The sequence below is a fragment of the Aphelocoma coerulescens genome (assembly GCF_041296385.1).
Source record: "Aphelocoma coerulescens isolate FSJ_1873_10779 chromosome Z unlocalized genomic scaffold, UR_Acoe_1.0 ChrZ_unloc_scaf_1, whole genome shotgun sequence".
NCBI classification, from domain to species: Eukaryota; Metazoa; Chordata; class Aves; order Passeriformes; family Corvidae; genus Aphelocoma; species Aphelocoma coerulescens.
The window spans coordinates 3,175,729-3,318,062 of NW_027184086.1; the positions used below are offsets into that span (position 1 = coordinate 3,175,729).

Below are 142,334 nucleotides of genomic sequence, written 5' to 3' on the forward strand. Positions count from 1 at the left end.
AGCTCTTAGCCACACATTGGTATCACAGCCTGCCCAGTTGAGCAGCTGAAGCTAAACAGCAGAATATAGTTCTACTTTCCCATCAGCTGAAGAAGGCTCTCCTTCCCCCTGCACAGGAGCAGGAATTAGTCTTTACTAAAGTCTCTACATATTTGTCCATGTTTACTAAGATTTTTGTTAAGTTTTCAGTAAAAAATCCTAACCTCTAGGTGAAGCAGAGAGTATTCCCACGCATCACTTTTAGAAGCTGCTCCTGGTAATGGAACACAAACCTCTCCAACCCTGCAGTTAATGTGTGGGAGATGCTGGTCTAGGACAGGTTAAAATGTAAGTAACCTGAATTTTCATTCCCCTCTCTTCTAGGTGGACAAATTTACCTAGACACTCTTCCAGTTGAAAGGCAAGCTGGGTATTGACACAGCACAGGGATTGTTTTTCAAAGATATTTGTTTGTTGCTACTGCTGTTTGTCTTTCCATAAATTAACGTGCAGAAAACAGCATTAAGTACTCTCCCAAATACTCCTGGAAGAGTGTTTGCTCTTCACATTTCATGCCTACTCATGCAGAGGACCTCCTGCTATGCTGTAATTTCACTAGTCAGATGTAAGTAAACAGAACAGAGAGGAAGGCCTGCCAAAATCAAAGATAACCTTTTCTAAAAGCATGTAAGAACAAACAGGTTGAACTCAGGGGGCTGGAAGATCTGCTTCAGAGGATGGCAGATCTTCAGGTCATGCCAGCTTCTCCGTATGACAGTGACGGATGGTGCTTGTTGCAGTCCACAGATTCATTACACTTCAGATAAGCTCCCTTCCTGCACACTGCTGTTTTTAACCCCTCTGGGAAACACCTATCAAATTGTGCTGACAGGTACAGAGTCAAAAATCCAAAGGGGATAGAATTTACCATACTTGTTCAGCATATAAACAGCTCCTTCAAAATAAGGACGCATTACAATAGAGCTTATCTTACGTGTTAGGATTGTGATAAAGTCTCTCCTGATGTCAAGCTAGAAAGCTGATTTAGTAGGTTCTTGTGTTTGCTTATTTCTTAGCTAAGCTAAAATGTTTATTTTCTCAGGATAGAGATTGCCAAGTGACCCCAGCAATAACCTGGGGCTGCAAACCTGAATTCAGATCCCAAGCCACGAAGACCTCAGCCTAACTGCTGGGCCTAAGTTTGCCATTTATGAAAATCCAATTTGCTACCTATGCAGGAGATGTCTGGTGACATGCATTAAGAACTGCAACTCACTCATGTGCTAGAATATTAGAGACATATAAATGCTGCCATGTCTGTAACATCATTAAAGCAGTCAAGTTCTGGACACACCTCAGATTTTAGAATGTCTTGAGCAGACTTTGAAAATCAGGGGTTCAACATTTTTTCATGCTGAATGTCTAATTCAAGGCATTCCATGATTTAAAGCACAGCCATTTTAACGTGGGATCGAGTCTTTGGTATTGACAAATGTTCTAAGACATCTTCAGTAATGTTATCAAAGCACATAAATGTCCAAATTCCACTAACGTTGGAGAGTCTTAATTTCAAAATATTTCAGGTCTTTTGTAAAGTTTTTCTCAACATAAAAGCAACACAACATAGCAATAAAAACCCCCTTGGTCTTTTGAACCACTGGAATTGGAGGGGTCAGCTCAGGACTGATTCCTCTGAGATGCTTCACTTTTCCTCATGCACTGGACACAAAGCTTGGAGTCCTAACCCGTGGCTGAGAAATCCTCTCTATAAGACTTTGTGATTAGATGAATACTTGAGTTTCTTTTGAGCCCTCTTACCTGGCAGTAGTTCAGAGCAGTGGCTGCTTGGTACTTGTCTATGGTCCAAGAGAAGGTTGCAAGCTCTTGTGAAATTCCACTGTTGTCTGTCTTCCAGACAAAAGGTATCTTAGGATATCTGAGTCCAAAGAGATATCTTATTCCTCTGTCATTTTTGATTGCAGCTCCTCATAACTTTAAAATTTTAATAATGTAAATTTTCACAAGATTTTAGTCATATTAATAATCCACCAAAAAAAAAAGACAAGCCTCAAAATTATGCTGATTGAACACAAATCTAAGGAGGTTTTGCCATCTAGCCTGAGGAATGGTTCTGGAAAGGCCCAGTGGGGTTTCTTAGGTTTGTGTTTGTTGGGTTCTTCCCCATTTAAATACATGTTATCTGACACATGCCCTGGCCCATTACTTTACCCTCTAGAGACTACTCTGGTACAGAACTTTGATCTTATAGCAAATTCACTTACTCCAGCTATTGAGAAAGTTAAAAGAGCAGAAGGTGTGGAATCTTTTCATATTAATCTTTTAATATTAATCCTTTTATATTCAAGACATTTTGACTTTAGTTCAGCCTACACTAAGTATCAATACATATCCAAGGAGACTGGCCTGCATTTACACATTTATGTGTTAGTCACATGCTGTGTTTTCTGGAGGGAGCTTCCTGGCACTGATGGCAGTGAAGTGGGAATTGTGAGGGCAGTCTCAGGCACCAGTCTTCTGGCAAGAAGTAGAGGGAACCTCTAGAAGGAGAGCTAAATACACCTCTTTGGTACTCTATCATGCAATCCCTTCCACCTGTTAACAACGAATCAGACAGATAAACTTCCCATACCTAAAACAATAAGGAAGAGCTAAAACTGCAACAAAATAGACATCTACAATAACTAATTACTGCTTTCTCAAGTGTGCAATAGAGCTTTCCCAAGTTCCCCCCAGACTTCCCCGAGGACCATGCAAGGGTTGTGAGTAGCTTTCTATATCTGTAAGTGGATGTCATAATCCATGGTCATGATTTACTGTGCCCCAGGGCTCCGTAGCACATCCTGAGATGGGAAATCTCTCATCCAAGCGGAAGATCCTCTCCTCTTGGCCACTCTCACCTCCCCAGGCACAGACAGGTTTCAGCTGCAGGGAGTTTTATTTCCCAGGTTATGTCTGCTCTGTAGGAAGAGAACATACAGCAACAAGAACATATGCACAGCTTTTTAAAATCTTTTTGGAAATTAATACACCCATTATTGAAAGCTGCTGATTAGAATGAGGCCACCCCTGCCACATGCAGAGCTGTGGAGCCAGTTTCATATATTAGATGAATGCAAAGAATGCAACCAAATGTAATTCATGTAGAAATTAATTATGTTTGATTCACCAGGCCCTTTCATCCATGAGATGTTAATATCTTCTCCTTCTGGATTGTTCCCTCCTGTTTTAAGTTTCAGACAGCAGCTGGCATAGATGCTATCTTTGTATATAACACATAGGGAGAGCAAATATAAAACAAAATCACTGAAATAAAATCCCATTTCCTCCACAAAAACCACAGTGAAACAAGTATATTGCTTTGAAGTAGCTCCATTAGAGTTTCTGCTGGAAAGTGGTATCAGTCATTTGCAGCCTTTTTCAGTCATTTGCAGCCTTTTTTAAAACCTAATATCTATGTGTGAAGCTTTAATGAAAGTACTTGTCTGTTACAGGAGCGACATTTATTTTGTGGACAATTTTAACTGTAAAAGACCTCCTGCAAACCAAATCACCTCAGTGACTCCCCAGCCTGAACCTGCTGGTGCTGCATAGTTCTGGAAGGCCATGAAATGGCAAAAAAAAAAAAATTACTGTATGCTTGAAGCAACAAAATATTTTTTCCACTTAAAATAAGTGGACCAACCCACAGAGTTAAACTGAGATATTGTGTAGAAATGGATGGACCACAGGACTGGGGTGCCAATGAGCCACTTGCTAATCTGAACTCCTCCACTGGCCTGGAAGATAACCTGACGTGTTTTCTAGACTTCCACAGCCTCCTCCTACTTTGTCTATGCATAGTTTTAATAGTAGAAAGAAAATTATTTTTTCCCTTAAATCCTCACAGTCATGCTACCTGAAATTGAGGAAGACTTCAAGTTATTTAGATATTTTCTATGAGATTGTCCCAGCCTTAATTCTGCCAGAAGAGGACTCCACAAAGAAAAGAATAATAATTGCATGTTTCCAAGTAGATGCAAATAGCAAGGTACAAGATGGGTCCCATTGGTTTTATTCGCTGTTAGCCAAGGCTATTTGTTCCCACACAAATTATTTAAAGTTAATTCAAGTCTATAAAATTAGTTATGCATTTCTCCTTGTGGTTTATTTTTTATAATTAAAGGATAAATGTTTGCACATTTCTTTGCTCAGGGCCTCTTAAAACAGATATTTCAGAAAAACAATTAAGCCACATTACTTTGCTTCATTTATATGATGATCAATGTGCAATTAATTCTTCTGTTCTGAAGGGAGGCCTGAATTTGTTATTCATTATGAATAATACGTAAAGATAATAATATTTTCATAAGGCTAGCATTATGGAGAATAATTATTTTTTAAAATAGTCCACTTGAAAATCTACTTTGAGTACTTTATTTGGCAAAGTGTGTCAATTACTGGAGAAGCTTGATGGAGCATAAAAAAAGCATTTTAATATTGAAAAAGTAAAGGACCTGATTTTTATTTGCAGGGGATTTTTACCTAACAGAGTTGAACTTTCAAACTATCATGAAAACTTTTCATGGGTGAAATCCATCCCATTGCTTACTGACAAACCTTTCCTAGAGCGATTCAGGATATGCAGTTACAAAACTATTTTGAGTTAACATAATTATTTTAAGAATACAAGAGCTAGTAGAGAGATTGTCAATGCTGACAGTGGTCAGCAGGAGATGTATAAAAGAGATGTAGCTTCCCTCTTCCTCCATACTGCCTTGACTTCTTAAATGGTGCTGATTCCAGAGATGCAAAGGCTCCTTTGGTGTGTCAGCCTTGGCTAATGGCCAGACTACCCATGCTCAGTGGGACATGTGCAGAAAATACAGACTAACACCAGATTATAAAGCTCATACACCAAGATAAAAATAGGGAGATTGTTGACCTGTTGCTGTTAGGAGCACAGCTGACTTAGGTTGAGAAGCATTAATTTAATTTACCACCAAAAGTACAGACCTGGGCAGTGAAAGGCAAACACTAGACCATCTATCCTTCCCCCTCTCCCAGGCTCAGCTTCCATCCTTCGCTCTGGAGTTCTCTCCTCTCTGAGAGGGGCACAGGGTAGCCCTTTGCTGTCTGCTAAAGGTATTGATTTTCTACTGCCCTCTCCAGCCTGGATAGTTCTACAGCTCTATATTTCTGGTCTTGATTGCTGCCATTATCCCGATCTTTTTCTGTTAAAACATATCCTTTTAGAGGTGGGAGAGAATGGGGTGGCTCAAAGTGTCCAAGATCTGGGCATGTAGTACATGAAATAACAGCATGATCTTATTCTCCCTCTCCTCATAACTTCTAATTAATTCACTTTTTTGGATGGTTTCTGAGGGCAGTCGTTTTGTGCCAACAGCTGTTGTACCTCCAGGATTTCATTCTCTAGTGATAACAACCCCTCCCTCTATAGGTGGGGTCAGATTGTTCTTTCCACTCTTCCACTGCTGTACTTCACCTACATTGAATTCTAGCTAAAATGTTTTTTCCTGTAACTGCTTTGTGCAGCTCTTTGCTGATGGTCTGTCCTGCCACTGTCAGCAAAGCTTTGCAAGACCATCCATCACTGTGTTGGCAAGCAGAGATTTCAGTTCCTGGTATCTTCCATGGCACAGTCAAGCTGCAGAGACAGAGACAGTAACACTTTTTATTATCCTGTTGCCTTTGCCTCTGAATTTTTAGTGTGTTTGTGGGCAAATACACTAAAACTCCCCTCTAGACCAATGAATCTCATGGAAACCACAGGCTTCTATATGAGCCTGAACAGGAGAATGTTGTTTTGGGGTAAGTCTAGTGTTAAAAAAAAATAAATCCCTGCATGCAGTATAAAGGGGGTACGATCTGAGCAAAAGATGTAGTTCATTCTTACAAATATCCCATCTTTCTGTGTGGAGCAAGCATGACTACAAGGCACACAGTAACACCTTAGCAAAATGCCACTGACTGGCACCACCACTTCTGTCTCTGTGTGAGCATCATGAATCCCTCACACCATTTTCCAGCTTACCATTACACTTCTGTCACTAACACACACACACAAAAAACCTATTCTGTACTCATGCACAGAGAGAACAAATCCAGAGCAAATCATGCTGCCTTTTCTGACTTACCTAATCCTCAGTGTCAGAAAACAGCCCTAGACCGATAGAATTATCTATCAGTCTTACAGAGTGTTTCACAAATTCTCTATTCACAATACCCAGTTTTCTTCTGAGGAATGTCTTCAAGCTATTAAAGGCTTACTGACTTTGTGCAAAACATAACACAAAATAGCTAGAGAGCAATCACTCTCCTCAAGGTCTTGACATGAAGGACTCTGGCTTCGGATATCATCTCGGACATTGGATGAGCAAAAAAACCACAGAAGTTAAAACCTATTTTAAAGAAGTTAAAACCTCTTCATCAGTTTCATTACAAAGAAACTTAGAATTGTTACTACTTCATTAGGACTCTGATAATCCACTGAAGGAGTGAAAACGAAGGGATAGAGAGAGAGAAGCCAGCAAAGAAAACTTCTATGAAAGAATTCCATACACTGGCAGAAATCTTCTTAAAGGTTGCAGTCCAGCTCACACAGTTTGGTTTTGGATGCTGGAAAGAAAGTCTTGACTATTTTACTTAGTAACTGCTAGCAGTGAGGTGGCTTAAGAATATTTGTGTCTTTCTCAGTTCGTATTTTTGCCTTGAATATTTTGCCTGGCAGGTCCAATGCTGTCTGTGTTGTGAAAGAGCAGATGGCCAACACTTCGGTCCAGATGATGACAAGACGGTTTCTTTTTAAGGGGCTGGACATCCCTAATTACTTTCTGCAAGATCCCATACATCACCACTATGAAAGGAGAGGGAGGAAGAAGAAAACTGAAGGATAGCAGCTTTTCATACTCTTTTAATGAGATTTCTGCTCAAACCATTAGAAAAGCATCCTTTTTCATGAAATCGGAGTTCTAGCATAGCATATTTTGAGCTGTTGACATAAATTAAATCTGATTCACCCCATTTCCTATTACATGAACCAGTACAGATACCCAGAGACAGAAGCACAGCTGGAAATCTATGATCCCTCTTCAAAATTCCTTTTAATATCCCACCTCAGGACAGTACTTGCTCACTGAATCAAAGAACTTGTGCAGTTACAGTTTGGTAGCCTTAAGCATGAGGCAGAGATAAAGAGAAAGAAAATCTGTAGGAGATAAAACCACTCTCCCAGCTCTTTCTGATTGTGCAGGCTATAGGCCTGCCTTCTTAAATTATTCTTAAAATAAAAGATTGCATTTAAGACTGTCCAGTTAAAACTAGAAAGAAAAAGAATGACATCTGAGAAAACGGCACTCACTTCCCTCTGCTTGATTATTGCAGCTGACTGTTTTACACTGCAAAGGACCACTCAAATGGGAAAGGCTAAACTGGATTCTGATATTTTAACAAAGTTCACACCCTTGAAGTTGCAACTCCTGCTCAAGCTACAGCAGACACACACCTTCTCTGGCTAGAACTATTAGCCAAATCATCAGATAAGCCTTGACCTGGATCAGTTGCAAACTGTTATGAACACAACAGGAAGGAATGCAAAGCCAGCTGAAGCAGGAACAGAATTCTGCCACCTGACCTCTAAAAAATTAATTCCTGTTGACCCACTGACCAGCGAGAAAAGAAAAAAAGCTTAGGTGAGGGGTTCTTCTCCTGGGGAGAGATCTTTAAGAAGGAAAATGCAATAATTCTGGATGGTAAGTGTCTGGCATCCACAGAGAAAAAAAATAAATGAAAAATACATCTAAAGGCATGAAGGTCATACAACTGCCTTTGTCCCACTTCTCATAAAACTTGCACTGGTACAGGTGAAGCTGACCCAGCTGGCCCTCCAGTTGTTGCAGGCTGCACACGTACGACTGAGGATTTGGGGAATTTTTGCTTTCTTAAACATCAGACAGCAATTTCTCTAGTCTTGGCTCAGCAGTCACACACAACCACATCTTTCTTCATCCCATGATATAGCACCACATACCAAAGGAAGGAAATTGGTGCACACATGATCGAATACTCCTCCTTCTGCTCCCCACAGAAGCACGCTGTGGTAACACTGCACAGGTTTACTGTGGAGAATTGCAAGAGTGGGACGTGCCCCTCCCATCTCAAGCATCAGATCACTTTCAAACCTACCTGCCCCAACTTATCAGGCAGACTTTGTACATGGCAGCTGCTTGCTGATGATACTGGAGGTGGAATGAGGGAGCGGGGTGAGCTGCAGATGATGAATCCATTTCCGTACACAGTTACTCTAAACAGGAAGCCAAGATGAACACATTGCCATTCAGGAAAACAACACGTTCTTCGAGCTTATATTAAAGCCCTCAAGGGAGCATGGTTTGCAGGGTTAGCAGGGAAATCTAAGTCATTTCCCCTTGGGAAACATTCCACCTGTGCTGATGTGAATGCTCAGACTTTAGCACAGGGAAAGCAACTCAGAAAATAAACAGTTCACCAACCTCTTCAGGTTTAGATTCCTGCCATGAAAAACCCTTGGATACCCCAAAGGTTTCAACCATTGCATATACAGTGATGGTTTAGTATATATATTTCATAAAATCACAGCATGGTTTCGGTTGGAAGGGACATTAAGCTCATCCAGTCCCACCCCTGCCATGGGCAGGGACACTTTCCACTATCCTGAGTTGCCAACCTGGCTTTGGACACTTCCAGGGATGGGGCAGCCACAGCTTCTCTGGGTAACCTGTGCCAGGGCTCCATCACCTTCACAGGGAAGGATTTCTTCCCAATATCAAACCTAAATTTATACATGTATGTAAGTATAATATAAGTAAAGTAAATATCCTGGTTTTCACAAGATTGCAGTTCACCAAGGGAAGCTCTCTATTTTTGTGCTGTCAAACCATGCAGCCTTGGAAGCAATTTGAAGTCAACTGCTCATGACTGCAGTAACACTGACTATACCAGTTATATATCCAGTCCTAACTTGCTTCTTCCTTGTGCAGTTGTAATGACTGCACCTCAGAAACGGGCTTCACAAAGTTATCTGACTGGCACTAGTTGTCCTAAGAGCTGTATTTTCTGTCCTTTCAAGGCTTTGTTTTTTTCACCACGTTTTGCTCTTCATGACGAAACCATAGCTCTATTTAACATTCAGCTGCACTCCTCTGGTTTTTCCTGCACCTTGGTGTGAAGGGCTGTCCCAATGTATATGGCTGTTTATTTCAGCTTTCTTCTTCTCAGTGACCCCTGGAAGGAAAGGCTCCCTGTGCAGAACAGCATGTACCAGAACTAAAAAAAACCGACAGAAGCACAAGAGTTTTGTTCATGCAAGGCTCTTTGCTCCCCCGAGTGTTGCTAGCATTGTCAGAGCTGTGTATTGCTTGAAGCTGGCCTCAAAATGAGAGCAAAGAGCACTTTGATAAATGGACTGGAAGAGGCTGTCCAGTCACACTCTCACTTTTGCAGCAAAGCAGCATCATTTTTTTTCAAGTGTCTGAAAAACAAGGACATTCCAAAAGCAAAAAAATATCTCTCATAGGGTCTGCTGGGCTGTCCAGTGACCAGGGCTTAATGATTAGGATGAAACACAGCCAATGATATGTGTTTATCTTTGGGATAGAGGAAAAACTTGTTCTTGTCCTTTTCATGCACCCAGTTCTTGTTGGGTTTTTTGTGGGTTTTGAGTTTTTTAGGTTTGTTTGTTTGTTTGTTTGTTTGGGGGGTGGTTATTTGTTTTTTTGTTTGTGTGTTTTCACTTTTCTCAATGAATTGAGACAGGGAAAGCAGCTGACATAAAACTCCAACTTTTCTTTAGGGCAGTTCACAGTACATCTTTAGTCTTTCTAATTCTTCACTTTTTTTAAAAGTGGAAGCTCTCAGGAAACATACAATACAGCCTCTGGACACATCTGTTTTGTGCTCCTGAGTTGCAAAGCCAGAAAAGACAATCTGTTTAACCACCGTCCACTCCTATTTGTACAGCAAACTGATGGGCACAGGAGGAGCACAGGGAAACAGTATTAATTCTTCATGAACTCACATTTTGCTTTTCCATGGTAAAGCTTCTCAGGTTCTCTGCATGAAAAGATTCTCACTTTCCAGGCTTTTGCCTAGCTGAAAAGAGCTGGATGATCTCGTACCATTAAGAAATAGGGAATGTAAGCCAGTAAGTGTTTGGATTTGGATGTGCAGATACAGGGACAAGGAAAAGAGCAGAAAAAAGCCCAACCAGCAGCAACAATAATATTTCTTCTTGGTTTGGAACAGTGTTTAAACAAGAGAGTTTTTATAGTGTTTTGAACTATAGTTCCATTCTGATTCAGGATGGTGGGAAAGCACATGTGAATGAAAGGTCTGGGCACAAGCTGAAACACAGGAGCTTTTGTCTGAACACCAGGAAAACCTTTTTCACTGTACAGGTGGCCAAGCACTGGCACAGGTCACTCAGAAAGGATGTGGAGCCTCCATATTTGGAGTTATTCAGAAGCCATCTAAGTGTGCTCAAAGGCAGCTTCCCACAGGTGGCTCTGCTTGAGCAGGGGGTTGGACCAGTTGGCTTGGGGAGGTTCCTTCCAACCTCAGCCAGTCTATGGATTTGTGGGTTTGTGACCCCTCAATCTGAGTTTTATAATAAATAGGTAAATTAAGGTAAACATGAGCAGTTCTGTGAGTATTTTCCAGCACTGCCCTTGATTTAGGTGCCGTGGATTAAGTACTAGGAGACAAAGAGAATACAGTAGTGTAAAAATGTATTAATGATGACCAGTTTCACCAAGCTTGTCTTTTTTGTTTGTTTGTTTGTTTTGTTAAGTACCATTTTGTCCTAGTGGGAAAATCACTTCAGATACCACAAAAAATAAATTGTGATCTCTCTAAATAGGCAAGTTCTCTTGTAACAGCAGTCTGGAAATAGAAGTAGAAGAATCTTCTGATTATAACAATAATATTTTTTTAAACCCTTTAAAATTTTGTGGCAAGTGTAATTCAGAATAATTATCTTAGTAATGCTTAGTAGTTTAAGCATTTGCTGATTAAGCACAAAAACAAGCTTCATACAGCAAAAGAAAAGTATGCATAATCTGGCAATAACAGTATAGGAGATAAAAAGATGGAACAATCTTTATAATACTGCTGTGGTTTAACTCCAGCCAGCAGCTAAGTATCATGCTCATTCACACACACCTCTGAGCCATGGGTTGAGAAGGAGAACTGGGGAAAAGGTAAATTCTGTGGGTTGAGATAAGGAAAGTTGAACAGTTTAATAACTGAAAGAAAATGAGCCAACAAGAGCAGCAACATCATAATAGTAATGAAAAAAAGAGACAATAAAAAGAGAGAGAAATAAACTCCCAAACCCACAGGTGACACACAACACAATTGCTCATTACCTGCTGATTGTTGAACATCAAAAATTCAAAACTGGATGTTAAAATCTGAAGAATTTCAAGTACAGAGGATAAACTACCATGTTATAAAGAAAAGAAAACCTTGCCAATACGCAGACCATGCTATGTCCTCATAGCCTGCTCCACTAACAAACATGCTTGAAAAGCAAGCAGGTTAAACCAAATTTTTTTTCAGTCATGTTATAGTTACATGCTGTGATTTTTATACACTTTCTTTGCATAACCAACATCAAAACAGGCATGTAATTTTACTTTTTTTTTTTGCTGGGGGTGTTACTGACACAAAGCAAATGGTAGGGCTGAGGAGTAATATGTACTCTGTTGATATGCAAGTGGTGATACAGAGCCAGAAAAACAGAGAAGAATAAAAACCTAGGGTAAGAAGAAAAGAATCTCATATTAAAACTGAGATTGTGATTCTTCTTTAAGAAGCAAAACTGTCTATTTCTGAGACAACAAGCTCTCACTTAGCACAGAACTTAGCCAGGCTTTTTTTAGTGACGTCCACTTCAGAAGTCTAGAAAAATTTCAATATTTTGCACTGATTTTGGACAACAAAGGAACATTTGGCAAGCAGTTTGCTATTCCATAACTAGAACTTCTTCAAACGGAATGAAGAACAAAGCCCTCCTTAACAGCAGGTGCTGTATCATGTACGCAGAAGGGGCACAAATCTTCTCCTATTAAAAATTAAGCATTGTTCCATCAATCAAGTGCAACTCTCCCATTCGTTTCCACAGAAGATAATCCATTGCTTGCACACAGATGATAAAAAAAATTAATACCTTTACAGTTTGCTGCAATCCATAGGGAGTATAAGAGAGGTGTCCTTTAGTCTGTGCACCAACCACCATCTAGGCTCAAACACAGGGGCAATTTACACACTCATTATTTCTTAAGGAAAGTGAATTAATACCTTGTTTGTACCAGGTTAGAGTAAATCGGTGAAAGGCTCTGCTGTTTATCAGTAATCAGAGGGAAGCGATTTTAACCAGGCCATATTATAGCGGAGTTAGTACTCAGATGGTATCAACAGAGAGGTCATGAAGAGTTTGAAATCAAATGATGAAAAACCTGAAGAAGAACTCTTAAGTTAATGAAAGCAGGAGAGTTTCGTTTAGTGTGGGGCTTTCTTGTGTTGTTTTTTTTTTCCTCTCCTTTTTTATTGTTGTTTTGCTGTCATTTGGTATTTTTGTGGTGGACATTCACAGCACAAATGTAAAACACTGCATTTATCAGACTGCGTAGTTCTCATGATACGTTAACAGGACTACGCTGTCTTTCACAACACAGTAAATATGAGAACAACCAAAGAGGAAATTTTAATCAGTCTTCTATTACAGGACCAGAATTAATTTTGTTTCTGAGTCAGACTGCTGTTTGTCAGTGATCTGCTGGTTTTTTTATGGCAGGTTAAGAAATGAAAATAAAAATGTAGAATACTGGCAGAGGCTCCAGTTCCAAACTACATCAGGGTTCCACAGGTCCCTATTCCTTTTGAGAAATAGTGGAGTATTTACATTTAATTTTAAGAAAGATATTAATTCCTTTATAATTCCTTTATAATTGTCTGTTTCAAGAGTATTTTAATATTATATTATGGTTTACGGTTTCCTCAAAATGCATGTAAATCTGCTAAAAATCTGTGGTGTGAAAACTTTGTGATTAATCCATCACTTTAATGCTAATTCCTTTCTTAATAGTAATGTGTGTTGGAATAGAATTATAGGCAGCTATGTTTAATGATCTAATCGAGGTTTAATTATCTAATTATCTAATGACCTAATTGTTGCATGTACAATTGCAATAATCAGTAAGCAGTCACCAAAAACTCATTACTATTTGCAGAATCACATCCAAGTGCCTAAATTTCAGAAGCACATTCACCATGTCAGAAATCAACCATGTGTACAGTTCAGAAGTCCTCTTAGTGTAAATTACCAAAGGATAAGCCCAAGAATCCTACATAAATTTGCTTATTATTCTCTTATTGTAGGTGACAGGAGCATGGCACTAGAAAACACTGATTTTTGTCTCCTCCAAGGAAATTAATCTTACAAGTCTCTTCTTAAGGTGGACCTCAGGCCTGTAGGTCCAGGACAGTATTTAACTTTGAACTTAAAACTAAACCTGTAGGAAAACAAACATCCAAGACCTAACCCATTTTGGAGGTAATTCAGATATTTGAATCCACAGTTTTTAGGGAACAACCCAGGCAGTGTTTCAGTACTGTAGGCCTTTCTAACTGCTCTTTGTGTTTCTTAACTTGCCTTAGAGTCTTCCTTGATTGGTATAATATTTGAAAAAGGGGGTTGCTCCTTGTACTTTCCATTAAAAAAAAAAAAAATCAGTGGCAAAAGAAAGGCCACATCAAAACAGAGAAAAATGAACACTTTCTCTGTACCATATCTACGGTAGTCTGGATGCCATCAGCTAATAAAACACTTAATTTCCTGGGACGTATTTAAATCCCATCAGCATACAATTCTCAAATTCAAGCAAACTCTGATTGAGTTGAAAGTAGAAGAAAAGTGAAAACTTTACGTTATGCAGACATTATAAGACAACAGTTCTGACTAACTGTGAAGAAGGACTACAGACAGCTTGGAAGCAGCTGCTCATTACAGTGAATTAAGAAACAGAAATATTTCAGTGAGAGAGGTATCCTTCCCTACAAGCACAGCCATTTTGTGTGCAATTTTAGTGCTGGCTAATCATGAGTGTTCTGGCAGTCAGCTTCCTCAGGGATGCGAGAATGTGATTGCATCAAAGGCAGGAGGAATTTAGACAGTCTTCAGTATAATTTAAAAAGCTAAATCTGTTCTGTAGGCTCCATCTCCTTCAATTACTCTTGTTTACAAGTAAGTATAAATTGACCTGTGGTAGCAGAGCACAAATTGCTCAAGCTGCTTCAAGGTACCTCACCACAATGCAGGTAGAAGAGCCACTGCTTATAAAAGGCATTAAATGCAAGACATAAAAGCATCAATGGATTTGATGTCTGCGAGATGTTGTTTGAAGTGAATCATCACATTTAAGACATTTCTGAATCTTTCCTATGCTTTGTGAGATTGCAAAAGGAGCACAAGATGCTGCCCATGATCTCTCTTCTGGCCCTTGACTGTTGTCCATTGAGATGTACAGCAATATTGAAGGATATTGTTTGTGCAGATTTCATTGAAATTGCACTGCTTTCTTATCAGATAAATCTGAAATTCTTCTTTCAGTATTTATTTCACATGCCTTCTGCTAGGCAGAACAGGACTATATTGATGAGTACAAGCATTTGTAAATAAATATCATCCTTTAAAAAGTCATTAACAACAATCCTGCTTTGAGTCAGAGTAGAATAGAGCACAATCCAATCTGTATTTCATCCAGGATGACACCCTGCATATCATCACCCTGTTAGATATCATCATGTTGTTATAGAAGTCAGAAGAGTTGGAGGTCAGTGTACTATGGCAAACAGTAATCTAAAACATGTCAGAAGAATAGGTGGAGCAGAAACATCTTCAGAGAAATACTTTTAGCGAGCATGTACTACCTTCATACAGCATTAATTAAAACAACTCCTGTAGCAGAAACTTATTTTTAGAAGTGCTGAGGACAGGAAGTGCTTGTTGCTCAAATTGATTCAGTCATTCTTAAAAGAACTAACAGCAGCTCTAGAAGTAGACATTTCCCTAGAGATATCCTTGGAGAACAAGCACTTAAACTCATCACCTCCATTTGGTGCATGAACACTACTCCCAGCATTAACAGGATCTATAGGCAGCTCAAATGTGTGGCCTTAGTCTAACAGGACACAGGATAGTACTTCCAAACTCCTGGGTTTCCCTATTAACTATTAAATGTGTACCAGGAGAAATGTTGTCTTTATAATAATCTGACACCTGCAGAATCTGAAATTCTACACTTCCATTAAAGGCAGGACTTCACAGAGAAGTGGCAGACTTCTATTTGCTTGGATTGTGAATTATCTTTATGGTTTCCATTATTTCTAAAGTTACTCATCCATTATAAATAATTTTTTATCGCCTTCAAGTTAACGTGTTGCTGGACCAGCCTGCCATTCCTGTGCTACTTGATCTGAGCTCAGGGTGATGGATGGTGTCCTTAGAACCTGCCAAATGAACTGCAGCCTTGTTGTTATTCCCCATCCCTCACATTAATAAGATGATTCTTCAGGATGAGTGTCAGAGAAGCATCTCCAACACGTGCAAGTGTCTCTATAAGCACCAATATGGTCTGTGCTCAGTTGATCTTGCTCTAGACAAATGATCACCATCACTAAAACCTCCTCTCTGCTAGTTTTGGAAGAGGCAGATTTGCATCAGGTGTAACTGAGCTGTGTGATGACAGCGGTGTGGAGCCACTGGTGCAGTGGACACTTTTCCAGCCTCTGGCAAGTGGTCACCTGCAACATTCTCAGCACCAGGCATTCTCAGCCTCAGCAGTCATGCCCTGTAACCAAATACAACTGATGTTCAACCAAATTACTCTTTTAAGGAAGAGAGAGCAAAACAGGGAAAAAGTAAAGCTGAGGCTATGCCAGAACAAAACATACATTTAATCCTAATTTCAGTGAAGTCTTAGTAGAGTTCTCTCAGCATCTTGGTTACCAGATGACTGCTTCTCCTCTTAAAGTTCTCACACTTCCAGAGTTTCTTCCAGTCTCCTTTTCCTAATTTTGGCAGAAGACTGTTAAAAATAGCTAACTCTTACAGCGATGGATGAATTTTGCAGGAAATCTGAAGGACACTTGTTTCATAAAGTCTCATTTAAACATGACAATTAAAAAATGAGATTTCCCTTCTGTCTGCTTTCACTTTGATAAGTTATCTGTAACCATGCAGGGAAAGGTGTTAATTATTCCCCATTTTTGATTGGGCAGCATTTCATTTCATGGGCCAGTAACTGTTTCTTACAACACCTCATCAGCTAATTAACATATCATAGCTTTTTTCCTGTAGTAAGAGTTTTTGCATCAATCTTACATCTTATATTTTTTAAACTTGTTACATTTCCTGCAGTCTCCCAAAAGGAAAAAAAAAAAAACCCTAACCCACCAGTTTAGATTTTTAAACAGTTAAAAAAAAATAAAATAAAATAACCAAACAGACCAAAAAAAAAAAAAAAAAAAAAGACAAGAACAAAATAAACCCCCAAGGTTGATTACATTCATAAGGGTCCACTACCTCTACTTTACTTTTCCAAAAGGGATCTTTGTTGTTGGACAAAAGTGTGCAACTCAGCTAACAAGATTAGACTTTTGCTGAAATATATTGAATCCAAAGCCCTTTTACTTCCCAAGGCCTCTTGGGATCACAGAGAGGAAATGCAAGGCCTGTGAACAGGCTCATTTGGAAGGAAGTGTTCTATTGAGTTTGAAAAATACTCTGTATATTTTTCCTTTGGCCTCTCCATGAAAAATTATTACAGCAGCCAAAGGTAAAAAAAAAATGGGAAGAAAGCATAGTTTTTATGATAAGGCCATAAAAATGTTACAGAAGTTATCAGTCACCATGAGTTAAAGTCATCACTTGGGCCTGCAGAATAAAAACACTTTACTTTCTGCTACCCCATTTTCTCTTCTTCTCATGTACTTTCTGGAATAGTCTTCTGGTAAGCTGCTCTTGCAATTATGTGGGGCATTAATTGCTGGGCCTTGAAATACTTTCATCAGGATGAAAGCATCCTTCAGAGTCTTATCCCACCAATGGCAACACCAAAGCAAAGAGGCTCATCAGGAATTAGACCCATTCCTGTTCTTGTGCCCGGCTTGACATGCTGGATCATACAAATGCTACCTTCAAGCAGAGGATAAAACCTTGGCAGTGGGGTGGGAGCCCCACTGCCTCACTTTGATCATGACAATGGATGAAAAGTCCAGTAAGTGCAGTTCTGAAGGACAGTACATTCCCTCACAATGCTGGACTAGGCATCATTGGGGATGTGAGACCCAAATCCACTTGCTCCTGCTCAGTTTCCTGATTTTGACTGCTTCAGCAGGAGCAATGGATCAAGAGGCTCCTGCTCCCTGTCCCAAGCCTAATCCCCAAGTGACTTTGCCTGGAAGATTCCATTAACCATGATTTATAGTACAGAATGGCAAGCCAGAAAACATAATAAATTTTTACAGCTGCTGCTCTGTGCTTTAAGTAAAAGCACAGCGTAAAACTTTACTTTTTGCAGCATAAAACTTTTGCACTCTGTGCCAGTACTGTCTGTGTTGCTGCAGTGCTCTTATACTTTAAAATATTTTTTTGTTGTAATGCTAAAACAATGCAGCTTTAAAGCCAAAACCCTCCTTATTTTACCTGAGATGCACTAATGGTACAGTTCAGGAACTAGTTTCAAGGAAGTCAGCACAGAAAAACAGTTTAGTAGATTCACATGTATGCTTATGGAATCTTTTGGAAAAGTAGGCAGCTGAAGCAAGCTTTTGCTGATTACCAAACTAGCAGGCTGCTCTCACTGTCTGCACATCTAAACATCTACCAAAGTGTAACATTTAGCATAAAAAGGAGAATCTGGGTGAGAATGGTGGCTGGAGTTGTAACCCTGAAGCCCCAGGTCACAGCAGGACACCAAGGATAATCGATGGGCAAATTGAGAACCTTCTCACATTGCATGGAAGCAGCAAAAAAGCACCATTTTGATAATTAAATGTGATGTCTTAAAGTGCTGTAATAATTTTATATTTTAAACTTTATATAAGTCTGTGCCCGTGGTGGATTTTTGCTGTTGGTGAAGAAAGTCTATTCTTGTTGGTTTGGTTGTATCTTTAAAAATATTTGACTAGCTCCTTACCAAAACAATCAAATAAACAAATAAACAATCCTCATTCCATTCTCTCCACCTCTACAGAAAAAAAAAACCAACAAAAATCTCAAACTCTAACAACTCCAATCATCAAAAATATTCAAGCCCTCATCTTGGGAAGAATGAAAAAAAGTATAAAACAAGGCAGCAAACCACAGCCTCATGTGTACTAAACAAGAAGTATCTGGGACTTGAAAACGACCTCATGATAAACACATCAAAACCTTAGGGTGGAAAGATGGGATACGGCGAGTGGTTAAATTATTTCATGTAACATTCACACCCCTGGCAATTATGCTGTAAAATGTTGTCACTTTTCAGGTGCTGGAAGAAATGGCATTAGCAAGGCTTGGAGTAGATAGAGTTGCAAACCCTTTGAACAAGGGAGGCTGAGGGGACATAGAGTTTGGAACCAATAAAAGATATTAAATACTCTATGTTTGGGTGTATTTTAAAAGTGTATTTATATTATTCACACAACAAATCCCCAAGCTCCACCCTAAGAATCAAAATGTTCATTCATACCTCTTCTTGCAGAAATGTGTACAAAAAAGAGGCTATTTTGTTTTAAGCCACACAAATAGCACTCGCCAAGGAAATGACTGCAAATCCATTAGTTACAATATAGATGAAATTTTGCAAAGATGAAGTTTTGAAACCCCTTTAGCTCATGAAGCTGTATCAAGTTCCTGATTCCTGCACAGAAGCAGAAAGCTTCTGTGATTCAGTGGCTGGGTACCTGGTTGGTTTGAGAGTAGAGTTTGGCCCAGCAGTTTCAACAAACATTTTAGAGTCACAGTCTTCATCAAAGCAGAGCACATATCCTATGTCCTCGAGGATTTCTGCATGTCAAGCTGAGACTTTAAAGTTTATTAAGAAATCCAGATTTTTTTGTCTTGATGGAAAGTTCTGTGTGGGTGTGGAGTATATATATATATATATATATATATATAAAATATATATATATATTTTATATATATATGTATATATAATCCAGTATGGAACAGGAATCCAGTATAAAGCATAGTATGGCTTTACCATTGATGCTTTTAGCTAGAATACTTTGTATCTTCTATTCATAAATAAAAATATACTGCTTTGTCAATAGGACATAATTGCATTTTTATAGCAGCTTTTTGTGTGTTTCCAGTTTCCACACTAACCCAGGATCCTAATTTATTATCCACCTCGAAGAAATTCACATCTGAATGCCATTTTTCTTCTTACTACTTCCCCCTCACTGAGCATCAGTCACAGCCGAGTTTCCTCTGCATCAGGTCAGCATTTCAGGCTTTAACCTTAACTGCAACACACATTCCTGTTTGCAAGTGAGCTGCTGCCAAAAAGCACCTGTGTGAGTTCAAGTTGTCATTTGCTCCTGGTCGACAAGGACATAAGGGCTCCAACCATGGATGGTGCTTCATAGTCTGAAAGGAGCAAATTAACCTTCATCATAAAATATTCCTGCCTGTTCTCCAGTTATTACCATTTATGATACAACAGCACACAGAAAAGCCAAGCAAGACAAAATGCTTCACAAAAGATTAAAAATGGAAGTGGTTTTACGTTCAGAGCTCCAAGCTTGAACCTACAAGGAATCACACCAGCTGCCTTTTCCAGATCAGAGGGACACAGAAAGCAATCAGCCTACAAGAAGTCACATGCAAAACCTTGATCTAGACACATACAAGCACAAGCCTCCACTCTGGTGTGTGAGATAATGGTGCACACACACACCAACAAACACGCTTTTCCACACAGCAGTTAGCAAAGGGGCATCATCTTTCTTCAGAAGTCCCAAATCTGCTCATTATTTTCAGTGATGCATTTTCAACCCTAAAAATCTGTCGTGAAGAGGGGTCAGGAAAATAAGGATACTCCAAGACTCAAAGCATCATTTCAGATGCTATTCTGGAATTATTCCTAAGTGAGGATTAGAAACCCAAAAGGAGCTTAACCAGCTTGTGTTTACATACAGAGAAACCTCGGCACAGCAGGGGCTCTGCAGGATTCAGCAGGTTGCTTTCAGAGGTCACAGCTGCATGTAGAGAGTGCTTGTTGTTCCCACAGGCTGTTCTCGTAGTCTGTGGAGTCATAAATCCCTTCCAGGATTTGTAGCCTTCTTCTGTTTCCCTGATAACGATATTCTTAAATTAAGGATGCATTTGCCCTGTAGCATTTTCATTCCTATGAACACCTTCATAAGAATTATGGCTTCAGCTAATACACAAGAAGTTTAAGAATAGAAGAAAAGGCATCCTGAGCACATAAAAGCAAACAGAGAACGGGAGACAGGGTTACTAATAAGATTTGAAATCCAGGAGTAGTTTTACAGGGTGAGTGAGATGAAAAGCCTCACTCAGGTAGTGTCCCGTGGGCTGGAATACATCTTCCTCATACAGAGATTGATTTAACTAGATGAATCAGGGAAGAAGAGGGGAAAAGAGGGGAAGAAGGTAAACCCCCCAGGTGTTTTAACTTATGCTTAATAAAGACTCAGAAAATCCTGCAGAGGAAGGAATTTGGCTGGCACTCTCCCCTGGCACACAATCTCCAAATGTAGGGGCTCTCAGGTCTGGAGGTGAAGAAACCTAATTTTGTTTTGCTCTGAGCTCTCAGAACACGTGGACTCAGAACAGGGGGGCAGGCTTTGCTCCTTAGGATGAAGCACAAGTTGCTAATTACTCAAGGTTGGAAAAAAAGTCATTGCTGAGGAGGGGGGTCTTTTTGCTGACACTCAGATTCAGCTCCTGGGGTGGCTCTGAGTGCGGGACTGAGCGCAGGAGATCAGCTGAAGCCCCATGACAGAGGCAGTTTTCTCCAATGTTTTTTTCACACAGAGGCCACGTGAACTCTGTTTTCTGGTGGCTGGATCAGTACAGCAGACAGATCCTGTGGGTAATGACCCTGGAAGGAGGTCTGCAGATAGCTGAGCAGATCAATTATCAAAGTAAGATATGAGAATAATTTCCTTACTGTTGCTGATGCTTATACATATCAGCTTCTGCAGAGGGGAAAATCCATTTTCTCATCTGCTTATCCTCCACTTGCTTCAGAGACCTTCTAACTTAGAAAATAAGGTCAACCCATTCAGGAGAGTGGCAGAAGACCACAGACATACAGATACATCTCACACAGCTGCTTTATTACAGCATTTTGCTTTCCTCATTCCAACACCAAGAAATAATAATGAAAGGATAAAAAAGGCTGATTGGTTGACATAAAATCTTATGGCTCAACAAGTCAACATCACAGACTAACGGCAAAAATTTCCCTTTTTTCAGCTAAGGTGCTTTGTATCTCTCTGTCAGCTGGCATTTCTGGAAGAGGTGTGAGAACCCTGCAGCACAGAGAATTTCACAACCTCTTGTGTGTTTTAACAAAGAAGCAGCACTAAGAGGTTACAAAGGTAGAGGAAACAGGGGTAACAGGCTCTGCTTTGCTTTCATGCGAAAGTGAAGGGAAGGGATGGCCTGAAACAGCTGATTTGTTGATGGCAGCGGGAAAGGAAACAACCAGGTCGACTTTGTTTATGCTGTGTAGGGAACAAACATGAAACTTCAGCCTTCTGGATAAGGAAGCTCACAAGATTTCTACAGCAAGGAGAAATTAAGTATTGCAATGAGGAAGATGGATAAAGGTAGAGAAAATGCAGAATCAGAGGCTTTTTTCTTTTAGCCTCTTGAATCATATATTCCACTAAACCAGCCAGGGCAATACGCAGGACCACAGAGGCAAACACATTTCTTTTGCTGCTGCTGGTTTCAAAAGTGGTTCTAGCACTCCCTAGAGCCAAAAAAGCGTATTTGGTTCTACTCTGTCTCCAAGTGAGTAAATTATATGAAGGAGGTATATCTGTGTAACACTGTAGTAAGTGAAAGCCAAGCTTTTATGCACAGATACACTTTTGTAGCCCCCTGGGCCTGATTCAAATTGATTCACAGGTCACATACTTCTCCTTTTGAAAAGCAGCTGCAAGAAACTTGCCACTTTAACTAGAGTTAGAAATAACTCCAGCAGACATGGACTGCAGAAAGGAATTACTCTTCTCTCCCACCTGAGACCTGCCTGCTTGAAGCAGTAAATATTAAATATATCAGGACACTAAGGGACATTTCTGTAACTCAGATTAAAAATTAAGTCAGTTCCCAATATAATGAGTTCCCTGGCAATGCCTGGACTTTCTACTAATGCACTTGGAGCAGTTGAAAACTGAAGTGCTGTTTCCAGGGTGGCAAACAGGTGTAATCATGACACAATAACCCATTGTGTTCATTTACTGCAAAGACACCTCTGCTCCACAATTCAAAGAATAAGCCAATAGATTTTTCACTGTGAAATATCAGTCGTGCACTTATGATCTCTGCAGAAAAGTGATGATTGCCTTGGCAATGTCTCGTAGGTTCCTGCAGCAGCCTCTGTTTGCATGTCTGATAGATATACTCATCCTTCATTTCCCTAAAAATAAATAATTGCAAAAATCTCTGTAACTTTTGTTTCCTATGCTCTTGCTTTTGAAAAAAAAAATGCCTGGGATGGAGGAAGAGATGGTGATGACCACAATGGGACTGTTAGCTTGTAAGAGAAACCCTTCTGTAACACTAAAAGCTTTTTTTTTTTCTAGTGCTAGGAGATTTATCAATCATCAGGGTATAAAGCACTAGGAAGATACTGAGCTGCATGGGAATTATTTTAAACACAGAAGTACAGTCACACGTTTTTAAAGCCCCTGTCTTAGCTCATATTTCTTCCCCTTCGCATATATAAACTACCAAAAGAAGCATCTGAGAGGCAGTGTGGACTCCAAGATGGAGCATGGTCCTGAGGATGAAGATCAGTCTTCTATTGCTGATTTTGCTCATGGTCTCTTTTTCTTTTTTCTTTTTTTTTTTTACCTTTGGAAAAAATTATGTTCTTTTTTTGACTGGTGGCCTTCATCTCAAAACTGGGAATAACTACTTGTCTCGTGGAGGAGCTCATTGATTTCAGTGGAATAAGGACTACTGACAGCTCGGACACATGCTGTGAAGAACTGAAGTTCTTCACAGATCTAGTAGGCCAATAAGGGGGGTTATTATGTTTGTCTCAATAATGTTTTCAGCCCTTGAAGTACTACCATGCCATTAAAAGACCTTTCTTGGAATAGGGAGTCAAGGGCCACAATGGAACCAAGAGTGCTCTACTTTGTCCCATCCTCATTCCTGAACATTATTGTCACAGCAAAACTAATACTTTCTGCCTCTTCTTTCAATGTTTTTTGGCTTCTACAAAGGGAGAGCATTACTGGGGACATTAAAATTTGTAGGATGTAGAAGACATAGATCTCTCCGTGCTAGATATTAATGTGTAACATCTAACTCCATCATTACCACCAAAAAAAAGAAGAGGAATAAAGAGAAGATATGTGCATTCCTGCTGGTGTTAAGAACAAAAGGAAACAACCCAAAACTGCACACAGTATTCCAGGTGAGGCCACCGCAGCGCAGAGCAGAGAGGGACAATCCCCTTGCTGGCCTGGCTGCCAATGCTGGGCCTGATGCCCCCAGCACAGGGATGTCCCTCCTGGCTGCCAGGGTCCTGCTGACTCAGACCCAACTTTCCAACCAGGAGCCATCTGGTCCCTTTCTGCAACACTACTGTGGCTTTAACTTGAATCAAAGGAATAATGTTAAGGTGGTGGAGCTACCTCTACAGCTTAGTTCACTTCTCTCTTGCTTGATTAATAGTATAATCAGTTTGTTTGGAGGCATTAGTTGGCTTTAGCTGCCTAGAGTTCAGCATACAAGGACCTTGAATGCTTTGGGTGAGGTTAGTGATGTCCTCTCCTTCAGCATCAGAGACAGGTTTCCCTCCACAGGTTTCTGAGTGGAGAGTCAAAGAGCTGCAGCTAAATCTGGCAGGGATTGCTGGGCCATCTCATCAGAAAAACAGGAGTGATTTACCCACAGGTCAGAGCTGTTCCTTTGGTCAGCAAGAGGAAAAAGATAAGCCATCTGCTGGCTCTTGTGCTTTCTTACTTCCCACTTCCTCTTACAGAGAGTAAATTGGAGCACTGGGCAGTAACCACCACGATCCACCCCCAAATACAGAGTGTTGCTTTGTTCAGAACTCCTAAAAGTCAGGGCTTTTTAGGTGCCTCCAACTGCTTGCTTTTTTCGGGGGCTGTAGCATGTTTTGGCTGGCATTAGAGCATCACCTGTGCTTGCTTTGCCCTCATGCCACAAAGACAAGGGGAAGAGCCCAGCAAGGTGTCTGTCATTTCAGACATTTCATGTGACTAAATTTATTTGGGTTTAGGTGGGGAAAGGAAGGAAGATGGAGAAGGAGAAAGACTGGCCTCCTAAGCACTTAACTTTACTCCTATGCACACCATCTAGCAATGATTTCCCTAAAAGTCTTTTGTATGTTGTTAAAAATTAAAGCAAAAATATACAACGTGGTATGTGAACATGCTCTGCGAAAAGTTTTGAAGCACACACAGCTCCAGCCAGAGCAGGGCAGAAGTTTATTTCTGCAATTCTCATCACACAGGAAAAACAAAGAGGGACAATCTCTTAAATAACAAAATAAACAAATCCTTCCAGCCAGAAATCATCACAGTCAATGAGGGTCTTCAAATCCATGACAACCTTCAGCTTAATGTACTGTAAAAGAGTTTCTGAAATGCAAACTAGAGCTCACTTTAATGTGTATCTTTCACAGCGCTTGTCTTCCTGTTTGCCCACAGGATTCCTGCTGGAGAAGGTTTGGGGTTTTTTCAGCAGAGCTAATGCTGACAGGAAGCTTTCTACAGAGAAGTAGGTGGACCATGAAGTGCTTCTTAGGATGGAATGTATTTGATTACAATTAGCTGGGTATTTTCTCTGTACAGCTGAACCTGTGCTGGTTGCTCTCTGTCTCCAGCTATCTCCATGCATGGACTATCCACAGCAGGAAGAAAAAACCTGCAGAACACAGCAGAGAAGGGCAGAAACTTCCGTATTCCTTCAGACATGTGCATTACCCACTGTAAAAATGTAAAAAAAAAAAATAAAAAACACAGCAAAAAGACAACAGAAGCAAGCAAGAGTCAGAACAGACCTCAGCCACGAGTCTTGGTCATCCACTTTATGAGATACAGGATCATACACATAACCTAAATATGTTGTGAAAATCCCAGCAATTGGGCCAGCAGCCATATCAAAGACCATACTCACATTTTCACAGGGCATGAGCAGAATTTTGCTGCAGAGAATTGCCAGATGGGAATATAATTAATTTTCATCCTATTTGTTAATTTCATCAGATTTGTTAATGGTAAAGAAGCATTTAGTTCCCTGACTCTGATACAAGTAATGAAGTTTTTATTCTGGCACCTTGTGTTTCCCCCTCTATGGCAAGCCATTCAAGATGTGAAATTTCTTTCAAGGCGGTGACAAGCTAGAGGAGTTCAGCCAGATGACAAGCAAGATGGATGAAGAGCAAGAAGATTGTGATGGATGCTGTTAAGGAATATTGGACATGGGACTGAAGCTGTCTGGAGCTAACTGCTTATCACTAGTTACTAAATCGGCTGAACCCTTAGGCTGTAGGCTGTGAACTGTCATGCAGATATGTTAAACTTTTGAGCTTTTATCTACTTCCCTGAAAGAGGGACCCAAGAGATGGCTGGAGCTGGAAGATAAGGAAGTTCTAGCTATCAGCAGAAAACACAGCCTCAGAGCTAAGATACGATAACAAAATAGACCACCCAGAGACAACGAAGGGACCTGATGAGCAATAGGAAGACCCCAGACCCTGATATTATTGGTCTGAACTGCCACATAAGTGTTTGGAAACTCAGACTGTTTAATTGCCCAGGAACTTCTTTTTTCAGGGTCCCTCCCCAAAGGTACCCAGCTTGAGCTGTTTCTGCTGCTGTGCAACTTTCTTGGATTAAAAGCCTGAGATGCTGCTATGGGATACCTCGGGAGGAGAAGTCTCTTTAAAAGATGTAATAATACCTTACCAAGAGCAAGAATATCCAAGGTTAGGAGGGAGGATGGGGGAGGCAAAATAGCATAAAATCACAAGGCAGAGTAGTTTCTATGTCAAACTACCTGTTATTCCTCCTTCCCTCCAAAGTGTGTGCAGCAGCCCATAAAGATCTAAGCAGTGACCAGGACTTTTCTCCATCACTCCCTGACAAGCAAACACAAAACACAAAAGCCAAGAACTCAGCAAGAGCTGTGAGATGACCAAAACATCAGAACTGGGATCAAAGAATAGCAAATAACCTGGACATGGGACATACAGAATCATGCCTCTCACCTTCTGAGAAGAAGAAAGTGCCAAATCTTTGTTACTCATACCCAGAGAAACAGGATACACTGCAAAATTACAGCTACAGCTGCAACCTTCATCGTTCTGCTTCAAAAGCAAAATTTCTCATTTTTTAAAGGCCATTTATGTGTACTTGTAATGCAAGTTATTAAATCTAGAATGATGTTTAACTCCCACTTGGGAAATTAAGAAAATTCTAATCTGTGTTAACAGGTGACCTGCACCTATTACCTTAGGACTCAGAAAACCCATTTCATGTGTTTTTTTCTGAAATCAGTTTGGGTCTGGGTTAATATACAGACTCAGCTTAGAATTGAGACTATGTCAGCTGACTGGCAGACACTGACCTTGTCTGATCTCTTACAGCCTAAAGCTTCTACATGCAAATTTAAAAGACATTTTTCTTCAGTTTAGCAAGATCTGGCATCTGAATTGTGCACATCCACACCACCTTTATGAAGAAGTTCACAGGGAATTTGGTTGAAAGGAAAATGAAAGTTAGTAAGATACTTCCCATCCTCTTTTGGGGAGTAATTTTTTTGCAAGCAGGGTTTTATTCTGAAAGAAAAAGAATCTGTTCTTGGAAAAATTAAAGTAAAATTAAAATGCTTCTGTCTATCATGGGAGCCCATCAGAACACCAGATGGGCATCAATACACATTCTACCATCTCTCAGGATTTGGGGATGGACCATTAAAAAGCTATTGATGGCTCATAGAAAATGTGGAAACAATCCTATTTAGAAATCATTCAACTTATGCATTACACATGCTCTGAATTTCTTTCCCCTTGCACTTTATTACTAAGGACATATGAATGAAAGTTTTTAAACACCTCATCTGTTCTTCTTCTGCTCCTTTCCATCCCTGAGCCTCTTTTCAAAGATGGAGTTACTGGCTGTAGTAGAAAAGAATGTTGTAGAAAAGACAATTTAATTTCTTATGGGAAAAGGGAGCATAAGAGTGTCAAAAGAATGAACAGATTCTGTAATAAAGAGATGCAGAAAACATATTTTTCTTATATTGGAAAGACATATAACAGTGACATTCAAAACTCAGCCAGAGCCCCTGCTGAGAAAAGCACTTAACCACATGCTCAACTTCCAAGTGGCTGCTTATGTCCATCAAATTCAGCAGGGTGTGGGTGTCTGTCTGCAGCTCCTCAGCTGGTTAAATCACTGCTCAACAGGGGAAACCACTCACCCAGGGCCTAAAAGAATTATTCTTAAGACATGCACTAACTTCAGTCACTAGTACTCTACTTCATTTCTCAATGGGGGTATTGTTCTAAAAACTTACTACATAACGTTACCCTTAGAGTATTTTTTAATGAATTAATCAGAAGTCCTTTACAAACTCATTTTCTGAATTACAGACCAATATTACCCAGCTGCCCAAGACTGAAATGTGTTATAGGAGGCAAAAAACCAGTTCCCACAATGATTTGCTGCCCCTATATGCTAGCTCAAGCAAGAATGATATTTTGGAAAGGGATGTCCAAAAAATGCACCAAGTCACTTGTGTCTCCTGGAAAAGAACCATCAATAATTCTTACCCTTCAATATTCTCAAAACATTTTTCATCAACTTCTGTCACCTAATCAGGGCAGTTGGAAGTTTTGTTTTACTTCAAGGCAGCCTTTGCAGCTTGCTGTTAGCATTTTGTGCAGCAGAAGGTGTCTTTCTTTTATGATACAGCACACCTCTATCCTCAAAGATCCAAACGTAGCAGATTAATCCTGACCCCCCTCCATCATATTACTATGGTCATTATTTCTACAGAAATAATCCAGTGGTGAAATAGCCTGTTCAACACTTCTTCCATGGGATGAAACCTCTAAACCCATGTCTGCCTGAAATTGTTCTTAAAGTAAAACTCCTAAGGGATCTGCATCTAAATTTCATAAAGCTTGTCTCCAGCTACAGGACCTCATAATCACAATCTTTCTCACAGAAACTCACAGAATATTCAGAGGAGATTTTGAAATTACTGTCTTGCATTACTTATTTAGATGCCATCCCTGCATAAACATTTAACTAGTTTATTTAGAAACTGCCATCACTACCATCATGACACTGAAAGATGTATCTCAATGCAAATTCTGTAACAGTGAAGAACTAATTCTGTTACCATAAAAGCCGATTAAAAAATCAGCCAACTGAACTGTGTTGCTCCTAATAGCTATTTAAATGGGAAATCTAATTTTGGTTTAGATTAAACACTGTATTTCAAAAGAAAAACTTCATCTAAATATAATTGGATGAAATTACTTTGAACCAGTGCCAAAGTCTACTAGTTGAATGCAGCTCATTATGGCTTTGCTCTTCAGTTGGAATAACCATTAAAACTCAGATCTCATATTTGGTGGATTCTAAAGGGTATTTTAGTCACTTGCACAGGGGTCATACAATCCTCATCCCTGTACACAGATTTACTGTTTCTGTGTTTGTTATTCTGTCATGAGAGGACATCAAGGAGTCACAGAATCACAGACTGGCCAAAGTTGGCTGATCCGGAAGGATGTGGCAGATGGGACACCCAATTGTGAGGACAAAAGGTTTGCTACATGATACAGAGTAGTAAAAGGTGTTGTCTAGACAGAGTTTTGACCAAAACCTACCAAAACCGATCAAATTTCTAAATTACATCTACTAAAGCCAAGAGCAAAATACCCCAGAAGTGACAAGCCTGTTGAATTACACTTCCTTCAGAGTTTTTGTGAAGAGTAACAGTGTTCCAAAGCTTTGAAAACAAACTGCAGTTGATGCCTTAGGTTTTAACTTTCATGTTTTTCAAATCCTGTACTGCCTAGTGTGTAACTCTGAAGTTTCTTGTAGCCTGCTGACTTCTGCTCTCTCATGCTGGGTAGAGATAACAAAGCCTCTCCAGGCCTGCTCTCCAAGGACACTCCGACTGTCCTAGGCCCAAAAAGTAGAAACCAAAAGCCTCTGAGAAGGGAGTAAGATGAGGGGAATTACATCATTAAACTGAAGTTTTAATTGGAGAATTAACCCTGATATGCAAATGAACCAAACCTATGAAGGTGTGAAGAACTCGTGACCTGGGGTCCATCTTGGGGTCCATCTTGGCAGTAGCCTCTGGCTCCCCAGGATGTACCTTTGAAGGCCTTTCAAACAAATACCTACCTTTATTCCCTTACTCCTGTCTAGTCTCTGTTTTTAGGTGGCCTCTCAAGGCATCACTGTAATCCTTCATACTTCCGTTTTCATTATATCCCTTTGTACTTGCAGGCTCATTCCAGACAGAAAGAAAAGGGATTGCTCCCAGCTGCATGGCTGATCCCAGATCACCATCTCAAATCAGACAGGGCATTTATAGAATCACAGAATGGTTTGGGTTCAAAAGCATCTTCAAAGCTCATCTGGTCCAAAATCCTTGCAATGAACAGGGACATCTTCCACCAGACCAAGTTGCTCAGGGCCCTGTCCAACACCAAATGTTTTCAGGCTGGGCCATCTATCAGCTCTCTGGGCAACCTGTGCCAGTGTTCCACCACTCTCCTCGTAAAAAATTTCTTCCCTCTATCTAGGCTGAAGTGTAAAACCATTACTCCCTTGTCCTATTGCCTGTAAAAAGGCTGTCCACATTACTCTTATAAGTCCCCTTTAAGTCTTGAAATGTGGAAATAAGGTCTCCTTGAAGCCTTCTCTTGTCCAGGCTGAACAACCCCAGCTGTCTCAGCCTTTCCTTGAAGGAGAAATGTTCCATCACTCTCATCACTTTTTGTGGCACTCCTTTGGACCTGCACAGACAGATCCATGTCTTCCCATGCTGGGGACCTCAGAGCTGGGTGTTGATATTGGAAGTAACATAGAAGAGGGTCAGAGATTTGGTATTTTGTAAGCAAGCACACAATATCATCAGTTATCTTGCAGGACTAATCCAGGAGGTGGGTACTTAGCATACATCACACTTCAAACCATTCAGTCCTGCCAATAACTTTGATATTGTGGCTTTCTTCCCCACAAAGCACATAATTTTATACTTAAAAAAACCCTACAAAAATATTAACAAGACTCTCATTAGTAAATTGCCTTGTTTGCCCTATCCTGGTTCCTGAGAAAGAAGAGAGAACGTAACTAGAAAAACATCAAAACCAAATATTATTTTATGTCTGAACCTTCCTTTGTTTCAGTGTTGACCATAGCTCTAATTGAAATGTTGGATACAGGCAGTTTTCTTCAAGTTTAGCTTGAAAATCTGCCTGGCATTTTCAACTGAAATTTTTACTCTAGCTCTAAAGACTCAGAATGTGTCTATCTCCTCTTTAATGTGCTCCTTTCTGCACTATACTTCCAGGAAAAGAAAATCTAAGAAAAAGAAAAGCTTTTACAGTCAAAGAAGAAGACATAGTCTTAAAACTAAACTTGGCCCTGACTTATTTCAAATATCTGTTTGCTTTTAAAACTCTTCTATTTTTATTAGAAAGAAATGCTACAGGTGCCCATCCCAAGGGCCACTGAACTACTATCACAAATTTATGGAGACAGAAATGATTAATCCTTCTGTGCTGTGGTGCACCACAGCATGGTGACGACACTACAGGGCCTTCCAGAAGCAGCATATAAAGAGATTTTTAAAAGACTTTTGCCCTGAAACCAGAGTGATGGCACTAGTTCTCTGAAGAGAGTAAAAAATCAGTGAGAGAAATATTAGAGAGTAGTTTAGCTGTATTTAGTTATCTACCTGCAAATATTTATCTTAGCCCAACTTCTGTGTAGTCAATGGATATTTCTCCTCAGTGGACAATCCCAAGCAGTGAGGACACTGAGGATCCTGTTTAGAGTCATACTCTGGAAAAACAACTCCTATTTTCAGTCCAGAGATACCTCTCCCATTCTGGCTGCTGCTCTCCAGGCAGGTTCCAACACCCCTTCCTTCCAATGGAGCCTGAAGGTGGCAGTCATTCAGTCCCAAAGTACCCATACCCAAGGTAGTCAGGCTCAGCAGAAATCTGGACAACAAACTCTGAAAGGGATTTTTCTGATCATATGCCCACTTCAGGATGCAATAAGTTGCAACCAATCCTCAGATGGTGCTCTCCAGGGCCTGCAAGGAAACTGTGTGCACCAGATTGATCTGCCCTTTCCTTAGGCAATGAAATTAGGCAAATGAATCCTTCCCTGTGCTTTTATTTAGACACTAAGTGATACAACTAATACCTGCCAGTCACAATTTATATTCCAATTTCATTGTCTCTGGTGAGGAACACAGGAAAGGAGGGAAGAATGGAAGAGAAATTCTGACATTATTTAAACCTATGCAATGATTTGCTTTCCAGATTCATGTCACAGTAAAACTGGTAGCAGTGAAAGAGTAAAAGAAGAAGCTGAGGCATTTGGAAAATCTGTTTTTTTCAACTACAAGGGCACTTTCCCTGGGTTTATATTGCTTCATTAGCAGAGTTTAGCTCATTACTCCACCTAGCAGGCTACAGAAAGAAGGATCAGTGTTAATATGGACAGATATAGGTGGCACCTAAGGGGTTAAAACGTTGTGTTTCCAGGTGAGGAAGTAACAAAGCCAATAATCCTAGAAAGAAACAGAGTAGGTAGAACAGTGTTGCATAAAACCCAGTGAGCTGGAGGGCATGAGTTACAATGCCTCTAAGTCTGGAGGAAATGGTCATTTTCATAGTGCCATTTATGCTTTGTGTTAAATGTATTTAGCTAGAGTTTCTGGCTTCACCCTTCCCCCAAGAATATAAATTAGTGTCCCCATGAAACCAAAGCTATCATGTTGCTATGTGATGCAGACTGGGAGCACAGCTACAGATGCTTTTCTGGGGCAGTATAATTTTATATCACCATCTATTTCTTTTCTAGATCTGATGGTTTATGCTGAGAGCAGATCTCAGCCCTGGTAATGGAAGCACAGCTTCTGTCCTGAACCACTTCCAGTCAAGTTCTGTCAATGGCAGAATCCTGGGTTGATTGTTTAAAATTACTTTTGTTTAACTGCTCCCAGAAAGAAACAAAGCTCTAGCAGTGTCTAATCCATTGAGCTACCTGATCTTTCATTCTAGCAGAGTGCAGGAAAACTCATTTTATCATGCTAAATAAGTCCCTAGTAAACTCTAAATGAAAAGAAACGATGAGCTTGTTATTTGACTGTCACTTTTCACGTGTGTCAGATAAATGCAATTTCAAGACACTTTAATCTAAACTAAATTGTTTTATATACATGAATATTTGTCCATTTGAGACTCGGTTTTTACCTGTGTTGAAAAATGTCAGGATCCAAGCAGCTGTAATAGCAAGGGACACACAAAGTAACACAGACTTGATAACAAGAAGACAAAGGAGCCATCTCCCATCTGCTGCTCACCAGCATGGCCCTGCTTGTGCCAACAGAACTGAGATAATTCCTGGAAACTGGCTGTAAGGAATGCAAAACTGTAATCTGGCCCTGTTGGTACGAGAAGGAAGTCTGCTGTTCAGCTGAGGCTGCAAAAGCAGGGAACACAAGCAGAGGAGAAAAAGACTTGGGTTTGTTTCAAAGAGAAAATGGATGTTAGTGCTGGTGAGAAGCTTCCTTGACTCTAATCCCATTTAGTGAATAGCTACCTATAGAGTGGTGAAATGCATCCTTTAGCTGTTTTGGACCTGCTGTGTGTTCATTTTACCTGGTATCTCCTGGATTTTTTATCATAGTGAACAATCATTCCCATTTACCACCCCTAGCCTCCCATCTCAGCTGGTCATCCTCCAGGCTGAAAGGATTAACCTACTGTTTCCTTAAACAGAAATTAACACCTGACACCCTTTACCACTATTTGTCATACATTTTCTAGTTTTTCTTTTACCTTTTCCAAGAGGGAAGACTAGAACTGGACACAGTACTCAATATTTAGATGTACAATACAAAGCAACCACATTTTCTCATTATGTTCTTCTTTCCCCACACCCACTAATTCATTCAGGTCTTTCTTGTCACATGTCTTTGCATTTTACCACTCCATTTAATCTCATCCTAGTTTTGGCTAGTCTTCCACATTTTGCCTACATGGGTCACCAGCACATTGCAAAAACTTTATCTGAGATTCTGCCTGTGAGGCTGTAGCCCTGAAGAGCAGAGAATAAATTCCCAATTCCCGACTTGTCCATTCAAAGATGAACAAACTCCAACCCAGAAACAACAACAACAAAAAAAATCAGCAGTGGTGTTATAAACGAGGCGTGGACTTTTTGGGTGGGGTAAAAGCCTGCTCGTTTATTTAAAAAGAAAAACCAGGAGCGGAGACTCGAGATAAGCCCGAGTCCCACTCAGCAACCAGAATAAAAACAACAGTGCGACGCACAGGGCGCTCCTTCGGACTCAGGTTCATCAGGAAGACCCCCACGAGGGGGCTGAGCACCGGGGCAGTTTTTATAGTCTCTGTTGATGTTGTGATTGGTGCAGCTGGAATCCTCCCTCTGATGGCTCGTTGCTAGGGTCCTCATTGGTGTTCAGCTCCGTCAGTCTTTGGGGCGCTGAGTGATTGGTTTGCCCCCAACCAATAATTCTTCAAGATGTGTACCTCATAGATTATTAAGTCATCTTAAGAACATTCCAGAACGTTCCCCTCTTTTCTATAGACCCACCACTCTTCCCCATTGGTGTCACCATCTAGCGATCACATAGCAGCATTACACCCGTACAGTCGCAATAATAATTAACTTATTAACTGTATATAACAAGTAACTATTAACTTCTTTTTAACCAAAAAAACCTTTTAACTATTTATTACAGGGGCAACTGTCCAGGCTGGTACAGCCAACTGGAATGAATTTCAAAAAAATATTATTTTCCAGTAGCATCTGAGATGTCTTTGGATAAAGACATGATCCAGTTGCCACTGAGAACACTGAGCTTTGGAATTGGCCATCAGTTCCTTCTCCTAACAGCGTGAATGATGGTTTTGTATGAAAAATCAGCATTTTACAGCAGCCAGAACATTCAGCATTTGGTTACAAACAGGGGATGTCAAGTGGAACACTCCAGGAGCAATGACCTCCCAAACTAACAGGGAACCCATTCAGAGTTTAGGCCACCTCTGCCCATTGGAAAACAGGCAGGGAGTTGAGCAAGGAGGCACAGGCTAGACCATCTGCCTGCTTAAACTGGTTTAAGCACCTGGAAGTTCACAGTTGTGCTAGGGAGGCTTTGATGTTTCATAGTGACCCCCAGATCCGTAATGAGAAGCTGTGCTGGTATGGAATTAATCTTTCCTCATTAAAAGACATTTTCATGAAGTACTTGTCTACCCACAGGCCATTGATCGCGAGGATTTAAGCAGCTTAAGTGTTTAGCTCCTATATTTCAATGCTTGTCCATTTTGTCTCCTAAGGGAGAACTTGTACCCTTGGTCCTTTACCTCCATCCCCACACTAACTGTCTCCCTCTCAGCACACAGATCTTCAGCGAGGGATAAGGAAGGTCTAAAGAAGCTACAAGGAGAGGGGGTCCACAGTGAAGGGACACTAGATCAGGGCACATTCCCCAGTGCCTTTGGGGAAGCTGCTATCACTGCTACATTCTCTGGGGCGACAGCAGCAAACCAGAACTTGGTCCCTGTGAGGCTGATGTTGTTCCGAGGCAGCCACTCTGACAGTCTTGCTCAGGGTAGCACATGGAGTGGGTTTGCAGGAAATGCACGGGGGTCTTTATTCATACTAGCAGCATTTTCACAACAAAGCCTCAGGTGTTCCAAGTGTGCCCTGTTCCCTTCAGCTCCTCATTTGTCTCTCCTCACAACTCACTGCTTATCTCTGGAGTATGGTCCTGGCCCAAATCAAATCAATTCACAGCTGTTTCAGGGAAGGGAAGACATTGAATTGTACCGTTCAGTTGACATCTGTTCTGATTCTCAAGCAAAACCACAAACCACCTCTCCAAAACCCTCTTCTGTGGAAAGCTACACCACAGCCACAGAAAGAGGACAACAATTTCCCCCAGCAAACTAATCTGAAGCTGATGCAGACAAGAAGCTCTACAAAAAGCTTTTCTGTTGGCTGGAGTCCTTATTTCTCAAGACAATTTCCAAGAGCGGGCAAGAGACCTCCTGTCATTGAACAGGTGATCTGTTGTAAAGACACATTTCTCACAAGCTCAACCCTTATTTCAAGTATTATCAAGAGCAGGGTGAGTAGTGCTCTCACTTCCACTCCTGTGTCTGACTCTTGTTTCAAGAAACAGTGAGCCAGATCTCTGAGGTGGCCCTTCACACATAACAGGCTCCACAGAAAAAGATTGCAAGGGAGAACTGAGAAGCAGACATAACTGGGATGCTGTTGTTTGTTTTAAATAGAGGAGGTGAACCAACTACAGAAAGCAGAATAGAAACAAGTTCAGATATAACCTTCCTCTCAGCATTGTGTTCTCCCAGCTCAGTTCCCTCTCATGGTTAGAAAACTGTGTGATTTGGATTCTCAAAGTGAAAAAACATGACATTTTCTGAAGAACCATCTCCTCCTTTCCTTTTTTTTTTTAATTTTTTTTTTTCCTCTAGAGACTAGCTGGATCACTGAATGCTACACAAGTGTTTGTGTTGGCAAACCTGCTGGGATGATGTGGGGGAAAGAATGATGTGGAGATAGGAGCAGAAGGAAAGCTAAAAATTCCAACTTTTAGAGGAAAAAAGAACCCATCCAACTCTAAGCACCTAGCAAAAACATAAATCACCTTTCCAAAATCCTCTTATGTGGAACTTACTTGCAATGGGATTGTTAAACCATGGAATGAAAGCAGTTTTACTTTCTCAGACAATTTTTTATATTCCTGTCATGCATTCCTGAGTACAACTAAGCTCAGCATCTAATTGCTCTCAGCTTGACAGATGCAAATGCAAGGTGAACTTTGGATAAAAAAATAGTTAAAAATTAGTTTCTACATTAATATCACATTTCTACTAGCACTATATCAATTTCTGCAGCTTTGCATAGAAGGAACTGAAAGACCAGCAACATCTTTCTCCTCTGAAATGTTTGTCCTTCCTATCCACAAGCTGTAAAGAAGATGTGCTGCTTGTACCAAATCTTCAACCATTACACAACAAGAAAGTACTTTGCCAAGAAATGTAATCCCAGAAAAGATTATTTATTAAACATAACTTTTCTTACAGTGGCAACAGAGTAAAACCAGGATGGATTGAAGCAGCAGTTAGACTAATGGAAAAGATTCCATACTGTGGTGTTTGCAGTTTGTTAGCAAAAAACTTCAATCTTTTATTTCTGCTGAAGCAAGAGGGCATCCCACACTGTCTGGAACATATTTGACCTCTGCTCTCAGAGAACAAAAATTGACAAAAGCACCTGCACACCTGTCTTTAAGAAAGGGTATACTTCTACTTCGGCCTGAAGTCCACCAGCGAATGCAATGGATGAGACAGATGAAGCTTTATCACTTTCTAATCTTAAATGTGAAGTGCTAATGAAGGATTAATCGATATTTTAAGTGTGGTTAGGATACTAATAACTATTAGGGTTGTTTTCCATATCATCTTCAAAAGGAGTTCAAAGAAGTGATAACTCAAGCTTCCAAGCTGTCTGCAAGTCTACTGAGCCTTATGAAAATATATTATTACTGAAGTCTCAAATTAGTTTCTTATTAAAGTACTTTATGCAGCTTGGCTTAAATTCAAAACTTTTTAACAGAAAGATATACAGTGGGAGGTATTTTAAATGCTAAATCAGATTTATTTGGATGGGAATTGGATCTATGTATCTTTTGGGCAGCTTTGAAAGTCTCAGCCTATTTATTTGGGACCACTAGGAGACAGGCAATTTTTTAATTACCACGTGAAAAAAGGTCCTTTTAAATCAGCTATTTTAAAAAATGGATTTAAAAAATCATTTTACTTTGCTAGACTGCACATAGCTGCACATTAAGAGACAGCTGCTTCTGAGTGAAAAAGTGCAGTGAGTGCGCTACTAAAGCCCCATTTCAGATGGCTAAATTGTATCTTTGGAGATACAAATTAATGTTTTTATCCTTTTAAAAACATGATATTGTATAAGAAGTGAATTGCTGAAATGAACCGAATTTAATAATATTTTATAAAATTCCTTTTAAGCAAATGAAAGTCCTTATCTGGGTGGAATAGTAGTATTTCTTATCAGTCCTTTCAGCAAAGATGAGACCTTTTATATGCATTTATCATATTATTTCTTTGCATTTCTCTCCATAGTTGAATGTAGCAGTTTTCCTCTCTGCTTTAGCATTACTGTGTTAAAAAAACCCCTACATTTTCTCTCCCAAAAGAAATTGCATAATTCTTTTTCTTTTTTCATTTTTTTCTTGAATTGATACACACATATCTTTTAAAAGACTATTTCAAAGGGAAGACAAGAAGTGAAATCTGTGTAGAGAGTTCAAGGTAGTGAGGGAAGTACTATGGAGTTTTATTTAGCTGAGAACCAAAAGTACACATAATTTCCCAAAAACTGTGTAATTTTGGTATGTTTTAACGATTCTGGATCCTGCACTGATCATAAATTTAAGTGGCTTGTACTGGGAGCCCGACTCACATGTTCAAAAGAAAAAACAAGTCTTTCTACTCTTATAGAAATGAAATTATTGAAATTTTGCTGCCAAAGTCCTTGATTGTTCACTCCTGAAAAATGGGCTTCCCCCTATTCTTCTTTACCACAGCAGAACCCATGTGTTTCCCATATTCAGATTTCCTTGTGGAAATATTTTCTTCTATGGTATGCCATGGCCAAGATAATGAAACAAAAACATCTTGGAACCATTCAGAGTGCTACAGGTTGGAAATGGGGTGTAAAATATAAATAATAGCTTTCCTCTGAGGTTTTTTTTTTTATTTTCTGGTCAGTCCTGTTTGAAGTGAAATTCAGTGAGACAAAAGCTGAGTTGCTTTTTTGTAACAGGCTTTTGGAAAGCTTATTGTAGAAGATGCACAAACCCCATCTAATAACTCTGTGCATTTGACAGCTTCTGAGTACAATACATGGTAATGCTGGTGTAATTCCAACATGAAAATTTGTAATCATTTTTCCCCAAAATCTCCCAATTGCCTTTTCTTGAAAAGATGATGTAAAGTCAGTTCCTTTGGTCTCAGGACATCTGAAGCTAATTCCTGGCAGATCAGAGCATGGAAAATGTTATTTTTCAACCCCGGGGACTGAAATAAAGAGTGACTTGGGACCAGACATAAATGGCACCGCTGAGTGGATGTGGTGCGTGGGATGGGCTCATAAATACACACCTTTAGATTGAAGCCCTTTCTCTCAGGACTACCAGGGAATTAAGGACAATTTCATGTTGAAAAGAGTTAGCCTTGACAGAAATGGCAATGAACACCATGCTCCCATCTACTGGATATCCATATTAGGCCATTTTCTAGGCACTATTGCCAAGGCCATTGTGTAACCTCTGTCACAAGAGAGCTCCCAAATCCGGCTGGGCAGCTTGATGTAGCACTGAGATTAGGGCAGCTCCAAAAAGGAGGTAGGATGAGATCATTTCCAGAGGTCTCTTAAAATCTTTTTTTTTAAGTATTTTTTTCCTGTGGTTCTGTTTTTACCAGGGAAATCTTTCTCTAGTGTGAGCAGCTACATATTTACTTTAGGAGTCTCTGGGTAGGGAAAGAGAGAGCAGGAGGGGGGAACAGTTTATTGGAATGTATTTTCCTTTATTCATCATTCTCTGACTAATACTCTGTCTCAGTCTGCCTTTGCTGTTACCATAGAGCTGATTTCAAAACAACAAAGAAAATAAAATTATGCACTCACTCACACTTCACTCAATACTTCATAACAAGACACTAGAAGTAATGCAATTAGTCTAACCCTAATCTACACCGGAGAAGAGTTGCTCGTTGCCTAATCCTGAGGAAAATATTCAGAGCTAAAAGGGTCAGTGTCTTCCATGCTACAGTTGCATAGTTACTGGATAAAAAGAGTTAAATTTCACTTTTTTTCCTCTGATGTTGAACTTCCCCAAGGTACATCTGAGATGATTGACTATAAATTACTGTAAAAGGATGATTCCTTGTACATGTGATACCCATGCAGCCTGTAAGATAAACTAAGCAGGAACAGACAATAAAGGAAAATTTATGGGGACAAGGGAGGCCAGTGTTAGGGAAACATTGGAGTCCAGGCTTTTACCTCTTTATACTAACAGATAATCTGTTTGTTTGAGTTAGGGAACTGATCTGAGGGAGGAATTGTATAATTGAGGAGCCTGACTCAAGACATGTGCTTGGCAAATTCCGTATGAGGTCTTGCTTCTCCAGAATAAGGATACTGGGATTTCCACAGCAATCTTAGTTATTACAGCCAAGAATATTTCTTCCTGCTATTTGGGGAAATTTCAGATATTTGTTCCTCCTGAGTATAACATTGTCTGGATTTTGGAGACTATTAGTTCTTGCAAAAAATATGATGTGAAATGTTTTGTCTCCAAGTCTTTGGCAGTCTGAAAAGCTCATTATCCTCAAAGTGGTTTGTAATGGGTGGAGAACTTGGATGCTGTGCTGCTCTCAATGCTAATTGAATGGCTGTATTATAAAAACATGTCTTATTCTTTGTTCCATTCAGATGAGAGTCTCTGAAGACAATAAAGAGTGCTATCTTACTATCTTTTAATGTTTCTAATGTTGCAGGCTCTCAAAAAAATATATTGTTTTGCACTTCACTCTGAGGCGATATCTGCCCTCAGCCTGGTCTGTATTCTGCCGGCAACTTCCCCCACGGAGTATGAAGTTCTTTTCTCACATGTACAACCCTTAGCTTTTTGCTAAATTTTTAATAAATGAAAAGAAAGGAAAAAAACCCTCAGTAATAATATTTATACTCATATATTTATACAAAATATATAAAGACATCATATAAATACATAAAATATAGAAATAAATATAGGTTTAGGTCTACTTTTTAAATGGTGGTCAGCACCTGTTAGGCAAAGGCTATTTAACAATGAGAAGGAAATACTCATAGGCAGCAAAATGTAAAAAAACAGCATCCTGCTTCAACCCTTCAGCTATTTTCAGTTTGCCAGCATTATTTCTGCATGTCCTAATTTTATGCCTTCAGTAGTAGCTGGATTTAAAGCAATAGCGTGCAGCACTGCAAACATCTCCCAAAAGCCTTCAGAGGGAAGCAGCCAGAATAGGCTCCTGGCATCAGTGGCACAGCTCCACAACCCCATGTGCAAGAAACTCTGACTCTTGTTGAATGGCAACATATGCCCAAGGAGAACAGAAAGCTTGGGAAGGAAGAGTGAAGAGCGGGAGGCCTTTTGTAAAACAGCAGGAGCAATCTGGCAGCTGAATTTCCTGCACAGAGCACCTGAGGTGCAGCCATGGTGAGGCAGGAGTATTGACTGCAGAACAGGAAAAGGTAATATGTAGAGCCACTCTCCAAAGGTCTGTTACAAATTTGATTTGCTAGAAAATCCAGCTTTTTTTTTTCTTCCTTTGTCAGTGTAGTGGTTTGGTCCAAAATACTCATTACTTACTTATTTACTTATTTAATTTCTGGGCATAGGGCAGCAATATGGGATACACATCATAAAGCCACCCCAAGACAGTCAGTGCAGCACTTCCACCACTTTAGATATCATCATGATGGGATGGACCTATAAAGAAACAAAAAGAATGAAATCCTGCACACATTTCTGGGGCTGCAGTTGTGTGAATGGAGACATAACAGTGGTACTAAGTCTTGAGTAAGCCATGGTCTTCTTTTGGACAGCTGTGTGGACGGTCAATTTTGTTCACAGCTCATTTTCCCTTCTGTGGTTTTTCCACTTTCCCATTACTCTTAAACTGGTACATCCAGAAGTGTTACTCTGATTTAGCAGGCCTGCAATGGGAGCAGACTTCTGAAGACAGATCTGACACTCTTGTTTTGTAGATCCAGGCTGTTTCTGGGTGTTACAGAGGACAAAACTTTTATTTTCTCTCTATATTTTACCATACTCTGCATTAATAGTTTGTCTGAATGAACAAATCTGTCATGACATCACTGAGGGAAGGCTAACCTTGCACTCACCTGTTATTTAAGGAACTTTCAAAATACATTCAAGGGATGAAGAAGGAGTGAAAAACAAACAAACAAACCAACAAACAAACAAAGCTTTAGTTCTTTCTTTGGTTTTCCTTCTTTCATATTTTGAGAATTATAGTCACAGTGTAATCAACCACACTTAGCAACACTGCTATCTCAGTAAAACTTGCCTTGAAAATAAAATTCACTAAATTTCATTCTTCCACAATATAAAAATCAAGTATGGGTATGATGCAAGGAGACACTGGATCTGAACATATGCTCCTCCATGCTCATTACCAGCCAGCTGCCATGGGCTGGCCCCCAGGAAGAGAGCAGAAACAAAAGAGCAAACATGGAATGATCTTTCCTCCAGAAACATTCTCCTGGTTCTGGCATGTAAGGCATCTCTGAACTGGGTGTTGCATCTCAGCTGTTGCTTTCACCAATCCATGATGCAAATGCCCTCTGTGAACTTGTCTAAACATCTTCTGAATTAATTTAGCCTTTTTTAATCCCCAACATCCTGTACAAAGAATTCTACTCTTAAGCTGAAGTGCATGGAAAGATATTCCATGCATCTTTTTAGTACCATACAGCAGTGGCAGCTCAGGAAAACAGCAGCCTGTCCTGATCTTGTTAGAAATAGGGTGAATATTAAAAGACCTCACATGTAGTTATTGGTAGAATACCCAGGTTCTTACTTCTTTTCAGTGAACTTTCAGCACATCTTCAATAGTGAAGGAAATGTTCAGTCATGGGGTAAACAATGTCTAGAATATTAACTGTGCACTTAATCCATATGTAAGTTTCCTCTTTCTGTGTTTTCTTAACTTTGATTACCAGTTATTGTGGCATGAATTTACTCATATATATTTTCACTCTGATGAGTTCTATGATACAAAATGATAATGATATATCACTTTCAAACCAGAAAGAAGATTATATTTTTACAAAGAAAAAAAATCGTCTTCTATACCTCACAGACTCTGTATTTTAGGTTTATATCTTCATCCAGAATGTTTCATTAAGAACAAAATCTTTTAAAAAGTTATGCAAGAAATCAATATTAAAAAGAAAATGTATGGTTTTATCATGGACACTTTATAAGAATGGGTTTACTTCTGTTGATGAAACTTTTTGTGCACATTGTAGTAAATATTTGCAAAACTTTTTATGCATCTTGTAGTAAATACCACTCATACTGGGAAATCCAAGCATGTTAACTTCAACCAGATTGCCTTTAGACTTGGACTTTAGAAATGTTCTGCATCTACTTCCAGCTCCAGAGTCTGCACTTATGAAAACTTTCCCATTTTTCCAGCTGTATGAGAAAAGAGCTATCTCATTTGTCTCTTTACCTTCCTATTAAACCTCTGCAGGCACTCAAAAAAGTGAAAGCAGAAAGTCTTTGGTTTTACAGCCGTTAAGTATCAACAGTGGTTTTGTTACTGCTAAGCAGTGCTTGCAGAGAGCCAAGGCCTTTTCTGCTTCTCATGCTGAGGAGACCCAGCCAGGACAGGTGACCCCAGCTGACCCCAGGGATGTTCCAGACCAGGTGACATCATGCTCAGGGTACAAAGTGAGGGGAAAAGGAGGAAGGGGTTGTCTCCCCAGTTCTGCTGGTGGGGAAGTGAGTGAGCAGCTGTGAGGGGGTGGGCTGTTAGCTGGGGTTAAACCACAACAGGAGTTAAGAAAGAAAGGGAAGGCACTTTGAAAACATCAACTTTTTGTGTTCAGACCTTACCAGTGTGCTAACCTATGACATCACTGCAGAATAGCATTACACGTGGAGGATTGGTCACTGCTGTTTTTCAGGTCTTAGCCTGAGCAAAGAGTTGGAAATACTTAGTCTAAGCATCCTTTCAGGTTGACTCTTGGTATCAGATACTGTCCCAAGTGCCCCAGTTCCTCTCTCTGCCCTGCCTTGGGCTAAGAAATCTAGCTAGGAACTTTTTATGAATGTAGGAATGTCGGGTTATTATTACCTAAACCAGGTGCCATATGGCTTGTCTTTGCCTGTGCCCTCACTAGTCTAATACTGTCTAAGAACCATTCATGAGGATTCAATGAAACAGCATCACTTACCCACCTATTTAAAAAGCCCTGCAAATAGCTGCATTTGGGGTTGATGGGAATGGTTACTGCTATGGCCTATTAGGTAGATTGCAATTCAGGTCCCTTTCTTAAAAAATGGTGATGAGGTTACCAAAAGCACATTTGGCTTCTTGTCGAAACTCTCCAGGTGTACTCAGGGTAGAAATAAATACGATATAGTGAAGTAAGGCTCAGAAAGAGTGTGTCAGCTTTTTTATTTTTCCTGAATCTATACCATAAGAATAGGAAACAAAAGCATACAGCAATTGTTTATGGAAAGTAGACACTGTTTAGAGAACAGGTTTGTCTTGTCAGACCAGTCCTCTGAATCAGTCCTTAACTTGACAGTCTAACCCAAAATCATCAGTAGAAGTTCCTGTGGAAGTAGCATTTCACCCCAGAAATTCAGAAGCTGCTAAACAGACTGAGATTTATCACAGACAAAAGAAACATCTGCATCCTGCAGTGCTGCAGCCCAGTTCAACAACTTAGAAACAGAGTCTCTCTTTCCTTTATTTCCCTGCTCCTTGCTCAGAACTGTTTGCTAGTCCTCAGAGAAGGCTTGTCTGCACTTGGTCCTCCCAGGTCACTGCTTTCCTAAATAAAAAGCAGTCATGACCCTTCATACTCAGTTATGCTTGGCTGCAGAGATTATGCAATTTGGTAATAAAATAATATTGGAATTTCTAGATCTCTGAGTTCTTGTGCTCAAAAAGTCGTGGGATTTTGCGTCACAACATATGCAGTGATTAACTACAAATGCTCTTGCCCAGCTGAAGGAAATAAAGAGGATTGGTGTGTATTAATCAATAGATAAACAATTTCAGAGTTAAATTTCAGTCTGTTTAACCACTCTAAACCAGCCATATTATAGAACAATGTATGGGTTTCCCTCCTCTTAATTAAAGGAATCCATCAGACTGAAAAGTCTGGATTCTTCTCAATTAGGGAGCTGGGTTGTCTTCAGCAACCATCTCTTTCCAGCCTTTTGCTGAGATAAAGAACAAGGTCACGACACAAGGGGCTCATATTAATTATGAAAAACCAAACTTGTAAAAATGAATGCAGTGTGTAATGGGATTGTTCAGGTTATGTGGTGCAATAAAATAAAATGTTGAAAAGATGAAAAGAGAGATTTGACTATAATTGCAAATGTACCTGCACAAAACTGCTGGGATCAAAGAGGTTTTCTCTAAATCATTTCATGTGTCAAATAAAAAGTGCCTCAAGAACAGGCTGATGACTAGTGTAAGGGACGGTCCGAAGATCCCTCATCTGCCTCACGATCACCGCCGAGGACAGAGACTGAACACAGGAGTCCTGGCCTGGCTGAGGTTGGATGTCTGCCAAGTGTTGCCTGCGGGTGTGCCCGCTGGGAACTGGTACGCATTCCTGAGGAAAATTAATGCAGGTCGCAATGGACTGCGCCGTTCTTGCTGCCCAGGCGGGAAGGACCGCGCTGAAGCAGAAAGGAATGACCTGTCCTGTACACCTGTCCTGTTCCTGTTTCCCAAAGCAATGGGCCCCATAACAACAACCTCTTGGCCAGTTGCCCCTCGCTTCTGAAAAGGACTATAAAGGGACTTTCTGAAATAACTGAGCCCGAGATTTCCCTGCGGAAAGAAGACGGATCTATTGGCAGAAGACCACGAGGACTTCGTCTCATCCGTTGGTAGCTATTGCTCCCCCTTTTTCTTCCTCTCTACTTTGTGTTTCTTTATCTCTCTCTTTCTCTCTTCTATTGCATTACTGTGTTGTGGGCACTTAATAAAGGTGCACTGTTTTGATTAAAACTGAAATCTCTTGTGTCCTTTTACACTCTGAGATCGATAAATGAACCATCACGACCCCCGCTTGCATTAGCGGATCGTGACAACTAGTTTTTAGCTACTTACTTGATCCTTGCTTAAAAATTGTATCATGCCTACAAAACAAAAATCTGATAGCTGGCTGTCAATAGTAAGCTAATTTTTAAACTGGAACTGAGTTGTGCCTAAATTTTTATGAATAAATATTTCTTGCTATTGTACTACCATCAGTGAATTTCTGAGCACCATGGAATGAAAGCCCTTTAAATCTTCAAAGTAATTGAAGACTTTTTTTCTGTCTTCATTATCTATCCTGTACACTGCACTAGATCTCCTACAGTGGTTGATTGACCTCAGCAAATTGTGTAACACAACTGCATTACTGCTTAATTAGCAGAAGAACTATTACAACTGTTGGGTTTCGGGTTTTTGTTGGGTCTTTTCTTGGTTTGTTTTTTGCTTTGTTAATGATGAGCCAAGTGTTTGTAAAGCCCTGAGTTTAAATCAAGAAATAATGAACAGTTCATTTTAGGGAAGTTTTAAGTGAAGTACTCTGGAGGGTTTCTTTTAAATTCTTTTTAAATTAAACTGAATTTCAGCTTCACCCTTTCAAATACTCAAATTATTTTCCCTTTAAATATGTTCCATTAGAATTTTGTTTCCATTTATCTAATGTTCCGTTAGAAATTCCATGAAATTACAATTCATGATTGCCATCAACATGAAGCTGCACTGAAGATCCTGGCTAAATAGAGATAATTGCAGTCAGCCAGTGGCTGGCTCCAGTGAAAACAGGAGTATCTACTTCAGCTATGGAGTCTCTTCTCCTTCATTCAGACCATGGTAGAAAATGGGTTTCATTGAAAGACAAATGGCATCAGTCAAAAATTAAAAATACCCCTTGACTTACCCAGCTTTGAAAACCATATTGTTAGGCCACAGAACTTGTTTTAATTTAGGTTGTTAGGTTGAGAAAGATTGATTCATTTAGATTTAGGATTCTGCAAATTCTGCATTTGTTGCAACCCTCTGAGAGACCAGAAAAAAAAAATATTTGAAAACTTGAATCTGTTATCACATCAGGAGTCCTGATGAGGTGTAGGCAAAGTGAATAATCATGACTGCCTGTAACATAGCCCAGACACAAATTCTGATCAGATTGGCTGGAAAATAATTTAACACACAGATGGATAAACAAATGTATTTCATCTGGTTCAAGGTGAAAAAACGTAATCCACTCTTCATTTCCTGATACCTGTCTGAACTTCTCATATCTAATTTAGTATTGTCTGCTCTGCTACATTTCCGTTCAGATCTGAGGATTTGCCATATGTTTCGTCCACTGTTCTCATTACACTTACAAAGCTTGGATGGTTTTTACTGAGAAGTGCACAGGCTTTTTTTTTTCCCCTTATTTTTTTTCTTTAAGCAACACAGAACAGCCACTCTCAGAAAAGACAAAACTGTTGGGAAATACGGCTTACAAAAGCCAGTGGAGCACACAGAAAAAAGCTGATGAAGAACGGCGTTTCAGTAAATATTCAAAAATCATGTTTATCTCCTTTCTTTTCTTCTCTGTCTTCTTCTCTCTCCTCCTACTTTTTCCCTTTCCTTTCATGAAACCTGCTGACTGCAACTATGATTTCTGAGGGGAAGCAAAATATATAAAATTATGGTTCTTCTCCAAAAAGGAGGACATAAAATATTTTACTGAAATGGAACCTTTTTGCTGGAAAGGCAAACCTCTGATTTATGTCCCAATGACAGCTCAGCCAGCACCTCCTAGGGCACATCAGCCCCCGGATGTAGGGCCTGGAGGGTGCCTTTATTGCCTGGGCAGCTCTGACTGGGCTGCAGATCCCTTGGCAGCAGTTGCAGCACTGGGTTGTGAGAAGGGAAAGGGTTTCCCTGCTCTAGAGCACCTCTACAGTTTTTCTGAACACAGACCTGAGGGTTTTGTTTGTTTCATTACTAAAAATACTGTCTTCCTCTGGGCTGGGAGCTGAAACAGAAGACTGAGAATGGTCTATGCAAAATCTTTTTTTCCTTATGTCTGTTTTCATAGGATTAGAGTTTAAAACACATTTCTCCTCTTGGATGTGCAGTCTCATTTTCTCTTGTCTCAGAGCTGTTGTATACACACACTGACAGCAAGAAACACGTTTATTAAACTTGATTTTGAAATCTTCGTTTTTCTTCCACAAATCTCTTAAGTGACATATCCCCTGTCACTTAAATATATTTTCCTTCACTTTGAAAAGGGTTATTCCTCCCCTTTTGGAATCTTAAACCATAGTCTGCAAAGTAAAGAGAGGTTTTCATGGCCAAAATATTCGAGGTGTTTATTGTTCTACTAAAGGGCACTTCCACAGAAACGAGGGGCTGGGACTTATTTCCATTTCCTACATAACTCACAAAGTCTGGCTGGCTGCAGTACAGTCTTGGAAGATGTGCTTCATCCTAAATTGTGTCTGTGCACTCTGCTGACTGTGCTGGGAGACCAGGCACGAGGCAGCCAAGCCTCCCACCTTACAATTGCGTAAATACTTACCCTGATCCTCAAAACCTCGCACACTTGACAGTGCCCATCCTTTGCTACAAGGAAAGGCTTTCCTGATGCCCTTTCCCAGACCTTCCAGTGAGGTTTTGAGACAGCCACAATGTGAAAACAGTGGTTTTACTTCCCAGAACTCAAAAAATAAAGTGATGCACTCCCACTCCTCTGCCCCAGAGACACATTTGGCTGTGTGGGTCAGGTGATATCCCAGCTGTGTCCCAAAAGTACACTCAGCCTCAGCATCTCAACTCGTGTAAGAACACCCACAGCTAAAGCTCTGTGTGCTTTGGTCAGCATCTTTAACTGAGTTACCAGCATAATGCTTTAATCACTAATTACAGCCTACCATGCTTGCTGTGCTTTATAACATTCTATATTAGCTATATAGCTGACTTGTTAGAAAGTCAGCTAAAGGCAAGGAAGCATCCCAAGTTAATCTGGTCCTTCAGAAAACCTCTTTCAGTGGAGAGGCTCAGAGGCTGCTGCTAACTCCAGTTAATCAAGTCTGTTTACTTCAGTTTCTAACTTTTATTCTGCTCCTTTCAGCAAAACAGCCTCCAAAGTTTCATGGGTTCCTTGTTGATTTAAATGAATACTTAATTAAAGTTAAATTAATACTTAATTTAAGAGGCATGCTGGCCTTGTTAATGGGATCACTCCAGGTACATAGCTAATTTAGGAAATGAAGATGATTTTTATGCTGTTGGGTGTCTCAGCGGTAGAATTGAATTTTCTCAGGACTGAACAAAACACCCCCCTTATTTTGTTTAGCTACCTAGACATATTGTTTATTTGTGTATGAATATATGCATATTATATAGATTCATATGTAAGGTGTATATATATAAACATATGTATATAATGTGATATATCATATAATATCATATCAATTTGTCCATATTTATTCCCACAAGTTTCTGCTGGATCAGACATTGCAGAACACTTTCAGCAGGATGGGGAAGAATTTGTGTGTGTATGGATGCCAGCAATGAATGATTGATAGTTTGGGGTAAAAACTGTCTCTCAGAGGAGTTAAGAGAATTAAACCCTTCAGTCCATGTGAAATCCTTGGCACAGTTTGGAACTACTCCAAATGTACAGCTACAGATAGAAATTTTGTGTGGGGGAAAGGAAAGAAAAAAAGGAAAAAAACCCTGAAAAATATTTCTCCATGTGAATCACAAACAGGAGAAAATGGGAAAGCAATTATTCTCTCCAGTTACCTAATCCACTAAAAAAAAAAAAAAAGTGCTATCTTTTAATAATAACTACATTTCTTGAAATGCAATATTGCATTCCATAGTGCTTATTGACTTTATTTTTTCATTGGGAACCATATTATTTCTTTAAAAAAAGGGACAAGAATATTTACCCTAGTAATTTATTTCATTATAGTGGTTTAGCAATGACACCATCATGATAAATTCAGTATAAATATACAGAGCACAAATGCACCTGTGCTTTCACATTACTCTTTCCAGGAGTTCAGACAAGCTAACAGGGCAGTTGTAGCATTCATAATCATCACCTCTGTTAAATTATTTCAGGAAGAAATTTTAGTCCTGTATTTTTAAAACCTATTCCCAAAGTAAAGTGTGACAATGTAATTTCTAAATTAGAGTAATTAAGACCCTTATAGGCCAACATGCTGATGTCGATTTTGTAGCTGCTCAATTTTCATTTTCCCTAGTGACACATTTCCTCTAATTTTAAAGATGCTTCAAGGCTTTTGAACACTTTTTAGTAGTCATAATCTAATATTCTCATGACATTTGTCTTTCATTCATTTATCTTTACAGCAGAGTCGGACAATACCTGTACCTAGTTTTATATTTATGTGCTTTGTGACACATTAAAATAATTCAGATTGATTCAAGGTCATTTTGACTAAAGCTGCTCAAGATCAGAATGGCTCTTGTTTTGCCTCTGATGCTTTGATATGGAGACAATATTAGAGTCTATATTCTTTGATAAAAAGGTTCTGTAGCATGGACAAAATTCTGTTCAATCCAAACATCAACTTATGTTTCCATTTTCTTCCCTGAAAATGTATTTCTTAAGCTGTAAATGACCAAGCTGTAATTTTATTGCTTGAATAACTTGCTGCAAGTATCACAACTTTTTGAGTATTGTGTGACTTTTAGAAATGCATGACACTGGCATGCAGTAGCAGTTGTTATTTCTATACATGTGTTTATGTATTCTGCCTACTCAAAGAGGGGGGATAATGAATCTTCAATTGATTTGAATTTTCCTTCCCGGCCTTTCAGTGGGAAGGGGGTTGCAGGGGTGGGAATAGAGACCCAACAGACCAATTTTCCCTGTTGGCATGATCTTTACACACACTCTGAAGCCACATTACCTTGCATTGCTGCAGGGCTGTAAAGGAAGAGCAGTCAAATTGATTTGACTGACTCAAGAGAAAACAAACTGGCATTTTACCCTGTAAATGGGTGTTTCTTTTGCTTGCTTCTTTCTCTTGAGAGATTATGAGCTGGAATAATTTCTGGTTTTATCTAGTTTTCCAGTTTCACAGACTTAGCACCTTTTCCAGTACCACATTGCCTCATTTCTCTCATTTGGAAATTGCATTTACATCAAGTACTGGTCATCATAGTGGGCTTTAAGTCACTCACTCTTCAGCCTCCCCTGCACTGCCGGATGGCAGAAATTCTCCACTATCAGTGCTTTCAAACACTACACTGACAGTCTGCCAGAACACTGCAAAGCTTTAAAGACAAGGGTTACAACGTCCTCTCCAACTAAGAACAAAGGAATCACTTTGTTAGGAAACCTGATCCACACAATATTTATCCTGTATTTCAGCTAAAGGCTTCATTCTTGCTTTTCACTTTGAGACTAGGGAGGAAAAAGCACAAAAATATGTATGTTCAACAAAGAGATGAGGCCAGTGAGACAAAATAGGTGAGAAAAGATAGCAGAGAAAGGAGCAGAAGCAAATTAAAGAATCTGTTGCAGCCAGCTACATAGGGACACCAAGGAAGGTATTTGCTCTGTCGTTGGTACAGCACATGTTCATCTATCAGCCTCTGTTTTAGGATGCTCTTGGTTCAGTGTAGAACTATTTTTCTTTCCTTTATTTCTTCCTGCAATTCAGAGAAAATTTAGCTCCAATGCCCAGAGGCATTGGCTATGATATGTACACAGCACAGAGAAAATCACTGCCTGAAATAAATTTGGAGTCTGAACAGCATTTGAAAGAGAACAGGTTCTATGTGAAATGCTGTCCACATCACAGAGAGAAGATTTATGTAGAAGTGTCGAAAACATCCATTTTTTAAGAATTGGAAAGGGTATAGATGTAAGGGGAAGAGTACCGTGGACTTGACCAAGTTCACAAATTACTACAAAAGGTTAGACAGATTTCTAACCCCTGAATTGAGTAATTCCTAGCCATCTCTGAATCATGTTCATTCCAAACCAATTTGGTGCCTGAGGCTTCACACTGCTGGTTTAAGGCTCGACAAAATTCATCGGCAGATCTGAGAGCTATTAGCAGCTCCCAGTTTAATCGCTACCTTTCATCCTGACTTGTTAAAAAACAGCTGAAGTGACTACAGTTAAAAAAAAAAAAAAAAAGAAAGAAAGAAAAAAAACAAGCCTCCAAAGCAAAAACGACTACAAACCACAGAAAAAAAAGGCAAAGTCACATCCAACAGTAACATGGGCTAATAACTGCAAATATCAAATGCTGCAGTGACACCAAGAGGTGAAACACCAATTTTCACCCTGCAGGTACAAGGCTGAGTCTCACTTTTAACACTTCTCGTTTCTTCCCTGTTGAAATTTTCCTTCCTCTACCACGTTACTCACTGTCAATATCAATGTGCTAATATATTTTCAGTAGCAGCATATAGCTTTCTCTACATAAACCATTAACAGAAATCTATCAATCTTCCAAAAAAAAAAAGTTCCAAATTTTGTTCTGGTGGAAGAGGGAGAAAAGGTTGTGTACTCCCCAACAGGTCTCTCTGTTCCTGCTTGTACCACATCTCAGAAAACGGTGAGACAATTCACTGAGAGTAGGTCTCTCAATTGAACTGCTCAGGGCTTTTAAAAAATACATATCATAGAATCACAGAATGTTTTGAGTTGGAAGGGACCTAGTCCAGCCCTCCTGCAATGAGCAGGGAATACAATTTAGAAGTGCCTCTTTCTCCTCCCTCCATTTAAAGACATTCATCCTTTTGTGACAAAAGGCACTGCAAGACAATTTGTAATTAGCCACATTAATTTTATTAAGGGTTTTTCCTCACAGAGACATTCTTTTGAACAGACACACAGAAATGATCAAACACGATGCGCGTGCACACAACACAGCTTCCCACCCCGTAATAATGCTCTGGTAGTCTTCAGACCTTCATGCACTCCAAGTTCTTCAGAAATTCAGTTCATCCATCCCAAGGCATTTTTTGTCTCTGTATTTCAAACTAGTACCAATAAAATATTGATACTCTGAATTTAAAAAAAAAAAAAAAATTGTTTGACGATCTTACTACAATACAGAATATTTGATTACACTATATTACTATTTTTTGTTGGCATTATCACTGCACCTCCATAACCATTTACTCACATATTTCTCAGCCTCCTGTGATATATCAGCTCTCTTTATAGCAACTATGTCATGCATGGCATAGCCTAATAAAAATCATTCTGATGCCCAGGCCCTACACTGGACTGATCCAGGGATGTATTCCCAAGCAAGAACAAGACTCTGCTACATGTTTTAACTCTATAAATCCACTGGAAATACAGACTTGATATGATTCAGATGTTAACTCAGAAATGCAACAAGGACGCAGTAATTAGGAAATGAGTAGAGTTAAACACTTTAAAAGTCTTGTTACTCTAAAAAGAATCTGAAACTAACCCAGAATTACTAATTATAAACACACTGACATATTAACTGACTTGAATATCTAGAGAATAATGGAAGAAATTCCTGTTTTAATGCACAGGAACTGCAAGCTTCTGACATTGAATTAGTAGCCCAGAGGTTCTAATTTATTAAATCAAGTCCTAGAAGATATTGATATGTATGTAAATAAATTACTATCAGAAGTCTTGATTTCTTTTATCATATGGGAAACTTTCAGGATGAAAATGAAAGCTGCCAGAGGAATTTTCTTCTGGGTAATAATCAGCCATTCCACTAGGCTGAAAAACACAATGAAGTGCACAAGTCCTTTTACTGCTTTGTATATTTATTGGGAAAACTGAGTTGTAGTTTTGTAAACATTCTATTGCTCTTGCCATATAAATGAAGAACCTAAGGGATAAAAACCCAGCATCTTCAAAAAACTACATGGCTTTCTATTAATCTTCACTCCTCTTTCCTGAAGAGCCATCTCATATTTATTCTGTTAGTTATGAAGGTGACAGACAACACAACAAAGGGCTGAGCAGGAACTCATGAGCCTGACCTAAGGGGTATCAAAGGTCCAGCAAGAGTAATTTCAGAATCCTGAATGATGGATAATTCCTATCCTGGCCCAAAAATGAAAGGTGTTAGAGTACAGTCTTGGCAGTTTCAGGATGTAGATTTCTTCCTTTTATTTTTTTTTTTTTTAGTTCTGAAGTTCATTTCCTATGCAGCAGATCTGAATTTCAGAAGCTGGAATACACATGAGAAATATCTACACCAGATATTTAAAGGATCCTTAACAAAATTTGTAAGCATCTATATATATATATGTACGCATATATACATATATACATATGCACGTGTATATACACACCCAACCTTAAGCACCAAGTGTATTTATGACTGTGCAAGGGCTACAAAGAGTCACACCTTGAAATCATCATGAAACTGCAGCTTCCAGTTGATTTCTTGAACTGTTCCCAAACACTGGGAAGAAAAAATCCCACTACACTTGCAGAACTCCACAGCTATAGGACACTTCTCAGCCCAGCAGCAGAAATGCAGCAGAACTTTTAAACCCATTTCCTGATATTTTATTAGAAAATATTGAATATGTTTTATTCTGCTTCTAAAACTCCTAATTTCTTTAAGGTAAAATTTGGGTTTTGTTACCTCATATGTCATCATAGAAATAGGTAGGGCATTTTGCTTTAAAATCCTTGTAGGGAAGATAAAGTCATAGAAGGCACTGCAGATCCTAGCTTTTGCTACAGATGTAGGTAAACACCCTTCAGTGAGTATTAGCAGGATAATAGCATTGAATAAATGAGAAGACAGTAATAAAATATAGAGGAAAGGCTCTACCTTTGCATGTATACACCTCTAGACTATTAAATTTTAGCCTTTGTAATTACCCAAGATATGGAGTTAAGCTGTGAAGAAGCCCATGGTCCGTCTCTGAAATGGGTCGAACAAAAGAGATACACTGAGCACAGCTTTGGAAAATCGAGGTAATAATGCAATGTCATTTCAGGTCATCCACTAAAGTGAGGAGGACTAAAGGAAAAATCAAAAGGAGAGACTGATTATCCAGATAGAATAGGCAGGAATGTCTGTTTGTTTGTTCTGTGGCAAACCACCACCAGTTTCCAGGCATTTGAAGCCATCTTTTCTTGTCTGGAGTTTCCAAGGGTGACTGAACTCAAAACAAGATTAACTGCACTGATTGAGTCACATGGAACTATCTGACAAAAGATTTGTCCAAGTAGCACATCCATCATAATCTGGAGGTGGAAGGGGAAGGAATGTAATTTGTCACTCTGGCAGAAAAATGAAACTTGGGTATTTTTATTAAGCTGTCTGGGTAAGTTAGTTGTCAATCTCGTGGTAAAGGAAGAGCTTACAGCAACCACTTTGAAAGTGCTACATGTCCAGGCAGGTTTGGGTGCAGGCACCAGAGTACAGAAATCAGAACACACAAGATGTGGATGAGCCTTACCAGCTCTCAGAAGGAAGTACAGGTCCAATAAATGAACTTGACAGAAGAAGGACTTTGGCTTATCAGTCAGTACAGAACATACAGAACAACTAAAGGTCCTTCTGCAAAGGCCTGGTGTTAGCAGGCAGATGCAGAAGGAGTAATGTGACAAAAGCACATTCTGATGTATATTTTTAGGCAGTGCTTAGGGATCAAGTATGGAGGGGCTCTTACACATCCCAAGACACACCACTGGTCTGAAGAAGATGATCTTTTCCTCTACGAATTGTGATGAAACCCAGCTGTTGTACAGCCAGCCTGGTAATGTGACAAATGCAAAGAAAGGTATTTGGGATCATGTATACCTTACTTTGGTTTGAGCAGCACATCTGGGAGAGACAGTAAAAGAACAGCGCTCTGTAAACAGAACTGCTGCTTGAAACAAATCACTGAAAAAGCACCTGCTAGCCTTCCCATCCCAGTGCAAGGGAAAGCACCAGACTTTTTGCATGACAGAGGAGGAATTTTCACAGCTGACAGAAGAAAACAGTCTGTTAGGAAGGTTTTCACATTTCTAAACTAAAGCAGCTTCTGCAATGCAGGTTTTAATGCGGGCACTCCCAAGGGAAAAATTCTGCTCCAGAAAAGGGTGTCTTGTCAGGATGTTATGCAATAAAGGCTCTTCAGGAGGCAAAACATATGAGTGTTTGAGCTCTCTCAGACAGAAAACAGAAGAAATGACATAGAGGCTCTTTGGAGTTTTCCAAAATATTCTCAGACAATAACTCACACAGCTTCTGTTCGAAACTGGGTCCATATTGAATACTCAGATTTATGAGAAATAGTTATAACATCTGACATCATGACTTAGAAACCTACCCAGGCAGCTAGAGAATATTATTGCAACCATATAGTTTGGCTGTAAAACCTCATAAAAAAAGTAATATCTGAGTAGCATGTAAGTACTCTGGTTTTGACTAAAAATAGTTTATGGTCTATATGCTGTCTCTAAGGGAAGAGTATTCATGGAATCTCCAGGACCTACATCTAGAATCAGTTTTCACAAATAATACTTTTTTGTACCATGTCTTAGTAATCTGTCCAGTATTCACTAAGAAATATCAATAAAGCTCCTGAGAGGTACAAAGGATCAAGCTTTAATAAAATAAGCAATAATGCTTAAGTCCCAATAACAGAGACACCATAGCCATGTAAAAATTCTATAAACCAGATTCTTTGTTAAAAATAGAAATATATATATCACACAGAGAACCTGCTATCAATGTACATTAGTCCATCTGTGTCAAACTAATAAAAACCCCAGCATGTGAAAATCCACAGTATCAGATGTTGCTCTAAGGAGAACACAGAAGAGTGAACGGCTCTTGTTTAATTTCAAGCGATGGGCACCGATGAAAATACAGAGCATCTTTGTGTACACAGATTAATCAGTACATAAATAAAATCAAAGGCAACTAGCATCAGTTACATTTTCATTGCCCCAGAACTGCTGCTGCCCATATTGGGGCACTTCCAAACTAATAAAGTACATACAATTAAGTACAAATTTTGTACTTAATGCTTGGGAAAGCAATTATGCAGTAGCAGTGCTCACGAGGGTATGCTCTGAAGCCAAAGTTTGACACAAAGAATCTAGAAAGACCGTGAAGATGAGGAAACATCCATAAAATACAGTAAACCTTCAGCTGGTGGTGATCCACTGCTTGAATTCTCTGCATGTATTACCCAGCCCTGTTGAAAAGGGAGGAACCTTTCAAAGTTTATTTTCTTTGTGGAGATTTCAGATCTGTTGGACACCTATGGCTGTAGTTCCTAGGTTGCATTTGCCCCTTTCATTGTTAACGGCTGTAACATCCTTCATAGGAATTTTTAATTGTTTTATTTGAGGAAAAAAAAATAAAAAGGAAAAGAAGCTGAACAGAGCAAGTATTCTGACCTTGCTACAAATATTCATTTATTCAGGCAGGGGTTTTGAACTGTGTGTTACCAGCAAATATTGCAAGGAAAAAGTAAAAGATGACCATAAGGAGTCAGAGAAGATACTCTCCTATCCCTAAGACTGTGCAGAGTAAAAATCTTGCAAATGAAACACAGATGTTCATCCTTAAACTGGTGCAAAAATCAGCACATCCCGTTCCAGTTATGCTTTGAAACTCCAGATCTTTTTCTACTCCAAGTGTCTGCTTAACTTTCAAAGAGTTCTGGAAGCTCCCGCAGATATTTCCAGAAAATAATCCTGGGCAAAGGATTACATACCCACAGGCTTCACCAAGCTGAAGGTTGGCCTTCTTTCAAGGTAATGTCTATCAAACACCACCAGTTTATTGCCAGCTGAAAGGAAGTACTTCACCCTGCCAGTGTGGTACTTCCTTCATTGTTCAATGTAGGATTCATCTTTTCAGTAGTTCACTCAGCAAATTATGGCAACGCTGGATATGCTGGATAATCTCTTTGCATGCTCCTGCAGGTGCTTGATTGGATTTACCTAAATCTTCCAAAGCATAATTATGACAATCCTAATGGAACAAGTGAATTGAAAGAGTCAGAAATAAATGGGATCCTGTCACTTTGTGATAAAAGAGGTTTTGGGGATGAGGCCACAGGGCTTGGTTTTTTAGGGCAAACATGAGAATAAGTTTGTAAGTTCTGTGAATCATAATGTAGAGACGTTATGATGAACAGTAGGACAGCTATGAGCAACAGATGGAATATTGAAATCCAAATGAGGATAGCTGGTTGTAAGGAACCCCCTTCAGCTGACTACTTACATACATCTTTTTTGAAAGCCTCCTCTGGCCATGATGCAAAACAGAAATCAAAAGAGTTTAAGGGGAGCTGGAGGTCTTCAAAAGAAAGATACACAGACACTATTAAATCTCTTTGAAAAAATCTCTGATGAAGAATAGTTTCTCCCCTTGCTAAAAATAAGCAATCCTCAGTGAAAAGAAGAAATAACAAACCAGTTTTCACATGCTGCTGAAACAAAGTTGTGTATGCAAATGGTTGAATATGAATTGAAATGCTGAAAGTCTGAACTAGACCGAACCTAAAATCATCAATAATTTCCGTTCATTCCTTAAAGCAACCCTTTGTAAAATTACCTTTTCAGTTGTAACTTCTCAAGACTTCTGAGGCAAAACATTCACGGTTGATGTGGCACCTACCCCAGGACTAACCATGTCAGTTATGTAGATTCTAACTGAATTTCAGATTGATGATGCTCATCCAGGAGATTACAGGTCTTTCACTTTCCAAAAATACCTAATTGATTGTTCTCACTGGCATGAGCAGATTCAGAAATAGCAAGTTTGAAGCAAAGCTTGCAGAATATGAATTCTGCATTCTCAACAGATACTTTGTAGATGCTGAAAGAGCTAGCAGAGAAATTTTCCACCTTTTACAGTCTCCTGTGAAAGTCTCCGTTCTCATGCAAACTAGCTGAGAGACGGTTTGTTATTTTGTAAACTATTTGGTGCAGGATGTTGTGAGAACAATATTTTGAGAATGGGAACTATTTCTCTCAACCAATCATTTTGGTGGGAGCTTAATCAATAGGCCAACCATGTCATTTCTCTATTGCGAATCACGCTACTGAAAGACGGGGTTTTGGCATTAAAGGGTCGGCCTCGACCGTCTTCTCTGCCAGCTCGTTCAGCATCTACAATACTTCAGTGGAAACCAGATGATGCTATACTCATTCAGTCAGAAGAGCCCTGTATGACACCTGTGCAGTCAAAAGACAGCCTTCTTTCTCCAACTTCACACATTATTTTTTTACAAAGTCTTTTTAATTGATTTTCTTTATAGATTATTTTCTTTGCCCAGTTTAAAAGTTGCATATTATGGACATGGGAGGTCAGACTAAGCAGATTACTTGTGTGTCACCATACACCAGGTTTGTGACATAGTCTAACTTGAAAAAAAACAAAACAAAACAACTCAAAATTACCACTGGGCAAGATTCCCCTTCTTTTAGTTTTTTGGAGGATTTCTAATGTGGAACCATAGTTGAAGAGCAAGGACCGATATTAGTTGCCTTTGGCAGTGGAAATGGGTGAAAATAGTTTCTTCAAGCTGCTGCTTTTGTGGTGTGCTGAAGGTCACAAACCTCTCTCCTGTGCCAGTAGGACATTCTCTCCTTTTCCAAGGCTGTGCTGAAGCAGCCCCAGTGAAAGAAATTACTTTGTTTGAAATTACTTCACTCCATATTACACCTCAGTCCCACTGGGACCTGCACCACCACGACTTGGAGAGGGGATGGTGAAGGGCAGCTTGTGACTGGTGAAGGCAATTGTTCTCTAACTGGCCCAGGCCATGCTTGCCTAAACCTGACTTAGCTGTGTGCAGCCATGGACTTCCCCCCAGACATACCACTGCAGGCAGGAAGAAGGGCTGCCCCTTGCAGAATCAGGGCTGGCTGTGCATGCATGACAAAGCAGCACAAAAATCTACTTTACATAAGAGGCTGCAGCAGGTTAGCTGTAAAAGGGAGCAGATCAGGACCCCTCACTCTCTTTCCCCTCTCTTTCTCTTTCACTCTCATTGTTTACCCAGCTCCAGACCATCCACAGAACAGGATGAATATGGGATCTAGGAACTGGTGATATATTCTCTGTTGTTTCTCTCTCTTCTCTGCCTTTATTTCTCTCCTCCCTCACTCTGCATGGGCACAGCATGGCTGTCCTGTTCTGCTCCACACTTGGTCCTGAAGTTTGCCATGGGAGTGGGGAGCTTGTGGCCGTGTGTTGTGGCTCGTGGGCCAGCACCTTTGAGAAGTTTGTTGTAGGAGCTGGGAACTTATCAAGTGTACTGTAAAAACTCAGAGCTCATTAGCCAGCACGTTTGAGAAGTGTATCATAAGATTTAAGAGCTTGTTGAGCAAAATTTTTGCGTCCAAAGAGTGGGCTGGTTGCAGGAGCTAAAACGGCTAAGGCAATTAAGCACGAGAGCTCTCTGGTGTCTTTATTAAGCCTGACAAGAATTTGCAACAAACATCACACCCTGTTCTGATGGGTTGGGATGATCACCCCAACACCAAACTCCACAGAACACCTTAGAAAGAGACCTCCAAAAAAACAACCCACTACAGACAGTGCTGCAATCTCTCTATCAGGTGGAATGCCAGTCTCTTTATACCTCAAAAGTAGAGAGTACACCCTCCAAGCCCTTTTGAGAAACACAGCAGAGTTGATTCTGAAAAGAAAATAGTGTCTGAGGAATAACTCTGTTTCCATTTTGTTGAACAAACAAAACAAAACTGGCAATATTTGACAATTAAGTTGTCCATTCTCCATCCTGCTGGTGAATTTTCCTTACAGAGTTAAAATAGTTGCTTCTCTTTGCCTATTATTTTAAAATATATTTCTTTTTAAAAAATTGAAATAGTTGATTCTCTTCTTGCCTTTTATTCTAAAATATTATAAAAGAATAATATTTTTAAAACTACTTTTCCTCCATCCTGAGAAGGTGATGTTCTTATCTCCTCTTACAAGGCTATACAGCTTCAGAAATTTGCAGACTTTTAAACTGAACAACAAAATAGATCCCTCTGTTGTCAAACCTCTGGGTCCCCATTAGATTTATAGTTCCCATTCAGCACTATTGTATTAATTTCTTTTTGCAACAAATCATTTTTATTCTACTCTCCTGGGGTAGTGTATGTACTTGACATATAATCTCAGCAAATTCCTTCAAACTGGGCAACTCCAGGATTTGTACTACTAGGAAATGAAGAGTATTGCTTTATAAAATGTTTTTCCAAGATGTAATAGTGGCTGGAGCAAAAGCCATTACTTTCTTCTTCAATAATATTATCTACAGCAATTAATTGTTGCTGAAACAATTTTATTTGTTTGGGACATAGAAATAGAGCTATGATTCAGGATCAAGTTAGCACAGACCTTGTCAGAAAATTTACTCTCTGCAGGTTGCCCTGTTCAGCATCATGCAGCACACAGAAACCAGAGCAGAGCTGAAGCTGGGCAGAGAGGAGCACTGGAGGCAGGCTGAGGGCATGGTCCTGTGTGAAGACCAGCTGCCTCCGCTGCCCACTCTGCCTTTGGTGTCATACATGAAATCCCTAATTGTGCTTGGTCCTTGCATATTAAGTGCTTTAATTAATTAATTTTGAGTTAAGTATTTTAAATTGAATGTTAAAATTAACCCATCAGCCCAGGTACAAAAATCAAATTCTATTATTAGTGTTTTCAATTGTTCAAAGTAGTTTATTTGCACCGTTCCCAGTTAAAAATTCTCTAGTTAAAATTCCCCAGTTAAAAATCCCTTTTTCAACTTTAAACCACCTGTGCACTGTGGGAGTGTTTTTCGTATGTTCATTGTCTACTTTTGCAAGTGTTTTAAGATGTATTAGATGAATTTTAATATTTTTTTAAGGGTTTTACTTTGCACTTTAGTCCAAGGACCAACTCCAAAACCCCAGTTTCTAACAGCCAGCAGCTATTTTTAGCCCCATAGCCCTTATTCTGCAGGCAAGCTCCATGGCAACCTGAATCTTAATGAGGGTATGTTACCCCCTTTACTTCAACTGATACTACGCCCCTAACAACGACGAGCTATTGGTGGACAGAGATAATCTGTCAAAGGGAAAGTACCAATCACTTTGGACCAAAGGGGCAGGCTGTGGGCGGACTGGGGCGGAGCAAAGACACTATAAAACAACGAGTCAAGCCTCAGAGCAGTCGGGAGTGCAGCAGATTAGCTGTAGTGGATGCTAGTGCTGGGTGTTAAAGTCTTACTCCTATTAAGGAGCCTTTAATAATTTTTCCTTGACTTTTGGATTAGCTAAAAGTAAGCCCAGCATTACAAGTTTTTCCACCAGAGGTTCAGTGCTGTTTCAGCCTGAAGATCTCAAATCCCTGCGCTCCTGGGGCATACCACCTCCTGAGCCATAGGATCCCAAATTTTTATATTTTTCTAATTTTTGTAATTCTTCAATTTTTTTCTGTTTTCAATAAAATACTTTAATTTTTTTATTAAGAGTTGTCTCATTCCTCACATTTGGCATGTGCTGCCCTGCAGGGAGAAAGCACCGCCCAGAGACTGTTGTGAGGGAAAGAACTATTTCCTTTTCCTTTAGTAAAGACCTGTGAGAGCCCTTCTAGAGCTGCCGGTGCATTGGTTTCTTGCAGAGCTGGGGAGCGTCCTAGGGGCTGGGGTCCCTTCTCTTAACGGGGTGCAAGGGTCCCCATGGCAGTCGGTCCCAGCCCAGGACAGGGGTGCAGGGGCTGAAGCTGCTGCCCTGGGCAGAGAGATCTGCCGCTGTCACCACCTCCTGCACTGGCTCCTTCTGGGGCCTGTCCCACTCCATGGGGACAGGTGCAGGTGGGGGGTGTCTGGGACCCCCGGGGAAGGCAGCCTCCAATATGCCGGCTTCCTCCTCCATGTCAGAGCCTTTGGGGCCACTGGCAGGAGCTCCCATCCAGGAGCTGCTGGCCTGGGAGTTGCTGGAGCTGGAGCTGCTGGAGCTGGAGCTGGAACTGCTGGAGCTGGAACTGCTGGAGCTGGAACTGCTGGAGCTGGAGCTGGAACTGCTGGAGCTAGAGCTGGCACTGGCCACAGGGCCGTTGTTCCCGTCCGTGACGGCACCAGAGCACAGCAGCCTCTGGGCCTCCTCACTGCACTGGCCCACAATGATGCTGATGACGCCATGCACCAGCGGTGCCGTGTGTTGCTCGAGGACAGGCTGCAGCACACGGACCAACACCTCGGCATTCAGCCCGTTGACGCACAGGTCGTGCAGGATGGAGCTCTCTGCGGCCTCAACCAGCCACCACCAGCGCCGGAATATCCCCTCCAGCCTCTGGCGCAGCCAGGGCCGCACGGGCTCCAGCAGCTGCGGTTGTCCACGGAAAAGTCCGGCCCACACCTCGGGCAGGAGGCCACCCAGGAACTCCAGCCCCGAGAGGCCCTGCTCAGCTGGGGACAGTGTCCCCTGTGGAGAAGCTGGACGGGGCACCACAGGGCCATGAGGGCTGTTCTCATCCAGGCGGCCGGGAGCTCTCCCTGCCTGGCTGGTGGCCGCTGGCAGCTGCTCGGGGGCGGTGCTGGCTGTCTCCAGATACTTGTCTGTGGGGTCAGAAAGCCTGACAGTCTCTATCGGTGTCCTGCAGAGTGGGCACGAGGGATTTCTGTGTGCCCACTGCAGGATGCAGCCCAGGCAGAAGCGGTGGCAGCAGGGCAGAGCAGAAGTCACATCCTTCCGAGAGTCCTGGCAGATGGGGCAGTTGCCATCTGTCTCCGTGGCCATGTCTGGGCTCTGCACTGCCCACGTTGCCCGGCTGCCCCAGCCAGACAGGGCTGGGAAACAGGAGTGACGGCTCCGGGACTGGCACCGAGATCTGCCAAGAACAGGCTGCACCCAGCACCCAGAGAAGCCTGGCTTGATCCTCTCGGCCTTGCAGTCTTGCTTGGTAGGAGTTCAGCCTGGAGCCAGAGTGGCCCTGCCAATGTCTGAACGTAAGCAGTGAGGGACACAATGTCACAATCCATCCCCTGTGATGTCACAGTCCACTGCTCTCTGACACCAGTCTCCTGTAGAAACTGATCGTGATGAGGGTGAGGGTTCGGTCGGGCCCGGCCGGAGATGGACGGATGGTGACGAGAGATCTCTATAAGCAGGTCTTTGGAGCATGCAGTTTATTGCAAAGGGCGTGGGTACAGGGGCACTGCTTAGAGCTGCCAGTTGCAGCTCCAAGCAGGCCCAAGGTGTAGGAGAGAGAGAGATGAATCAAGAGCAAGAGGCTAAGAGAGTTAAGAGAGTTAGGAGCATAAGAGAGACGAATTAAGAGCGTTACTAGCCTAAGGTCCTTGTTACAATACCATAAATCATCTTCTGTACTGAATATTCTAATTCTCATTAGCCAATCTAATACAAGGTACAAATCCTATAGCATTTACATACAGCCTATAAGAGTTATTACATTACCATAGAGTGTTACATTTTAACTTCTAAAAACTACTCCTTGGACCCCTTCTGCTGAGCTTAGTAGGGTCTGCTCTGACCCTTGGACCTGTCTGCAAGCAGAGGGTATTGTTCAATCAAGAGGGGATTACCTTCAGTCGGCTATACCATTGTTTTCTAGTTGCTCAGTAACTAAGACTCTATATCTCAAAGATGGCCTTCATTTCGATGTCGCTCACAGTTTTCATATTCCCAAAATCTTTTGTCAGGCAATCATATTTATAAGGCTTTCCTGTTTCATATTCCCCAACACCTCCACCCCCCAGTGACAGCACAAAAGGCATTCCACCTCATTGGAACCGCAAAAAAAGCAGTGAGGGATGTGTGGTCACAATCCAGCTCTCGGTGATGTCACCATCTGCACTTCAGATTCCTCCACCCTGTGATGACACAGCAGGCCTTCCATCCCTGGAGATACACGTTGTCAGGGGACAAAAGAAAATACTGTTCCCCAGTTTCAATTTCTACATTTCCATGTTGCTCTCCCTCAGCCACCTGCATCACACTTCCTTGGCCCCATCTCTAATCCCTGCTCCTGACACCTTGCCATGGTTCCCTGGGGACAGTGAGATGCCATCACACCCAGGCCTTTCAGGCCAGGCTCTGCACAAGATTTTTTCCTTTTGGTTTAAAAGTCAGAGTTTGTCCTCTCTGCAGCCCTCCTAGATCAGGGGTGATGGGCACAAGGACACTTCGCATCTGTGTTTAGGGCTGTGGCACTGTTCTGTCTTGCTTGCCCAATAAAATGGGTCCCCTTAGTGCTGTCTAGTGGGGCTCCCAAGCTAGGAAGGAATTCTCTCTGCCTTTTGTTTCAGCAGCAGTTCTTTCACCTGCACAATGACAAGGCCAGGCCTCCATCCTGGGAGCACTCCTGAGGTGCAGCATGTGGGCTCCTGAGCTAAGGAAATCTGCAAATACACAGATGGTTCCCCAGGGGTGCAGCTCTACTTTTCTCCTCCTGCCTCCCATGGCTTTGGTGAGTTATCCTCACCACCTGAATCCTGAAAACTGGAAGGGCACTGTGCCTGCAAGGTGTAGTCTTAACACTTCATTGCTGACCAAGCAAAAGCCCCTTCATATTGTTGAAGCTACAGAACTGTGGGAATAAATAAAAATGTGTCTGAATCAGTGCAACCAGGTTCCCAGCAGGGTCTTATGGGCCTTCTGCATGACTGTGGGACAGTTCATGGGAATTGATTGAGTGAGCAACAGCTGGAAGCTTGTCTGGGGGAGAAGGTTAGGTTTCTTCAAAGATTAGGATGCTGCAGTTGAATGCCCAGTTCCAACACTGCTGCTGATCCCAGAATGGGAAGCGCTATTGACTTTCTTGAGGGACAAGAGGCCATGCAGAGAGATCCAGAGTGGAGCATTCGTAAACCATTCTGTGTTGAGACCAGCTACCCCTACTGCCCACTCTGCCTTTGGCATCTGCCGCCCTGCAGGTGCTCAGCAGCAGCAGCTCTCCTGTGGGAAAAAAGGTGCTGCCCACGTGGCCCTGGGCCCCGGGCCTATGGCTGTGCCCCACAGGACATGGGTGCCAGCCATGGTGGGGCACAAGGGGAAGGGCAAAGGCACCAGAAGGCTGAGGAAGCAGAGCCCAGAGACTGTGAGGGAAAAAACAATTTATTTCATTTTTCTTAAATAAAGAGTTGCAAGAGCCTTGCTAGTGCTGCCGGCGGGGGGGCCTCTTGCAGGTGCGGGGAGAGTCCTAGGGATCAGGGGCCCTTCTCTTTGGGGGACACCGGGGACCAGAAGGTCTGGGCCTGCTGCTCTGGGCAGAGGGACCTGCCAACATCACCACCTCCTGCTCTGGCTCCTCCTGGGGCCGGTCTCTCCCTGCGGACATGGCCACAATTTGGGGGTGGCTGTGATCCCTGGGCCTGGCAGCCTCTCTTGTGGCAGCTTCCTCGTCCTCCACGGAGACTGCGGGGCTCCTGGCTGGAGTCCCCATCTGAGAGCTGGAGGAGCTGGAGCTCAGGTTGTTGGGGCTGGAGGAGCTGGAGCTGGAGCTGCTGGAGCTGCTGCTGGCTGCTGGGCTGTCATCCTCATCCGCAGCAGCGTGAGAGCGCAGCACTCTCTGGGCCCGCTCACTGCAGTGGCTCACTATGATGTTGATGGTGCCCTGGACCAGTGGCACTGTGTGTTCCTCCAGGACTCCCTGCAAACTCTGGATCATCATGTCCTGGTCTGGCCCATACACACAGAGTGTGTACAGGATGCAGCTCTCTGCCAGCCACCACTGCTCCCCGTACATGGTCTTCGTCCTTTGCTGTAGCCAAGTTCTCACAGGCTCCAGCAGATCCCTTCGTCGACGGAAAAGTTGTGCCCAGACCTCGGGCAGGACACCGCCCACAGCTCGGGCTGGTGTCTCTTGAGGAGAAGAGGGATGGGCCGGCACAGGGGGATGGGCGCTGTTCTCATCCCGGCCACCGGGAGCTCTCCCTGCCTGGCTGGTGGCCGCTGGCAGCTGCTCAGGGGCTGTGATGACTATCTCCAGATAGTCACCGGCATCATCAGAAAACCTGACAGTCCCTATTGCTCCTCTGCAGAGTGGGCACGATGGATTTGTCTGTGTCCACCGCAGGATGCAGCCCCGGCAGAAATGGTGGCCACAGGGCAGAGCAGAAGCCACGTCATCCCAGGTGTCCTGGCAGATGGCACAGTTGCCACCCATCTCTGTGGCCGTATTTGACCTCTGCAGCACATGGGGAGAGCTGAGGATCAGGAGCTGCTCTCATTCACTACTGTCATATACTGGAGGAGAGGGGAGGAAGGAGAAGGACACCCTCCCACCTCCCTAAAGCCTGGTCACCTGCCCATGTCCAATCCGGAGGACATTTCCCATCAGTGCTGCAAGCACCCACAGTGCCTGGCTGCCCCAAGCAGGCAGGGCTGGGGAAACACTGCTGGTTGCTCTGGGACTGGCACTGGGATGTGCCAAGAACAGGCACCACTCAGCACCAGAGAACCTGGCTCAATCCTCCACACTTTGCAGTCACGCTCAGTAGGAGATCAGGCCAGAGTCAGACTGGTGCTGGCTCTGCCCACATCCATACATAAGCAGTCAGGGGTGAGATGTCACAATCCAGTGCTCGGTGATGTCACAATCTGCCTCTTGCTGATGTCACCTTTCATCAGCAGGTGATGTCCCTGCCAGTGCACATTGTCAGAAGAAAGAAGAAAATATTTTTTCTTGTTTTCAACTTCTGCATTCCATGTTGCTCTCTCTCAGCCACCTGCGTCATGTGTCCATAGCCCTGTGTCTCATCCCTGCTCCCAACACCTCGCCAAGGTTTTCTGTGAGGAGCAGAGTGGTGGGACCAGTCAGCATGGACCGCCTGTGGCTGGATGATGCCTCCTCCTGTCACTGCCTTTCCCTGGGCAGTGCTGGGATTTGGAGAACCTGGGTGCTGGTGGCCAGCTCTGGGTGAGAGTCTCCCACCCCTGTGGGTTGTGTCCCTGCTTCAGGGAGAAGCAGAAAGGAATTTTTTGCTCCAGCCCCATCCACTCCCATGGGCACTTGCTCACAGTGCCAGGTCCCTCTCCACTTCCCAAGTCTCTGTGTTTCTGGAAGCCAGTGCCTTTGTGCTCCTCCCCACAGCCTCGGGAAGGAGCTGGAGTTGCTCTGGAGTCCCTCCAGAGTGGGGTACAAGGGCCAGAGGAACCCTGTGACAACTCAAGAGAGCCCAGGACCCATCACCATGTGGACCATGCTGGGCCACCATCCTGTCTTGCCTCTGGCTATTGTCATCACTGAGCCCAAACTGTTCTTTTTCCTTTTGGAATTAACTTCTATTAGTTTGAGGGTTGGCTGGTGTGAGCCAAGGGCACTGTGTGCAACCAAAACATGGCTCTGCCCTTTAAGATCTCCTTGGGTGACAGTGCCCCAACTCTATGCAGCAGGCTTCTCATCAGCCTGCCTCGGAGAGGCCATCACATCCTGGCCAGGCCCTGCACAAGTTTTTTCCCCTTTGGTTTAAAAGTCAGAGTTTGTCCTCTCTGCAGCCCTCCTAGATCAGGGGTGATGGGCACAAGGACACTTTGCATCTGTGTTCAGGGCTGTGGCACTGTTCTGCCTTGCTTGCCCAGTAAAATGGGTCCCCTTAGTGCTGTCTAGTGGGGCTCCCAAGCCAGGGAGGAATTCTCTCTGCCTTTTGTTTCAGCAGCAGTTCTTTCACCTGCACAATGACAAGGCCAGGCCTCCATCCTGGGAGCACTCCTGAGGTGACAAGGGCACACTCCAAAAGACAGCATGTGGGCCCCTGAGCTAAGGAAATCTGCAAATACACAGATGGTTCCCCAGGGGTGCAGCTCTACTTTTCTCCTCCTGCCTCCCATGGCTTTGGTGGGTTGTCCTCACCACCTGAATCCTGAAGAATCTCTCAGGAAAATTAATCCATGGTGCCAGAGGTTTATGTCCAAAAAGGAGACCGAGCAGTCCTGTAGCTTTATTCGAATAAAGGGAGAGGCCATGGGCATTTCCCATGGGGTCTCTCAAATTGTTGGGGGATGCAGCCTCCTTTTTATGCTAAGTTCCCAGCTGCATCTCCCTCTTCCTTTTCCCTACTGGCCAAGGTACTCAGAAGGTACAGATTTCCCAAATTGCCGACGCTCTGCTCCCCTCTAATATCCACCCCCTTTTTGTTATATAAAAGAAAGAAAAAGCTTACTCATTGTTCTATTAAGTCTTTGTTCTTTTTCTGTAGGTTCAGGTATTTAACAAGGCCTTGGCTGAGCAACAGTCCATGTTGATTAGTAACATTTTCTAGAACTAAGAGTTTCTTCTGTTACTTCCTTGTCTGGAAGTTCCTGGCCCTATCTACAAGCAGATTCACACAGTCGGTAAAGACACATTTTTCTTACTCCCTTCAATTAAAATGAAAGCCCCTCCTGCAGCCAACTCTTGTCAATGTAGACTCACAAAGTAGGTCCTGCAATGGAAAGAGACTCCTTAGAGTTGGTGTGGAGAGGTGAAAGGGGAAGGTTTGTCCTTTGGTCACTCGAAGTCTTGTTGGGGAGCTGCTTGTGCTCTGGGGGACGGACACAAATGATGTGTATCCAAGCCTTGCAGGAACATTTATGAGCTTCTGACACACCACAGAGACTTAGTGGTTGTTGTGTCGGGGAAGGAATTTCCAACTGGGAACTTTGTGAAATTCCTCTTTTTTTTTTTTTTTTTCCTGCAGAACTATTGCCATAATCTTTTGCTTCCAGAGAATCTTTTCCTTCTTTTTGGGGAACTTGCCTCTGCTGCCCTCCCAAATCAGGCTATTTGCCTGGGTTCCTTCCCAAACTGAGAAACAGCCTGAGGCCTCTGCTCTCCAAGTGTGACTTAAGGAAGCACAGGGTTTGCTGTTGTGGGAGAGGAGCTTCTCTTTCCTGCCTGCTTTCCCTTTGGGACAGGCTGGGGTGTGTTCAGTTGATAAAGGGAGGTTTAAACTCTGAAGGACCTGCGTTTCAGACCACTCCATCCTCGAGCTCTTCTGCAGGGTGTCCTTGGACAAAAGGCCTCTTGGAGTGTGAGCTCCCAGGGGGCAGATTAAGGAAGGAGGTTGGTATTTCAGGATTGGCGCTGCTGAAAGCAGTTGGTTTGCAGAGGAGCCCGGAGCTGGGAGTGGGTCCTTTTCTCACCTGCGGGCAGAAAAGGAAGCTGCAAAGTGGGAATTTCACTGGCAGAGATGGCGGACAGGGGTGTTTTCCAAGAAATGGGCTGGCAGAGAGGCAGGTCTTGTGCTGAACTGGCTGTGTGTTTGTTTGGATGGTGGGGAGGGTCAGAGACACAGACACAGACACCAGCTGAAGCAACAGTGTCATTTACTCTAATGCAAAAGTGCAAGGAAACAATCGGGAAAGGACAAGCTAAGCAATGCAGCTCATCATTGTTACAAAAGGTTGCCTCTAGTGATTAAGAGAGATACATCACCACATACCCTAATCCCTTCCCCTTCATCCAGGTCCTCCCATCAGTTGGGGGGAAGCTGTCCCAGCAAAGCCCTGCAGAGCCACGGCCGGGAACGGGGACATCCTGCGGTGCCTCCACCTTTGCCGGCCACGAGGCTTCCGAGGGCGCTGTGAGAGTAGCCCGGCTTGGACAGTGCTGCAGGAGCATCTGACAGAACTTCTAGGGCGGGGACATCTGATTGCATTCTCCTCTTGGTTTTCTCCCCAAGCCCAGCCAGGGCTCAAGGAGGAACCGAGGCCAGATGTGGCCTTGTCCGGTTTCTTAATTCTGAAAGGTAAAGACACGTTCCACCAATGAAGGGCTGCACAGATCCCATTGATGGTAATGCCTGGTTAAGGAGCAGACCCGTAGAACATTTGGTAGGAAGGGCCATCTAGAGGGCAACTTTGGCTCAGGGCCTGTTGTTGAGGCCTCAGTCCTCCAGTGTTTTGTGGTGCAAATGAATGCCCTGGAGGGCTGGAAAGGAACAAGTCCCTCTTTAGCACTTGCAGACAGGGAACGGGATTAGCCCTGCCAGGCCGGGCTGGGGCCAAGAGCAGAAGGCCGGCACGCTGCGTTTGCCCACGGGCAGCCGTGCAGAGCAAGGAGGCCGCTCCTGCCCAGGGGCTGAGGTGCCCGAAGCTGCCTCCCTGCTGCGCAGCTCTGCGGGGCCCGTGGTGCGCAGCGTCCTGGGCAGCCAGGGCAGCCCAGCTGCCTTGGAGCACGAGGAGCGTCCCAGAGAAGCTGCGGCCCTTTGCTTTGGAGCTGTTTCTCCCAGTCTTGTCATTCATCCAGAGCATCTGACGTGTTTTCCTTTCTTCTCGCAAATCCTAGACAGCTTTTTGAGAGAAGTGACTGACGCAGCTTCTGCTGCTGCTGGTGCAGCTTTAGTCTGCAGGTCAGGGCAGGTGATATTAACCAAGGATGGAGTCCAAAGGTAACGTTCCAGTTTCACCAAGTCAATAAAACCATTTACAATGGGGGTACTGATGCTGAGCAGCTTTCCTAGTTTTTGGAAAGTTGCAACCTTAAAAAACCCCACAGGTTTTCCTACCTGAGGATACCAGTGGAAGTAAGATGCCAATTCTTTGCTCTCTTTTCTGTATCTTTGGTGCTTTTAAGAGTTCCTCAGTCCCCAGCAGGAAAGAAAGCACGTGTGATAATGTAGGTGATTTGAGAGCTCTGTGTTGTGCCTTGCCACATCAGCGTTCCTGACAAGCTGGACACCCCACTCGTAGGTCTGTCGAGTTGAATTCACCCTAATTGTGTGCAAACAGCAGCCCAGAGATGCCGAGAAGAGCAAGGACGGTGGGTGGGTGTGCACGGACACACCCGTGGGCTGATGGCTGTATGGGCAGAAGGCTTTGGACAGCAGTACATCTTCACTCTCCCAAGTTGGAAGAATATTTCAAACCTACATGAAATGAAAATATTTCTCAAAATTTATCAAAATGTATCAAATAGTACATATTAATTTATCATACATTCAATTTATCCTATATAGTATGACATACGCTATATTTTAATAGATATGATAAATAGAATATGTAGAATATATACTTGATCTTTTCCTAAGCCATTGCCTGTGGGGCTTATAGACCATCTCCTAGCAGTGCTACATTTTTGCCTTCTGGTCCTACTTATTATAGCATCAGTTCCCCTGCGAGTTCCTTCAGGGAACTTCACTCAAAGGGCTTCCATCACTTTAGCACTTGTGAGAACTTGTTGCTTCCCAGTTCTCCAGCATCCTTCTGGATTTTGGAGCATTTCAGCACTTGGGTCAATGGCCCTTCCCTCATCCCTGCCCTGCAGCAGTTACAGTCACTGTTCCCTCGCCCTGGCTCCAGACCCTTTGCCAAAGTGCTGCCAAAGGCAGCGCAGCTGGCTCAGGATCCCTGGTTGCTGCTGCTCTCCAGGATGACCTTCAGAGGGACACTTGGAGCGCTCCCTAAAGAGCTCCCGGTGGGACGGGGGTGGATTTCTCCTCCCCGGGTGGCTCCTGGCTGCAGTTCTACGCTCAGGGGAGTCCCGTTTGCTCAGCAGGCCTCTGCAGCGAGTCTGTAGCCAACGTGTGGCTCTGCTGCCAGCCCAAATGTGCCGTTCCCTTGCCCAGCCTGGCTGCAGCTGGGGGATCTGCTGGGCACGGCTGGGGATTTTCATGGCCAAAATCCTCCAGCGTCTTCACGTCTACATCTGCCCATTGCTTTGGAGAGCACAAATCACAGAACACTCCTCTCAGCTGACAAATGTCATTTATTGCCGGTTGCTGCAGCCACACCGCTGATCTACAAACACATGAGAATCAATTTCAGTTGAAAAATGTAATTTATTACAAATTGCTACATCCCTGCTGACAATAGATAACTGTACAGATCTCAGTTAAGGTACAAAACAGTCATTTATTTGATTATTACAACAATGCTACGTCAAAATATACAGACATCAACTTCCAGAAACAAAAACTAATTTATTGCCAACCTCTACAACAACTCACTATAAACAAAGATCAACTGAAGTTTAACAACTTAATTTATTCCATGTTACTATAACTGTACAGCCTATATAGAAACACAAAAATATCAACATCTCTCTCTAAATAGCCCTATAGCAAGAACTGAATAAATAGAATTACACAACTGTACAACTCCATCTATATTTAAATAGAACTAAATACATATCTAGAACCACCACAATACACAGATGTAAATATAAATACTCATATTACCTACAATACATATATAAATAGATAGATAAAACAACTGCATCTATACAAATATACAGCTAAACATCTCAACACGTGTAAATATAATTACAGAAATAGATCAATATGCATACAAAAATATAAAACCAGACATATATACCGATACAAATACCAAGGTACCTATTTAAAGAGCCAAATACCTACAAGGACATCACTAGAAATAGATACCTAGACAACTGTATAGACAGGAAATAGAACTTGACAGAGACATAACAACATCCGTATATACTTAGATACATATATACACATGTATGAAACGAGAAACATGTATGTATATATCTACACATCCATATATATATACTACATCCATTCATGTAACAACATACACATAGAAATATACCTATGCAAATAGCACATACATAAATATCAATATAATTATCATGCTCTACGTGCAAGTCCATTCATCTGTAAGCAGAACTACAAGCAGAGGGATTCCAGCTGCCCCATCTTCAAAGCCTCTCCCTCTGTCGCTTCCTCCTGTGCAGAGCAGCTCTCCTGGACGGGGTACAGCAGATGGGACATCTGGGAAGCAAAGGGAACACTGAGTCAGAATTGGGACGTTTCCCTTGGCAGCACCTGCACTTCCATCAGGGAAATCTCAGAGCCTCCCCAGGAGGGTTAGAAAGAAAAACCAGGCCCAGCGGGCCAGGCTGTGGCGAGCGCAGCCCCGGCGGGACCGTCCCGCAGCCCCCGGCAGCGCGGCACAGCCGGCACCACTCCCGGGCCCTGCCGGCACAGCTGCCTTGCCCAAGGACAGCCCCTGTGCCGCCCGGGCCAGCCGCGCTGAGCGGCCCCAGCACGGGCAGGGCCCGCTCCTGCCCAGCCGGCCAGTGCCCGCGGCCAAAGCCCACGCCAGCCTCACGCCCACCCTGCCTCAGCGGCCCTGGGGCCTCACCCAGGCTCTCGGGCGGCAGCAGCAGGTCCCCGTTCGCTGCTCTTGCTGGCGGCCTTCAGCTTCTCCCTGCTGGCTCCCGTCACTCTCCGGCTCTTCTCAACGACTTCAGGGCAGCTGTGGCAAAAGTGGAGGCTCTGGAATTGGTTCCACAGCCTGGCAGAGCCACAGGCCCAGACCCCTCTGTGCTCCCTGCTGGCCCCCTCCATCCCCCTCAGCCCTGCCATGCCCTCAGCAAACCCCCAGTCCCCTCCCAGTTCCTTCAGCCCCTCACAGTCCTCTCCAGCCTCTCAGTCCCTTCTGACCCATCCCATCCCCTTAGACCTGGCACCCCCCTCAGCCTGTGCCACTTCCCTTTCACCTCAGTGCCACCACTGCCCTCTGCTCCCCCACACCCCTCAGCCCCACCAGCACCTCAACGTCACCGTCCCTTCAGTGTCACCTCTCCCCAGCCCCTCTGGCTCACCGCCCTCCAGCAGCTCCTCAGGGCACAGTGCCTGCGGCCGCCGGCAGCTCCCACCGCTCCAGGGACACCGGGGCTGCAGCTGCTGCTCCGCCCGGCCCGGCCGCCAGCTCGGACCCAGCACCGGAAGAGGGGACAGAGGGGGAAAGACGAGATGAAAAAGGCAGCCGAGGCAGGAAAAAGCTTAAAATGCAAGTCTAGGCCTATATAAACATCAATCTATGGATCTAAACATCCATTTACCTCTAGCTAAGTAACTGTGCACATTTATAAATAAAACTCTATATATGTATGTATATTGCTCTACACGTATATAAATGTAGATATGCACATCTAAAAATGTAAATACATCGACATAAATATAATTTTATCATCTATATAACTACAGATACAAATTTAACTATGCAGATCTATAAATATATGCACATATATGCACAGCTCTGGAAATCTAAAAATGTAACCACGTTATATATTAATCTAACTATGGAAATCTATAAAGCTATCTATAAACAGAGGGATTGCACCTGTCAGATGGTCACAGGCTCTCCCTCGGTCTCTTCTCCCCACGCAAGGCAGCCCTCCTGGAGAGGTAGATCAGATGGATATCTGGGAAGCAAAGGAACACTGAGTCAATATTGGCCTCCATGCATCTTTCCCTTTGGAAGTAATTGATTGTCCTTCTATCAAAGACTGCAAAAGATGGCCCAAAAGGCAGACTCTCACTTGGGAATTTCAGGCCTGCTCTTTAAAGAGCAGGGAGCATTCCAAGTTTTCAAAACCTCCAAAGGTTTGAAGTATCCCAGTAAAGCCTCAGCACCCGCAGTGCAAATGGCACCCACGAGAGCTTGAAGCACAGACAGTCCCAGCTCCCACACAGAAGCCCAGCCTTGCTCTTTCTCTGTGCTGACAGAGACACCTCAGTCCTCACTGAAATGGCTGAAGCTGACGGGTGCTGTGAGCTGAGTTACGAACCAGCGCCGTTCCCTGCCATCTACAAACTGCCCTCTGCAGTGAGCAACAGCTCCTCCAACACAACCATCAGCTCTGGCAGGAAGAGCTGGGAGGGAAAGAGCTCCCCACGAGGCCTGCAGGCAGCACCAGCTTTGCTCAAGCATGCAGATCCAAGGTGCTCCCTCTCTCCTATTACTTCTCGCTAATCTGGGGTAATTTAAGTTTTTCCTTTCCAAATCATAAATCCTTGTGATTTATTATTTGTTTGGCCTCTGCTGCTTGTATTTTTAATGTGTCTCACTAGAGCTATCAGCAGACTGGTACTACATTGATTTAATGCTCTGAGATAAAAAGCTCAGACTTCTACACTGACTTCTTGCTGGGGCTTTGCTCTCTTGATTCAAGAGTCCCTCAGTGTTGCCTCCAGAGCACTGTCACCCTGCAGCAAACTCATCCATGGACTTCAGGACAGAATTGGGACAGCCAGGTTGGTGACACAACTCCCACAGGCTGGGTTTATTCACTGCTCTCTGGCCACAGCACAGCACTCGGTGTCAGTGCCTCTGGAGAAGCGTGGAGGGCAGGGCTCGGGGAGGCTGTGCCAGGGCAGGATTTGACCTAAAGGCACCAGGAAGCACCAACCCTGCAGACAAGAACTCAACTCTTGTCATCTCCCTTCCTGCCAGAGGCAGGCTCAGAGCAGCCACCTCAGAGCTCTCTAAAGCAGTGTGGGCTCTCTCCTTACCAGGCTCCTCGGGTTCCAGGGAACTGTTCCTGCAGCTCTCGGTGCCAGTCAAAGCTCCCTCTGCTGCAGCCTTCCTCACAGCCTCCCCTCCTGAATTGTCCTGAAAAGAAAACCAGAAAGAAAGAAACCCAAAGATCACTCACTATTTTCTGCAGGGACACCAGAGCTCAGAGCCTGCAACATTTCCTTCTCTTAAGGAAGAAAATGCTTTTGAAAACGGCTGTGTGTGAGATTACCGAAGACAAAAGGCCTTCAACAGTCCAGAAGATTGACTTCTCAAACACAGTCCAAAAGCTGTCCCAGCTGACAACGTTGAACGTGGGGAGTGACAATGAACACATGGAGTGGGCACTGAGGAAGGAGTCCTGCCAGCTCCTGGCACAGGGGTGTGCTCCTCCCTCCAAAGCCCTGAGCAGAACAGGCTCATCCAGGCAGCAGCTTTACAGGGACTGCATGGGAGCACACATCTCTTCCCACAGAGATGCCCAAGAGGAAGGTGCTTGAGCTCTGGAACACGGAGAGCAAGACTGGCAAGCTTGCCCAGCTGAGGATTTCCCAGACAGAAGCAGGACAGGAGGCACCAGGTTACTGAGAGGAGCAGAAAGCTGCAGCTCCAGCCCATCCCCAAGCACGGCTCTGGCAGCGCCTGCACGCTCGGCACGGCTCACACAGCAGCAGCAGCAGCAGCTGCAGCCCAGCCCTTGCTTTGCCTTGGCCTTCCCACCCAAAACAGGCAGAGCCCACTGCTGCTGCTGCTGTCAGGGAGGCACCTCTCGCATGCCCCTCCCTGCACGGGACCCTTTGCCTTCAGTGGCAATTCTCCCCACACTCTTCTCTTCTGTCCCATCACACAAAGCCTCTTAGAACCTTCAAAGCTTCCACTTCCTCACCACAAATGCCCCCGCACCAGGAATTCTTCCCAGCAAAAGGAGCACTCAAACTTGGCCAACACCTCTCCTCCTCACTAAGGGCTATCCCCCTTCTCATTCCCTCTTCTTTTGGAGATCGTGCTTTGCCAAGCAAATCCTCCCCTGTCCATTCACAGCTGAGCTCAAGAAGCCTTTCCTTCTCAGCCATGCAACAACATTCACAGCTCTCAGTCCAGTCCCTTTCATCCCTGTCCAATGGAGTTACCTGAGCCAAGGGAGACCTCTCAGGCAGGGAGGACGAAAGCATCTCCTCCAGCGTCTCAAGCACAAGGTCCACATCCAGCGGTGGCAATTCCTCTTCCCCAGGACTATTCCAAGCCCAGCTGGAGGCTGTCCATGCTGCCCAGCCAGCACTGCCAGCTGGAGCACTGGGGGCTGGATGGCCTGGTGTGGCTGCAGGAATCCAAACACATTAGTCAGGCTCCAGAATGTGGCTTTGGGATGCAGAGCTCTACTGCTGCCTTGCAGCAAACATCACAGGAAGCACACAGCAAACTCAATTCCAGAACTCACGCTCCTGAGCACCGGCACTTGTACTGGAAGGGCCTGGAGGCAGCTCTGAAACCGCAGGTGAGGCAGCAGCGAGGTTCTGGCGCGAGGGAGCTGTGGAGCAGAGAGGGAAGAAGAAAGGAAGCAAAGGGAAGGCTGGGTCATTACTGGTCTTTGGGTGTGTTTCCCTTGGCAGCAACTGTACTTCTATCAGGAAAGGCAAAAGCTCCCATCCTCCCAAGCAGGGTGACAAAGGAAAACATCCCCACGTGTTCTGGGCCTTTGCAACAACCAATTCTAGTTAGCTCTCCCCTATTCATTCAACCACTGAAAAAACTGTGCCGCTGCAATCCCCTGGCAGGAGGCAACTGCCACAAACCCAACTGCCAGGTCCTTTCCCCTCTGCTCCAAAGGGACACAAAACTTTAAAATCACAAAGTATAACCACAAATCCTATCTCCCCAGCAGCTTTTGGATTGGGCTGCTTAAGTTTCTCATCATGCTGGACCACAGCAAGTGGATGCACCCAGGAAGAGCTGAAATCTTCAGAAACACACACCGAAATTAAACTGTGACTTTATTCTAATAACAACCTTGTGCGTGAGGCCGTATTCTGCAGCTGCAACTGTTCTGGGGCACACAGAGCTCACTGAAATTTAACAGCATTCTTTGCAGGAGAGGCAATCTGTAAGCTCTGCAATATCCTATCACCATCCTAGTTTGGCTTCAATCAATGAAAGAGGGGAGTTCACCCAACACTGACCACTTGTCAGGCAATGCTTTTCGCCTCGCCCTTGCACCTCAGCACAGAGGCTGTCTGGAAAATGCCCAGGAGAGGCTCCATATGCGGAGGAAGGACAGGAAAAGCAGACAGAGCATTCTTTTGCATTCAAGGTCCCTCTTGCTAGGCGACTTGACACTTTCTACCTGCTTCTCACCTGAGATCTACCCATGGCAGAGCACTGCGGGAAAATACTTCAAACGGTCGCTTTCCAGGACCTGTCTGAAAAGCAAGGGTAGAAACTCTTTCCCTACCTGATGGGCTGCGGGCTGGAGTGTGCTGCTCTGAGGACGTGCAGCTGCTGCTCTCGCAAAGGGCCCTGGAAGTGGCTTGATGGTCGATGCAAACCAGGCGAACCATGAGCTCAGGGCGGCGTTTCAGGTCCACGCGAACCAGCGGAACGGTGAGCTTACGCAGATGAAATTTGCGAATGAGGGCGATTGATGGTTCCTCTGATGAAGCCCCTGGAAGTCTGGAGGTTGCAGACACTTTCTTGGGAGGTGCTGGGGAAGCCCCTGACTCCTGAGCACCTGCACTTCGCCTGGAAGGGCCTGGAGGCAGCTCTGAACCCTCAGGTGAGGCAGCAGCGAGGTTCTGGCGCGAGGGAGCTGCGGAGCAGTGAGGGAAGAAGAAAGGAAGCAAAGGGAAGCCTGCGTCACTATTGGTCCTCAGGTATGTTTTCCTTGGCAGCAACTGTACTTCTATCAGGGAAGACAAAAGCTCCTATCGTCCCAAGCAGGGTGACAAAGAAAAAAATCCCCACATGTTCTGGGCCTTTGCGAACACCAATTCCTTGTCAATTTAGCGCTCCCCTGCTCGTTCAACCGTCTGGGAAAACTGTCCCGCTGCAATTCCCTGGCAGGAGGCAACAGCCACAAAGCCAACTGCCAGGTCTTTCCCCTCTGCTCCAAAGGGACAGGAGGCTCCCTCCAGCTGGCCCTGACCGCGACCGAGCCCTCGGCACTCACACGCACTTACGGAGAGCTCCCCAGGCATCCCAGGGCCGGGCAAGGAGCAGCGCCAGCCACGGCGCAGGGCTGCGCCAGCTGCAGGCCCAGCGGGCCAGGGTGTTTGCTGTGAGCGCAGCCCCGGCGGGACCGTCCCGCAGCCCCGGCAGCGCGGCACAGCCGGCACCGCTCCCGGGCCCTGCCGGCACAGCTGCCTTGCCCAAGGACAGCCCCTGTGCCGCCCGGGCCGGCCGCGCTGAGCGGCCCCAGCACGGGCAGGGCCCGCGGCCAAAGCCCACGCCAGCCTCCGTGCCCGCAGCTCCCACCCCGTCTCACCGGCCCTGCGGGGCTCCTGGAAGCGGCTGCGCGGGCGCCTGCGCTCCTCCCGCCCGGCCGCAGGTCGCTGCCTCTTGGCTCTGGTGCAGCGCCTGATGCAGAGGAGGAGGTGGGGGCGGTCGCGGCGAAACCAGGGGTTGCGGTAGTGGAGGCACGCCCCGGCATCGCCCGGCACAGCCGCGCCAACGCGGCCCGCCGCCTCATGGAAGCCGTAGCGGCTCAGCTGGCAAAGGAAGCTGCGGAACCGCGTGGCTTTGAAGGCGTCCGGGGACATGGCCGCCCCCTCTCGGCCCGCCCCGTGGGGGCCGGCCGGGCTGAGCAGCTCCTGCTCAAAGAGGGCGCGGTCGATGAGCAGCCCCTGGCCCTGGCTGTCCCAGCGCACGGAGCGGACGCGGGGGCTGTTCGCCAGGCGCCACAGCTTGGCGGGGAAGGTGCGGGCGTCGAGCCCGGCGGGCAGCGGCAGCTCGGCCATCGCGCCTGTCGCCCACTGGCGCCGCAACGGCCGCAGCGCAACGGCCGCGGCTGCACCGGCGGCGCGCGGCCTGAGGGGGGCGCTGCGCTCGGCCCCGCGCGGGAACGAGCGGCACAAAGCCGGGGCTGCGGGCACAGCGCGGGCGGGGCGGCTCCCGGGGCGCTGCCCGGGCGCGGCACGGACCGGAGCGGGGCAAACCCTTTCTTTCTCTGCGTGGCATCGGCCTTCTGGCCTTGGTGTGCAGCACAACCCCAAACCACCGAGGCATGCGCAGAGAGGAACTTTCGGAGAGGGGGTCCAAACGGAGGAGTCCCGTGGGAAACTCGGGTTCCTCTTTGTCCAGGGAAAGCAAAACCGCTCTGTGTTCAGCATAGCTGAAGGGAGGAAAAAGGTCTTCGACTGAGTAGCTTCACTGTTTAGGTTGGGGTTGCAAACAGAGTTCTCCACTTCAAAGCACACGGGTCAAATGGGACAAGGGGAAATGATGACCAGGAGAGACTTGAGGACATTCTTTTTGCCTCTTTTCCAGCCAGCTGGCTGGTTCTTTCTCACTGTCTCTGCCTGTCTTCAGCAGATTTGGCACATTTCTCATTCTTTGGAATCAGAAGCGGCAACAGGAAGGGGCAGCAATTTTGTCAGCGTTGCCATCAAAGTTAAAATCCTGCCCCGTGGAAGGATGTTGCTTTCCCCAAGGGCTTAATGGCCTACAGTTGCAGTGAACTCACGCTGGTGTCTTCAGCAAGATGTTTTGCCTTTTTCTTTCCTCAGGAATCACCTCTTCTCTTCTTTATTTTCCCCATTTGGGGGTGAGTTCCAGTGCAAAATCCCTCCTGTAGCCAAGTCTTTTCAATGGAGACTGAAAAGGGAGATCTTGCAAAGATCTGTGCTTAGTGTCACTTGTTCTTTTTATTTTAAATTCTCTCTTGACTCTTGAACTGGAAACACTTTTCAGTCATAGCTGGGGAAAAACAGACTTATTTTCCCCCTCTTTTTAAATTTATGCCTTTTTTTTTTTAATGTCTTTGCATCGTTTAACCCTGAGGGCTCATGTGAGTATGTTTGGTGCTATGGCATAAGCTCATCCCACACACAGAGCAGATGCTCTCCTTACATCCAGCTTTGTCCTGAGTTCCAGCTAACACTGCCTTCTCTTGCCCTCCTTCCAGGTCCCTTTGTGAGGAGCCCTGCCCTGTCACTTCAGTCCCTGCTCTGTGGGTGACATGCTGACCCAAGGAGAGTTGGTCTCATCACATTCTGGAATAGTCTTTTGCACTGAGTGGTTTAAAGATGCCCTGTCATCTCTTCCTCTGTGTGCTGGCTTTCTCAGAAAAATTGAAACCCACTAGCTAGAAAATCTCTTCCCAATTCCTCTTAAATATCTTTAAACGGTACCTGAATTATGAATGATCCACCTCGGTGGGATGGGGTTTGTCTTTCTTTAAACGCAGTGTAACAACTCTTGTAAAAATTATCCCAGCGACTGAATTGCAACAACATTTCTAAGGAATAGGCAAAAAGGAGAAGACAGGAGCTCAGAAGAGAAGGGACATCTTTCCCCATGTTTCGTGGCCCTTATTTCCCACACATTTGTCTATGTGCTGCTTCATCCAGAAAAGCCTCTTTGAAGATCTCCTCTGTACTCTCTGTGAGTTATGAGAAACACACGATCACTGGACCGGTGCCCTGCTGGAGATGAGGAAGCAGGTGGCTGAAGAGCGGATTGTCCATCGGAAAGTTTAGTCACCCCTGTAGTATGGTTATGGTTGCATTGACTTTTCCACAGTACTCTGTGGCTAAGAATGAGAAGTTACCCTTAGCTGTGTTTTGAGGATGCTGAAACTTGAAAAGAAGTGATGCCTTTTCCTGGTCTTAAAATCAGGAGTCACACACGGTTAGAAGGGGAAAAGGGATTTTACCTTGGTATTTATTTTAAGGATCCTTAGGTGTACACGTCCAGGTCATATACATCGAGATGTACCCCACCGAGTCTATCTCTGTCTTCGTCTTCTGTCTCCACACCTCTCTCTCCCCCCAACATTGGGTATAGTATTATAGGTTTTACTAATTAGCATATCTATCAAAGATTCCCCAATAAGAGGCTCAAGTGAGCCCCCTTCCCCAAGGAACTCTCCCCTGGATGGTTCTATCTTGGTTTACAGAATGTGTTCTGGAGAGGACCTTGGGGTCTGGGGCACACTGATCTCTGGCTACGAAGCTTCTAAAATGTTTTGTCTCTTAGCTTAACAAACAAGTCCAAGAATGTAGGCAAAAAAGCACTAGGAATACAGAAGTTGTAAAAAGGTATAACAGGGGTATAAAGGAAAGGGCAAAAATCTTCATGGCATCAGAAGTGTGCTTATCTTGTGTCTGGCAGCATGACTCTTCCCCAATTTTCTACCCTACTGGTAGAATTTAATGTCGGTTACAGACACCACAAGGCAAATCATGGGTATTACATTTCAGTGTTTGGGCCAAAAATTGGCTTAAAAATTTACAACAGAAAAGGTTATTAGGTTTTAGGAAAGAAAAATCCTTAAAACTGTGGTATATGATTTTAGATTAAGATTTTTTTCTAAAAATTACTCCTTGCCCCTGTAAAAATAATTTGCAGAGAACATAACTCAGGGTGCAGGCCTGATCACTTTAAGTATTATTGCTGTTCCGTGTCTTTCCTTTTTCCCTACATGGCACTGTAGCTTTTGAATCACAATTTTTACCACTTTGAAAATGCAGTTTTCGTGGTTTTCCTACTGGTGAATACTTACCAGTTCCAAGTTAAAGAGTAGTCAGTTCTGAAAGTGAAATATGCCTTATGTAAATATATTTTTTCACTAGTCTCCTGGTATTATGTGCAACAGGGCAACATCAAAACACTCTATACTGACTTATTTTTGAGAAGCTGTTAGAAATTATTAATATTTTCAGTATATCTGCAATACATTAGTGTGTGTTTCAGGTGAAACTGTCCCTTGTGCTCTTCTGCTAGCATGTAGGATCTCCTTGCAGCGTAGGAAGACACAATTTTCACTTTCTGATTGGCCCACAGCTGTGTCACTGCCTTCACCTTTCCATCTCAGATGCTCAGACAGTTTTTCCTCCAACACCTGCGATAGCAATGTCCCTTAAGGTGATGCAGACATGGTGGGCATGCAGCACCCAAGCTGTTCCTGATCTTCTGGGAACTAACTGCTGGTCCTGAACCCATCCTTTGCTGTTTACTTCTATACCGTACTTGTGGCAAAGGCTGTTCCTGCCAGTGTTGTAGGTTACTTGGTCTAACCACAGCAGCATGAAGAGTAGAAGCTGAAGAAAGAAATGTCTGTTTTTCTGACCAATTTACCTGGAGTCTGGATTTGGACTTACATTGCTGATAGAAGTGAGAAATTCCTGGCAAACGATTCCTGGGAAACAAGTAATAAGTCATTGAATTTAGCATGTATTTCTTGGGTTCCTTGGCTACAGAATGGGGAAGAGAATCTTCATCACTTTCTTCCTCCTTACAGATGTGGTTTTAACCCAGTATGGGAACACCTAGACCCCAAGTTTGACATAACTAAAAATATTTGCCTAGGAGGTAGAATCCCATCAGGCAAAGGGAATCTTACTGCAACAGCAGGTACAGAGCATCCACGCTTTTGAGTCCAGTGAATTCAAAACACAGGTTTTGAAACCAACACTTAGGGGGCCACCTTAGTCCCTGGACTTTAGAGGGTAAGAAGAGAGAACATAAAGTCTGTTATACAAAAACCAGAACCACAAAGCAAAACTTCATGGTAACTGCCCTGAAACCGCACCTCAGTTTTAGGACGAACTTGGTCTGAAATGCTTCTTCACTGAACTTCACAAGCAGCTTCTGCCTCTTTCTGTTTGCTCCCTTGGGTTTCTTTGTCTGCAAACACCATCTCAGGTTGTTCTAGTGCTGCTCCCCCCGACTAAAATCTCTCTGCACATTCTGCAGCCTCCACTGAATATCTGCATGAACTGCTTTGTGTGATGTCTGCACAAGTCTTGTTAAACCTGAAGCTGTGATGCCCTGGTTTGGGTCAGCCTGTCTCCTGGACATGCTGCTCACGTCTGCCAGGATGGTTCTCCTCCCTCAAGTGAGCTGAGCTAGTGGAAGCGCTCCAGGGACGTTTAAGAGCGCAGCTACCTCAGGTGGAAGAAATTCTCATCGTCTGTGCCCGTTCAGGCTGGCTGTGACTGTGCCGAGGGGAAATGGCATTTGTTACCTGAGTAGCTCCAGGAGGACTAAAGGTCATGGTGAAATGCTCTGGTGAGGGCTGTGGCAAAGGAACAAAACTGGGATTAAGGGGAGTTTTCAGTAATAACTGCATCTCGTTCTGGCTGCTGTCACAGGTAGTTTAGTCACTGGCTAAGGTAGCTCAGAAGTGATTTTGGAATACTGCTGTTGGACTTTACATGGTATGGACTCTTCCTCATCCAGATGTGTGGCTGTGAGCCTGTGTGTTTATCAGTGACACACAAGCTGAGAGAGGCAGACAAATTCTGCAGGGCTCCTGGGGTTCAGGTGCCCTCCGGCATCCTTCTGCTTGCTGGAAAAGCCTCTTGCCAAGCAATGGAAGAAATATCTCCCTCTTCTTGTCCAGGAGTATCAACTTGGCCACCTGTATCTTGCAGCTCATGTCAAGGGAAGTACTGGGGACCTGGACATCTCAGACTCAAAACTCACCTCATATGTTTGCTGTGTCCTTCAGTAAAGAATGTCTTCTTACCAGAGGAACTTGAAGACATTCTAGACCTAAGCCAAAAGAAAAAAAAAGAAAAGAAAAGAAAGAAATTAAAGCATCCATTGTCAGTATTTAGGATAAAGAAAATGCAGATATTTGCAAAAGGACCAAGTGAAGAAATGAAGAAACAAAGCAGGGTTTATTCTATTAAAGCTAGGAATAAAAATCTGCCTGCTTATGCATCCAACTGCTTCCCAGGTATGCACCTGCCAGGGATTTTACCTTTCTGTATACTGTAGGTCTCAGGCTAAAACCATAAACAGGCAAACCAAAACAAAACAAACTAACCAACCAAATGAAAAATCTCCACAAAAATCCCCAAGCCAAAACAAAACAAAACAAAACTAAACTAAACAAAACAAAACTAAACAAAACAAAACTAAACTAAACTGAACTAAACTAAACTAAACTAAACTAACAACAACAAAAAACCCCAAACATCAACCTCCCCCCACCAAACCAAATCCAAAGTAGGTGGAGAATCCTGTTTCCATAATGTCTCTCCTTTGACACAAGACAGTTTAGATTTCTTTTGAAATGTAAAGGAAAACATACATTCTAGGTAACAAGATTCAATTCTCACCTGAATAAATAAGAAAGAAGGACATTTTAGTGTGGGGAGAATCTGTCCCTTACTCTTAAGCAAAAAAATTGGTACCTTACTTTCCTGGAAACATCACTTCTGTTTATGGTATCACAGTCACTCCTGACTCGGCCAAATAACAGCTCCTTGTCTGCCGAGGAATACAGCCATGATTCTCAGGTATTTCGGTGTGTGGAGATAAGCAGGTGAAAAGGAGCACAAGCCATCTCCTCTGAGCTCCTGCTGTTTATGGGAACAGATACGGGCCTTGGGGATGTGAAAAACGGGGTTCACTCTTAGCAAAATTTTAAGGAAAGTTTAATAAAAGGGACAATTAGGAGACAACAGCAAAAAGGGCACTACGGCCGGGTGCTTTGGCAGAGATCCAAAGGCACACACCTCTACATCCAAAAGATCCTCTTTAAAAGTACATCTCTTATTGCATATTCACCACAATCATGCATGATTCATAAATTCTTTGGAGTTTCTGTGTATCATCCCATCAGCCTTATCTTCCTCCTTGGCTCCGTTCCGTCTCTGCTCCCTCCATAAATTCTTCTCTCTGGGTTCAGGTCTTCTTCTTTCTCTGCTAAGATACTCCAGGAATGTGAAGGCTTTCTCTGCCTATCTTTTCTAAATTGACTACATAAACAATAGACATTCTATATCATGTATTACTTGCAGAACCTAGGTAAAGTTTTTCTGTCATTAAAGAACATGAAAAAAAAGCCAACATCACAACACATTCATAATATTCCTGGGAAGGAATTGTGTGCACAGACACAGTAGGATTGCTTCTGTCTCCTGTAATTACTCCAATCAAATGATGGCCAGAGCTTTTAGGCAGAAAGCACTGTGACAATAATTTACAGTATTCCCCAAACTACCCCTGTGGTTTTGATTTTCTTACTGATTAGGTTCAGTGTCTGGCCTCAAGAAATCAGTCCAAAAAGAACAGGCGAACCTCAGCTTGCAAGTCAGAGTGCCAGTCTTTCAGCTGTCCTTTATGCAGTATGTGCAAACAGCTTTTCAACATATTTGCAAAAAAAATCTATTAGTTCTTTCTATACCTATCCAGAACCTGACTGTTGGGGTTTTAGGAGCTCTCCCTCGGTTCTTTTTTTCTCTTGAAGAATTTTCCCCATCCAGGTTGCCAGGGTGCTTAAGAAAAACAAAAGACCTGGCCACAGGGGGAGGGAGGGGTCCGTCTGGCTACTCTCTTTCACCTGGGCTTCTGGGCTGTTAGTTCCCAGCATTTGGATGGAGGGAGAGGCTGGAAGGAATTTGTCAGCACTGGAGACTTCTGCTTCTTCGGCTGCCTTCCTTCTACCGGAGAAACCCTGGGATCCCAAGCCCGCTTTCCCTGCCCCGCTGGGAGCCGGGCTGCGGCCGCCCTGCCCCCGCCGTTGCTTGGAGCCTTCGCTGCTCTGTAGCCCCGCGCGCCCTGTGTCACGATCCGCTAATGCAAGCGGGGGTCGTGATGGTTCGTTTCTCGATCTCAGAGTGTAAAAGGACACAAGAGATTTCAGTTTTAATCAAAACAGTGCACCTTTATTAAGTGCCCACAACACAGTAATGCAATAGAAGAGAGAAAGAGAGAGATAAAGAAACACAAAGTAGAGAGGAAGAAAAAGGGGGAGCAATAGCTACCAACGGATGAGACGAAGTCCTCGTGGTCTTCTGCCAATAGATCCGTCTTCTTTCCGCAGGGAGATCTCGGGCTCAGTTATTTCAGAAAGTCCCTTTATAGTCCTTTTCAGAAGCGAGGGGCAACTGGCCAAGAGGTTGGGAAATCTACAGCCGTTGTTATGGGGCCCATTGCTTTGGGAAACAGGTACAGGACAGGTGTACAGGACGGGTCGTTCCTTTCTGCTTCAGCGCAGTCCTTCCCGCCTGGGCAGCAAGAACAGCGCAGTCCATTGCGACCTGCACTAATTTTCCTCAGGAATGCGTACCAGTTCCCAGCGGGCACACCCGCAGGCAACACTTGGCAGACATCCAACCTCAGCCAGGCCAGGACTCCTGTGTTCAGTCTCTGTCCTCGGCAGTGATCGTGAGGCAGATGAGGGATCTTCGGACCGTCTCTTACACCCTGCCTGCCCGGACCTCCGGGGGGTTCTCACCGCAGCTCCGGAGCTCGATCCATCTCGTCTGCCACCCGGGATTTGTGCTCGTCCCTGCTGTTCCAGCCTGCTGTTCCCAAGGGTCCGGCCGGACACCGGGATCGGCTGCCAAGGGGTTTGTGAAGCCTTTGTCCCATCCCTTCCCGGGACCCCAGGGCGCCATTGCCACGTGCTCCCCGAGCTCGCTCCGGAGCGCCCCCTGCAGCCGCGGGGGAACCATCGCACCCGCCCCACTCACCGGGAGCCGCCAGCGCCCCTGCCAGCTGCGAGCGGAACTGCACCCGAGGGGAAAGGGCCCGGCAGCCGAGAGGGCTGGCACTGGGTTTGTGCTTCTGTCTGCTGTTACTGCCGCAGTTATTGCTGTTTGTTTGACTGGTTATACACACACAGATATACAGTAGTAAAGAACTGTTATTCCTGTTCCTCATATCTTTGCCTGAAAGCCCCTTGATTTCAAAATTATAATAATTTGGAGGGAAGGGGGTTACCATTTTTTTTTCTTCCATTTCAAGGGAGACTCCTGCCTTTCTTGGCAGACACCTGTCTTTCAAACCAAGACATTGACTCTCCCCTCTTTTTATTTTGATTGGAGATCAAAATATGATTCTTTTCTGGACATGGAAGTAAGAACCAGCTGCAAATACAGGCTACAGGTGTGAATCGATACTGCAGGAACTGAGCTGTAGCTCGGAATTAGAGGCAAGAAGTGGTGCCATGGCGAATGTGAACATTCAGTGCTGACACAGGAGCCTTCTGCAATGCCTACCGGCCCATGGTTCACATTGCTATGAACTCTCTATCTGGCGTTACAAAGAGTGTAGAAGAGCTGACCTGAAGTAAAAAAAATAGCCATAATGCTCCTTTTGTTAATATGGTGAACAGTGACTATCTAATATTACAGACCTCATAGAACTGAGTATTCAGATTTCCACTTAGTACACGCTGGCAGTTTGAAGTCAACAGGTCTGTATAAATCAAGGTATCAATACAAATTAAATTTGCTCTTTGATCTAACTAAAAACGTCTCATTGTCTGATAAGTTTAGTAGACATTTGCAAGGTCAGCAATCCACTGTTTACCTTTTCATTTTTTCTTCAGTGTCTATTCTGCAGAAAATGTTTTAGAGAGTAATCAGTTTGGGTGTAATTAAAATGCCAGTACATTTCGTGTAGCCATTTTGGTATCAGAACAAAGCCATAAGACTGCACAGCCTTTTAAAATACCTTTAAAAATAAATTTTTAAATCTACAGCCTGAAGAGGGCTCAGATTAAAACCTCTATCAAATCTCAACTCCACTTGTGAAAAACGAGGTTCACTCTCCTGTGAGACTTTAAAGAGTTTAATATAAAGACAATAAGAGACACATAAAATAAAGCAAAGGGGTAACGGCCGGGTGCCTTGGCGCTCTGCCAAGAGCACACCTGATGCTAGAGGTGAGTCCTTTGTATACCACTTTTACTGTCTGTTCTTCATTCATATTAAAACTTTTCCCGGAGCTGTTCTGCATGGCCACTCCTTGGTTCCGCCTTTTTAGAGCATGCGTAGTCTTCTGCCTTGTGGTTTTATTTCTCTTGATTCTTGGGGTTGGGCCTGCTAGCTAAGAGTCGATGGTAGGGTGGATCTCTTAATTCTCCAGACAGTCAGGGCTGATTGCAGCTTTGGGCCTCTTCGTCTCTCCGGGCAGAGCGGTGATAACGGCTCTCGGATTCTCCTGGCCGCCCGTTCTCCGGGCGGAGTAGCCTTTGGGCCCTTTTGTTCCCTGGACAAAATGTTGATTAGCAGCTCCTTGGGCCTCATCCTCTGTTCCCTTGGAGGTTATCTTACTTGCTCACACTTGCTAACATTCTTGCTAAAAAGAGAGAAAACTACATCCACGCAGCAAAAAGCATTTCTAACATTATATAATATCTACCTTTATACTTTGCGAGAAGCCAGTATAATATATGTTTATAACACAGAGGTTTATGTCCAAAAAGGAGACCGAGCAGTCCTGTAGCTTTATTCGAATAAAGGGAGAGGCCATGGGCATTTCCCGTGGGGTCTCTCAAATTGTTGGGGGATGCAGCCTCCTTTTTATGCTAAGTTCCCAGCTGCATCTCCCTCTTCCTTTTCCCTACTGGCCAAGGTACTCAGAAGGTACAGATTTCCCAAATTGCCGACGCTCTGCTCCCCTCTAATATCCACCCCCTTTTTGTTATATAAAAGAAAGAAAAAGCTTACTCATTGTTCTATTAAGTCTTTGTTCTTTTTCTGTAGGTTCAGGTATTTAACAAGGCCTTGGCTGAGCAACAGTCCATGTTGATTAGTAACATTTTCTAGAACTAAGAGTTTCTTCTGTTACTTCCTTGTCTGGAAGTTCCTGGCCCTATCTACAAGCAGATTCACACAGTCGGTAAAGACACATTTTTCTTACTCCCTTCAATTAAAATGAAAGCCCCTCCTGCAGCCAACTCTTGTCAATGTAGACTCACAAAGTAGGTCCTGCAATGGAAAGAGACTCCTTAGAGTTGGTGTGGAGAGGTGAAAGGGGAAGGTTTGTCCTTTGGTCACTCGAAGTCTTGTTGGGGAGCTGCTTGTGCTCTGGGGGACGGACACAAATGATGTGTATCCAAGCCTTGCAGGAACATTTATGAGCTTCTGACACACCACAGAGACTTAGTGGTTGTTGTGTCGGGGAAGGAATTTCCAACTGGGAACTTTGTGAAATTCCTCTTTTTTTTTTTTTTTTTCCTGCAGAACTATTGCCATAATCTTTTGCTTCCAGAGAATCTTTTCCTTCTTTTTGGGGAACTTGCCTCTGCTGCCCTCCCAAATCAGGCTATTTGCCTGGGTTCCTTCCCAAACTGAGAAACAGCCTGAGGCCTCTGCTCTCCAAGTGTGACTTAAGGAAGCACAGGGTTTGCTGTTGTGGGAGAGGAGCTTCTCTTTCCTGCCTGCTTTCCCTTTGGGACAGGCTGGGGTGTGTTCAGTTGATAAAGGGAGGTTTAAACTCTGAAGGACCTGCGTTTCAGACCACTCCATCCTCGAGCTCTTCTGCAGGGTGTCCTTGGACAAAAGGCCTCTTGGAGTGTGAGCTCCCAGGGGGCAGATTAAGGAAGGAGGTTGGTATTTCAGGATTGGCGCTGCTGAAAGCAGTTGGTTTGCAGAGGAGCCCGGAGCTGGGAGTGGGTCCTTTTCTCACCTGCGGGCAGAAAAGGAAGCTGCAAAGTGGGAATTTCACTGGCAGAGATGGCGGACAGGGGTGTTTTCCAAGAAATGGGCTGGCAGAGAGGCAGGTCTTGTGCTGAACTGGCTGTGTGTTTGTTTGGATGGTGGGGAGGGTCAGAGACACAGACACAGACACCAGCTGAAGCAACAGTGTCATTTACTCTAATGCAAAAGTGCAAGGAAACAATCGGGAAAGGACAAGCTAAGCAATGCAGCTCATCATTGTTACAAAAGGTTGCCTCTAGTGATTAAGAGAGATACATCACCACATACCCTAATCCCTTCCCCTTCATCCAGGTCCTCCCATCAGTTGGGGGGAAGCTGTCCCAGCAAAGCCCTGCAGAGCCACGGCCGGGAACGGGGACATCCTGCGGTGCCTCCACCTTTGCCGGCCACGAGGCTTCCGAGGGCGCTGTGAGAGTAGCCCGGCTTGGACAGTGCTGCAGGAGCATCTGACAGAACTTCTAGGGCGGGGACATCTGATTGCATTCTCCTCTTGGTTTTCTCCCCAAGCCCAGCCAGGGCTCAAGGAGGAACCGAGGCCAGATGTGGCCTTGTCCGGTTTCTTAATTCTGAAAGGTAAAGACACGTTCCACCAATGAAGGGCTGCACAGATCCCATTGATGGTAATGCCTGGTTAAGGAGCAGACCCGTAGAACATTTGGTAGGAAGGGCCATCTAGAGGGCAACTTTGGCTCAGGGCCTGTTGTTGAGGCCTCAGTCCTCCAGTGTTTTGTGGTGCAAATGAATGCCCTGGAGGGCTGGAAAGGAACAAGTCCCTCTTTAGCACTTGCAGACAGGGAACGGGATTAGCCCTGCCAGGCCGGGCTGGGGCCAAGAGCAGAAGGCCGGCACGCTGCGTTTGCCCACGGGCAGCCGTGCAGAGCAAGGAGGCCGCTCCTGCCCAGGGGCTGAGGTGCCCGAAGCTGCCTCCCTGCTGCGCAGCTCTGCGGGGCCCGTGGTGCGCAGCGTCCTGGGCAGCCAGGGCAGCCCAGCTGCCTTGGAGCACGAGGAGCGTCCCAGAGAAGCTGCGGCCCTTTGCTTTGGAGCTGTTTCTCCCAGTCTTGTCATTCATCCAGAGCATCTGACGTGTTTTCCTTTCTTCTCGCAAATCCTAGACAGCTTTTTGAGAGAAGTGACTGACGCAGCTTCTGCTGCTGCTGGTGCAGCTTTAGTCTGCAGGTCAGGGCAGGTGATATTAACCAAGGATGGAGTCCAAAGGTAACGTTCCAGTTTCACCAAGTCAATAAAACCATTTACAATGGGGGTACTGATGCTGAGCAGCTTTCCTAGTTTTTGGAAAGTTGCAACCTTAAAAAACCCCACAGGTTTTCCTACCTGAGGATACCAGTGGAAGTAAGATGCCAATTCTTTGCTCTCTTTTCTGTATCTTTGGTGCTTTTAAGAGTTCCTCAGTCCCCAGCAGGAAAGAAAGCACGTGTGATAATGTAGGTGATTTGAGAGCTCTGTGTTGTGCCTTGCCACATCAGCGTTCCTGACAAGCTGGACACCCCACTCGTAGGTCTGTCGAGTTGAATTCACCCTAATTGTGTGCAAACAGCAGCCCAGAGATGCCGAGAAGAGCAAGGACGGTGGGTGGGTGTGCACGGACACACCCGTGGGCTGATGGCTGTATGGGCAGAAGGCTTTGGACAGCAGTACATCTTCACTCTCCCAAGTTGGAAGAATATTTCAAACCTACATGAAATGAAAATATTTCTCAAAATTTATCAAAATGTATCAAATAGTACATATTAATTTATCATACATTCAATTTATCCTATATAGTATGACATACGCTATATTTTAATAGATATGATAAATAGAATATGTAGAATATATACTTGATCTTTTCCTAAGCCATTGCCTGTGGGGCTTATAGACCATCTCCTAGCAGTGCTACATTTTTGCCTTCTGGTCCTACTTATTATAGCATCAGTTCCCCTGCGAGTTCCTTCAGGGAACTTCACTCAAAGGGCTTCCATCACTTTAGCACTTGTGAGAACTTGTTGCTTCCCAGTTCTCCAGCATCCTTCTGGATTTTGGAGCATTTCAGCACTTGGGTCAATGGCCCTTCCCTCATCCCTGCCCTGCAGCAGTTACAGTCACTGTTCCCTCGCCCTGGCTCCAGACCCTTTGCCAAAGTGCTGCCAAAGGCAGCGCAGCTGGCTCAGGATCCCTGGTTGCTGCTGCTCTCCAGGATGACCTTCAGAGGGACACTTGGAGCGCTCCCTAAAGAGCTCCCGGTGGGACGGGGGTGGATTTCTCCTCCCCGGGTGGCTCCTGGCTGCAGTTCTACGCTCAGGGGAGTCCCGTTTGCTCAGCAGGCCTCTGCAGCGAGTCTGTAGCCAACGTGTGGCTCTGCTGCCAGCCCAAATGTGCCGTTCCCTTGCCCAGCCTGGCTGCAGCTGGGGGATCTGCTGGGCACGGCTGGGGATTTTCATGGCCAAAATCCTCCAGCGTCTTCACGTCTACATCTGCCCATTGCTTTGGAGAGCACAAATCACAGAACACTCCTCTCAGCTGACAAATGTCATTTATTGCCGGTTGCTGCAGCCACACCGCTGATCTACAAACACATGAGAATCAATTTCAGTTGAAAAATGTAATTTATTACAAATTGCTACATCCCTGCTGACAATAGATAACTGTACAGATCTCAGTTAAGGTACAAAACAGTCATTTATTTGATTATTACAACAATGCTACGTCAAAATATACAGACATCAACTTCCAGAAACAAAAACTAATTTATTGCCAACCTCTACAACAACTCACTATAAACAAAGATCAACTGAAGTTTAACAACTTAATTTATTCCATGTTACTATAACTGTACAGCCTATATAGAAACACAAAAATATCAACATCTCTCTCTAAATAGCCCTATAGCAAGAACTGAATAAATAGAATTACACAACTGTACAACTCCATCTATATTTAAATAGAACTAAATACATATCTAGAACCACCACAATACACAGATGTAAATATAAATACTCATATTACCTACAATACATATATAAATAGATAGATAAAACAACTGCATCTATACAAATATACAGCTAAACATCTCAACACGTGTAAATATAATTACAGAAATAGATCAATATGCATACAAAAATATAAAACCAGACATATATACCGATACAAATACCAAGGTACCTATTTAAAGAGCCAAATACCTACAAGGACATCACTAGAAATAGATACCTAGACAACTGTATAGACAGGAAATAGAACTTGACAGAGACATAACAACATCCGTATATACTTAGATACATATATACACATGTATGAAACGAGAAACATGTATGTATATATCTACACATCCATATATATATACTACATCCATTCATGTAACAACATACACATAGAAATATACCTATGCAAATAGCACATACATAAATATCAATATAATTATCATGCTCTACGTGCAAGTCCATTCATCTGTAAGCAGAACTACAAGCAGAGGGATTCCAGCTGCCCCATCTTCAAAGCCTCTCCCTCTGTCGCTTCCTCCTGTGCAGAGCAGCTCTCCTGGACGGGGTACAGCAGATGGGACATCTGGGAAGCAAAGGGAACACTGAGTCAGAATTGGGACGTTTCCCTTGGCAGCACCTGCACTTCCATCAGGGAAATCTCAGAGCCTCCCCAGGAGGGTTAGAAAGAAAAACCAGGCCCAGCGGGCCAGGCTGTGGCGAGCGCAGCCCCGGCGGGACCGTCCCGCAGCCCCCGGCAGCGCGGCACAGCCGGCACCACTCCCGGGCCCTGCCGGCACAGCTGCCTTGCCCAAGGACAGCCCCTGTGCCGCCCGGGCCAGCCGCGCTGAGCGGCCCCAGCACGGGCAGGGCCCGCTCCTGCCCAGCCGGCCAGTGCCCGCGGCCAAAGCCCACGCCAGCCTCACGCCCACCCTGCCTCAGCGGCCCTGGGGCCTCACCCAGGCTCTCGGGCGGCAGCAGCAGGTCCCCGTTCGCTGCTCTTGCTGGCGGCCTTCAGCTTCTCCCTGCTGGCTCCCGTCACTCTCCGGCTCTTCTCAACGACTTCAGGGCAGCTGTGGCAAAAGTGGAGGCTCTGGAATTGGTTCCACAGCCTGGCAGAGCCACAGGCCCAGACCCCTCTGTGCTCCCTGCTGGCCCCCTCCATCCCCCTCAGCCCTGCCATGCCCTCAGCAAACCCCCAGTCCCCTCCCAGTTCCTTCAGCCCCTCACAGTCCTCTCCAGCCTCTCAGTCCCTTCTGACCCATCCCATCCCCTTAGACCTGGCACCCCCCTCAGCCTGTGCCACTTCCCTTTCACCTCAGTGCCACCACTGCCCTCTGCTCCCCCACACCCCTCAGCCCCACCAGCACCTCAACGTCACCGTCCCTTCAGTGTCACCTCTCCCCAGCCCCTCTGGCTCACCGCCCTCCAGCAGCTCCTCAGGGCACAGTGCCTGCGGCCGCCGGCAGCTCCCACCGCTCCAGGGACACCGGGGCTGCAGCTGCTGCTCCGCCCGGCCCGGCCGCCAGCTCGGACCCAGCACCGGAAGAGGGGACAGAGGGGGAAAGACGAGATGAAAAAGGCAGCCGAGGCAGGAAAAAGCTTAAAATGCAAGTCTAGGCCTATATAAACATCAATCTATGGATCTAAACATCCATTTACCTCTAGCTAAGTAACTGTGCACATTTATAAATAAAACTCTATATATGTATGTATATTGCTCTACACGTATATAAATGTAGATATGCACATCTAAAAATGTAAATACATCGACATAAATATAATTTTATCATCTATATAACTACAGATACAAATTTAACTATGCAGATCTATAAATATATGCACATATATGCACAGCTCTGGAAATCTAAAAATGTAACCACGTTATATATTAATCTAACTATGGAAATCTATAAAGCTATCTATAAACAGAGGGATTGCACCTGTCAGATGGTCACAGGCTCTCCCTCGGTCTCTTCTCCCCACGCAAGGCAGCCCTCCTGGAGAGGTAGATCAGATGGATATCTGGGAAGCAAAGGAACACTGAGTCAATATTGGCCTCCATGCATCTTTCCCTTTGGAAGTAATTGATTGTCCTTCTATCAAAGACTGCAAAAGATGGCCCAAAAGGCAGACTCTCACTTGGGAATTTCAGGCCTGCTCTTTAAAGAGCAGGGAGCATTCCAAGTTTTCAAAACCTCCAAAGGTTTGAAGTATCCCAGTAAAGCCTCAGCACCCGCAGTGCAAATGGCACCCACGAGAGCTTGAAGCACAGACAGTCCCAGCTCCCACACAGAAGCCCAGCCTTGCTCTTTCTCTGTGCTGACAGAGACACCTCAGTCCTCACTGAAATGGCTGAAGCTGACGGGTGCTGTGAGCTGAGTTACGAACCAGCGCCGTTCCCTGCCATCTACAAACTGCCCTCTGCAGTGAGCAACAGCTCCTCCAACACAACCATCAGCTCTGGCAGGAAGAGCTGGGAGGGAAAGAGCTCCCCACGAGGCCTGCAGGCAGCACCAGCTTTGCTCAAGCATGCAGATCCAAGGTGCTCCCTCTCTCCTATTACTTCTCGCTAATCTGGGGTAATTTAAGTTTTTCCTTTCCAAATCATAAATCCTTGTGATTTATTATTTGTTTGGCCTCTGCTGCTTGTATTTTTAATGTGTCTCACTAGAGCTATCAGCAGACTGGTACTACATTGATTTAATGCTCTGAGATAAAAAGCTCAGACTTCTACACTGACTTCTTGCTGGGGCTTTGCTCTCTTGATTCAAGAGTCCCTCAGTGTTGCCTCCAGAGCACTGTCACCCTGCAGCAAACTCATCCATGGACTTCAGGACAGAATTGGGACAGCCAGGTTGGTGACACAACTCCCACAGGCTGGGTTTATTCACTGCTCTCTGGCCACAGCACAGCACTCGGTGTCAGTGCCTCTGGAGAAGCGTGGAGGGCAGGGCTCGGGGAGGCTGTGCCAGGGCAGGATTTGACCTAAAGGCACCAGGAAGCACCAACCCTGCAGACAAGAACTCAACTCTTGTCATCTCCCTTCCTGCCAGAGGCAGGCTCAGAGCAGCCACCTCAGAGCTCTCTAAAGCAGTGTGGGCTCTCTCCTTACCAGGCTCCTCGGGTTCCAGGGAACTGTTCCTGCAGCTCTCGGTGCCAGTCAAAGCTCCCTCTGCTGCAGCCTTCCTCACAGCCTCCCCTCCTGAATTGTCCTGAAAAGAAAACCAGAAAGAAAGAAACCCAAAGATCACTCACTATTTTCTGCAGGGACACCAGAGCTCAGAGCCTGCAACATTTCCTTCTCTTAAGGAAGAAAATGCTTTTGAAAACGGCTGTGTGTGAGATTACCGAAGACAAAAGGCCTTCAACAGTCCAGAAGATTGACTTCTCAAACACAGTCCAAAAGCTGTCCCAGCTGACAACGTTGAACGTGGGGAGTGACAATGAACACATGGAGTGGGCACTGAGGAAGGAGTCCTGCCAGCTCCTGGCACAGGGGTGTGCTCCTCCCTCCAAAGCCCTGAGCAGAACAGGCTCATCCAGGCAGCAGCTTTACAGGGACTGCATGGGAGCACACATCTCTTCCCACAGAGATGCCCAAGAGGAAGGTGCTTGAGCTCTGGAACACGGAGAGCAAGACTGGCAAGCTTGCCCAGCTGAGGATTTCCCAGACAGAAGCAGGACAGGAGGCACCAGGTTACTGAGAGGAGCAGAAAGCTGCAGCTCCAGCCCATCCCCAAGCACGGCTCTGGCAGCGCCTGCACGCTCGGCACGGCTCACACAGCAGCAGCAGCAGCAGCTGCAGCCCAGCCCTTGCTTTGCCTTGGCCTTCCCACCCAAAACAGGCAGAGCCCACTGCTGCTGCTGCTGTCAGGGAGGCACCTCTCGCATGCCCCTCCCTGCACGGGACCCTTTGCCTTCAGTGGCAATTCTCCCCACACTCTTCTCTTCTGTCCCATCACACAAAGCCTCTTAGAACCTTCAAAGCTTCCACTTCCTCACCACAAATGCCCCCGCACCAGGAATTCTTCCCAGCAAAAGGAGCACTCAAACTTGGCCAACACCTCTCCTCCTCACTAAGGGCTATCCCCCTTCTCATTCCCTCTTCTTTTGGAGATCGTGCTTTGCCAAGCAAATCCTCCCCTGTCCATTCACAGCTGAGCTCAAGAAGCCTTTCCTTCTCAGCCATGCAACAACATTCACAGCTCTCAGTCCAGTCCCTTTCATCCCTGTCCAATGGAGTTACCTGAGCCAAGGGAGACCTCTCAGGCAGGGAGGACGAAAGCATCTCCTCCAGCGTCTCAAGCACAAGGTCCACATCCAGCGGTGGCAATTCCTCTTCCCCAGGACTATTCCAAGCCCAGCTGGAGGCTGTCCATGCTGCCCAGCCAGCACTGCCAGCTGGAGCACTGGGGGCTGGATGGCCTGGTGTGGCTGCAGGAATCCAAACACATTAGTCAGGCTCCAGAATGTGGCTTTGGGATGCAGAGCTCTACTGCTGCCTTGCAGCAAACATCACAGGAAGCACACAGCAAACTCAATTCCAGAACTCACGCTCCTGAGCACCGGCACTTGTACTGGAAGGGCCTGGAGGCAGCTCTGAAACCGCAGGTGAGGCAGCAGCGAGGTTCTGGCGCGAGGGAGCTGTGGAGCAGAGAGGGAAGAAGAAAGGAAGCAAAGGGAAGGCTGGGTCATTACTGGTCTTTGGGTGTGTTTCCCTTGGCAGCAACTGTACTTCTATCAGGAAAGGCAAAAGCTCCCATCCTCCCAAGCAGGGTGACAAAGGAAAACATCCCCACGTGTTCTGGGCCTTTGCAACAACCAATTCTAGTTAGCTCTCCCCTATTCATTCAACCACTGAAAAAACTGTGCCGCTGCAATCCCCTGGCAGGAGGCAACTGCCACAAACCCAACTGCCAGGTCCTTTCCCCTCTGCTCCAAAGGGACACAAAACTTTAAAATCACAAAGTATAACCACAAATCCTATCTCCCCAGCAGCTTTTGGATTGGGCTGCTTAAGTTTCTCATCATGCTGGACCACAGCAAGTGGATGCACCCAGGAAGAGCTGAAATCTTCAGAAACACACACCGAAATTAAACTGTGACTTTATTCTAATAACAACCTTGTGCGTGAGGCCGTATTCTGCAGCTGCAACTGTTCTGGGGCACACAGAGCTCACTGAAATTTAACAGCATTCTTTGCAGGAGAGGCAATCTGTAAGCTCTGCAATATCCTATCACCATCCTAGTTTGGCTTCAATCAATGAAAGAGGGGAGTTCACCCAACACTGACCACTTGTCAGGCAATGCTTTTCGCCTCGCCCTTGCACCTCAGCACAGAGGCTGTCTGGAAAATGCCCAGGAGAGGCTCCATATGCGGAGGAAGGACAGGAAAAGCAGACAGAGCATTCTTTTGCATTCAAGGTCCCTCTTGCTAGGCGACTTGACACTTTCTACCTGCTTCTCACCTGAGATCTACCCATGGCAGAGCACTGCGGGAAAATACTTCAAACGGTCGCTTTCCAGGACCTGTCTGAAAAGCAAGGGTAGAAACTCTTTCCCTACCTGATGGGCTGCGGGCTGGAGTGTGCTGCTCTGAGGACGTGCAGCTGCTGCTCTCGCAAAGGGCCCTGGAAGTGGCTTGATGGTCGATGCAAACCAGGCGAACCATGAGCTCAGGGCGGCGTTTCAGGTCCACGCGAACCAGCGGAACGGTGAGCTTACGCAGATGAAATTTGCGAATGAGGGCGATTGATGGTTCCTCTGATGAAGCCCCTGGAAGTCTGGAGGTTGCAGACACTTTCTTGGGAGGTGCTGGGGAAGCCCCTGACTCCTGAGCACCTGCACTTCGCCTGGAAGGGCCTGGAGGCAGCTCTGAACCCTCAGGTGAGGCAGCAGCGAGGTTCTGGCGCGAGGGAGCTGCGGAGCAGTGAGGGAAGAAGAAAGGAAGCAAAGGGAAGCCTGCGTCACTATTGGTCCTCAGGTATGTTTTCCTTGGCAGCAACTGTACTTCTATCAGGGAAGACAAAAGCTCCTATCGTCCCAAGCAGGGTGACAAAGAAAAAAATCCCCACATGTTCTGGGCCTTTGCGAACACCAATTCCTTGTCAATTTAGCGCTCCCCTGCTCGTTCAACCGTCTGGGAAAACTGTCCCGCTGCAATTCCCTGGCAGGAGGCAACAGCCACAAAGCCAACTGCCAGGTCTTTCCCCTCTGCTCCAAAGGGACAGGAGGCTCCCTCCAGCTGGCCCTGACCGCGACCGAGCCCTCGGCACTCACACGCACTTACGGAGAGCTCCCCAGGCATCCCAGGGCCGGGCAAGGAGCAGCGCCAGCCACGGCGCAGGGCTGCGCCAGCTGCAGGCCCAGCGGGCCAGGGTGTTTGCTGTGAGCGCAGCCCCGGCGGGACCGTCCCGCAGCCCCGGCAGCGCGGCACAGCCGGCACCGCTCCCGGGCCCTGCCGGCACAGCTGCCTTGCCCAAGGACAGCCCCTGTGCCGCCCGGGCCGGCCGCGCTGAGCGGCCCCAGCACGGGCAGGGCCCGCGGCCAAAGCCCACGCCAGCCTCCGTGCCCGCAGCTCCCACCCCGTCTCACCGGCCCTGCGGGGCTCCTGGAAGCGGCTGCGCGGGCGCCTGCGCTCCTCCCGCCCGGCCGCAGGTCGCTGCCTCTTGGCTCTGGTGCAGCGCCTGATGCAGAGGAGGAGGTGGGGGCGGTCGCGGCGAAACCAGGGGTTGCGGTAGTGGAGGCACGCCCCGGCATCGCCCGGCACAGCCGCGCCAACGCGGCCCGCCGCCTCATGGAAGCCGTAGCGGCTCAGCTGGCAAAGGAAGCTGCGGAACCGCGTGGCTTTGAAGGCGTCCGGGGACATGGCCGCCCCCTCTCGGCCCGCCCCGTGGGGGCCGGCCGGGCTGAGCAGCTCCTGCTCAAAGAGGGCGCGGTCGATGAGCAGCCCCTGGCCCTGGCTGTCCCAGCGCACGGAGCGGACGCGGGGGCTGTTCGCCAGGCGCCACAGCTTGGCGGGGAAGGTGCGGGCGTCGAGCCCGGCGGGCAGCGGCAGCTCGGCCATCGCGCCTGTCGCCCACTGGCGCCGCAACGGCCGCAGCGCAACGGCCGCGGCTGCACCGGCGGCGCGCGGCCTGAGGGGGGCGCTGCGCTCGGCCCCGCGCGGGAACGAGCGGCACAAAGCCGGGGCTGCGGGCACAGCGCGGGCGGGGCGGCTCCCGGGGCGCTGCCCGGGCGCGGCACGGACCGGAGCGGGGCAAACCCTTTCTTTCTCTGCGTGGCATCGGCCTTCTGGCCTTGGTGTGCAGCACAACCCCAAACCACCGAGGCATGCGCAGAGAGGAACTTTCGGAGAGGGGGTCCAAACGGAGGAGTCCCGTGGGAAACTCGGGTTCCTCTTTGTCCAGGGAAAGCAAAACCGCTCTGTGTTCAGCATAGCTGAAGGGAGGAAAAAGGTCTTCGACTGAGTAGCTTCACTGTTTAGGTTGGGGTTGCAAACAGAGTTCTCCACTTCAAAGCACACGGGTCAAATGGGACAAGGGGAAATGATGACCAGGAGAGACTTGAGGACATTCTTTTTGCCTCTTTTCCAGCCAGCTGGCTGGTTCTTTCTCACTGTCTCTGCCTGTCTTCAGCAGATTTGGCACATTTCTCATTCTTTGGAATCAGAAGCGGCAACAGGAAGGGGCAGCAATTTTGTCAGCGTTGCCATCAAAGTTAAAATCCTGCCCCGTGGAAGGATGTTGCTTTCCCCAAGGGCTTAATGGCCTACAGTTGCAGTGAACTCACGCTGGTGTCTTCAGCAAGATGTTTTGCCTTTTTCTTTCCTCAGGAATCACCTCTTCTCTTCTTTATTTTCCCCATTTGGGGGTGAGTTCCAGTGCAAAATCCCTCCTGTAGCCAAGTCTTTTCAATGGAGACTGAAAAGGGAGATCTTGCAAAGATCTGTGCTTAGTGTCACTTGTTCTTTTTATTTTAAATTCTCTCTTGACTCTTGAACTGGAAACACTTTTCAGTCATAGCTGGGGAAAAACAGACTTATTTTCCCCCTCTTTTTAAATTTATGCCTTTTTTTTTTTAATGTCTTTGCATCGTTTAACCCTGAGGGCTCATGTGAGTATGTTTGGTGCTATGGCATAAGCTCATCCCACACACAGAGCAGATGCTCTCCTTACATCCAGCTTTGTCCTGAGTTCCAGCTAACACTGCCTTCTCTTGCCCTCCTTCCAGGTCCCTTTGTGAGGAGCCCTGCCCTGTCACTTCAGTCCCTGCTCTGTGGGTGACATGCTGACCCAAGGAGAGTTGGTCTCATCACATTCTGGAATAGTCTTTTGCACTGAGTGGTTTAAAGATGCCCTGTCATCTCTTCCTCTGTGTGCTGGCTTTCTCAGAAAAATTGAAACCCACTAGCTAGAAAATCTCTTCCCAATTCCTCTTAAATATCTTTAAACGGTACCTGAATTATGAATGATCCACCTCGGTGGGATGGGGTTTGTCTTTCTTTAAACGCAGTGTAACAACTCTTGTAAAAATTATCCCAGCGACTGAATTGCAACAACATTTCTAAGGAATAGGCAAAAAGGAGAAGACAGGAGCTCAGAAGAGAAGGGACATCTTTCCCCATGTTTCGTGGCCCTTATTTCCCACACATTTGTCTATGTGCTGCTTCATCCAGAAAAGCCTCTTTGAAGATCTCCTCTGTACTCTCTGTGAGTTATGAGAAACACACGATCACTGGACCGGTGCCCTGCTGGAGATGAGGAAGCAGGTGGCTGAAGAGCGGATTGTCCATCGGAAAGTTTAGTCACCCCTGTAGTATGGTTATGGTTGCATTGACTTTTCCACAGTACTCTGTGGCTAAGAATGAGAAGTTACCCTTAGCTGTGTTTTGAGGATGCTGAAACTTGAAAAGAAGTGATGCCTTTTCCTGGTCTTAAAATCAGGAGTCACACACGGTTAGAAGGGGAAAAGGGATTTTACCTTGGTATTTATTTTAAGGATCCTTAGGTGTACACGTCCAGGTCATATACATCGAGATGTACCCCACCGAGTCTATCTCTGTCTTCGTCTTCTGTCTCCACACCTCTCTCTCCCCCCAACATTGGGTATAGTATTATAGGTTTTACTAATTAGCATATCTATCAAAGATTCCCCAATAAGAGGCTCAAGTGAGCCCCCTTCCCCAAGGAACTCTCCCCTGGATGGTTCTATCTTGGTTTACAGAATGTGTTCTGGAGAGGACCTTGGGGTCTGGGGCACACTGATCTCTGGCTACGAAGCTTCTAAAATGTTTTGTCTCTTAGCTTAACAAACAAGTCCAAGAATGTAGGCAAAAAAGCACTAGGAATACAGAAGTTGTAAAAAGGTATAACAGGGGTATAAAGGAAAGGGCAAAAATCTTCATGGCATCAGAAGTGTGCTTATCTTGTGTCTGGCAGCATGACTCTTCCCCAATTTTCTACCCTACTGGTAGAATTTAATGTCGGTTACAGACACCACAAGGCAAATCATGGGTATTACATTTCAGTGTTTGGGCCAAAAATTGGCTTAAAAATTTACAACAGAAAAGGTTATTAGGTTTTAGGAAAGAAAAATCCTTAAAACTGTGGTATATGATTTTAGATTAAGATTTTTTTCTAAAAATTACTCCTTGCCCCTGTAAAAATAATTTGCAGAGAACATAACTCAGGGTGCAGGCCTGATCACTTTAAGTATTATTGCTGTTCCGTGTCTTTCCTTTTTCCCTACATGGCACTGTAGCTTTTGAATCACAATTTTTACCACTTTGAAAATGCAGTTTTCGTGGTTTTCCTACTGGTGAATACTTACCAGTTCCAAGTTAAAGAGTAGTCAGTTCTGAAAGTGAAATATGCCTTATGTAAATATATTTTTTCACTAGTCTCCTGGTATTATGTGCAACAGGGCAACATCAAAACACTCTATACTGACTTATTTTTGAGAAGCTGTTAGAAATTATTAATATTTTCAGTATATCTGCAATACATTAGTGTGTGTTTCAGGTGAAACTGTCCCTTGTGCTCTTCTGCTAGCATGTAGGATCTCCTTGCAGCGTAGGAAGACACAATTTTCACTTTCTGATTGGCCCACAGCTGTGTCACTGCCTTCACCTTTCCATCTCAGATGCTCAGACAGTTTTTCCTCCAACACCTGCGATAGCAATGTCCCTTAAGGTGATGCAGACATGGTGGGCATGCAGCACCCAAGCTGTTCCTGATCTTCTGGGAACTAACTGCTGGTCCTGAACCCATCCTTTGCTGTTTACTTCTATACCGTACTTGTGGCAAAGGCTGTTCCTGCCAGTGTTGTAGGTTACTTGGTCTAACCACAGCAGCATGAAGAGTAGAAGCTGAAGAAAGAAATGTCTGTTTTTCTGACCAATTTACCTGGAGTCTGGATTTGGACTTACATTGCTGATAGAAGTGAGAAATTCCTGGCAAACGATTCCTGGGAAACAAGTAATAAGTCATTGAATTTAGCATGTATTTCTTGGGTTCCTTGGCTACAGAATGGGGAAGAGAATCTTCATCACTTTCTTCCTCCTTACAGATGTGGTTTTAACCCAGTATGGGAACACCTAGACCCCAAGTTTGACATAACTAAAAATATTTGCCTAGGAGGTAGAATCCCATCAGGCAAAGGGAATCTTACTGCAACAGCAGGTACAGAGCATCCACGCTTTTGAGTCCAGTGAATTCAAAACACAGGTTTTGAAACCAACACTTAGGGGGCCACCTTAGTCCCTGGACTTTAGAGGGTAAGAAGAGAGAACATAAAGTCTGTTATACAAAAACCAGAACCACAAAGCAAAACTTCATGGTAACTGCCCTGAAACCGCACCTCAGTTTTAGGACGAACTTGGTCTGAAATGCTTCTTCACTGAACTTCACAAGCAGCTTCTGCCTCTTTCTGTTTGCTCCCTTGGGTTTCTTTGTCTGCAAACACCATCTCAGGTTGTTCTAGTGCTGCTCCCCCCGACTAAAATCTCTCTGCACATTCTGCAGCCTCCACTGAATATCTGCATGAACTGCTTTGTGTGATGTCTGCACAAGTCTTGTTAAACCTGAAGCTGTGATGCCCTGGTTTGGGTCAGCCTGTCTCCTGGACATGCTGCTCACGTCTGCCAGGATGGTTCTCCTCCCTCAAGTGAGCTGAGCTAGTGGAAGCGCTCCAGGGACGTTTAAGAGCGCAGCTACCTCAGGTGGAAGAAATTCTCATCGTCTGTGCCCGTTCAGGCTGGCTGTGACTGTGCCGAGGGGAAATGGCATTTGTTACCTGAGTAGCTCCAGGAGGACTAAAGGTCATGGTGAAATGCTCTGGTGAGGGCTGTGGCAAAGGAACAAAACTGGGATTAAGGGGAGTTTTCAGTAATAACTGCATCTCGTTCTGGCTGCTGTCACAGGTAGTTTAGTCACTGGCTAAGGTAGCTCAGAAGTGATTTTGGAATACTGCTGTTGGACTTTACATGGTATGGACTCTTCCTCATCCAGATGTGTGGCTGTGAGCCTGTGTGTTTATCAGTGACACACAAGCTGAGAGAGGCAGACAAATTCTGCAGGGCTCCTGGGGTTCAGGTGCCCTCCGGCATCCTTCTGCTTGCTGGAAAAGCCTCTTGCCAAGCAATGGAAGAAATATCTCCCTCTTCTTGTCCAGGAGTATCAACTTGGCCACCTGTATCTTGCAGCTCATGTCAAGGGAAGTACTGGGGACCTGGACATCTCAGACTCAAAACTCACCTCATATGTTTGCTGTGTCCTTCAGTAAAGAATGTCTTCTTACCAGAGGAACTTGAAGACATTCTAGACCTAAGCCAAAAGAAAAAAAAAGAAAAGAAAAGAAAGAAATTAAAGCATCCATTGTCAGTATTTAGGATAAAGAAAATGCAGATATTTGCAAAAGGACCAAGTGAAGAAATGAAGAAACAAAGCAGGGTTTATTCTATTAAAGCTAGGAATAAAAATCTGCCTGCTTATGCATCCAACTGCTTCCCAGGTATGCACCTGCCAGGGATTTTACCTTTCTGTATACTGTAGGTCTCAGGCTAAAACCATAAACAGGCAAACCAAAACAAAACAAACTAACCAACCAAATGAAAAATCTCCACAAAAATCCCCAAGCCAAAACAAAACAAAACAAAACTAAACTAAACAAAACAAAACTAAACAAAACAAAACTAAACTAAACTGAACTAAACTAAACTAAACTAAACTAACAACAACAAAAAACCCCAAACATCAACCTCCCCCCACCAAACCAAATCCAAAGTAGGTGGAGAATCCTGTTTCCATAATGTCTCTCCTTTGACACAAGACAGTTTAGATTTCTTTTGAAATGTAAAGGAAAACATACATTCTAGGTAACAAGATTCAATTCTCACCTGAATAAATAAGAAAGAAGGACATTTTAGTGTGGGGAGAATCTGTCCCTTACTCTTAAGCAAAAAAATTGGTACCTTACTTTCCTGGAAACATCACTTCTGTTTATGGTATCACAGTCACTCCTGACTCGGCCAAATAACAGCTCCTTGTCTGCCGAGGAATACAGCCATGATTCTCAGGTATTTCGGTGTGTGGAGATAAGCAGGTGAAAAGGAGCACAAGCCATCTCCTCTGAGCTCCTGCTGTTTATGGGAACAGATACGGGCCTTGGGGATGTGAAAAACGGGGTTCACTCTTAGCAAAATTTTAAGGAAAGTTTAATAAAAGGGACAATTAGGAGACAACAGCAAAAAGGGCACTACGGCCGGGTGCTTTGGCAGAGATCCAAAGGCACACACCTCTACATCCAAAAGATCCTCTTTAAAAGTACATCTCTTATTGCATATTCACCACAATCATGCATGATTCATAAATTCTTTGGAGTTTCTGTGTATCATCCCATCAGCCTTATCTTCCTCCTTGGCTCCGTTCCGTCTCTGCTCCCTCCATAAATTCTTCTCTCTGGGTTCAGGTCTTCTTCTTTCTCTGCTAAGATACTCCAGGAATGTGAAGGCTTTCTCTGCCTATCTTTTCTAAATTGACTACATAAACAATAGACATTCTATATCATGTATTACTTGCAGAACCTAGGTAAAGTTTTTCTGTCATTAAAGAACATGAAAAAAAAGCCAACATCACAACACATTCATAATATTCCTGGGAAGGAATTGTGTGCACAGACACAGTAGGATTGCTTCTGTCTCCTGTAATTACTCCAATCAAATGATGGCCAGAGCTTTTAGGCAGAAAGCACTGTGACAATAATTTACAGTATTCCCCAAACTACCCCTGTGGTTTTGATTTTCTTACTGATTAGGTTCAGTGTCTGGCCTCAAGAAATCAGTCCAAAAAGAACAGGCGAACCTCAGCTTGCAAGTCAGAGTGCCAGTCTTTCAGCTGTCCTTTATGCAGTATGTGCAAACAGCTTTTCAACATATTTGCAAAAAAAATCTATTAGTTCTTTCTATACCTATCCAGAACCTGACTGTTGGGGTTTTAGGAGCTCTCCCTCGGTTCTTTTTTTCTCTTGAAGAATTTTCCCCATCCAGGTTGCCAGGGTGCTTAAGAAAAACAAAAGACCTGGCCACAGGGGGAGGGAGGGGTCCGTCTGGCTACTCTCTTTCACCTGGGCTTCTGGGCTGTTAGTTCCCAGCATTTGGATGGAGGGAGAGGCTGGAAGGAATTTGTCAGCACTGGAGACTTCTGCTTCTTCGGCTGCCTTCCTTCTACCGGAGAAACCCTGGGATCCCAAGCCCGCTTTCCCTGCCCCGCTGGGAGCCGGGCTGCGGCCGCCCTGCCCCCGCCGTTGCTTGGAGCCTTCGCTGCTCTGTAGCCCCGCGCGCCCTGTGTCACGATCCGCTAATGCAAGCGGGGGTCGTGATGGTTCGTTTCTCGATCTCAGAGTGTAAAAGGACACAAGAGATTTCAGTTTTAATCAAAACAGTGCACCTTTATTAAGTGCCCACAACACAGTAATGCAATAGAAGAGAGAAAGAGAGAGATAAAGAAACACAAAGTAGAGAGGAAGAAAAAGGGGGAGCAATAGCTACCAACGGATGAGACGAAGTCCTCGTGGTCTTCTGCCAATAGATCCGTCTTCTTTCCGCAGGGAGATCTCGGGCTCAGTTATTTCAGAAAGTCCCTTTATAGTCCTTTTCAGAAGCGAGGGGCAACTGGCCAAGAGGTTGGGAAATCTACAGCCGTTGTTATGGGGCCCATTGCTTTGGGAAACAGGTACAGGACAGGTGTACAGGACGGGTCGTTCCTTTCTGCTTCAGCGCAGTCCTTCCCGCCTGGGCAGCAAGAACAGCGCAGTCCATTGCGACCTGCACTAATTTTCCTCAGGAATGCGTACCAGTTCCCAGCGGGCACACCCGCAGGCAACACTTGGCAGACATCCAACCTCAGCCAGGCCAGGACTCCTGTGTTCAGTCTCTGTCCTCGGCAGTGATCGTGAGGCAGATGAGGGATCTTCGGACCGTCTCTTACACCCTGCCTGCCCGGACCTCCGGGGGGTTCTCACCGCAGCTCCGGAGCTCGATCCATCTCGTCTGCCACCCGGGATTTGTGCTCGTCCCTGCTGTTCCAGCCTGCTGTTCCCAAGGGTCCGGCCGGACACCGGGATCGGCTGCCAAGGGGTTTGTGAAGCCTTTGTCCCATCCCTTCCCGGGACCCCAGGGCGCCATTGCCACGTGCTCCCCGAGCTCGCTCCGGAGCGCCCCCTGCAGCCGCGGGGGAACCATCGCACCCGCCCCACTCACCGGGAGCCGCCAGCGCCCCTGCCAGCTGCGAGCGGAACTGCACCCGAGGGGAAAGGGCCCGGCAGCCGAGAGGGCTGGCACTGGGTTTGTGCTTCTGTCTGCTGTTACTGCCGCAGTTATTGCTGTTTGTTTGACTGGTTATACACACACAGATATACAGTAGTAAAGAACTGTTATTCCTGTTCCTCATATCTTTGCCTGAAAGCCCCTTGATTTCAAAATTATAATAATTTGGAGGGAAGGGGGTTACCATTTTTTTTTCTTCCATTTCAAGGGAGACTCCTGCCTTTCTTGGCAGACACCTGTCTTTCAAACCAAGACATTGACTCTCCCCTCTTTTTATTTTGATTGGAGATCAAAATATGATTCTTTTCTGGACATGGAAGTAAGAACCAGCTGCAAATACAGGCTACAGGTGTGAATCGATACTGCAGGAACTGAGCTGTAGCTCGGAATTAGAGGCAAGAAGTGGTGCCATGGCGAATGTGAACATTCAGTGCTGACACAGGAGCCTTCTGCAATGCCTACCGGCCCATGGTTCACATTGCTATGAACTCTCTATCTGGCGTTACAAAGAGTGTAGAAGAGCTGACCTGAAGTAAAAAAAATAGCCATAATGCTCCTTTTGTTAATATGGTGAACAGTGACTATCTAATATTACAGACCTCATAGAACTGAGTATTCAGATTTCCACTTAGTACACGCTGGCAGTTTGAAGTCAACAGGTCTGTATAAATCAAGGTATCAATACAAATTAAATTTGCTCTTTGATCTAACTAAAAACGTCTCATTGTCTGATAAGTTTAGTAGACATTTGCAAGGTCAGCAATCCACTGTTTACCTTTTCATTTTTTCTTCAGTGTCTATTCTGCAGAAAATGTTTTAGAGAGTAATCAGTTTGGGTGTAATTAAAATGCCAGTACATTTCGTGTAGCCATTTTGGTATCAGAACAAAGCCATAAGACTGCACAGCCTTTTAAAATACCTTTAAAAATAAATTTTTAAATCTACAGCCTGAAGAGGGCTCAGATTAAAACCTCTATCAAATCTCAACTCCACTTGTGAAAAACGAGGTTCACTCTCCTGTGAGACTTTAAAGAGTTTAATATAAAGACAATAAGAGACACATAAAATAAAGCAAAGGGGTAACGGCCGGGTGCCTTGGCGCTCTGCCAAGAGCACACCTGATGCTAGAGGTGAGTCCTTTGTATACCACTTTTACTGTCTGTTCTTCATTCATATTAAAACTTTTCCCGGAGCTGTTCTGCATGGCCACTCCTTGGTTCCGCCTTTTTAGAGCATGCGTAGTCTTCTGCCTTGTGGTTTTATTTCTCTTGATTCTTGGGGTTGGGCCTGCTAGCTAAGAGTCGATGGTAGGGTGGATCTCTTAATTCTCCAGACAGTCAGGGCTGATTGCAGCTTTGGGCCTCTTCGTCTCTCCGGGCAGAGCGGTGATAACGGCTCTCGGATTCTCCTGGCCGCCCGTTCTCCGGGCGGAGTAGCCTTTGGGCCCTTTTGTTCCCTGGACAAAATGTTGATTAGCAGCTCCTTGGGCCTCATCCTCTGTTCCCTTGGAGGTTATCTTACTTGCTCACACTTGCTAACATTCTTGCTAAAAAGAGAGAAAACTACATCCACGCAGCAAAAAGCATTTCTAACATTATATAATATCTACCTTTATACTTTGCGAGAAGCCAGTATAATATATGTTTATAACACAGAGGTTTATGTCCAAAAAGGAGACCGAGCAGTCCTGTAGCTTTATTCGAATAAAGGGAGAGGCCATGGGCATTTCCCGTGGGGTCTCTCAAATTGTTGGGGGATGCAGCCTCCTTTTTATGCTAAGTTCCCAGCTGCATCTCCCTCTTCCTTTTCCCTACTGGCCAAGGTACTCAGAAGGTACAGATTTCCCAAATTGCCGACGCTCTGCTCCCCTCTAATATCCACCCCCTTTTTGTTATATAAAAGAAAGAAAAAGCTTACTCATTGTTCTATTAAGTCTTTGTTCTTTTTCTGTAGGTTCAGGTATTTAACAAGGCCTTGGCTGAGCAACAGTCCATGTTGATTAGTAACATTTTCTAGAACTAAGAGTTTCTTCTGTTACTTCCTTGTCTGGAAGTTCCTGGCCCTATCTACAAGCAGATTCACACAGTCGGTAAAGACACATTTTTCTTACTCCCTTCAATTAAAATGAAAGCCCCTCCTGCAGCCAACTCTTGTCAATGTAGACTCACAAAGTAGGTCCTGCAATGGAAAGAGACTCCTTAGAGTTGGTGTGGAGAGGTGAAAGGGGAAGGTTTGTCCTTTGGTCACTCGAAGTCTTGTTGGGGAGCTGCTTGTGCTCTGGGGGACGGACACAAATGATGTGTATCCAAGCCTTGCAGGAACATTTATGAGCTTCTGACACACCACAGAGACTTAGTGGTTGTTGTGTCGGGGAAGGAATTTCCAACTGGGAACTTTGTGAAATTCCTCTTTTTTTTTTTTTTTTTCCTGCAGAACTATTGCCATAATCTTTTGCTTCCAGAGAATCTTTTCCTTCTTTTTGGGGAACTTGCCTCTGCTGCCCTCCCAAATCAGGCTATTTGCCTGGGTTCCTTCCCAAACTGAGAAACAGCCTGAGGCCTCTGCTCTCCAAGTGTGACTTAAGGAAGCACAGGGTTTGCTGTTGTGGGAGAGGAGCTTCTCTTTCCTGCCTGCTTTCCCTTTGGGACAGGCTGGGGTGTGTTCAGTTGATAAAGGGAGGTTTAAACTCTGAAGGACCTGCGTTTCAGACCACTCCATCCTCGAGCTCTTCTGCAGGGTGTCCTTGGACAAAAGGCCTCTTGGAGTGTGAGCTCCCAGGGGGCAGATTAAGGAAGGAGGTTGGTATTTCAGGATTGGCGCTGCTGAAAGCAGTTGGTTTGCAGAGGAGCCCGGAGCTGGGAGTGGGTCCTTTTCTCACCTGCGGGCAGAAAAGGAAGCTGCAAAGTGGGAATTTCACTGGCAGAGATGGCGGACAGGGGTGTTTTCCAAGAAATGGGCTGGCAGAGAGGCAGGTCTTGTGCTGAACTGGCTGTGTGTTTGTTTGGATGGTGGGGAGGGTCAGAGACACAGACACAGACACCAGCTGAAGCAACAGTGTCATTTACTCTAATGCAAAAGTGCAAGGAAACAATCGGGAAAGGACAAGCTAAGCAATGCAGCTCATCATTGTTACAAAAGGTTGCCTCTAGTGATTAAGAGAGATACATCACCACATACCCTAATCCCTTCCCCTTCATCCAGGTCCTCCCATCAGTTGGGGGGAAGCTGTCCCAGCAAAGCCCTGCAGAGCCACGGCCGGGAACGGGGACATCCTGCGGTGCCTCCACCTTTGCCGGCCACGAGGCTTCCGAGGGCGCTGTGAGAGTAGCCCGGCTTGGACAGTGCTGCAGGAGCATCTGACAGAACTTCTAGGGCGGGGACATCTGATTGCATTCTCCTCTTGGTTTTCTCCCCAAGCCCAGCCAGGGCTCAAGGAGGAACCGAGGCCAGATGTGGCCTTGTCCGGTTTCTTAATTCTGAAAGGTAAAGACACGTTCCACCAATGAAGGGCTGCACAGATCCCATTGATGGTAATGCCTGGTTAAGGAGCAGACCCGTAGAACATTTGGTAGGAAGGGCCATCTAGAGGGCAACTTTGGCTCAGGGCCTGTTGTTGAGGCCTCAGTCCTCCAGTGTTTTGTGGTGCAAATGAATGCCCTGGAGGGCTGGAAAGGAACAAGTCCCTCTTTAGCACTTGCAGACAGGGAACGGGATTAGCCCTGCCAGGCCGGGCTGGGGCCAAGAGCAGAAGGCCGGCACGCTGCGTTTGCCCACGGGCAGCCGTGCAGAGCAAGGAGGCCGCTCCTGCCCAGGGGCTGAGGTGCCCGAAGCTGCCTCCCTGCTGCGCAGCTCTGCGGGGCCCGTGGTGCGCAGCGTCCTGGGCAGCCAGGGCAGCCCAGCTGCCTTGGAGCACGAGGAGCGTCCCAGAGAAGCTGCGGCCCTTTGCTTTGGAGCTGTTTCTCCCAGTCTTGTCATTCATCCAGAGCATCTGACGTGTTTTCCTTTCTTCTCGCAAATCCTAGACAGCTTTTTGAGAGAAGTGACTGACGCAGCTTCTGCTGCTGCTGGTGCAGCTTTAGTCTGCAGGTCAGGGCAGGTGATATTAACCAAGGATGGAGTCCAAAGGTAACGTTCCAGTTTCACCAAGTCAATAAAACCATTTACAATGGGGGTACTGATGCTGAGCAGCTTTCCTAGTTTTTGGAAAGTTGCAACCTTAAAAAACCCCACAGGTTTTCCTACCTGAGGATACCAGTGGAAGTAAGATGCCAATTCTTTGCTCTCTTTTCTGTATCTTTGGTGCTTTTAAGAGTTCCTCAGTCCCCAGCAGGAAAGAAAGCACGTGTGATAATGTAGGTGATTTGAGAGCTCTGTGTTGTGCCTTGCCACATCAGCGTTCCTGACAAGCTGGACACCCCACTCGTAGGTCTGTCGAGTTGAATTCACCCTAATTGTGTGCAAACAGCAGCCCAGAGATGCCGAGAAGAGCAAGGACGGTGGGTGGGTGTGCACGGACACACCCGTGGGCTGATGGCTGTATGGGCAGAAGGCTTTGGACAGCAGTACATCTTCACTCTCCCAAGTTGGAAGAATATTTCAAACCTACATGAAATGAAAATATTTCTCAAAATTTATCAAAATGTATCAAATAGTACATATTAATTTATCATACATTCAATTTATCCTATATAGTATGACATACGCTATATTTTAATAGATATGATAAATAGAATATGTAGAATATATACTTGATCTTTTCCTAAGCCATTGCCTGTGGGGCTTATAGACCATCTCCTAGCAGTGCTACATTTTTGCCTTCTGGTCCTACTTATTATAGCATCAGTTCCCCTGCGAGTTCCTTCAGGGAACTTCACTCAAAGGGCTTCCATCACTTTAGCACTTGTGAGAACTTGTTGCTTCCCAGTTCTCCAGCATCCTTCTGGATTTTGGAGCATTTCAGCACTTGGGTCAATGGCCCTTCCCTCATCCCTGCCCTGCAGCAGTTACAGTCACTGTTCCCTCGCCCTGGCTCCAGACCCTTTGCCAAAGTGCTGCCAAAGGCAGCGCAGCTGGCTCAGGATCCCTGGTTGCTGCTGCTCTCCAGGATGACCTTCAGAGGGACACTTGGAGCGCTCCCTAAAGAGCTCCCGGTGGGACGGGGGTGGATTTCTCCTCCCCGGGTGGCTCCTGGCTGCAGTTCTACGCTCAGGGGAGTCCCGTTTGCTCAGCAGGCCTCTGCAGCGAGTCTGTAGCCAACGTGTGGCTCTGCTGCCAGCCCAAATGTGCCGTTCCCTTGCCCAGCCTGGCTGCAGCTGGGGGATCTGCTGGGCACGGCTGGGGATTTTCATGGCCAAAATCCTCCAGCGTCTTCACGTCTACATCTGCCCATTGCTTTGGAGAGCACAAATCACAGAACACTCCTCTCAGCTGACAAATGTCATTTATTGCCGGTTGCTGCAGCCACACCGCTGATCTACAAACACATGAGAATCAATTTCAGTTGAAAAATGTAATTTATTACAAATTGCTACATCCCTGCTGACAATAGATAACTGTACAGATCTCAGTTAAGGTACAAAACAGTCATTTATTTGATTATTACAACAATGCTACGTCAAAATATACAGACATCAACTTCCAGAAACAAAAACTAATTTATTGCCAACCTCTACAACAACTCACTATAAACAAAGATCAACTGAAGTTTAACAACTTAATTTATTCCATGTTACTATAACTGTACAGCCTATATAGAAACACAAAAATATCAACATCTCTCTCTAAATAGCCCTATAGCAAGAACTGAATAAATAGAATTACACAACTGTACAACTCCATCTATATTTAAATAGAACTAAATACATATCTAGAACCACCACAATACACAGATGTAAATATAAATACTCATATTACCTACAATACATATATAAATAGATAGATAAAACAACTGCATCTATACAAATATACAGCTAAACATCTCAACACGTGTAAATATAATTACAGAAATAGATCAATATGCATACAAAAATATAAAACCAGACATATATACCGATACAAATACCAAGGTACCTATTTAAAGAGCCAAATACCTACAAGGACATCACTAGAAATAGATACCTAGACAACTGTATAGACAGGAAATAGAACTTGACAGAGACATAACAACATCCGTATATACTTAGATACATATATACACATGTATGAAACGAGAAACATGTATGTATATATCTACACATCCATATATATATACTACATCCATTCATGTAACAACATACACATAGAAATATACCTATGCAAATAGCACATACATAAATATCAATATAATTATCATGCTCTACGTGCAAGTCCATTCATCTGTAAGCAGAACTACAAGCAGAGGGATTCCAGCTGCCCCATCTTCAAAGCCTCTCCCTCTGTCGCTTCCTCCTGTGCAGAGCAGCTCTCCTGGACGGGGTACAGCAGATGGGACATCTGGGAAGCAAAGGGAACACTGAGTCAGAATTGGGACGTTTCCCTTGGCAGCACCTGCACTTCCATCAGGGAAATCTCAGAGCCTCCCCAGGAGGGTTAGAAAGAAAAACCAGGCCCAGCGGGCCAGGCTGTGGCGAGCGCAGCCCCGGCGGGACCGTCCCGCAGCCCCCGGCAGCGCGGCACAGCCGGCACCACTCCCGGGCCCTGCCGGCACAGCTGCCTTGCCCAAGGACAGCCCCTGTGCCGCCCGGGCCAGCCGCGCTGAGCGGCCCCAGCACGGGCAGGGCCCGCTCCTGCCCAGCCGGCCAGTGCCCGCGGCCAAAGCCCACGCCAGCCTCACGCCCACCCTGCCTCAGCGGCCCTGGGGCCTCACCCAGGCTCTCGGGCGGCAGCAGCAGGTCCCCGTTCGCTGCTCTTGCTGGCGGCCTTCAGCTTCTCCCTGCTGGCTCCCGTCACTCTCCGGCTCTTCTCAACGACTTCAGGGCAGCTGTGGCAAAAGTGGAGGCTCTGGAATTGGTTCCACAGCCTGGCAGAGCCACAGGCCCAGACCCCTCTGTGCTCCCTGCTGGCCCCCTCCATCCCCCTCAGCCCTGCCATGCCCTCAGCAAACCCCCAGTCCCCTCCCAGTTCCTTCAGCCCCTCACAGTCCTCTCCAGCCTCTCAGTCCCTTCTGACCCATCCCATCCCCTTAGACCTGGCACCCCCCTCAGCCTGTGCCACTTCCCTTTCACCTCAGTGCCACCACTGCCCTCTGCTCCCCCACACCCCTCAGCCCCACCAGCACCTCAACGTCACCGTCCCTTCAGTGTCACCTCTCCCCAGCCCCTCTGGCTCACCGCCCTCCAGCAGCTCCTCAGGGCACAGTGCCTGCGGCCGCCGGCAGCTCCCACCGCTCCAGGGACACCGGGGCTGCAGCTGCTGCTCCGCCCGGCCCGGCCGCCAGCTCGGACCCAGCACCGGAAGAGGGGACAGAGGGGGAAAGACGAGATGAAAAAGGCAGCCGAGGCAGGAAAAAGCTTAAAATGCAAGTCTAGGCCTATATAAACATCAATCTATGGATCTAAACATCCATTTACCTCTAGCTAAGTAACTGTGCACATTTATAAATAAAACTCTATATATGTATGTATATTGCTCTACACGTATATAAATGTAGATATGCACATCTAAAAATGTAAATACATCGACATAAATATAATTTTATCATCTATATAACTACAGATACAAATTTAACTATGCAGATCTATAAATATATGCACATATATGCACAGCTCTGGAAATCTAAAAATGTAACCACGTTATATATTAATCTAACTATGGAAATCTATAAAGCTATCTATAAACAGAGGGATTGCACCTGTCAGATGGTCACAGGCTCTCCCTCGGTCTCTTCTCCCCACGCAAGGCAGCCCTCCTGGAGAGGTAGATCAGATGGATATCTGGGAAGCAAAGGAACACTGAGTCAATATTGGCCTCCATGCATCTTTCCCTTTGGAAGTAATTGATTGTCCTTCTATCAAAGACTGCAAAAGATGGCCCAAAAGGCAGACTCTCACTTGGGAATTTCAGGCCTGCTCTTTAAAGAGCAGGGAGCATTCCAAGTTTTCAAAACCTCCAAAGGTTTGAAGTATCCCAGTAAAGCCTCAGCACCCGCAGTGCAAATGGCACCCACGAGAGCTTGAAGCACAGACAGTCCCAGCTCCCACACAGAAGCCCAGCCTTGCTCTTTCTCTGTGCTGACAGAGACACCTCAGTCCTCACTGAAATGGCTGAAGCTGACGGGTGCTGTGAGCTGAGTTACGAACCAGCGCCGTTCCCTGCCATCTACAAACTGCCCTCTGCAGTGAGCAACAGCTCCTCCAACACAACCATCAGCTCTGGCAGGAAGAGCTGGGAGGGAAAGAGCTCCCCACGAGGCCTGCAGGCAGCACCAGCTTTGCTCAAGCATGCAGATCCAAGGTGCTCCCTCTCTCCTATTACTTCTCGCTAATCTGGGGTAATTTAAGTTTTTCCTTTCCAAATCATAAATCCTTGTGATTTATTATTTGTTTGGCCTCTGCTGCTTGTATTTTTAATGTGTCTCACTAGAGCTATCAGCAGACTGGTACTACATTGATTTAATGCTCTGAGATAAAAAGCTCAGACTTCTACACTGACTTCTTGCTGGGGCTTTGCTCTCTTGATTCAAGAGTCCCTCAGTGTTGCCTCCAGAGCACTGTCACCCTGCAGCAAACTCATCCATGGACTTCAGGACAGAATTGGGACAGCCAGGTTGGTGACACAACTCCCACAGGCTGGGTTTATTCACTGCTCTCTGGCCACAGCACAGCACTCGGTGTCAGTGCCTCTGGAGAAGCGTGGAGGGCAGGGCTCGGGGAGGCTGTGCCAGGGCAGGATTTGACCTAAAGGCACCAGGAAGCACCAACCCTGCAGACAAGAACTCAACTCTTGTCATCTCCCTTCCTGCCAGAGGCAGGCTCAGAGCAGCCACCTCAGAGCTCTCTAAAGCAGTGTGGGCTCTCTCCTTACCAGGCTCCTCGGGTTCCAGGGAACTGTTCCTGCAGCTCTCGGTGCCAGTCAAAGCTCCCTCTGCTGCAGCCTTCCTCACAGCCTCCCCTCCTGAATTGTCCTGAAAAGAAAACCAGAAAGAAAGAAACCCAAAGATCACTCACTATTTTCTGCAGGGACACCAGAGCTCAGAGCCTGCAACATTTCCTTCTCTTAAGGAAGAAAATGCTTTTGAAAACGGCTGTGTGTGAGATTACCGAAGACAAAAGGCCTTCAACAGTCCAGAAGATTGACTTCTCAAACACAGTCCAAAAGCTGTCCCAGCTGACAACGTTGAACGTGGGGAGTGACAATGAACACATGGAGTGGGCACTGAGGAAGGAGTCCTGCCAGCTCCTGGCACAGGGGTGTGCTCCTCCCTCCAAAGCCCTGAGCAGAACAGGCTCATCCAGGCAGCAGCTTTACAGGGACTGCATGGGAGCACACATCTCTTCCCACAGAGATGCCCAAGAGGAAGGTGCTTGAGCTCTGGAACACGGAGAGCAAGACTGGCAAGCTTGCCCAGCTGAGGATTTCCCAGACAGAAGCAGGACAGGAGGCACCAGGTTACTGAGAGGAGCAGAAAGCTGCAGCTCCAGCCCATCCCCAAGCACGGCTCTGGCAGCGCCTGCACGCTCGGCACGGCTCACACAGCAGCAGCAGCAGCAGCTGCAGCCCAGCCCTTGCTTTGCCTTGGCCTTCCCACCCAAAACAGGCAGAGCCCACTGCTGCTGCTGCTGTCAGGGAGGCACCTCTCGCATGCCCCTCCCTGCACGGGACCCTTTGCCTTCAGTGGCAATTCTCCCCACACTCTTCTCTTCTGTCCCATCACACAAAGCCTCTTAGAACCTTCAAAGCTTCCACTTCCTCACCACAAATGCCCCCGCACCAGGAATTCTTCCCAGCAAAAGGAGCACTCAAACTTGGCCAACACCTCTCCTCCTCACTAAGGGCTATCCCCCTTCTCATTCCCTCTTCTTTTGGAGATCGTGCTTTGCCAAGCAAATCCTCCCCTGTCCATTCACAGCTGAGCTCAAGAAGCCTTTCCTTCTCAGCCATGCAACAACATTCACAGCTCTCAGTCCAGTCCCTTTCATCCCTGTCCAATGGAGTTACCTGAGCCAAGGGAGACCTCTCAGGCAGGGAGGACGAAAGCATCTCCTCCAGCGTCTCAAGCACAAGGTCCACATCCAGCGGTGGCAATTCCTCTTCCCCAGGACTATTCCAAGCCCAGCTGGAGGCTGTCCATGCTGCCCAGCCAGCACTGCCAGCTGGAGCACTGGGGGCTGGATGGCCTGGTGTGGCTGCAGGAATCCAAACACATTAGTCAGGCTCCAGAATGTGGCTTTGGGATGCAGAGCTCTACTGCTGCCTTGCAGCAAACATCACAGGAAGCACACAGCAAACTCAATTCCAGAACTCACGCTCCTGAGCACCGGCACTTGTACTGGAAGGGCCTGGAGGCAGCTCTGAAACCGCAGGTGAGGCAGCAGCGAGGTTCTGGCGCGAGGGAGCTGTGGAGCAGAGAGGGAAGAAGAAAGGAAGCAAAGGGAAGGCTGGGTCATTACTGGTCTTTGGGTGTGTTTCCCTTGGCAGCAACTGTACTTCTATCAGGAAAGGCAAAAGCTCCCATCCTCCCAAGCAGGGTGACAAAGGAAAACATCCCCACGTGTTCTGGGCCTTTGCAACAACCAATTCTAGTTAGCTCTCCCCTATTCATTCAACCACTGAAAAAACTGTGCCGCTGCAATCCCCTGGCAGGAGGCAACTGCCACAAACCCAACTGCCAGGTCCTTTCCCCTCTGCTCCAAAGGGACACAAAACTTTAAAATCACAAAGTATAACCACAAATCCTATCTCCCCAGCAGCTTTTGGATTGGGCTGCTTAAGTTTCTCATCATGCTGGACCACAGCAAGTGGATGCACCCAGGAAGAGCTGAAATCTTCAGAAACACACACCGAAATTAAACTGTGACTTTATTCTAATAACAACCTTGTGCGTGAGGCCGTATTCTGCAGCTGCAACTGTTCTGGGGCACACAGAGCTCACTGAAATTTAACAGCATTCTTTGCAGGAGAGGCAATCTGTAAGCTCTGCAATATCCTATCACCATCCTAGTTTGGCTTCAATCAATGAAAGAGGGGAGTTCACCCAACACTGACCACTTGTCAGGCAATGCTTTTCGCCTCGCCCTTGCACCTCAGCACAGAGGCTGTCTGGAAAATGCCCAGGAGAGGCTCCATATGCGGAGGAAGGACAGGAAAAGCAGACAGAGCATTCTTTTGCATTCAAGGTCCCTCTTGCTAGGCGACTTGACACTTTCTACCTGCTTCTCACCTGAGATCTACCCATGGCAGAGCACTGCGGGAAAATACTTCAAACGGTCGCTTTCCAGGACCTGTCTGAAAAGCAAGGGTAGAAACTCTTTCCCTACCTGATGGGCTGCGGGCTGGAGTGTGCTGCTCTGAGGACGTGCAGCTGCTGCTCTCGCAAAGGGCCCTGGAAGTGGCTTGATGGTCGATGCAAACCAGGCGAACCATGAGCTCAGGGCGGCGTTTCAGGTCCACGCGAACCAGCGGAACGGTGAGCTTACGCAGATGAAATTTGCGAATGAGGGCGATTGATGGTTCCTCTGATGAAGCCCCTGGAAGTCTGGAGGTTGCAGACACTTTCTTGGGAGGTGCTGGGGAAGCCCCTGACTCCTGAGCACCTGCACTTCGCCTGGAAGGGCCTGGAGGCAGCTCTGAACCCTCAGGTGAGGCAGCAGCGAGGTTCTGGCGCGAGGGAGCTGCGGAGCAGTGAGGGAAGAAGAAAGGAAGCAAAGGGAAGCCTGCGTCACTATTGGTCCTCAGGTATGTTTTCCTTGGCAGCAACTGTACTTCTATCAGGGAAGACAAAAGCTCCTATCGTCCCAAGCAGGGTGACAAAGAAAAAAATCCCCACATGTTCTGGGCCTTTGCGAACACCAATTCCTTGTCAATTTAGCGCTCCCCTGCTCGTTCAACCGTCTGGGAAAACTGTCCCGCTGCAATTCCCTGGCAGGAGGCAACAGCCACAAAGCCAACTGCCAGGTCTTTCCCCTCTGCTCCAAAGGGACAGGAGGCTCCCTCCAGCTGGCCCTGACCGCGACCGAGCCCTCGGCACTCACACGCACTTACGGAGAGCTCCCCAGGCATCCCAGGGCCGGGCAAGGAGCAGCGCCAGCCACGGCGCAGGGCTGCGCCAGCTGCAGGCCCAGCGGGCCAGGGTGTTTGCTGTGAGCGCAGCCCCGGCGGGACCGTCCCGCAGCCCCGGCAGCGCGGCACAGCCGGCACCGCTCCCGGGCCCTGCCGGCACAGCTGCCTTGCCCAAGGACAGCCCCTGTGCCGCCCGGGCCGGCCGCGCTGAGCGGCCCCAGCACGGGCAGGGCCCGCGGCCAAAGCCCACGCCAGCCTCCGTGCCCGCAGCTCCCACCCCGTCTCACCGGCCCTGCGGGGCTCCTGGAAGCGGCTGCGCGGGCGCCTGCGCTCCTCCCGCCCGGCCGCAGGTCGCTGCCTCTTGGCTCTGGTGCAGCGCCTGATGCAGAGGAGGAGGTGGGGGCGGTCGCGGCGAAACCAGGGGTTGCGGTAGTGGAGGCACGCCCCGGCATCGCCCGGCACAGCCGCGCCAACGCGGCCCGCCGCCTCATGGAAGCCGTAGCGGCTCAGCTGGCAAAGGAAGCTGCGGAACCGCGTGGCTTTGAAGGCGTCCGGGGACATGGCCGCCCCCTCTCGGCCCGCCCCGTGGGGGCCGGCCGGGCTGAGCAGCTCCTGCTCAAAGAGGGCGCGGTCGATGAGCAGCCCCTGGCCCTGGCTGTCCCAGCGCACGGAGCGGACGCGGGGGCTGTTCGCCAGGCGCCACAGCTTGGCGGGGAAGGTGCGGGCGTCGAGCCCGGCGGGCAGCGGCAGCTCGGCCATCGCGCCTGTCGCCCACTGGCGCCGCAACGGCCGCAGCGCAACGGCCGCGGCTGCACCGGCGGCGCGCGGCCTGAGGGGGGCGCTGCGCTCGGCCCCGCGCGGGAACGAGCGGCACAAAGCCGGGGCTGCGGGCACAGCGCGGGCGGGGCGGCTCCCGGGGCGCTGCCCGGGCGCGGCACGGACCGGAGCGGGGCAAACCCTTTCTTTCTCTGCGTGGCATCGGCCTTCTGGCCTTGGTGTGCAGCACAACCCCAAACCACCGAGGCATGCGCAGAGAGGAACTTTCGGAGAGGGGGTCCAAACGGAGGAGTCCCGTGGGAAGCTCGGGTTCCTCTTTGTCCAGGGAAAGCAAAACCGCTCTGTGTTCAGCATAGCTGAAGGGAGGAAAAAGGTCTTCGACTGAGTAGCTTCACTGTTTAGGTTGGGGTTGCAAACAGAGTTCTCCACTTCAAAGCACACGGGTCAAATGGGACAAGGGGAAATGATGACCAGGAGAGACTTGAGGACATTCTTTTTGCCTCTTTTCCAGCCAGCTGGCTGGTTCTTTCTCACTGTCTCTGCCTGTCTTCAGCAGATTTGGCACATTTCTCATTCTTTGGAATCAGAAGCGGCAACAGGAAGGGGCAGCAATTTTGTCAGCGTTGCCATCAAAGTTAAAATCCTGCCCCGTGGAAGGATGTTGCTTTCCCCAAGGGCTTAATGGCCTACAGTTGCAGTGAACTCACGCTGGTGTCTTCAGCAAGATGTTTTGCCTTTTTCTTTCCTCAGGAATCACCTCTTCTCTTCTTTATTTTCCCCATTTGGGGGTGAGTTCCAGTGCAAAATCCCTCCTGTAGCCAAGTCTTTTCAATGGAGACTGAAAAGGGAGATCTTGCAAAGATCTGTGCTTAGTGTCACTTGTTCTTTTTATTTTAAATTCTCTCTTGACTCTTGAACTGGAAACACTTTTCAGTCATAGCTGGGGAAAAACAGACTTATTTTCCCCCTCTTTTTAAATTTATGCCTTTTTTTTTTTAATGTCTTTGCATCGTTTAACCCTGAGGGCTCATGTGAGTATGTTTGGTGCTATGGCATAAGCTCATCCCACACACAGAGCAGATGCTCTCCTTACATCCAGCTTTGTCCTGAGTTCCAGCTAACACTGCCTTCTCTTGCCCTCCTTCCAGGTCCCTTTGTGAGGAGCCCTGCCCTGTCACTTCAGTCCCTGCTCTGTGGGTGACATGCTGACCCAAGGAGAGTTGGTCTCATCACATTCTGGAATAGTCTTTTGCACTGAGTGGTTTAAAGATGCCCTGTCATCTCTTCCTCTGTGTGCTGGCTTTCTCAGAAAAATTGAAACCCACTAGCTAGAAAATCTCTTCCCAATTCCTCTTAAATATCTTTAAACGGTACCTGAATTATGAATGATCCACCTCGGTGGGATGGGGTTTGTCTTTCTTTAAACGCAGTGTAACAACTCTTGTAAAAATTATCCCAGCGACTGAATTGCAACAACATTTCTAAGGAATAGGCAAAAAGGAGAAGACAGGAGCTCAGAAGAGAAGGGACATCTTTCCCCATGTTTCGTGGCCCTTATTTCCCACACATTTGTCTATGTGCTGCTTCATCCAGAAAAGCCTCTTTGAAGATCTCCTCTGTACTCTCTGTGAGTTATGAGAAACACACGATCACTGGACCGGTGCCCTGCTGGAGATGAGGAAGCAGGTGGCTGAAGAGCGGATTGTCCATCGGAAAGTTTAGTCACCCCTGTAGTATGGTTATGGTTGCATTGACTTTTCCACAGTACTCTGTGGCTAAGAATGAGAAGTTACCCTTAGCTGTGTTTTGAGGATGCTGAAACTTGAAAAGAAGTGATGCCTTTTCCTGGTCTTAAAATCAGGAGTCACACACGGTTAGAAGGGGAAAAGGGATTTTACCTTGGTATTTATTTTAAGGATCCTTAGGTGTACACGTCCAGGTCATATACATCGAGATGTACCCCACCGAGTCTATCTCTGTCTTCGTCTTCTGTCTCCACACCTCTCTCTCCCCCCAACATTGGGTATAGTATTATAGGTTTTACTAATTAGCATATCTATCAAAGATTCCCCAATAAGAGGCTCAAGTGAGCCCCCTTCCCCAAGGAACTCTCCCCTGGATGGTTCTATCTTGGTTTACAGAATGTGTTCTGGAGAGGACCTTGGGGTCTGGGGCACACTGATCTCTGGCTACGAAGCTTCTAAAATGTTTTGTCTCTTAGCTTAACAAACAAGTCCAAGAATGTAGGCAAAAAAGCACTAGGAATACAGAAGTTGTAAAAAGGTATAACAGGGGTATAAAGGAAAGGGCAAAAATCTTCATGGCATCAGAAGTGTGCTTATCTTGTGTCTGGCAGCATGACTCTTCCCCAATTTTCTACCCTACTGGTAGAATTTAATGTCGGTTACAGACACCACAAGGCAAATCATGGGTATTACATTTCAGTGTTTGGGCCAAAAATTGGCTTAAAAATTTACAACAGAAAAGGTTATTAGGTTTTAGGAAAGAAAAATCCTTAAAACTGTGGTATATGATTTTAGATTAAGATTTTTTTCTAAAAATTACTCCTTGCCCCTGTAAAAATAATTTGCAGAGAACATAACTCAGGGTGCAGGCCTGATCACTTTAAGTATTATTGCTGTTCCGTGTCTTTCCTTTTTCCCTACATGGCACTGTAGCTTTTGAATCACAATTTTTACCACTTTGAAAATGCAGTTTTCGTGGTTTTCCTACTGGTGAATACTTACCAGTTCCAAGTTAAAGAGTAGTCAGTTCTGAAAGTGAAATATGCCTTATGTAAATATATTTTTTCACTAGTCTCCTGGTATTATGTGCAACAGGGCAACATCAAAACACTCTATACTGACTTATTTTTGAGAAGCTGTTAGAAATTATTAATATTTTCAGTATATCTGCAATACATTAGTGTGTGTTTCAGGTGAAACTGTCCCTTGTGCTCTTCTGCTAGCATGTAGGATCTCCTTGCAGCGTAGGAAGACACAATTTTCACTTTCTGATTGGCCCACAGCTGTGTCACTGCCTTCACCTTTCCATCTCAGATGCTCAGACAGTTTTTCCTCCAACACCTGCGATAGCAATGTCCCTTAAGGTGATGCAGACATGGTGGGCATGCAGCACCCAAGCTGTTCCTGATCTTCTGGGAACTAACTGCTGGTCCTGAACCCATCCTTTGCTGTTTACTTCTATACCGTACTTGTGGCAAAGGCTGTTCCTGCCAGTGTTGTAGGTTACTTGGTCTAACCACAGCAGCATGAAGAGTAGAAGCTGAAGAAAGAAATGTCTGTTTTTCTGACCAATTTACCTGGAGTCTGGATTTGGACTTACATTGCTGATAGAAGTGAGAAATTCCTGGCAAACGATTCCTGGGAAACAAGTAATAAGTCATTGAATTTAGCATGTATTTCTTGGGTTCCTTGGCTACAGAATGGGGAAGAGAATCTTCATCACTTTCTTCCTCCTTACAGATGTGGTTTTAACCCAGTATGGGAACACCTAGACCCCAAGTTTGACATAACTAAAAATATTTGCCTAGGAGGTAGAATCCCATCAGGCAAAGGGAATCTTACTGCAACAGCAGGTACAGAGCATCCACGCTTTTGAGTCCAGTGAATTCAAAACACAGGTTTTGAAACCAACACTTAGGGGGCCACCTTAGTCCCTGGACTTTAGAGGGTAAGAAGAGAGAACATAAAGTCTGTTATACAAAAACCAGAACCACAAAGCAAAACTTCATGGTAACTGCCCTGAAACCGCACCTCAGTTTTAGGACGAACTTGGTCTGAAATGCTTCTTCACTGAACTTCACAAGCAGCTTCTGCCTCTTTCTGTTTGCTCCCTTGGGTTTCTTTGTCTGCAAACACCATCTCAGGTTGTTCTAGTGCTGCTCCCCCCGACTAAAATCTCTCTGCACATTCTGCAGCCTCCACTGAATATCTGCATGAACTGCTTTGTGTGATGTCTGCACAAGTCTTGTTAAACCTGAAGCTGTGATGCCCTGGTTTGGGTCAGCCTGTCTCCTGGACATGCTGCTCACGTCTGCCAGGATGGTTCTCCTCCCTCAAGTGAGCTGAGCTAGTGGAAGCGCTCCAGGGACGTTTAAGAGCGCAGCTACCTCAGGTGGAAGAAATTCTCATCGTCTGTGCCCGTTCAGGCTGGCTGTGACTGTGCCGAGGGGAAATGGCATTTGTTACCTGAGTAGCTCCAGGAGGACTAAAGGTCATGGTGAAATGCTCTGGTGAGGGCTGTGGCAAAGGAACAAAACTGGGATTAAGGGGAGTTTTCAGTAATAACTGCATCTCGTTCTGGCTGCTGTCACAGGTAGTTTAGTCACTGGCTAAGGTAGCTCAGAAGTGATTTTGGAATACTGCTGTTGGACTTTACATGGTATGGACTCTTCCTCATCCAGATGTGTGGCTGTGAGCCTGTGTGTTTATCAGTGACACACAAGCTGAGAGAGGCAGACAAATTCTGCAGGGCTCCTGGGGTTCAGGTGCCCTCCGGCATCCTTCTGCTTGCTGGAAAAGCCTCTTGCCAAGCAATGGAAGAAATATCTCCCTCTTCTTGTCCAGGAGTATCAACTTGGCCACCTGTATCTTGCAGCTCATGTCAAGGGAAGTACTGGGGACCTGGACATCTCAGACTCAAAACTCACCTCATATGTTTGCTGTGTCCTTCAGTAAAGAATGTCTTCTTACCAGAGGAACTTGAAGACATTCTAGACCTAAGCCAAAAGAAAAAAAAAGAAAAGAAAAGAAAGAAATTAAAGCATCCATTGTCAGTATTTAGGATAAAGAAAATGCAGATATTTGCAAAAGGACCAAGTGAAGAAATGAAGAAACAAAGCAGGGTTTATTCTATTAAAGCTAGGAATAAAAATCTGCCTGCTTATGCATCCAACTGCTTCCCAGGTATGCACCTGCCAGGGATTTTACCTTTCTGTATACTGTAGGTCTCAGGCTAAAACCATAAACAGGCAAACCAAAACAAAACAAACTAACCAACCAAATGAAAAATCTCCACAAAAATCCCCAAGCCAAAACAAAACAAAACAAAACTAAACTAAACAAAACAAAACTAAACAAAACAAAACTAAACTAAACTGAACTAAACTAAACTAAACTAAACTAACAACAACAAAAAACCCCAAACATCAACCTCCCCCCACCAAACCAAATCCAAAGTAGGTGGAGAATCCTGTTTCCATAATGTCTCTCCTTTGACACAAGACAGTTTAGATTTCTTTTGAAATGTAAAGGAAAACATACATTCTAGGTAACAAGATTCAATTCTCACCTGAATAAATAAGAAAGAAGGACATTTTAGTGTGGGGAGAATCTGTCCCTTACTCTTAAGCAAAAAAATTGGTACCTTACTTTCCTGGAAACATCACTTCTGTTTATGGTATCACAGTCACTCCTGACTCGGCCAAATAACAGCTCCTTGTCTGCCGAGGAATACAGCCATGATTCTCAGGTATTTCGGTGTGTGGAGATAAGCAGGTGAAAAGGAGCACAAGCCATCTCCTCTGAGCTCCTGCTGTTTATGGGAACAGATACGGGCCTTGGGGATGTGAAAAACGGGGTTCACTCTTAGCAAAATTTTAAGGAAAGTTTAATAAAAGGGACAATTAGGAGACAACAGCAAAAAGGGCACTACGGCCGGGTGCTTTGGCAGAGATCCAAAGGCACACACCTCTACATCCAAAAGATCCTCTTTAAAAGTACATCTCTTATTGCATATTCACCACAATCATGCATGATTCATAAATTCTTTGGAGTTTCTGTGTATCATCCCATCAGCCTTATCTTCCTCCTTGGCTCCGTTCCGTCTCTGCTCCCTCCATAAATTCTTCTCTCTGGGTTCAGGTCTTCTTCTTTCTCTGCTAAGATACTCCAGGAATGTGAAGGCTTTCTCTGCCTATCTTTTCTAAATTGACTACATAAACAATAGACATTCTATATCATGTATTACTTGCAGAACCTAGGTAAAGTTTTTCTGTCATTAAGGAACATGAAAAAAAAAGCCAACATCACAACACATTCATAATATTCCTGGGAAGGAATTGTGTGCACAGACACAGTAGGATTGCTTCTGTCTCCTGTAATTACTCCAATCAAATGATGGCCAGAGCTTTTAGGCAGAAAGCACTGTGACAATAATTTACAGTATTCCCCAAACTACCCCTGTGGTTTTGATTTTCTTACTGATTAGGTTCAGTGTCTGGCCTCAAGAAATCAGTCCAAAAAGAACAGGCGAACCTCAGCTTGCAAGTCAGAGTGCCAGTCTTTCAGCTGTCCTTTATGCAGTATGTGCAAACAGCTTTTCAACATATTTGCAAAAAAAATCTATTAGTTCTTTCTATACCTATCCAGAACCTGACTGTTGGGGTTTTAGGAGCTCTCCCTCGGTTCTTTTTTTCTCTTGAAGAATTTTCCCCATCCAGGTTGCCAGGGTGCTTAAGAAAAACAAAAGACCTGGCCACAGGGGGAGGGAGGGGTCCGTCTGGCTACTCTCTTTCACCTGGGCTTCTGGGCTGTTAGTTCCCAGCATTTGGATGGAGGGAGAGGCTGGAAGGAATTTGTCAGCACTGGAGACTTCTGCTTCTTCGGCTGCCTTCCTTCTACCGGAGAAACCCTGGGATCCCAAGCCCGCCTTCCCTGCCCCGCTGGGAGCCGGGCTGCGGCCGCCCTGCCCCCGCCGTTGCTTGGAGCCTTCGCTGCTCTGTAGCCCCGCGCGCCCTGTGTCACGATCCGCTAATGCAAGCGGGGGTCGTGATGGTTCGTTTCTCGATCTCAGAGTGTAAAAGGACACAAGAGATTTCAGTTTTAATCAAAACAGTGCACCTTTATTAAGTGCCCACAACACAGTAATGCAATAGAAGAGAGAAAGAGAGAGATAAAGAAACACAAAGTAGAGAGGAAGAAAAAGGGGGAGCAATAGCTACCAACGGATGAGACGAAGTCCTCGTGGTCTTCTGCCAATAGATCCGTCTTCTTTCCGCAGGGAGATCTTGGGCTCAGTTATTTCAGAAAGTCCCTTTATAGTCCTTTTCAGAAGCGAGGGGCAACTGGCCAAGAGGTTGGGAAATCTACAGCCGTTGTTATGGGGCCCATTGCTTTGGGAAACAGGTACAGGACAGGTGTACAGGACGGGTCGTTCCTTTCTGCTTCAGCGCAGTCCTTCCCGCCTGGGCAGCAAGAACAGCGCAGTCCATTGCGACCTGCACTAATTTTCCTCAGGAATGCGTACCAGTTCCCAGCGGGCACACCCGCAGGCAACACTTGGCAGACATCCAACCTCAGCCAGGCCAGGACTCCTGTGTTCAGTCTCTGTCCTCGGCAGTGATCGTGAGGCAGATGAGGGATCTTCGGACCGTCTCTTACACCCTGCCTGCCCGGACCTCCGGGGGGTTCTCACCGCAGCTCCGGAGCTCGATCCATCTCGTCTGCCACCCGGGATTTGTGCTCGTCCCTGCTGTTCCAGCCTGCTGTTCCCAAGGGTCCGGCCGGACACCGGGATCGGCTGCCAAGGGGTTTGTGAAGCCTTTGTCCCATCCCTTCCCGGGACCCCAGGGCGCCATTGCCGCGTGCTCCCCGAGCTCGCTCCGGAGCGCCCCCTGCAGCCGCGGGGGAACCATCGCACCCGCCCCGCTCACCGGGAGCCGCCAGCGCCCCTGCCGGCTGCGAGCGGAACTGCACCCGAGGGGAAAGGGCCCGGCAGCCGAGAGGGCTGGCACTGGGTTTGTGCTTCTGTCTGCTGTTACTGCCGCAGTTATTGCTGTTTGTTTGACTGGTTATACACACACAGATATACAGTAGTAAAGAACTGTTATTCCTGTTCCTCATATCTTTGCCTGAAAGCCCCTTGATTTCAAAATTATAATAATTTGGAGGGAAGGGGGTTACCATTTTTTTTTCTTCCATTTCAAGGGAGACTCCTGCCTTTCTTGGCAGACACCTGTCTTTCAAACCAAGACATTGACTCTCCCCTCTTTTTATTTTGATTGGAGATCAAAATATGATTCTTTTCTGGACATGGAAGTAAGAACCAGCTGCAAATACAGGCTACAGGTGTGAATCGATACTGCAGGAACTGAGCTGTAGCTCGGAATTAGAGGCAAGAAGTGGTGCCATGGCGAATGTGAACATTCAGTGCTGACACAGGAGCCTTCTGCAATGCCTACCGGCCCATGGTTCACATTGCTATGAACTCTCTATCTGGCGTTACAAAGAGTGTAGAAGAGCTGACCTGAAGTAAAAAAAATAGCCATAATGCTCCTTTTGTTAATATGGTGAACAGTGACTATCTAATATTACAGACCTCATAGAACTGAGTATTCAGATTTCCACTTAGTACACGCTGGCAGTTTGAAGTCAACAGGTCTGTATAAATCAAGGTATCAATACAAATTAAATTTGCTCTTTGATCTAACTAAAAACGTCTCATTGTCTGATAAGTTTAGTAGACATTTGCAAGGTCAGCAATCCACTGTTTACCTTTTCATTTTTTCTTCAGTGTCTATTCTGCAGAAAATGTTTTAGAGAGTAATCAGTTTGGGTGTAATTAAAATGCCAGTACATTTCGTGTAGCCATTTTGGTATCAGAACAAAGCCATAAGACTGCACAGCCTTTTAAAATACCTTTAAAAATAAATTTTTAAATCTACAGCCTGAAGAGGGCTCAGATTAAAACCTCTATCAAATCTCAACTCCACTGGAAGATTCCCTTCCTTGTCACCCTGTGAATAAGCTCTACATTCACTTTCTGAATTGTCCCTTGTTTTTTCGAGATGGAAAGTCCTTTTATGGTGGTTTTGTTATGGAATTGGGGAAGGGTCTCCCCTTCCCTCATCAACTCCACACTGCAGTGCCTTTGGAATATGGCCCACTGGCCATTTTTTGCTCAGCCATGGTACTTCTACGTGAGGCATAAAGTTCAGCAGCATTTCCAGCTAAAAGCCCATGAGGAGTGGGGCAGCCAGAGCATCCTGTGCAGATACAGGCCTGCAGCTGTGACTCGAGAGGGTTTTGGTTCCTGCCCAGCGCAGCGGGTGCGTCTCCTCTGTGACTGCCCCCCCTTCCCAGGTGCCCGTGGATAGCAGGTACGAGGCTCTGCAGGGGGAACGGAACAGGGTGGGGATGTCTGCTGGCAATAGAGTGCAGCGGAGAGCAAACAGTCCAGGATGTTCCTGGAGTGTGGGACAGAGAACTTCTGACACAGCTGGTGACTGAGCCAGCGAGGGAGGCACCGCTGGACCTGCTGTTTGTGAGGGGAGAAGGGCTGGTGGGTGACAGGAGGGTCGGAGGCGGCCTTGGGCTTGGTGATCACGAAATGCGTGTGTTTGATTGCCAGAGAAGGAAGGAGAGGGAAAAGGTTTACCTGTAACAAATTGTGAATTCCTTAAGCTTTAACAGACAGTGCTTAGTCCTGTATTGCCCCACACCAGTGATTAATGTGTGCAAGTGGATAAGTTAGCCTTGAGAATAAAGAGAGGGGGCCTGCTAAGAAGACAGCTGCAATGCATTCAAGGGGAAGAAAGTGGTTTTAGGAGGCTCTTGAGCATAGAAGGAGAATTTGCAGAACAACCACCAGAGGCCCTCAAGAGACCCCTCCTCTCAATGTCAGTAATTCTGGGGAAGTGATTTAAATATGTCAAATACTTTGTGGGAATGTTTAGCCTGTGAGTTTGAACAAAGTAATGAATATGTCTTAGTTCCATGGATACAAATGAGTAGATGAGATTGCTGGGTGTTGCCCGTGTTAGCAAAGTGATTCCTCATGCACCTAGTGCTGAAATAAAGTAATGCCTCCTTTCTAACGCTGAGATGGCAGCAGGGATCAGGCCCTGCTTGGTAACTTCCATTTTGGTCATTTCTATTGAAGAATAAAGAAAGGTTGAAATGAAACCTTTTCAAGCTGTTTCCATCTGGTTTACCTTTTGGGTGGCCAAAGCTCTCTGCCCCAGGTGGCCTGGGTGTGTGCAGGGAAATGCAGCCTCCCCAAGCCCCTTGGTTTTCCCACAGGTCGGCATGACTCGTTCCCAGGTGTGCCCAGCTCTGGCAGGAGAGAGAGCCCACAGCGCAGTGGGCACCGTGCCCTCCCAGCCGGGGCTCTCTGGCACAGAGCAGCAGCAGCGCCAGCACCTTTCAACCCGCTCCTGCCTTGGCTCCACCTGGGAGCCAGCAGCCTCTGGAAATCAGCACTGCCAGTCGCGTTCCCAGCTTGGAGCAGCTGCTGCTGCTGGGCAAATCCTGCCAGTTCTGCTTCCAAAGAGGCACAAAGGCAGAGGCAGAGATGTACATACAGAGGAGCCCAGGGCATGTCCAATAAATGTGCAAATATGTGGGGCGATTTGTTAGGGATTATTTCAGCTGTTATGCCCATAGTGCCTTCCCTCCTGGATCTGTGCAGTGCTTTGGGCCATTTTCTTGGCCTGGTTTCCTTTGCTTTGGTCGCATCTCAGTGTGCACTTGGGGTACAGGCTGTAGGTGCTTGGGGCACTCTTTGAGTTCTCTTGGAGCCCTTGAACAACAGGCTTTGGCCCATGAGGGGAATTTGTGCTGCTTTGACAGAGGAGAACTTCCCAGGCTATTTGGTGTTTGCTGCAGGGAAGCTTGGGTTGCTTTGCATAAAGTCACAGACCGACGCGGAGCAGCTGCTTTGTGATGTCAGGGCATGGTTGCCACGTTGTGGTGCTGTCATCAGAAGGTTGTCTTGGTGCATGGAAGGCCTCAGTGTCAGAGCAGCTCTTGGGCTTGCTCAGAGCAGGAGCATCCTCCTGGTTGAGGCCTTGTCAGGGGGCAGCTGCACTCTGACAGGAGCCTTGTTTTTTCTTGTGTTAGAGCACAGTCTGCAAACTTGCACAGCAGTGCTCAAACCATGGAGACACTCGCTGCTGCAGTTTGCACTGTGTATGGCTTTGGTTATTCTGGATATTACCTGGCTAACCTGACACGTAAGTAGAGGTTTTCCCTGGGTGTAGCTTAATCTGGCTTTTTTATCTCTTCCTGCTCTTTCTTAGTAACTGAGTTGACTTTGAAACAAAAACACCATTAGGATGTCACTGGTTTGGTAAAGCTCCTGTCAACACGTTCAGCTAAAAAGGGGCTGTCTGTAGCCAGGGGGGCGTGGGCAGCATTTGCAAGGGAACCTCCAGGGGTTCCCTTCCCTCCAGGGCAGAGTCTGTGGCAGCCGAGTCCGTCATTTCCTCAGTGTGCTGGGTCAAGCAGGACGACTTTGAAAAGGCAGATTGGGAGACGTTCTCAGAAGGCCTTCTAAAGACTTTGTGGTTCTCCCTGGAATTCAGGGAAAGCTTCTTTTATTCTAAATTTTGTCATTAAAAGATTTGACTAACTTGACCCTTTACTGAGTGCTAAAATAGCGATTCCCTTTGCAATGAAGTGCAAACTCCAAAACAGTGAGTGTCTGCTCCTGAACCCCAGAGCTGCTCCTGAGCAGTTTCACAATAGAGCTGCCACAGCTCAGGGGCATTTGGGGGAAGCTTTTCTGGGCAACTGTTTTCAGCAACTTAATGGCAATTGGTGCATGCAATTTATTTTAAAAATAAGGTACCCGAAAGAGAAGAGAACAAAAGCTGCTTTAACTGCTGGGCAGAACAGAAGCATTAAGTGTGAAAGAACAATCTGCATTTTCTTGATCAAGTTTGTATTTGTTTACTGGCAAAACAGGCCAAAGCGTAGGCACAACCAAGAATATTGTCCTGTTCTCTTGCTGGCTGTGTGAAAGAATTGTGTCTCCTGGAGGGATGCTGTGAAAGGAAAATACTCTCTGTTGGGGTTGACTTGTTCTGGGGGGTTCACCAGCACAGGCAGTTTTCTCACAGTGCCTCGTTCCTTTTCCCTTGTCCACTGCAGGTCACCTGACCCATGTATTCAGAGGTGCTGATCCCAAGGTGAGTGAGAAAGGAACCTTTGATGTTCCTGGCATTTAAGAATTGTGGAACAAGCTGTGAGCTTGGTCTGTGGCAGTAGAGTGAGGAGGGCCAGCTGGGTAGGCTGAGAGAAAATCCATTTCCATGTCTGCAGCAGTAGTAGCAAAGACATCGCTGGCTGTTTCCTAGTTCTGCATTTCAGAGCTTTTAAAGAACTAAAAGCCCAGATTTGCCGAGAGAACGTTGCTTCCTGACAGTAGCCTGGGTGGAACATCTAATTCAGAGCAATATGCAGTACTGTTGAATTAGCCCATTTTAATTTAGTTGGAGGGACTTAGAATCCCCTTGCTATCAAAGGTTATGATTTCTCCTTAGTAGAGCTGGCTGTAGAGCTGAATAGGAATAAGGTTATAAATGATAGGTAACTGCCTGTCCCTCACACTCCTGCCTGTCCACAGAGCACAGAACTAACAGCAGAGTCTCCTCTGGCTCCCTCTGCTCCTGGAGAAGAGGCCAAAGAGGAGCAAAATGACCACAACCCTCCAGCTGTGGTCACACCACAGCCTGAACTTTCCAAGACAGTAAGTGCCAGTTCTGGTTGGTGCTGTCTTTCAAGGAAATCAGAGCTGCAAGTTTCTGACCAGCCAGCACTTGCTGGTGGTGGCCGAGGATGCTGAGTGCTGGAGTCCTGCCAGGACCTAGCGATTCCCCCCAGCCACTGACAGCTGGAAAAGGCCTTTGACCTGTCATGCTCCAGCCCCAGCTTGCTGGGATTCCAGGAGGGGCCAGCCTGAGTCATGAAGGCTCCCCTGTCCCCACGGGAGGGTGCGCTCCAAAGACACCGCTCTCAGCCTTGCCAGACACGTAGGGGACACGGTGGCCTGGAGAGCCGTGTCCCACTCCACAGGCTGGCCAAGTAGCTGCAGGCACAAAAAGTGTTGATTTGTCCACACCAGCTCTTTGGGGTGGCTTGTCCCAAAGGGCTTCTTGGATGTGCTTACCGGGGAGTATTTCAGAGACACACTGGGGATGTGGAATTGCTGCCTGAAGTCCGGGTTTTCGGTGCCTTTGTTGCCAGGTTGTTCTTTCGCCTCTTCAGGCAGAGCAGGCAGGAGCAGAGCTGACAGGGGCTCTGAGTGTGCTGTGATTTTGCTTTTGATAAGCTGCAAAGAGATGATTGTGTTGTCCATGACCTGTGTGGGGCCACTCTTCTCCCATGTGGCAAAAGAAACAAACTGCATAGTTCTGAACCCTTCTTCTGGGGCAAAACCCAGAGGCTGCATGTTTCTGCTGATACTTTCTGTTGTGAAGTGTGCAGCTTTGAAAACTCCACTGGAGTCTGGAGGCTGGGATGAAGCTGCAGATCCTTGTCTGCTGTCTTGTAGTGAGTGCTAAGAACAGGAAGGACATCTTGAAATTCTTGATGCTGTATTTTAAGACAAATGTGCAACTTTGTGCCTGGGGAGCTGCCTGGGAGGAAAGGACCCAGGGGTGCTGGTCAACAGTAGCTGACATGAGCCAGCTGTGCCCCGGTGGCCAAGGGGCCAAGGGCATCCTGGCCTGTGTCAGCAATAGTGGGGCAGCAGGAGCAGGGCAGTGACCGTCCCCCTGTGCTGGGCACCGGTGAGGCCGCAGCTGGAGTGCTGTGTCCAGTTCTGGGCCCCTGTGAAGCAGAATGACATTGAGGGGCTGGAGCAGGTCCAGAGAAGGGCAAGGGAACAGGGGAAGGGTGTGGAGCACAAGTCCAGTGAGGAGGCACTGAGGGAGCTTTAGCCTGGAGAAGGGAGGCTCATGAAGGACCTTCAGCTACACTTCCATAAATCCCTATGTGACAGCGCTCACCACAAGGGCCATTTCCCTGCCAAGCATCCCCTCACTGCATCCAAGTGCTTTAGACACTGGAATAGGTGATACTTTCATCTTTTTGTTTATTTATTTGTTTGTTTGCTAGAAGGAGAGGCCCTGTGTCATTTCTCTTTCTCCAGTGAGCAAAGGTGCTTTTGCTCAACCTTTCCTGCCCTTTTCCAGCACTGGAAGAGATTCTGCTAGAATTTTAGTTTGCAGTTCTGGAAGATGCAGTATTTTTGCATGAGAAAACGTAGTTGGGGGCAGGGACATTGGTGCAGAAGGAGCTGTTCTGGTGGCCACCCAGCCAGCAGGGCCTTGCACATCACTTTCAGGTTAACAGCGCCCGTGCCTTTTGGCAGCCCAGAGGATCAGTATCTGTTGCATTCCAGGTATGGGAGTTTAGCAGGAAATCAAGGCCCCTGCATTCCAGGGCCCTCAGAGATCAGAGGGGCTTCAGCTTCATTCAGATCAGCTTCATTTCTGATTGCAGCCACTTTAGCACCGTCAGTCTGGTTGAGTCCAAGAGAAGAACTTGCCCCAGCACAGATGCACAAAGAGTGCAGTTCCCAGTGCAGGGCCCTGGGCCTGATCGCATTCCATAAGGACCTTCCTGCTCCAGGTTCCCCAAGAGCGTGGTTTATTGAAGCAACAGGAGAGCAAGTTCAGGATTGCTGCTGATCAGGGCACTGGCTACTGAGTGTTGATGTGTGTAGTGATGGAAAGTATAGGAAAAGAGGGATGATAACAGTGAGATAGATCTATCTATCTATCAATCAATCTATCGATCTATCGGTCTGTCTATCTATCTATCTATCTACATAAATGAATCTTCCTGGTTTTGCTCCAAGGCAGCTGGAGGTGCAAAGCTCACCTAAAGCACCCCTTGAGAGGAGGAGAAACTCCTTCCATTGACTGATCCTGAGCAGGCAGAGATGTTTCCCCCTCCAGAGATGGTTATTTTTTCCCCTCAGAGGTGTTTTCCTCCTCCAGCCTTTTCCACCCTGAAACCCCCTGTTTATCCTTTAAATTTTGGCCTGTCCTAAGGGACTGGAACAATCCCATGCTCTAGGTGGTGTTTGGGGACTCTGGTCAAACATGCATTACATGACACATGGTTTCCTTCATTGGCATCCTGAAGGGTGTCTAAGTTAATTTGTTAATGGGACCTTGTGAGGGTCTCTGGTACAGCCAGTCAGAATTCTCAGCTGACAAAAGAGGGAGAATAAACACCTTGGTCCTCCTGCATATACTGAGGTGGCCCTAGAGGCCCTCTGACCTTCATCAGAGGGTCTTTGTGCGCATCCTCATCTCCTGAATAATCCAGGATCTGTAACAAGAGTGTAGATGTCAGAAAGGCAGGAATGGCAGTGCAGGCCTGAAGAGAACATGAACTCCAGAAGTGTCTCTCACAAGGAGCAAGCTCCCACAGGAAGCCACCTGCAGAGCCAGGGTGGGGCTGTGGGACAGGGCTGGGTGTCAGTCACTTCTGAAAGACAAGCAGGACATGGCAGAAGAGGAGCGAGGTCCTCAGCAGAACCTTGAGAAATGCCCCACGTTCCCTGTCAGATGCCTAAGAGTCTGTTGGAGCTTCAGTCCCAGATGGACCCTAACTGTACTGCCAATGTCACTTTGGAATCTGTGCCTCCCCATGGGCAGGGAATGACCCAGGAGAGCAGCAGCACATTGCTTTGGGAATGTGTGAGCCCATCAGTCTTTGAGTCCTGCCCCACAAATGTTTTATGGGAAGTTGAAACCCATCTTCTCTTGCTTTCTGTGCAGCTCCTTCTAGAGAAAGAGCATGAGCAGATTGCTCTATCAGAGATGCCTTGCCAGACACGGGGAGAGCTGTTCCCAGCCCGAGAGCAGCTGGAGCAGCTCAGGCAGCAGGTGGAAGAGCCACAAGAGAATGGCCAAGTAAGCCTGACTAGCCAGGTGACAGAGTGAAGGGCAGGAACAGGGGCATAAAACGGAGCTCTTGGGATGGAAGAGGCCAGGAGTCCCACAGGCACTGAAAGCACAGAGCCTTGTAATCTGCAGAGACCAGCAGCGGGATGGGAGGGTTCCAATGGAAGCAGAGCTGGGTAGGGAAGCAGAAGGGAGTGGCTGAAAGAATGTGATTTTGAGGCCAAAAGAGGAAAAAGCTGAGCCTGATGGCAGCTGCCAGTCACTTGCTCTGCATTTGTGTGCACAGGACATCAAGGCAGAGCCACAAGCAGAGCTGCCCAAAGCCCAGAGTGACATCAAGGCAGTGAAGAGGAGGCACGAGGAAGACATCAGAAGAATTCAAGAGCACTGGAATCTCCATCGGCAGAGGGGCAATCTACAAAACCAGGTGAGTGGAAGAGTGGCAGCCACTCCACTCATGAAACTTGCTCTCGCTTGTTCTTCACAGAAAGTGGAGGACAGCCTGCAGGCAGAATTGCAGACAAATAAGGCTAGGATCAAGCCAAGGGAGAAGAGGCTGGAGGAAGGAATGAAAATCATCAAAGAGCCTAATCACCTGCTTCAGGAGAAGGAGGTTCTACAAAAACGAGTGAGTGCAACAGCGATAGCCACTGCAGTCACCGAACCGGTGGTTTCTGCCCTTCTTGCCTTTCCTCTGCAGAGCAGGCAAGGGGGCGATGCCTGTGAGTGCCCTCCTGCTGTGGCCTCTATCACAGCCACTCTGAAGGACACGTCCTGGGCTGCTGAATCTCAGCTGCTGCCCTGGACAGCGCGACTAGTCCTTTGGCCTTTTGGCCAGCAGTCATCCAAATGGATTCCTGCTGGCCTGTTCCTGCTCTCCTTGTTTCTTGAGGTGTCTCTGCAGGTCAGCTTGGTGACCCAGATAGATTTTGAATTCTGTATCCCTTGTGAATCTGGCCCTCTCCTGTTCTCTCCCTTTCCTCACGGCTGACAGGGACAAGCTGTACTGTCTCTGACTGCTTTGTTCTGTTTGACTTGAGGTGGAAGTGTTGACATCTCACCTGGCAGCCTGCGAAGACTTCCAGCAAGTGATTGGCCACAAAGAGCCCCAAGGTTGGCGTGAGGCACAGGACCTGTCCCAACCAGAGGTGCTGAAGGCTGAGCATATCCTGAAGATGGTGGTGGAAAAGAGGATCCAATGGGAGGAGGTAGAACATTAGAACAAGGAGCTGCAAGTGTATCTGCAGCCCTTGGAGGGGGAAAAGAGTCCTTGGGAGGAAGTGGAGCAGTCACTGTGGCAGTCATCCTTCAGAAAATCCATGAAAATGGAACATGAAATTGGCCATGGACTCGAGTAAAACCAGCCTTTGGTTTTGACCCCTCTGGTTTCAGAAGTGGATATCCAAAGAAACCCGTTTAAGAGCTCTGAAAGTGGCTGACAGCACCTTCCTAAGGGCTTGCATTTGAAACGTGATCCCAGGGCAGTCTCTGCCAGCCACACTTTCTGACACAGACCCATTTCTTGTCTCAGATCTACACAGGCTCTGTCACTGAACCTGCTGCAGCAGCAGCGTCATCTAAAGGAGCCTTTGCTCCCCAACCTGAGAAGTGGAGCCCGGGCAGTTTGCTCAGCTCCAGTGTGGTCACAGCTGCTCAGCAACAGGAGAACGAGGACAAGTACCTGGAGCTACTGAGTACGTCTTGTGTATTTCTTGGGTGAGGGACAGTGTGTTGTGTGCATGGGCCAGCACAGCTGTACCAAATGTTCCTCCTCAGTCTGGCGTTGTGGGGACATTTAGGACTCCCCACAGGAACTGCTGTGCTTCGAGGCAGCGAGGGAGTGCTCTGGGTGTTCCTGCTGCCTCTGAGGGCAGCTCGGACTGCCTTGGGTTTGCTTGAGCTTCCCTCTCTGCTAAAGGCAGAAGCAGGGACTGTTCCTGGATCAGCAGAAGGCCGTGACTGCTGGAGTTCTACCCTTTGGCACAACCCTGCACAGGTCACTCTCCAGGAAAACACCCTTTGTGCTTCTGCAGCACAACCCATTTAATCTGCTTCTTGCCCATAATAGCTGCCAGTGCTGTGCTCTCAGATAAGGCCTGGTGGGGCTGAGAACAGAGCCCAGTTGACTCTGTGTCTACCATCACCTGTTGGGACAAAAAGGACATTGATGTGCACCTCGGTGTGTCTGATCTCAAAGCCAATCCTGTCGTGCCCTGAATGGGGGCAACAGCTTGTAACAGGGCTCGGTCTGGCTGTGGCTTCTTCCCAGTGCTTGTCAGTGCTCATCCTTGGGCTTTCCCAGCCTTGCTGTGGTACCTGCCCTGCCCCTGACGGCCGCTGCGACTGCAGAGGCTGGAGCCTTCCTCAGCTGAGAGAGTCCTGCTGCTGCCCGGCCGCTGCAGCGCGGAGCTGCCGGGAGGCAGCAGCCCCTCGTCTGGGCCGGCTTCTGCATGGCACGGCCTGGACTCAGGAGAGGCTCAGCATCTCCTCTGGGCAGCTGTCCGTGCCACGCCGGCGCCCGAGGAGCACTGCTGTCCTTGCTGCCCGTGGCCGCTGTGCCGAGCTGGGAAGGCGGGGACGTGTGCGGAGCTGAGAGGGCGAGTCCAATGCCAGCGACTGATCCGCGCAGTCAGGGGGAAGAGAAGCGGTGTGGTTCTTCACATGGGACACGGGCAAGGGCGTCTTTGAGCTCAGCCTGCCCTAAAGGCTGAGGGTCCTGATGCTGAAAGCCCCGCTGGTATTGCTTATAGCATGAGCTGCTCTGCTTTACAAAGAGAAAGGCGTTCTTCTGGCAAACTGCTGGAAGGTGGAGAAGATGCCCTCCCCTCCTGGCAACACTTGGCAATATTCCTTCCTGTTTTAAAAATGTCACTTGTTCATAGGAATTGATTCTAGAACCCAAGGTGCATTTAATCTTGGGAAATATGAAACCTTTTGTTGAATCTCACAGTGCTTATTCCCAAGAAAAGAAAGCCGCTGTTAGTTCCAGCTCTCCTTAGTGCTTACAGATGACAACTCACCTGCCTTGGTACCTGTTCTCTTCTGGTCTCTGTCTCCTCTGCATGTGGCTAGTTCCCTGGCAAGAGATCTCTCCAAAGAACTGTAGAAAATCTGTGCCAGCCATCTGTGCTGCCGAGCTGCCTGTCTTCTTGCTGTTGCTGTTGTTACCCACAGGGTAACTCTGACCACAAGGGGCTCAGAGCCCCAGGCAGTGGGGCTGCCTTTTGTATCTCCTGGAAGGTGGCATCTCTGCTTTCAAGTGAGCACCTTGCATTTTGTTCCTCTCAGGGAAAATGGTGAGCATGGAAAATCCGGTGACAAAATACATTGAACTGGAAAATATCGGCAGCGGGTGAGTCCAACCACAGTTACTTCTACAAAATCATGGGCCAGGAGTTTTGCTGGTGGAATATCTACCAAGTGTGAAGTCAGGCAAGCTGCAAACGTGTTCAGACACTGGGGTTAGATTGTCCCATCTCTCAGTGCTGGTCAGAATGTGTAAGTGTGGTCAGAAGGCATTGTCAAAGGCATCTCCATGCTGCCACGGTCTTGCCTGCAGCAAGGAACAGGAGCTGGAAGATCTCCTGGTCTCTCAACTGTGGGACACCTGTGTGTTAATTTCCTTAGCATTTTTGTATGTCTCAAAATCATGAGGCCACACTAATGAAAGGAGAAGAATCTTGCTTGCCTGAAAGAGCAACCTACCCCCTGGGAGCTGTCAGATAACAGTTCTCAGGAACAGTTCTTTCCAAGAGTTTGTTGAAGGAAATACTCAGTGGTCAGGATTAGAACCACACAGTTTAGAAACTCAAGATGAAAGAATAAACTCTCTTTTTGAGCTGAGGCACTAAAGCCCAAAGCTTCAGGAACAGGCCCAGTGCCCATGCACTGGAGAGGAAAAGGCATCATCACCTTCTGGCAGATCCTTCCTGCACCCTGCAGGTTTTAGGCACTTAGAGCAGAGATCTCCCATCTGGGCTGGCTTTCACTCCAAGGTCTAAACAGCTTCTCCTTTCTTTGCTGCTGTTTTCTTTCTAGGACTTTCGGAGAGGTTTGTAGAGCACTCGACACTGCCACAGGAGGAGAGGTAAATGTCAACAGCCCCTGCAGATTCTGCAGCTCTCGAGGGCTTTCCCCTCTGGTGTGAGTTGTGGCTGGAGCTTTGGGTCACTGGGAGAGCCGTGCTGCAAAGGCACAGGAAGCGCAGACGGGTGCCAGCCTGCAAAATGCATTTGGGACACTCTTTGTCCTTCTCAGAAGGAAGGCAAGGAGGGTGGCGGTCGCTTTCGGAGAAGGACGCGCTCACTCGCTCTCAATGGCTAAAACAAAGGTGGTGCCTTAGAGCATCTCACTGCTCTGGGGGGCTACAGTTTCAGAGTCCTGAATTCTCATTTCTGGCTGCCAGCAAATACATCTGAATCTTACTGGTAGTTCCTTAGCAACCTGCAGTGCTGCGCTTGAGAACTGCACCTAGGGAGGGATGTGCAAGGTGTCCCTAAAAGCCCCTAAGCCCTGCTCTTATAGCCCAGGATGTATCCATAGAGTACCAAGGCTTGGATTACTTCTTTGGATCCCAGACAGAGCAGCAGAGAGTGTGGGCAGAGCTTTGTGGGTGATAGTAGAGACACCATTGTTAGCAAGTGGACAAGGCAAAACGTCAGTGGCCACATGTCCTGTTTCTGGCCCCAAGGGAGCGGAGAAATGGGCTGTTGGAACGTCAGTTCCTAATTCCTCCTGTGGCACTTTGGCACAGCTCGGCTGTGTCATTCCAAAATCACTCACTCCATGTGCGTTGTGGTCTCGTGCCACCAACTTCTCAAGCTACTGATTTTCCATGTCATTTTAGGTGGCCATAAAGAAAATAAATCTTCAAGGACCAAGGAGGAAGGAAGTAACTGGAAATGAACTCATGGTCATGAAAATGAATAAGAACCCCAACACTGTGAACTATTTAGACAGGTGAGTGGTTCTGGTTTTATCCCATGAATGTTGGTTCACATACTCAAGCATGCGAGGTTAAAAACCCACTTGGGTTGATATGCGGGAAAGACTCCACTACTGGAATAAGGAGTAAAGTAGGTATGTTTATTCCAGCGCTGGGACGCGTGGGGGATAATTCCTCCAAAGTCATGTGTGCCCACAGCTGCATTCAGCCTGGTATTTATCGGGTTACAAGTCCCATATTCACTGAGTTTCCCAATACACCTATACATATTCATTGCCCAGCCCCGCCCAGCCTCGCCTCGTATTACAATGAGCCCAAAAGTCCTTTACATCCGCCTTGCGCTTGCGCAGTGTTGTCTGGTGGTCGTGGGCAGGGGTCTCCAGGGTGAAGTAAGGGTCTTCCTCAGATGAAGTAAAGAGTCTTCCTGATTCTGAACTTTTCATCTTGCTTCCCTGCACATGTTCAAAAACAGGATCTTTGGTCAAGATTCCTTCCCCTTATCAATAGTCTTCTATCTTCTCATTCTGCTTTGGCAGGCACAGTAAGTGTTGAGCAAGCTGTATGCATTGCTTTTAACAAGCAGCTTCTTAGCAAATCATTTAACCTCTGCTTCCCTTCCTCCCCCGGATTCAGGGTCACTGGCAGAAAATAGAGCTCTTAATTACTGGTTAATTATCATTTCTCTACT

The 142,334-nt window shown here is 45.7% G+C and overlaps 4 protein-coding genes across 4 annotated transcripts in view; 1 reads left to right on the forward strand and 3 right to left on the reverse strand.

The window, feature by feature from the left end:
* Positions 1 to 72,149: 72,149 nt before the first annotated feature.
* LOC138103941 (SH3 and multiple ankyrin repeat domains protein 1-like) lies at positions 72,150 to 79,595 on the reverse strand. The gene is made up of 8 exons (XM_069002603.1): positions 79,124 to 79,595; positions 78,095 to 78,448; positions 77,084 to 77,173; positions 76,776 to 76,963; positions 75,642 to 75,741; positions 73,949 to 74,551; positions 73,486 to 73,599; positions 72,150 to 73,112 (listed from the first exon to the last, which is right to left on the reverse strand). The coding sequence occupies exons 1-6, from the start codon at positions 79,593 to 79,595 to the stop codon at positions 74,481 to 74,483; spliced, it is 1,275 nt and encodes a 424-aa protein (XP_068858704.1). The 3' UTR covers positions 72,150 to 73,112; positions 73,486 to 73,599; positions 73,949 to 74,480.
* Positions 79,596 to 92,861: 13,266 nt separating this feature from the next.
* Positions 92,862 to 100,307, reverse strand: LOC138103942 (SH3 and multiple ankyrin repeat domains protein 1-like). Its single transcript, XM_069002605.1, has 8 exons — positions 99,836 to 100,307; positions 98,807 to 99,160; positions 97,796 to 97,885; positions 97,488 to 97,675; positions 96,354 to 96,453; positions 94,661 to 95,263; positions 94,198 to 94,311; positions 92,862 to 93,824 (listed from the first exon to the last, which is right to left on the reverse strand). Exons 1-6 carry the CDS (start codon positions 100,305 to 100,307, stop codon positions 95,193 to 95,195), a joined length of 1,275 nt encoding a protein of 424 aa, XP_068858706.1. The 3' UTR covers positions 92,862 to 93,824; positions 94,198 to 94,311; positions 94,661 to 95,192.
* A 13,266-nt stretch (positions 100,308 to 113,573) lies between these two features.
* Positions 113,574 to 121,019, reverse strand: LOC138103943 (SH3 and multiple ankyrin repeat domains protein 1-like). Its single transcript, XM_069002606.1, has 8 exons — positions 120,548 to 121,019; positions 119,519 to 119,872; positions 118,508 to 118,597; positions 118,200 to 118,387; positions 117,066 to 117,165; positions 115,373 to 115,975; positions 114,910 to 115,023; positions 113,574 to 114,536 (listed from the first exon to the last, which is right to left on the reverse strand). The coding sequence occupies exons 1-6, from the start codon at positions 121,017 to 121,019 to the stop codon at positions 115,905 to 115,907; spliced, it is 1,275 nt and encodes a 424-aa protein (XP_068858707.1). The 3' UTR covers positions 113,574 to 114,536; positions 114,910 to 115,023; positions 115,373 to 115,904.
* Positions 121,020 to 131,936: 10,917 nt separating this feature from the next.
* LOC138103944 (serine/threonine-protein kinase PAK 3-like) overlaps positions 131,937 to 142,334 on the forward strand; it is a 15,680-nt gene continuing 5,282 nt past the window's right edge. The window contains exons 1-10 of the mRNA XM_069002607.1: positions 131,937 to 132,012; positions 132,932 to 132,969; positions 133,407 to 133,529; positions 136,576 to 136,710; positions 136,988 to 137,329; positions 137,742 to 137,909; positions 138,233 to 138,395; positions 139,990 to 140,053; positions 140,740 to 140,788; positions 141,548 to 141,660. Of these exons, the coding sequence (XP_068858708.1) occupies positions 131,937 to 132,012; positions 132,932 to 132,969; positions 133,407 to 133,529; positions 136,576 to 136,710; positions 136,988 to 137,329; positions 137,742 to 137,909; positions 138,233 to 138,395; positions 139,990 to 140,053; positions 140,740 to 140,788; positions 141,548 to 141,660 (1,271 nt within the window). The remainder of the gene's footprint in view (positions 132,013 to 132,931; positions 132,970 to 133,406; positions 133,530 to 136,575; positions 136,711 to 136,987; positions 137,330 to 137,741; positions 137,910 to 138,232; positions 138,396 to 139,989; positions 140,054 to 140,739; positions 140,789 to 141,547; positions 141,661 to 142,334) is intronic.

Bases quoted from the DNA above. Each gene is read 5' to 3' on its own strand.
- LOC138103941 (XM_069002603.1), bottom strand. From the start codon at position 79,595: ATGGCCGAGCTGCCGCTGCCCGCCGGGCTCGACGCCCGCACCTTCCCC. The intron at 77,174-78,094 runs GTAGGGAAAGAG...TCTGCTCCACAG, and splicing joins TCCAGCCCGCAGCCCATCAG to CTCCCTCGCGCCAGAACCTC. The intron at 74,552-75,641 runs GTAAGGAGAGAG...TTTGCTTCCCAG, and splicing joins CCTGGAACCCGAGGAGCCTG to ATATCCATCTGATCTACCTC.
- LOC138103942 (XM_069002605.1), bottom strand. From the start codon at position 100,307: ATGGCCGAGCTGCCGCTGCCCGCCGGGCTCGACGCCCGCACCTTCCCC. The intron at 97,676-97,795 runs GTGAGTTCTGGA...GGATTCCTGCAG, and splicing joins AAGTGCCGGTGCTCAGGAGC to CCACACCAGGCCATCCAGCC. The intron at 96,454-97,487 runs GTAACTCCATTG...TTTTCTTTTCAG, and splicing joins AGAGGTCTCCCTTGGCTCAG to GACAATTCAGGAGGGGAGGC.
- LOC138103943 (XM_069002606.1), bottom strand. From the start codon at position 121,019: ATGGCCGAGCTGCCGCTGCCCGCCGGGCTCGACGCCCGCACCTTCCCC. The intron at 119,873-120,547 runs GTGAGACGGGGT...ACTGCTCCGCAG, and splicing joins CCAGGAGCCCCGCAGGGCCG to CTCCCTCGCGCCAGAACCTC. The intron at 115,976-117,065 runs GTAAGGAGAGAG...TTTGCTTCCCAG, and splicing joins CCTGGAACCCGAGGAGCCTG to ATATCCATCTGATCTACCTC.